At 41.9% G+C, this 144,179-nt stretch overlaps 2 protein-coding genes and 1 long non-coding RNA gene across 4 annotated transcripts in view; 2 read left to right on the forward strand and 1 right to left on the reverse strand.

Moving 5' to 3' along the window:
• Positions 1-1,532: 1,532 nt before the first annotated feature.
• Positions 1,533-15,606, reverse strand: LOC131482410 (uncharacterized). The gene is made up of 4 exons (XR_009246971.1): positions 14,903-15,606; positions 12,060-12,295; positions 10,011-10,117; positions 1,533-1,657 (listed from the first exon to the last, which is right to left on the reverse strand). It is a non-coding gene; the product is annotated as an uncharacterized LOC131482410 (long non-coding RNA).
• A 4,099-nt stretch (positions 15,607-19,705) lies between these two features.
• Positions 19,706-92,574, forward strand: CPD (carboxypeptidase D). The gene is made up of 20 exons (XM_058675568.1): positions 19,706-20,472; positions 24,594-24,841; positions 55,534-55,676; positions 57,581-57,750; positions 58,451-58,800; positions 59,706-59,897; positions 61,042-61,209; positions 67,355-67,464; positions 72,376-72,478; positions 73,626-73,768; positions 75,235-75,404; positions 76,665-76,988; positions 79,331-79,526; positions 81,996-82,131; positions 83,952-84,083; positions 85,039-85,295; positions 88,284-88,415; positions 88,967-89,152; positions 90,034-90,133; positions 91,444-92,574. Exons 1-20 carry the CDS (start codon positions 19,721-19,723, stop codon positions 91,668-91,670), a joined length of 4,239 nt encoding a protein of 1,412 aa, XP_058531551.1. The 5' UTR covers positions 19,706-19,720; the 3' UTR covers positions 91,671-92,574.
• A 10,198-nt stretch (positions 92,575-102,772) lies between these two features.
• Positions 102,773-144,179, forward strand: part of GOSR1 (golgi SNAP receptor complex member 1) — a 42,004-nt gene continuing 597 nt past the window's right edge. Inside the window, exons 1-8 of one of the 2 annotated variants that reach the window (XM_058675569.1) lie at positions 102,773-102,927; positions 105,882-106,002; positions 108,936-109,023; positions 110,720-110,827; positions 116,555-116,646; positions 117,384-117,458; positions 133,441-133,470; positions 140,146-140,228. In XM_058675569.1, the coding sequence (XP_058531552.1) occupies positions 102,897-102,927; positions 105,882-106,002; positions 108,936-109,023; positions 110,720-110,827; positions 116,555-116,646; positions 117,384-117,458; positions 133,441-133,470; positions 140,146-140,228 (628 nt within the window). In that variant the 5' untranslated portion in view covers positions 102,773-102,896. The remainder of the gene's footprint in view (positions 102,928-105,881; positions 106,003-108,935; positions 109,024-110,719; positions 110,828-116,554; positions 116,647-117,383; positions 117,459-133,440; positions 133,471-140,145; positions 140,229-144,179) is intronic. The other variant, XM_058675570.1, reaches the window with a different exon arrangement.

A 144,179-nucleotide genomic window follows, 5' to 3' on the forward strand; every position in this document is an offset into this window, starting at 1 on the left:
GGAACAAGCCCAAATCCTACCCCGCAGGAGCCGATGTCATTGGAACAACAGCCAGGAACCCTGGACGGTCTGCAGAAACAGAACAGTACAATCCCTTCGGGACTCGGGAGAGGAGCTTTCTCTGGTCCTTACTTAGTTCCAACTTTGGATCCTCACCCTCTCTTGCAATGACCATCAGGGTCGCTCCAGAGCCCCACCCCCCAAAATTAGATTAGATAGACAGAGAACAACAAGGAAAGCTTAGTACCAAACAGGAAATGGTTAGCTTGGACTCACATATACCTTACTAGGTAGGGCACAAAGATAAGTTACTCCTCACTAGGGTATTGAAGATTTCTCTGCACACCCCTCCTAAAACTGTTCTGCGCTTCAACTGTTGACATACGCCTTGTTAGAGTTATAAGCCAACATGGACTATCCCAAAATCCACCAAGTTCAGTAAAAATTATGCTACAACACTTAAACTACTGCTGAATACAAAAATGAAAATAGACACAAGACAGCTGAATAGTACCCTCTGGCCATTTTAAGGTGTATAGCAGCCAGTTGTGTATAAAGCAAAATTGAAATGTCAATGAAGTAATCACAGGATATGGTTAAGAACTTGCATTTTCTAACATATTGGTCACTCAATACCATGTCATTTAACTCCATAAGGTTGTAAACAGTTGTTGATGTTATGTTGTGGCTTTTAATTGGTCGGATGACATTCTGCCAGCTCTGCCTTCAGACCAGAGACGGTCTCCCCAAGAAACTGTTGAATTGATCTGGACAATAAGATGCTGGACACTATGCAAAGAACATGCTTGCAATGAAAGAATTATGACTGGATTTGAACTGTAATACTGCAACTAGGTGGAGAAATCCACCATGGGGGGAGGGTACAGGGGAGAGGTTGGGGGAATCCCAGAGCCTATGAAACTGTGTCATAAAATGAAATGCAATAAAAAAAAAGTGACCACTAACGCTCAAGACTATAGTGTGGGAATAGGCATTGTGGCACTGCGAGTTAAGCTATCAATTTGTAGGCCTGTATCCCTCACCAAAGTGCAGACTGAAGTTCTGGCTGCTCTGCTTGTAATGCAGCTTCCTGCTAATGCACTGAAAGCAGCACATTACATAGTCCTCGAGAACTTGAGTCCCTGCCACTCATACAGGAAACCTGGAGTTTCTGGATGTGACCTGGCCTAGTCCCAGCTGTTGTGAGCATTTGGGGAATATGAAAGATCTGCCCCACCCTCTTTGTTCTACCCTCCAAATAAAATATGGTGAACAAGGCTACATTTGTGGGAGTCACACCTTTATAGTTGGAATGACATTCTTTTCAACTTCTATATTTTTATATAAAGCTACATGTATGAATTAATTTATTCTAAGATGAAAACCATTATGTTCCAAGAAAATTTGGAAAGGCTGAAAGAAAGCAGATGGGCTGCAGACCCCAGGATGTGCAGAACAGCATGAAAGTGATTTTCCTGGGCTGTCTCTTTGCTCCCTGTACCCCACAACAGGTGCCACAGAAACTGCAAACTCACTCTGGTATTCTGTGTCTCTGGCACTCAAGGCCTCCTAGGGAGTTTGGGTCTTGTGGGCTGCAGTATTTCAGTAGCTGCTTTCTTCAATGTTATAATTCTTTGGCATCATTTTTCACCCAGACCTAAAAGACAGAGAGAGAGAGAGAGAGAGAGAGAGAGAGAGAGCTGCAGATTCTTGCCATAAATAGCAGCACTCTCACCACCTTCTGGAGCTGCAGCTTGTACTTCTGAGATGGAGTCCAGCTGGTTGGGTGTGAATGTGCTTTGTTTATGCTAGTGCACTACCAGCAAGTGTTTTCATTAAAATCAGAGGCTGAATTGCTAGCTCTCGGACCAGCCCTGGGAACTGTTTTTCCTAGTGAGCTGAACTTGGAAGAGTTCAGAGTACAGAGGAAGCCATTTCTACAGGAGGAAATCTTTGGATGTAAGAATATCCTATGACATCTGGGCAAGAGAGTACTTTGTCCCATTTGAATTTGCTGTTAAAATCCAGAACCAGGGCCTGGCACGGTGGTCTAGTGGCTAAAGTCCTCACCTTGAACATGCTGGGATCCCATATGGGCACCGGTTCTAATCCCGGCGGCCCCACTTCCCATCCAGCTCCCTGCTTGTGGCCTGGGAAAGCAGTCGAGGGCAGCCCAAAGTCTTGGAATCCTGGAGGAGCCTCCAGGCTCCTGGATTAGGATTGGCGCGCACTGGCCATCGTGACCACTTGAGGAGTTAATCATCGGATGGAAGATCTTTCTCTGTTTCTTTTCTGTATATCTGACTTTGCAATAAAATAAATAAATCTTAAAAAAAAAAAACCCAGAGCCAGCTCGGGCAAGTCAGTAATATTGGTATGAGGTATAACCCAAGTGAAACTAAGCTTTATTTAGCCCTGTCTCAGCCCAGAGTCACATGCAAAAGAAACCCAAATCTAACTCTGTACAAGCTTTGAAAAGTCACATGTGGGAACTGATTGCCGAAGTTATCTTGAGGGCATCTTGAAGAAAATTATTGGGCCCATCACAGAGCTGTCCTACCGAAGACTCATCTTTCTCAAGAGCTGCTTCCATTGTTTCAGGAAGACTCCCCCTCCTTCAAGCATGTCTTTCATTATTCTCCTGCTTCTCCAAGAATGCAGGGAGCTGGTATTTTGTTTGCTTGTCTATAGTAAAATTCACATTACATAAAAGATAAATATCACATGGTCTTTGCGTATGTGGGAGCTAAAATAAAAAAAAGTTCATGAGTATCAATTTTATAAGTAAAAACAGTGTTTTGTCACACTTTAAAAAATGTTTTTCAAACAAATGGATGGAAATTATATGCCATAGTTTTTATAATTTTGTGACCGTTTTACAATTTTCTTTTAGATGACTGAAGCTGAACATCTTTGCATTAGGTTATTTTTAGCTCTTGCCTAATTTGCTGCTGGACTATGGTCCTTTTATTTTTTATACATTGAACTCTTTGTATATGGTTGAGACAGTAAGCCTTTGACTATAATGTAAATTAGAAATATGCTATCCTGGGGCCTGGCGCAGTGGCCTAGTGGCTAAAGTTCTCGCCTTGAATGCGCCAGGATCCCATATGGGCGCCAGTTCTAATCCAGAAGCCCCACTTCCCATCCAGCTCCCTGCCTGTGGCCTGAGAAAGCAGGTCAGGATGGCCCAAGGCCTTGGGACCCTATACCTGGCTTTGCATGGGCGCAGCTCCAGTGTTGCAGTCACCTGGGGAGTAAACCATCAGATGGAAAATCTTCCTTTCTGTCTCTCCTCCTCTCTCTATATATCTGCCTCTCCAATAAAAATAAAATAAATCTTTAAAAATTGCTCTCTCAAAGATAAATTAAATATTATGTTAAAAAATCTGTAGTCGGTTGTGTACATACTAAAATTGAGATGCCATGGAAGTAGTTACATGATGTGATTAAGAACTTGTATTTTCTAACATATTGGCCACTCAACGCCATGTTAATATAACTTCATGATGCTGTTAATTTCGATGTTTCTTCTTGTTGTTGAAGTTGTGTAGTGACAACTCATTGGAGGAGAAGATATTCTACCAGTTCTACTTTCAGACCAAGGATGGTCTCCCAATGAAACTGTTGAATTTCTCTGTACAATAAGATGCTGGACTCTCCGCATGGTCCCTACCCGCAATGAAGCAATCAGGACTGGATATGATCTGTACTACTGAAACAACATGGAGGACTTCAATATGGGGGGGAGGGTTTGGGAAGGGTGTGGTGTAATCTCAGAGCCTATGAAACTGTGTCATAAAATGATATAAAATTTCAAAAAAAACAGGGCCTGGCAGCATGGCCTAGCAGCTAAAGTCCTCACGTTGAACGTGCCGGGATCCCATATGGGTGCCGGTTCTAATCCCGGCAGCTCCGCTTCCCATCCAGCTCCCTGCTTGTGGCCTGGGAAGGCAGTCGAGGACGGCCCAATGCTTTGGGACACTGCACCTGTGTGGGAGACCTGGAAGAGGTTCCTGGTTCCCAGCTTTGGATCGGCGCAGCACCGGCCTGTTGTGGCTCACTTGGGGAGTGAAACATCGGATGGAAGATCTTCCTCTCTGTCTCTCCTCCTCTCTGTATATCTAACTTTCCAATCATAATAAATAAATCTTAAAAAAAAAAATTTCAAAAAACAGTTAAAAAATCTGTAGTCAACGGCATTTAGTATATTTACAATCTTGTGCAATTATTAGGTCTGTATGATTATACATCGTTATCACCCAAAAAGGAAAGATGAAACCCATTAAGCAGCTGATTCCTAGTCCCCATGACTCCCATTCCTTTTCAAAGCTCCCTAACAGGGGTCCAGCATGATAGCATAGCAGTTAAAATCCTCGTCTTGAGCGTGCTGGGATACCACATGGGTACCGGTTTAATCCCTACGGCCCCACTTCCCATCCAGCTCCCTGCTTGTGGCCTGGGAAAGCAGTTGAGGACAGCCCAAAGCCTTGGGACCCTGCACCTGTGTGGGAGACCTGGAAGAGCTCCTGGCTCCTGGCTTCAGATTGACTCACCACCAGCCGTTGTGGTCACTTGGGGAGTGAACCATCAGACGGAACATCTTCCTCTCTGTCTCTCCTCCTCTCTGTATATCTGCCTTCCCAATTAAAAAAAATAAAGTTCCCTAACAAAAAAAACAAACAAAACAACAACAAAACTAAAAACAAAAAAGCTCCCTGACTGGTTCTAAAGAGCAGTGAAGGCTGAGATCATCAGTATCAAGCAATCTAGGCTCCCCAGCAATTCCTTTACCTCAAGCTCTACTCTTGTTTGTTTAATGATTTATTTACTTATTTCATTAGAAAGTCAGATTCACAGAGAGAAGGAGATACAGAGAGAAAGATCTTCCAACTATTGATTCACTCCCCAAGTGGCGGCAATAGCTGGAGCTGAGCCATCCTGAAGCCAGGAGCTAGGAGCTTCCTCTGGGTCTCCCATGCAAGCGCAGGGTCCTAAGACTCTGGGCCATCCTTGACTGCTTTCCCAGGCCATAAGCAGGGAGCTGGAAGAGAAATGGAGCAGCCAGGATATGAACTGATGTCCATATGGCATCCTGGTGCTTGTAAAGCTAAGACTTTAGCCATTAGGCTACAGTGCTGGGTCCTCAAGCTCTACTCTCTCTCTCTTTTTTTTTTTAACTTTTGATGATTTTTACATAGTTGATTAGGGTGCAAAGGATTGAGGGCGACAGGAAAATGGGTGAGACTACCATTTTCACATTCTCTCTCTCTTTTTTTTTTTCCTTCCTGCATCTGGGAGAAGGGAGATACAAGGGGAGAAGCCACACCCAGCCTCCCAACAGTCTCCATATTCTGGGATGGAGGACAGCCTCCGACGCCATCCCAGGGTCCCCGATGTGGGACTCTTTATCCAGGTGCTGTAGTAGCCAAGGCAAAGGCTTCTTCGGAAACATTAGGCTTTTTTGTTTTGTTTTGTTTTGTTTTTGCCCCAGTCACCATTGATTTAGCAATCTGATTCTTCCCTCTTTAGCAGTTTTCTCTTTTCTGTGTATACCCCATGTGTATTCCACGCTCATGGGCCCTGTTCCCAGAGCACTGTTAAGGAAGTCCCCTTTGAAGAGTCCTGACTTTCCCACCTCATCCCTCTCTGTCAGCTGACACACACATAAGATTTTAATTAAAAAAAATACAGCTTTTAACTGAAGTATACAGCAACAAGAAGAGTTCCTTTCATTCTTAAATGATCTTAGAATGCAAAGAATTCCTCTCTAGTGGTGGATTTCAGGCAGTAGACAAAGAGAGAGAAAAAAATCATTTCCCAATGGAGTAATCTTTCTCTGTTACTATCTATGAATGAGGCATGGTCCCAGGCACCAGTTAGTTACCTCATCTCTTTGAGCCTGTATTTTCCTGTGAAATGATGAAACTGATAACAAAAGGTTTCCTTTGAAGAAGCTGCAGCCAAGGAAAGCAATTCTAGTTGAATATGTGCATTAAAAGGATGCTGGATAAAAAAAAAAAAAAAAAAAAAAAAAAAGGATGCTGGATAACTCATGGAATTACGAGAAGGGCTGGAAAACCAGGGGTTAAACATGAATGAGAACAATGCTCCAATGTAAGCAGCAGAACTTACAAAACTGCCCTGCTGTCACCAAGTACCAGCTGCTGTAACTTGTCTTCCGGCACCACTGGTGCTGGCAGGAAGCGTCATGTTTGTTTTGTCACCCCATAAACTGCAAAGTATGTTCCTGCCATTTTTTTAAAGATTTATTTATTTTTATTACAAAGTCAGATATACAGAGAGGAGGAGAGACAGAGAGGAAGATCCTCCCTCCGATGATTCACTCCCCAAGTGACCGCAACGGCCAGAGCTGGACTGATCCAAAGCCAGGACCAAGGAACTTCCTCCAGGTCTCCAACAGGGGTGCAGGAACCCAAAGCTTTGGGCTGTCCTCGACTGCTTTCCCAGGCCACAAGCAGGGCACTGGATGGGAAGTGGGGCCGCAGGGATTAGAACCGGTACCCATGTGGTATCCTGGCGCGTTCAAGGCGAGGATTTAGCCACTAGGCCACACTGCCGGACCTGTTCTTGCCATTTTCAGCTGACCCAACACAGAAAGTATTATGCAGAATCTCTGCCTCTTTGTGTCTCTGCCTCTTTCTGACACAGGTTCATCTGGTTGGGCAAACCTGGCCAGGCATCAGCACCATTGCACAGTAAGGACCTGCATTTTCATCCTAGGCAGTGGGAGAAAGCCCCTGCCTTCATGAAGACCCCAAGAGGCATTTAGTACCCAAATGAAGACAAGAGTTCTCAGAGACTGAATAGCCAAAAGTAAGCACAAATGTTCCTTTTTGGACTGGGCATTAATGAAACAAACTATGGAAAGGATATTGTAAATGTTGATGTGCCAAGCAGCTGTTTGTTATTAGCACCTTGTTAATAATACATACCGCCTGTCTTTTCTCTTCTGTCTGTGCACAGTAATGTACCTGTCAGTCCAAGACAGAGTACATTTGATCCCCACATAGTGATCCACATTATTCACGGGTACCAGACTCCATCCCCGGCCCTAGCAAAGCAGTGCCTATCTAAACTAAGCTACTCAACATATTCCACTTTCCCAGTGATTGTGACTGGTTCTGAGACAGACACATGGCTGCTCCAATCTGAATGAAACTTGCACTCTTTGTTGGGACAAGAGCCTCTTCTGTTTTCTTGCTGTCTGTGATGAGAAAGCACGTGGCTTTGGAGCTCCTGGTAACCTGCTCAGGATCACAAGGGGAGTCAGAATAAAGTGAACACTGTGGGAGGCAGGGCCAAGAGCAGAAGGAAATCAGGTGCTTGGTAGCCAGCCGCAGGATAAAGCTATGCCTGGATCCAGACTTTTCTTTTGGACTTCTCGGTTATATGAGCCAATAAATTCCATTTATTATTTAAGCTAGAATGACTCAGGCTTTCTGATGTGAACAATTGAAAGTATCTGTTACCTGCTTCCCTCCTTCCTTGCCTCATGAGAATAGAACCACTGTCCATTTGGTGCTGGCTGATGGTCTTTTGGAAACGCAGAGCAACATCACTGTCATGACCTCATGCTTGGTAACCAGCACATCTCAGGCCCTAAGTAAAGCAGGCCTAACTAAAATTTAAAATAAAATAGATCTACCCAATCAAGGGCAAGTTTTAAAACAAATTTCAATGGACATTGTTCATTTCTGTTTGGCTTAGAAAAATTAAGATTCCAAGGCATAAAAAGGAAATTCTGGTTTCTTTTTAACATACAAAACAAAAACCCCTTCGGATCCAAATAACAGCCAAACAGAGCCAAGAGAGCAAAATGCAGTCCAGCTCACTCACAGAGAGCAATAGCGCAGAGTCACATCCCAGCTGGATGTCTTAAGGCAGGTTCCTTAGAAGCAGAGCCTGAACAGAGTTGCTTTCCTGCCTGACTTACCAAAAGAGAAGTGCCTTGAGGGGAAATTTGCCAAGGGTTAAGGGAAGCAAGAGACGGGGAATCGACAAGCAAAGATGGAAGGTGTTTAGCTTAGCCTCATCTCATGGAAAGCTTTGGGACACAAATTCCTGCCAAGTTTATTTAATCTATAGGCAAAGGGGGCCTATTACACTTGCAGGTACCAGTCAATAGGATGATCCTGGTCATGGGTGGGGTACAAGCAAAATGTGTATTTCTAAGCAAAGCCAACTGCTGCAAGCCAAAGAAGACCCTCCCAAGAAGGGTGCATATGTAGGCAGCACCAAGGGGATGGGTACACTGACCTGGCAGAGAAGATCGGGTTGCAAAACTCATAACCCTATAAAACTTCTGAAGTCTTTCTCAAAAATGCCCTCCATCTGTCCATTTTGAAGCTTCATGCCACTAAAAAGATTTCTCTTCAGAACTGAAAATCGTTCTTGTGCTTTGCTGCTTACTACACACCACCAAATTATGAAAATAAGATTAATTCTTCTTCAGACTAAGTCCTTATCTTCTATGGACATCTTATTTTCAGTTCCTCTAAGTATTCTCTAAGGTAAGTATCACATTACCTTCGGTTCATTCTTCAATTTTGTCCTCCACAGGTATTAATCCTGTGCCTTGTCATCTGTCTATTACATATCAAGTCTTTATGTTAAAGATCAGCTCATCTTGGACCCAGTGCGGTGGCCTAGTGGCTAAAGTCCTTGCCTTGAACATGCTGGGATCCCATATGGGCACCAGTTCTAATCCCGGCAGCCCCGCTTCCCATCCAGCTCCCTGCTTGTGGCCTGGGAAAGCAGTCGAGGACGGCCCAGAGCATTGGGATCCTGCACCTGTGTGGGAGACCTGGAAGAGGTTCCTGGCTCCTGGCTTCGGATTGGCGCAGCACCAGCTGTTGCGGTCGCTTGGGGAGTGAATCATCGGACGGAAGATCTTTCTCTCTGGCTCTCTTCCTCTCTGTATTTCTGACTTTGCGATAAAAATTAAAAAATAAATCTTTTTTAAAAAGATCAGTTTATCTTTATCTTCAGTTTATCATGTGTTCTTTCTACTGTTTTCACCCACATGAGCATCTGTTTTAGGATTGATTGGTAGTTTTTTCCCCTTACACATTCAAATAAATGAGATGTGCATACAACACACATACGCAGCAGGTACATATGTTACAGGTTTAGTTAAATGTGATGGGCTTCAGGATATGAAGGCAGGAACTCTGGAGAGATTTTGCAAACATGAGAGTACTTCATGGACAATGAAATTAAAAAATAAATTTATTTCATTGTGGAAAAATTGAAATCCATAAAATCTCATGATGACATGTATTCTGAAAAAACTATGAGAATTAAAAATTGTTGCATGAAAGCATACTTTTAATTCCACTTTTTCATAAACCTTTTGAAGTACCTGGGTAGGGCTGAAGGTCCCACTTGTGTTGTATATCTCATTATGTGACTTGTTTCAGTTGGTTAGTGGCAGCTCAAAAATCATAACCTTTCAGACTGCCAGGGAAGCTCTCAGAGCTGAGAGAGCTGAGTAAAATAACACACTCAAAAGCACATGTAAAAAGAAGGTGGCGTTGTAGAGATTGTAGTTGATATATATTTCTCTTTCAAATACCAAATTTGCTTTCAGGCAGTTGCCTTTCTTTTTTTTTTTTTTTTAAAGATTTATTTATTTTATTACAAAGTCAGATATACAGAGAGGAGGAGAGACAGAGAGGAAGATCTTCCATCCGATGATTCACTCCCCAAGTGAGCAGCAACAGGCCGGTGCGCGCCGATCCGAAGCCAGGAACTAGGAACCTCTTCCAGGTCTCCCACGCGGGTGCAGGGTCCCAATGCTCTGGGCCATCCTCGACTGCTTTCCCAGGCCACAAGCAGGGAGCTGGATGGGAAGTGGAGCTGCCAGGATTAGAACTGGTGCCCATATGGGATCCCGGGGAGTTCAAGGCGAGGACTTTAGCTGCTAGGCCACGCTGCCGGGCCCCCAGGCAGTTGCCTTTCATGTCTGAGACAGCTTTATCTCTTACCTGTGTTTCTTGGCCTGCAGGTTGCCAGGATCTGACACCCTCCTTCAGAGGTAGTCCTGCGTGAGTGGGCACCCATCAACATGAGTTGACACTAGGAAGGCTCAGGCCTGGAGGATATTGAAATGAAGAATTTTATTGTAATCCAGTCTTTCCTCTGCCTTCTCTCTATTCACTTTCTCAAGGTTCTCCCGTCCTCTTGGGTAGCTGCTGGATTTTCAAAATTCGATTCTTGAACTATGACATTTTTCATGTCTAGAAATGTGAAACAGACTAAACCAAACCCCAAACTTTCTGTTCCATGCTCCATTAGCTTTCAGTTCTAGGTGACATTTAGACAACTGCTGGGCTCCATGGCTAGTGGCTGAAAACTATCATCACTCACTAGTTTTCTCTCCCACCCCGTGAGATGATAATTCCACATCTCTCTTCTTCCACAAACCTGTCACACCTGCTCCTACAGCCTTACTCTCAACTGATGGCATTACCTCCTGTTTCACTGGGCAAATAAAAGCAATCAGCATAGAACATGCACCAGGTCACAACACCTCAGCTATCCATTAATATCTGTATATTCTGCCTTTCCATTTGTGACTATGAATGAAGTGTTTTCACTTGAACCTAAAACTAATCCCTTTCTAGGTAAATTAAATCTCATCCATTCTCAGTTTTTCATAGTCAATGACATGGCTCAAACGATTTTCCCTTTTCTCCAATGTGTCATGAAATGTTCTCTTTTTACTAAATCATCCTCAGTAGTATACAAAAAAACGTATAATTTCTCCCATCTTAAAAAAAAGAAAAAGAAAAACCTCTCTTGGCCTTGCTTAACCTTTGTCCCATTTTATAAACTCTGTTGGCCCCATATTACTCTCACAGTTTTTCCATCTTTCAATTCCTTTTAAATTTTTCTCCCCCAACGAATTATTCTACATCATCACATTCTGTTCTTCCTTGGACATATTCCATTTGGGATTTCCCTGCCCATTTCCACCAAAATTAGTTGTAGAAAAGGATCAATAACCTTTGCATTGTTAAATCAAATGATGGATTTGATTGTGTTCTTACCATAGTTGTCTTCCCATGAGTGCTAACATAATGAATCACTCCCTTTTCCTTGAAACATAGTCTTTACATGGCCTCCAAAAGCTCGTTCTCTTGATTTTCCTCTCCCTGTTCACCGACCCCTCAATCTCAGTCACTTTTGTTCATTCTTCTTCCTACTCCCCACCTCTCCAAGTTGAAGTGTATCAAAAATTTAGCATTCAATTCTACAGATCTTGGTCTCTGCCCTTTTACTTTCTTACTACTTTGGTGATCCAGGCTCATGGCTTAAAGATTATAATATCTTGCATAATTCAGCTGTTACCTTCAGACTACCACTCCTACATCTACATATCTACACAGTATTTCTGTCTGCTATCCCACTTGAATGTCATCCCTGAAACTGAGCTAACAATATTTTCCCCAAAATAAACTCATACTAACTTGCTATAACATGTCTAAACAGGATCTAGATTGAGGTACTAAGCAAGATTAGACATCAGTTTGAATGCAGCCCCTAACACAGAAACATGATTTTGCTAAAACTGAAGCAAGAACAAACATCCGACCTAAGATAAAGGTTGGATGATGGATGGTGAAATCACTGATGCTTTTACACAAGCTGATTTGACCATGCCCAAAGAGACAACAGTTTAAAAATGGATAATTCATTGGGGAGTGAATCATCAGACGGAAGATCTTCCTCTCTGTCTCTCCTCTGTGTATATCTGGCTGTAATAAAAAAATGAATAAATCTTTAAAAAAAATGGATAATTCATTTTAAGAGGGAATGAGATGATATTGGAGATGAGATCTGCAGTAGCACACCAACTTGTGAGGAAAAAAACCAGTCTATTCATACCCTAATTGCAGGGAACTGATGATTAACAACAGAAACAGCAGCCAACACCAAGACACTTCAATTGGCTTAGTTTATGCAATTCGGATTAAAATAATTAAAGTGGAGCAAATTTTATGCTCAATAGATGCCAAAACTGTTGCACCCACCTCCGCTGTAGCCAAGAGCAGATTTCACTGGAAATGTTGAAGAAATGGGTTTTACAGAAGGATTGTAACTGGCTTCTCCAGTGAGATCCTGAAGACAGGGCACAGTCAAGCAGTGGTAGTCAAGCGACGGAAATGGTCCAGTCAAAGGAAAAGCACAGAGGTCACGGCAGGAGTTCTCCGGGATGTTTAGAGCATGTTGCTTGTTGAGTTTGTGGAGATCCAAAGACTGACACCTTCTGCTTAACAAGAGAGTGTTTTGAGAAAGTTAGCCAGAGTCTTAGCAGAAAAACACCCAGGAAAGCTTCACCAGAGCCCTCCAACCACCACAGCAGTGCTTTGCTCATGCCTCTCATCAAAAAAGGGTACTTTTGCAAGGCTCAAGAGGAAATTCTTAGGTATGCATTTTACAATACTGGTTTAGCTTTTTTTCATTTAATAACTTTAAAGTGTTTTATATATATCATATGTATGTTATATATATATATCACATTGACATTGCAAAATTTTTCAGAACCCTCAGTTTTTTAGGAGTGAACTAATATCATTGCTTACACAAGTGTCTTGAACCTGAATATTTTATGTTGAGAAATAAAGGTTTCTGGGGTTTTTTTTGCTTTTCATTCATTTTTCTAGTGACATTTTGAAGTTTTCTCATAAAACTAAACTTCTCATTTTCTTTAGATCATGGATGGCCTCTCCTCAGTGAGTCCTTCACTGACTATTTGATGAAAATTGCAGCCTACTCTCTCTCCACTTTTCCTGCTTAGTTTTTCCCTACAATACTTATTATCACTGAAAACCCAGTTAATTTTGAATATTTGTATCCTATCTTCTCCAAAAAAGTAAGCAACCATGAAGGAAGGAATTTTGCTGTGTTCATTGTTCTGAATAATGTCTGACATATAACACCTACAAAATTACAATTTATTTATTAGAGCCTATGAAATTGTCATAAAATGATATAAAATTTTAAAAAACAGTTTAAAAAATCTGTAGTCAATGGCATTTAGTATATTTACAATCTTGTGCAATTATTAGGTCTGTATGGTTGTTCATTGTTCTGAATAATGTCTGACATATAACACCTACAAAATTACAATTTATTTATTAGATGATTATCATATGCTCATATTTAAATTGAAAACTCTGGGACCAACATTGTGGCACAATGAGTTAAGCTGCCACCTGTAATGTGGGCATCTCACATGAGCCCAGTTTGAGTCCTAGGTGTTCCACTGCTGATCCAGCTCCCTGCTAATGCACCTGGGAAAGAGTGGAGGATGGTCCAAGCACTTGGGACCCTGCACACACATGGGAGATCTGTTTGGAGTTCCAGGCTCCTGGTTTCAGCCTGCCATAGCCCAGGTCACTGTAGCTATTTGGGGACTGAACCAGTGGTTGGACAATCTCTCTGTCTCTCAAGCTCGCCCTGTCGATTCTCTCTTTAAAATAAACAAATCTTTTAAAAATAAACTCTCAGAGATGCAAAGTCTAAATTTGAAGGGTAGGATTCTCCTACAGTCAAATTTCTGACCTGTGAAGAAACTATTGGAGTGAGTTGGGCCTTTCTTCTTCTCTTCACTTTATCTATCCCTTGCCAGTTTCACTTGCACAAAATGGACTCCAGGGATGCTGTATCAGAAATCTCTGGCCTGCTTGCCATAAGTCTGCCTCTGTATTCCATACAGGCATCTCACACATAAAATGTCCCAAACCCAATACCTAACCTTTATGCTTCCCAAACTCTCCCAATTTCCTTTTTTTCCCTTTTTAAAAAAAGGATTTATTTGTTTTTATTTGAAAGGCAGATTTACAGCGAGAAGGAGAAACAAACAGAAAGGTCTTTCTTCTGCTGGTTCACTCCCAATGGCTGCAATAGATGGAGTTGAGCTGATTCAAAGCCAGGAGCCAGCAGCCAGGACCCTGGAGCCTCTTCTGAGTCTCCCAAGCAGGTGCAGAGTCCCAAGACGTTGAGGCATCTTTTGCTGCTTTCCCAAGCCACAAGCAGGGAGCTGGATTGGAAATGGAACAGCCAGGACATGAAGTGGCACTCACATGGGATCGTGGCATATGCAAGGGAAGGATTAGCCAATTGAGTCCCTGCTCCCTTCCATCCCCTACTTCTTTTCTTCTGCCTTCCTTGTCTCAGGCAAAGTCAAGGCCTTCTAGCTGCTCATCCTCATTACCTTGAGACATCTTGTATTTCTTCCCTTTGCCCCAGAGAGTTGCTAAATCTTGTCAATTCTATAACCTACGCATCTCTCAAGTTTATTTTTTGTTTCTTTTTTATTTTTTGAAATATTTACTTTTTACTTTTATTGGAAAGTCAGATATACAGAGAGGAGGATCGATAGAGAGGAAGATCTTCCATCCGTCAATTCACTCCCCAAGTGGCCACAACGGCCAGAGCAGAGTTGATTTGGAGCCAGGAGCTTCTTCTAGGTCTCCCACACAGGTGCAGGGTCCCAAGGCTTTGGGCTATTCTCGACTGCTTTCCCAGGCCACAACAAAGGAGCTGGATAGGCAGTGGGGCTGTCAGGATTAGAACCGCCACTCATACAGGATCCCGACACATGCAAGGCGAGAACTTTAGCCTCCAGGCTTCTGCAGTAGGCCCTCAAGTTTATTTTCTCTATCTTCATTAAATTTCTAAGAGTCATATTTTCTCTGATTGATGGCAATTTCTCTTTAGCCTGCTCCATAGCCTTGAAATTCTGTAAGGAGAATTCCAAACCAGAGTGGAACCATACCCTTGCTCCTCATACATGGCTCTGTAAATTTCCCCATCATAGTAAAAATTCCCTGGATCATCTTAGATCTTCATCACCTGGCATCCACCTTACCTTTGTGATTTTGGTTCCTGCAGCTCCTCCAAACGCATCTTGATTCCAGCCACCATGCACCTCTTTCCATGCTGGTCTTCCTGGTTGGAGTACTCTTCTCTCCACTTTTTCCTGTTTCAGAATTATTATTATTAATTTTAATGATTGTTTTTGAATGCTTTTTAAGTGCGAAGTATTCCACGAATAATTATGCACATATGATTAACTTTCCATCACCTTGTGAAGGAAAAGGGTCATTTTAGCTCACAGTTTGGGAGATTTACAGTCCAAGACCAGGTGGGTCCCACTGGTTTGACTATCCAACCCTTGAAGACTAGTGAAGGAGGGTGTGTGCAGGCTAAGGGTCTGAGGGTGGGCCAGGAAGTAGAGAGACTGGGCGCAACTCAGGCTTCATAGTCAACTGCACTGCTAGCATGACCTTCTGAGTGGCCCCCTCCCAATGACCTAATCAGAAGAAGTTTCAAGTTTTAGTACTGATAACTTACAACTTTGGGGTTTCAACATCTGCATTGATCAGGGAGCCATATCTTATGCAAACTATAGTAATTATCATTTTTAATCCTCAGATAACATTTGTCCAAGTTATTTCATTTTTCTGAGAATTAAGTAAGCTCAATCCGCTCATGACATGAGCGTATTGGTGAAGTTTTCACTGACTCCCCAACACTGTTGCTTTTTCTTTGTGTTCCAAAAGCAGGTTGCTGATCCTGTTTTGAAATGTACTATGCAGAAGCAGTTTAATTTTAACAGGTTAAACACACAGATTGCAAAGCCAGAGTCTGGGTTGGAGCCCGGAATCAGCGGCTTGTCAGCCGCTGATTGTCAGTGCTTCAATTTCTTCACTTCTTAAACAAATGATTGATTGATTGATTTACTTTTATTGGAAAGGCAGATATACAGAGAGAAAGGTCTTCCATCTGCTGGTTTACTTCCCAAGTGGCCACAACGATTAGAGCTGTGCTGGAACCTCCTCCAGGTCTCCCACACAGATGCAGAGTCTCAAGGCTTTAGGCCATCCTCTACTGCTTTCCCAGGCCACAAGCAGGGAGCTGGATGGGAAGCAGAACAACTGGGACACAAACCACAACCCAAATGGGATCACAGCCAATACAAGGCAAGAATCCAGCCATCAGGCTACCGCACTGGGCCCATCCTCACTTCTTAAGTAGGAATGGTAATAATAATTGTGTCAGAGGTTTCTTGAGAACTAAATGAGGCCACCAATATGAAAGTGTTCAGGACAGTGCGTATTTCATAGCTCTGGCCTCACAGACCAATCCTGTCCTTTACTGTCTGTGTGCCATGGATCCTCAACCTCTGGGAGGGGAACACTGTGCCCTTTTCATCATTCAATCCTCCTGTACCTAACACAGCAGAGCTCCCATGACAATTTACAAATCTGTAGGTGTTTGTGCCAGACAATGAGACGTTTACAAGTTCATTAACAAGCTGTGCTTTAATTACCTATACTGTTTTAATTTATTTTTAAAATACTTATTTATTTGACAGAAAAAATAGCAGAAAGGGAGAGATAATCCAGGTCATGCATTAACTGGTAAATTCTCTCAAATGCTTACAACAGCCAGCATTAGGCTAGGCTAGGACCAGGAGTTAGGAACTCCATCTAGGTCTCCCATGCAAGTGAAAGGAAACCAAGTACGCAGGCCATCAGCTGCTACCTCCCAGGAACATGAGCAGGCAACCAAATTAAAAGTGGAGTAAGTACCAGTTACTACAAAGCACTCTGAAATAAGATGTGGACATCCCAAGGGTACGGAAGGAGTTTGACCTGCAGCCACAACATTCCCTAACCCCACAAAGAAGTCTTGGAAAGAAAGTAGAGGGCCCAGCACAGGAGCCCAGTGGTTAAAGTCCTTGCCTTGCATGTGCCAGGATCCCATATGGATGCCAGTTCGTATCCCACCTGTTCCACTTCCCATCCAGTTCCTTGCTTGTGGCCTGGGAAAGCAGTCGAGGACGGCCCAAAGCCTTGGGACCCTGCGCCTTTGTGGGAGACCTGGAAGAAGCTCCTGGCTCCTAGTTTTGGATCGGCGGCTCAGCTCTTGCCATTGCAGCCACTCAGGGAGTGAACAAGGGGATCTTTGTCTCTCCTTCTCTCTGTAAATCTGCCTTTCCAATAAGAATAAACAATTTTTTAAAAGAAATTTTATTTAAAAAAAAACACGATGAAGAAGAAAGTAGATATTGAATCAGGTTGACTAACAAATTTCTTCCTGTTTTAAAAATTAGGTCATTGCCACTCTGCTTCTATAAACAGGAAGTTTTCCTTTACATTGAAGGCTTCTCCAAGTTCCCTCACTGGTTGAGAGGTGGGGAGGGAAGAAAAGAGACACCTGTCTCAAGGCTCAGGCCTTCCCAGACACGGACGGATGTATTCAGGTAAGCTAACATGAAACCCGGATCTCCACCCCTCCTTTTCCCCTTTAACGCACAGGGACCTGAGTCCAGAGCTTTGGGTTTCCCTGTGAACCACCCAGGGAACAATGCACCTGCTAAGAAGCCTCCAAACCTGGGAGGGGACTCCAACACGCTGCACTGTGGGAGGTCTGGGGGGGATTCCTGGGAGGGCTGGGGCTCAAGTTACATCACACTTTCCCACCGCCTTCAGGCTTTGTTTATTTACACATCAGCGCCTCCTCAGCACCAGGGAAGGGCAGGAAGAGGCTTCAGAGGAGAGTGAAAATGGCAGAAAAGGAAACATTTGATTAGCAGTTAACATGTCCCCTGGGGCTTCTTTGATTCCTACAGTTGTGGAAGTGCCAGATGCAATGATTAAACACTCCCAGAGGAGGAGTGGGCTATGCGCAGACCGTGGGACTTTGTTTCTGATGAGTTGCAGCTGCTTCTGCATCATGGCCAGACCAAAAGAGGCACGTGAGAGAAGCCACTGCCTGATGTGCTTGCTCCCAGGGTGTAGCACACAACTCAACAACTTCACCTAAGACTGTGGGAGCTTACTCTCATCCTGTACTTCAAAGAACAAGCACCTGCCAATCTGCTTAGCCTGTCACCAGCTCTTGCCTGCTTTCCTCATCTGCAGGTCTTTTCAGTGTATTTCCTTCCCTCACCCACTACTGGTCCAGGTCCTCATCATGTCTACTGGTGTTTCATCTTTCAGCCTCAAGCGTTGGGCCTTTCAAGCTAAGCTCCATATTATCGTCAGTGGGAGTTTTCTAAATGAGTTTTAAATCCTACCTCCCACCCCGGGTCTCTGTGATCTCCTGGATGAATGGAGTGTGCTTCCTGAGCCCTAGTTTGCAAGGCTTTACTTCTCTGGCTTCACCTCAATAGCAGGTGAGTTCCTTCACTCCAGCCATCTTGACCTTCTGGTGATTCCCAGAGTAAACTGTATGTCCTTTCCCTGCTGATCAGAATCCCTCCTTTCCCCTCTGGCTTCTTTCTTCTTCCTCTCCCTGCCTCAGATTTCCCTCCCCTGTGCCCCCCACACCTCTAATCCTAAACACTCATCATAAACCCTAACCCTCACCAGCCAAAATGAAATTGCTTCCTGACATCTAACTGTGGCATACAGGAACTGCCCCATGAATACTTGATCCATGAATGAATAAACTCTCCTAGTCCTATCTGGGTTCAGAGTTCAAGAAAGGGGGAGCCTTGAAATATCTGATTCTGAAAAAAAGAAAGTTTACAACAGGTATTGCCGTAAGGTGGTTAGATGGGTAGAATTTCAAACTGGATAAAGAGATTGTTCAATCGTGTTTCTTCAAGTCACTAAAGCCCACTACTGCCTTCAAGGCTGGTTCAAAAGACCTCTTTCCTGGCTTGGATTAAGCACTGTGCGTGCCAGCTTCGGCTGGACACTGAGCAGTTCAGGAATCACGTTCACCAAGCAAGTGCTTCTAGAAATGTCAAACCTGAAACACTCAAAATAATAATGATAATGATAATGCCAGGCCGGGGCTGTGGGGATATTTATAACGCGCCCGGAAGAGGTGCCAAGAGGTGAGGAAGGGCAAGATGAAATCTGCTGACCGCGAGCTAGGCGGCCCACGCAGGGAAGGACGGGGGTGGGGGGAAACGGGGACCTCCCCCCACAGGTAAGCGTAGCCCGAAGGAGGCCTGCTGAGGGGCGGATTTCCGCTCCTCCCAAGGCGGACACTTTGGCGGACCTGGCCCTCCCTCAGGGGTCGCACGTCGCGCCTCAGGGGGACGCCTCCCTCAGGGGGACCTCAGGCCGCGGCGGGGCGAACCCCAAAGGGAAAGCGCCCGGGTCCAAGCGTCCGTCCTTGGACTTGTCCATTGCAGATTCCTCCGAACCTACTGATCTTTTCGAGTCCTTTGCTTCTTTCGAACCTTTTGATTCTTTTCCATTCTAAGCGTGAGAGGCTCTTCGGAGAGAAGCTGCCACAAAGATGGGAAGGAGCCAGAAAAAGGACTCAGACGAAAACAAAAAAGGGAGGGTGGGAGAGTGGTCGTTATCAGGGGAGAAAGCATACAGAAGAGACTGAAAGAGCAGAGGGCGAGAGGAGCAAACGCACACAAGGACACGGGGGTGGAAGGGAGGCGGACAGCAACGGGAGAAGAACCTTAGCTCAAGGAGAAGAACCAAATCCGCCGGCGACCTGAGAAGGGAAGACACGCCCAGAGGGGGAAAAGGCGGCCGCCTTAAGATCAGCCCCGCCCCCGGGCGTGACGCGAATAGCAGAGCCGGCTGCGATTGGCTGTGGGCAGGAGGGCGGGATGGGGTTGCTAGGCGCGGAGGGGATCCGGCGGGCCCCGGCTGCCCGGAGCACCGAGCTGCGGGAGTGGAGCCGGGCTGAGCGGCGCTTCTGGAAGATGGCGAGCGGCGGGGACGCGCGGCCGCCCTGGGGGCTCCTCCCGCGGCCGCGGAGCCTTTTGCTGCTGCTGCTGCCGCTGCTGCTGCTGCGGAGCCCGGCGCGGGCGGCGCACATCAAGAAGGCGGAGGCCACCACGACCACAACGAGCGCTGGCGCCCCGGCGGCCGAGGGCCAGTTCGACCGCTACTATCACGAAGAGGAGCTGGGCAAGGCGCTGAGGGAGGCGGCGGCCGCCGCGGGGACCCCCGGCCTGGCCCGCCTCTTCAGCATCGGCCGCTCGGTGGAGGGCCGACCGCTCTGGGTGCTGCGTCTCACGGCCGGCCTGCCCGAAGGCGACGCGGGACCGGACGCCGAGGGGCCGGACGCGGGGGGACCGCTGATCCCCGGCCGGCCGCAGGTGAAGCTGGTGGGCAACATGCACGGCGACGAGACCGTGTCGCGCCAGGTGCTGGTGTACCTGGCCCGCGAGCTGGCGGTCGGTTACCGCCGCGGCGATCCACGCCTCGTCCGCCTGCTCAACACCACCGACGTGTACGTGCTGCCCAGCCTCAACCCCGACGGCTTCGAGCGGGCACGCGAGGGCGACTGCGGCCTCGGCGACGGCGGTCCTCCCGGGGCCAGCGGCCGGGACAACAGCCACGGCCGAGACCTCAACCGCAGCTTCCCGGACCAGTTCAGCACCGGAGAGCCCCCGGCCCTGGACGAGGTGCCCGAGGTGCGCGCCCTCATCGACTGGATCCGCAAGAACAAGTGAGTGGACGTCCACCCCGCCTTCGCCATCTGTGCACGAGAGCCTCAGGGGGTCGGTGGGGAGTACGGAAGCTGGCTCAGTAAATGCCCAGTAGATGTTTGCTGGCCCCAGGGGTGGGGTCGCGCAGGAGGTGGTAACCGGGCCAGGATCCAGGGGGCAGGGCCTCCGGTCCTGCCGATTGTCCTAGAGCCTCCGTGTCGAATGCTCTGGCAGGACCATAGCTTACGCGTGATGGAGGAGAACTTGAAGGTGAGCTAGGCCATCACCCCCGGCCCTCCAGGCCTAGCCGGTTAGCTGTATTAGTACTGTTGGCACTGGGGCACTTGGCTCACTTGCTGTCGTCCACAGGCTGATGGCGCGGTCATCGGTAATGTCCATGGCTTTGGGACTTAGGCCATCTGATTGGTGGCCAGTGCTGAGACTGCAGCCCAGAAATGATACTGGTCACTCCTTCCCTGGTCTTCCTCTTGGTTCGCTGCAGGCTACCTCTGAGGGGCCTCATGGGTTTGGCTGGAGACTTCGCACAGCCCAGGACTGTTTCATTTTGCACTCTGAGGGCTTTCTCTTGCCGTCTGTGCCCGCCTCCCTTATTACTAGGCCCGGTCATAACAGTGGAGTTGTCACACACCCTGAGTGTTATTATGTATTGTGTGGGACTTGGGAAACCAGAAAGCATGAAGACCTTGAGAAATTAGCATGTATCACAAGGAAATTTTATATGTGTGGAGCAAACGAGCACGAGACTATTATAATACACAGGAGCACCTGTGGGGTGCTGATGTGCCCAGGTAAACTTCCCACGAGTTGTTCCCACTGTCAGAAGGTGAGTGGGTACTGCAGGAACTGGGACCACCTTGGTCAGAGAGTCTTGAGAGATGGATCGAATATACAGCAAAAAGGAGATGAGAGAAGATGGAGCTTGCTTTAGGTAGAAGAGTGAAGTGAGAAGGTACCTCATCAGCCTTTCCTAGTGCCTGCTCTGCCGCTCCATCCCCGTTTTCATGTGTCGTCACAGGCTTTAAGGATAGTTGTTCTTTCTGTCTTGATTTGAAGGTGACTTCTGAGTGGTAAGTAAGATAAAGGTAATGAACAAAGAAGTTTTTCAGTGAATTCATTTCTTCTCTAAGATTTCAGCCATACTTGTAGAGAACAGATCTCAAAAATCCAGAGGCGTTATCTTTGTGAAAAACATTAGTGTTTGAGTATTTACAGATTGTTTTAGGAATATTTGTATCTGTTTACAATTTTCTCAATCTTAGAAATTTGAATCTTCAAGAATGCACTCCTTCTAGTTTTTGGAATTTACCTGGAGAGCATTATGGAGTTGGTAACTTTTTAGTATTTATAGGCTTTTTAAAAGATATATTTATTTTTATTGGAAAGTCAGATACACAGCAAGGAAGAGAGACAGAGAGGAAGATCTTCTGTCCGATGATTCACTCCCCAAGTGGCCGCAGTGGCCGGAGCTATACTGATCCAAAGACAGGAGCCTGGAGCCTCTTCCGAATCTCCCACACAGGTGCAGGAACCCAAGGCTTCGGCCCATGCCACAAGCAGGGAGCTAAATGGGAAGTGGAGCTGCCAGGATTAGAACTGGCACCCATATGGGATCCTGGCACATGCAAGGCGAGGATGTTTAGCCACTAGGCTACTGTGCTTGGCCCTAGACTTTTTGATCGTATATTTAGCAGCTACTTTAGATCGTCAGTGATACACGGGGGTCAAGTGTGGGAAACACTTGTGGGAATGGATTTGACATGAAACTATAAACCACCTTTCAGATAAGATTGGAAATGTGATACAAAGTTGATTTGACAGAGAATCAAAGAGTAGCCTTAAAACTGCTGTGATAGGTGTCACTTGCTGTTGAACTCTTCATTGTTAGAGTGTCATTGGAATACTTTAAAAACAATGTAAAGAAAATCTGATTGAACTTTGTCACCCTAGTGGAGTGCAAATATTTCATTTTTCTCAAAGTATTTAATTAAGCCATTTTAACCACATATTTGAGAAATACTGTAAGAAATGGCAAACAAAAAAACAGCCTTTAGGAGAGACTCCAGGACTTAGAAGTTTTATTTAGAAATGCATGATTGAAGATGTAGGTTTGCTTCACTTATTTAGAATGTTTAGCATAAGGTTGACGTTTAAACTGTTGCTGAATGAATAGCCCCGAGCTGTTTATAACTCCCACAGTCAGTGGGGTGGGGTGGGAGAGGGAGCACTTTGATTACTTTATAAATACACATCAGAAAATAGATTATTAATACCTTAGCTCTGGGGGAAGAGATGGTAGGAGGAGCTAGAGTATGTCTTAAGCTCTCAGTACTTTACTGAGATGCTACCTGGTCACTCAGCTGTACACTTTGTATTATTTTGCGTCATTAAACTTTGCTAGCATTGTATCCATTTAACAAAATATGTGTATGTGCTGGAAGTAGGGACTGGAGTTTGAGTCTGTAAGGCAGTGATTCTCCAAACAGGATCGCCAAAGAAATGAATGTTTGTTGCACAGAAGTTACAGAGTAGTTTTGTTCTAAGAGACGTTTCCATGTGTGCTGTTTAATTTTCATAAGGACTCTGAGAATCAGGTGGCATCAATCCCCAGTTTACAGATGAGATGGAAACCAAGGTTCAGTGACTCAACATGATCGTATTACTGGGGAGCAAAAGATCTGAGAAGCCAAATGTTCTTAGTTGGCTGTGCCTGGCTCCAAAGCCGTGTTGTTGCTGCTACACCAAATGGCATTCTCCTCTGCTGTCTGGAAGGATGCTAATTATAATTACATTAGTTTTAAATTGGTCTCTTGTCATAATCTAGTCCAGCATTTAATCACCGTTATAAATTCTATCTTCTGATGAACAGATTCTGTGTTAAAAGTAATTTTCATTGTTTGATCTCCTCTGGGATGGTACAGATTGTGCTGAAAATAATGTTTCATATTTGGCAAATGATACGGTTTAATTCTATTTTAAGACAATAGAAAGAGATGTTATATTTCTTTGACTTTCTATGTGTTAATTACAACTACAAGTGGGGATAAGCAAGAAAATGCACTTGAGACCATAAAAGAAGTATCTCATCTTTACTTATAAGCAGTACTTTGTTACATAAGGAAAAAATGTGTAAGTAGGTCTTAATGCTGGTTTTTTGTTTTTAGTTTTCACCACAAAAGGATTCTGCAGTATTTCTGTGCTTACATTTTTGATTAAATGTTAAATGTGTTCACTCAATAGAAACATTTTGAAAACTCTTTGTTTTTTTTTTTTAGAGGAGGATTTATTAAGAGACAGGATAGTTCACATTCAGATGTATCCACAACCTCAGAAAATTACCAAACAATGTTTCTTTCATGGGAACAGCCTGACTCCATGTCACTTCATTAATGACCCAATCAGAAAGCGTGGTGCAGTGGAGATCTAGGCTTTGCTGTGCTGTGGTTTTCTTTCTGAAATCAGCTTACTATTTTTTGTTTTCTTTTATTTTTATTATTTCCCTCTGAATCTTTTCTACTGTGGTTTCTCTTTTGAAAATGTGAATTTACTATAGGTATAATGTGTAACTAAAGTGAGACAAAATACATCCTGTTTTACGTTAGATTCTGTGTTTTAAAAATTCTCTCCAAATATATAAAGCATAGAGGTTATTAAGCTAACCCATGTATTACAACAAATTCATATGTGTTTGTACCAGCCACATTTTCTATGAAACTGACATATTGGGAGATGAAGTGTTAGCTTGAGTTATATGAAGTTTCCATTTTTGTAGGGCAAAAAAGTTAAATATAGGCAAGTTCCCTAGTTCAACTCAGTGCGTAGACTTGGGACTGATTAGGACATTTCCTGAATTTATGCTGCATTCTTCAGTTACTTTTTCAGTGATGGAAAATTCTAAAGCTACTTGAGGTTAACTTTATTATAAAAACTGAGTAAGGTTTTTAATTAATCATACTTTGTTTCCATTTGCTTTTCTGTTACTGTTAGTGGTGGTCTACTTATAGAGTTAGCTGTTTTCTACGTCTCCAAGGAATATGGGAGTTCATTTTTTTATAAAGATGCTGTGGAATTTTGAAATATATGTGCCTTTCTAACGATAGATGATTTGGTTGTGTTTTCAAAGGTTTGTGCTTTCTGGAAACCTTCATGGTGGCTCGGTGGTAGCAAGCTATCCTTTTGATGATTCTCCAGAACATAAGGCCACTGGTATCTATAGCAAAACCTCAGATGATGAAGTCTTCAAGTACTTGGCAAAAGCTTATGCATCCAACCACCCCATAATGAAAACCGGAGAACCTCATTGCCCAGGAGATGAAGAGGAGACTTTCAAAGATGGAATCACCAACGGTGCACACTGGTATGATGTGGAAGGTATGCAAAGCACCGAGTTGCCTTATATACCCATTATCTACTTAGCTTTCTTAAGAGTATATTTTGAACAGGAAAGAGGAAACTGCAGAATTTTAATTTTGAAAAAAAAAATCTTAAAAATTTTAAGCCTGTAGTGGAATTGAAAAAAAAGATCCCTTCATTTCATTTTTTTTCCCTCAAATTAACTTAATTAATTAGTTTGAGGAATGAGCAAGGAAGCTCCCTTTGTGGGCTGACTCCCTAGACACCTGGAAGACCTGAGACTAGGTCAGGCTCAAGTTGGGAGCTAAGAATTCAGTCCAGCCCTCTCGTGTGGGTGGCAGGAATCCAGTCATGGAACCCTCATCTCTGCCTCCAAGGGTCTACATTAGGCAGGAAACTAGAATCCAGAGCCAGGACTGGATAATGAACCCAGGAGACTGATGTGGAATGCTGGTGCCCTAGCTGGCAGTTTAACTGCTCAGCCACGTGTCTGCCCCTCCATCCATCATTTAAATTCACCTACTATTATCTTCAAATGCTTTTACTCTTCCTCACTTCTTTCCCAACAATCTTTTGCCAAACCATTGAAAAGTACATTTTAGATTTCATAATAGTCCAGCTGTAATTTACTCAACATGTATTTTTCAAATATAAGGAAATTCTCTTGTATAACCTTATATCATTTTCATGAAATATTCAATGTTTAGATTTATCATTTTTTTATGATAGGGGTCAGGTAAAATTTCTCACCATTGTCATTGTTTAAACCACATCATGTCATATCAGGAGGTATACAGCATCTTGTTTTGAAGGCATATTTAACAGTTTAATTGGGGGTCCTTCTTGTATTCAGGAGTAGAGATGCCTACTGCAGTTCTTTGTTTCCTAGTACTCTAGTCTCCATTACACTCTTTGTTTATCAGACTATGAGTGTGTGCTTGCTTAGCTGTATATCTTTGTGTGTGTGTATTTTGCATGAAGGTTGCAAATGTATACCATTGCCTGTATCTACAATGTCATGGCACATGTAAATAACAGAATGTTAGAATCGTGACACAGCTGAAGAACTGTATTATTGTAAAATATAGGAGAAAAAGGATAGGAGGAGAAGAGGAGGAAGGAAAAGGGGGAACCAGGGGAAACTAAATACCTAACAAAACTGTATAATGAAAACTAAAAACAAACGGAAAAGAACTTTGGTACACTGATGGGAGACAAGGTTTTCACCACTGGATGAAATGCCTGTTCTATCACTGGAGATGTGTGAGTTAGGAATCAACTTAGGAGGAACAGACATTTCAAATTTACATTGCTGGTTTCTATGGTTCATAAACTAGCACTCTACCAAACTTTAGAAAATGTAAGATTGACATTGTGGTGTAGTGGGTGAAGCTTCTGCCTGTGACAGATACTGGCTGGCTGGCTGCTCCATTTGCTATGTATGTCTTTTGCTTATGGCTAGAGAGAAGCAGCCAAAGAAGACCCAAGTGTTTGGGCCCCTGACACACACAGGGGAGACCCAGATTCAGTTCCAGGCTCCTAGATTTGGCCGAGCCCCACAATGGCTATTGGGAAGTGATCTAGTGGATGAAAAATAACCCTGTATTTTCCTATCTTACTGTAGCTTTGCCTTTATAAACAAATAAATATTTTTTTAAATTATAAAAAAATCAGGAGGTACATAATGTCATGATGCAAGTGGCCAAGTTTAATAGCTTGATGAATATGCTCACTGCTAACTGGATCTTTCCACTTTTTATACAGGCACATTTTCCTGTTGTGTTTCAATCTGTGAAGTAATCACAGAATGCTATTTTAAAAATTAGGGATATACATATATATATATGTATATTTTATATATATATAAAGTTTCTTATTTTAACCATTCTTTTTTAAATTCACCACTGAAAAAAGATTTGACTTATTTGGAAGGTAGAGTAACAGAGTCAGAGGGAGACACAGATTAACTTGCGTTCTCTGGGTCTCTCCCCAAATGGCAAGGCAACTGAGTAGCCAGGCTGAAGCCAAGAATCAGAAACTCTATCGGAGTTGACCACGTGGATGGCAGACACATTAGCAGGGAGTTGGGTTGGAAGCCAAAAACACAGCAGGTGAGACTGAAAGGGTTGCTTCGATAAGCATGTGGGTGTCATAATTTGCTTCTTAACCCACTGAACCACAATGCCTGTCCCCTCGTAACCACTCTGAAGTGTAGCATTCTGTGGTATTTATAGTACAGTGTTGTGCAGTCATCACCACCATCTGTTTCTAGAATTTTTTCATAACCCTAAACAGAAACTCCGTAACCCTTGAAAGTCATAGTTTTCACTTCATTTTCTCACTCCCCGCTCTCCCCTTCCCAAGCCACAGATAACTTCTACTTTCTATTTCTATGAATTTACCTGTTCTAACTATTTCTTATAACTAGAATCATACAATATTTGCCTATTTATGTCTAGTACATTTCACTTAGCATATTGTGTTCTACAAGTTCATCATCTTAATGGTTGAAAAATAGTCTTTTGGAAAAAAAAATTACTTTTGAGGCAGGGTGGTAGAAAGGGAGAAACGGAGAAAGGGAGATCTTCCATCTACTGGTTCAGTCCCCACATGCCAGAATGGTTGGGGTTGGCCAGGCTCCCACGTGAGTAGCAGGCTCCCAAGCATTTGGGCTGCCTTCTGCTGCCTTCCCAGGTACATTAGCAGAGAGCTGGCAGGTTTCAAACCAGGTCTCAGATACGGGATACTAGCATTTCTGGCAGAAGCTTAACCCACTGCACAAGAATACCAGCTCCTGAAACATATGCTCTGTATATGCAATATTTCCCATTTATATGTTGATGAGCACTAGATTATTTCCACTTTGATATTGTGAATAATGGTGTAAAGAATATTGGCACACACACATATCTGAGTTCTTCTTTGTACTTCTTCTGTATATATACCCACAAATGGAAATGTTGGGCTGTATACTAATTCTCTATTCAGCTTTCAAAGAGCTATCAAATTCTTTCCCTTAGTGATCATACCATTCACATTTCCCTCAGCAATATGCAAGAGTTTCAGCTTTTCATTGTATACTTTTTTTCTTAAAAGATTAATTTTATTTCAAAGGCAGATTTACACAGAGAAGGAAAGGCAGAAAGAGAAGGTCTTCCATCTGTTGGTTTACTCCCCAAATGACTGCAGTGGCCAGAGCTGAGCCGATCTGAAGCCAGGAGCCAGGAACTTCTTCTGCCGCTCCCACATGAGTGCAGGGTCCCAAGGCATGGTGCCGTTTTCTGCCGCTTTCTCAGGCCAAAAGCAGGGAGCACTACATGGGAAGTGGAGCGGCCAGGGCACAAATCAGCATCCATATATGATGCTGGCACCGCAAGGCAGTGGATTAGCCTGTTGCACCATTGCACCAACTCCTGCATACTATTTTTAAGAGAATCGATAAAGTAAACTTGAATTGTTTACTTTTTATTTTTAAATGTTCTTCTTAAACTTTTGAATATAATCTTGTTTTTATGCTATGGCTTTAAACATTTTCATAAAGTGTAAGCATATGGAAATGTGATCATCAACATAAACTTTTTCTCTTATTGAATCTGCCCAAAGTGAAATACCATTGGCCTTCCTTAACTTTTTATAATAGTCACATTATTAAAGTGTTTTATATCCCTTAATTTGCCTTTATTTAAATCTTTGAATTTTCATGACTTTCAAAAGAAGATATTAGAGGGAGCAACAGAGAGAGAGATTTTCCAGTTGTTGGTTTACTCTGCAGAGGCCACAATGGCCAGAGCTGGGCCAACTGTGCCAAGCCATTGCCAGAAGCTAGGAACTAGGAGCTTCTTCTAGGTTGCCTACTTGGGTTACAGGGGCCATACACTTGGCTCATCTTCTGCTGCTTTGCATGGGATGCTGACAGGGAGCTGGGTCAAAAGTGAAGCAGCCAGGACTTGAACTGGCACCATTGTGGTTGCATTGTAAGCAGTGGCTTTTACCTGTTGTGCCATAGCACCTATCCCATGTTCCTTTTAAAGCCATGTATACCCAAATTAGATCCTAAGTTGGAGAATATAATATTTCCTTCGAGGTTTCCAACTTTCCTGTGCTATCTGCCATGTTCTTTGTATATGATAAGCATTCATAAAGAAATTTGAGATATATTGAAGCTAGACTTTTGTCATAATAAGTGGGGATAATCTGAAAAACATTAAAATGTTTTTGTAGATAAGGAACATACTTTGAAATGCAAATCTTACATTTTAATCTTCAGTAAATATATTTAATAAAACCTAACTTTGTAAACTAATAGTTTTATGATTTAGTTGTTGCTTCGTTGAAATGGTATTACTTAAAGCTTTAAACAATAATGTGCTTTTCATTTTTCAGTAAAAATTATGAAAGATTAGAAAGTGATTTCTAATTAACAATTGAGGAATATAAATGTGATATATACTTCCTGAAAAAATAAATATCCTATCTTAAGTAAGTGTACCTTCAACCAATTAAGATTTTTTTTGACTCTTCAAGCATTTGAAGAAGCTAAAATTTGAAGCTGCCTTTGTTACTGTTGTTATGAGCATCAACTTTTCTCCTATTTTAGCTGAATGATCAGACATGCTTTAAGCTACTCTTATAATAGCTACTTTGATTTCTCTTCCTGCCTTAACATATAATTGAGAAGGAGGCTGTGATAGTGCCAACAGTTTTGACAGGGTAAATTCATTTTGTTTAACTTAGGCAGGACTGCAGTGAGTAAGGTGTTGTGAAACTTGTGACTGGGCATAAGTTCAAACCCGGATATCCTGGAATAATTTTACTGATGCTCTATATGATGACGTGTTACGCTCAACAAAGTACAGGTTTTTAGAGCTGGAAGTGAATATGTTGATCTACTCCAGCCTTTTTGCCATGTAGAAAATCAAGGTGTGAAGGAGGAAATAACTTGTGAAATGTAATTAATCAAAGATTTGCTGAGCACCTGTCATGTCCCATATCCTGTAATGGGTAATGGGAATACAGTGGGAGAAAAATAGAAATATGTCTTGATATTAAGAATCAGTCAGTGCATTCCTGTCATGAAATATGGGACGATGTTGTTTTTAAAACTTTTACCTTCTTGCCAGGGCTGACTAGCCACTCAAGAGGGTGGGCCTTGCTTCCCTCAACATGCCTGTGAAGTCTGCAGGATCCACTCAGGGAATGACTGTCCTAATGAGGCCTATGAGCTGGCACACTCACCTGTTAAAGCCTCGTTGTAATGAGAGCCAAACCTGAACTTGTTCACGCAGCAGGGTAGCGTAACTCTCTTCCCCTTTTTTAAGTCACAAATTGCTTATTTGTGTTTCTGTTGGGCACCATTGTTTCTCTACAGCTTTGAAGACATTCTAAAAAATCAACTGATGAAAAAAATTCAACTGATGGTTTAGTATGTTTTTTCAAAACATAATTTAATGAAATGGAACTGTAGTTTTAGGTCAACTTTAAGAATTGCCTTCTTTGAGGAACAGACATTTAACCTAGTGGTTAAGACATGTGCATCCTATGTCAAAGTACCTGGGTTTGATCTCTGGATCCTGCCTCTGACTTCAGTTTCTTGCTAATGCAAACCTTGGAAGGTATCAGTGATGCTCAGGTCATTAATTGGGTTCTTGTCATCTGCACTGGGAACCTGGATTGAGATCCCAGCTCTCAACTTTGGTTTTGCCTAGCCCTAGTCATTGCAAGCACATGAGGAATGAACCAGTGGAACAAAAAAGAATTTTGCTCTTTTTACTTAGAAAATTTAAGAGCAGGTAACCCCAGACTATAAAACATTGCAATTATTTGATCAAAGTTCACAGTTTTGTGTAACTTTTAGAATTTTCTTAGGCTGAACATTGGCTTTGATTTTTTTTTAAGTTATATTTTCTTTTCCTGCAGTTCCAAGAATAATAGTAGAGCTCTGGAATGCCACCATCTTGAGTTTGAGTCTCACTTCTGTTTCGACTAGCTCTGTCAGTATATGTATCTGTGTGTGCATGTATGTATGTGTGTGAGTCAGCTTGGGTAAATTAATGAATTTCTCAAAGCTGCAATTCTTACATGTGTGAAAGATAGAGAAATATGCACTGTCTACCTCAGGATTGTGAGGCTGTAACAAAAATGTATATAATACACTTATCCTGGCATCTAGCACTATGGCTTTTTTGTTTCCATTAGAATTTACACTTCATGCAGATAAGTTCTCTTGGATCTGGCACGGTAGCCTAGTGACTAAAGTTCTTGCCTCACATATGCCGGGATCCCATATGGGTGCTGGTTCGTGTCCCAGCTGCTCCACTTCCCATCCAGCTCCCTGGTTGTGTCCTGGGAAAGCAATTGAGAATAGCCCAAAGGCTTGAAACCTTGTACCCGCATGGAGGACCTGGGGGAAGCTCCTGGCTCCTCACTTTGGATGAGCTCAGCTCTAGCTGTTGTGGTCACTTGGGGAGTGAACCAGTGGACGGAGGAACTTTCTCTGTCTCTCCTCTCCTTGAGTCTGACTTTCAATTAGAAATGAATAAATCTTTTTTTTTTTAAAGATTTATCTTATTTTCATTACAAAGTCGGATATACTGAGAGGAGGAGAGATAGAGAGGAAGTGGAGCTGCCAGGATTAGAACCAGCGGCCATATGGGATCAAGGCGAGGACCTTAGCCACTAGGCCACGCTGCTGAGCCCAGAAATGAATAAATCTTTTTTTTATTTTTTTTTTTAAAGATTTATTCATTTTATTACAGCCAGATATATACAGAGGAGAGACAGAGAGGAAGATCTTCCGTCCGATGATTCACTCCCCAAGTGAGCCGCAACGGGCCGATGCGCGCCGATCCGAAGCCGGGAACCTGGAACCTCTTCCGGGTCTCCCACGCGGGTGCAGTGTCCCAATGCATTGGGCCGTCCTCAACTGCTTTCCCAGGCCACAAGCAGGGAGTTGGATGAGAAGTGGAGCTGCCGGGATTAGAACCGGCGCCCATATGGGATCCCGGGGCTTTCAAGGCGAGGACTTCAGCCGCTAGGCCACGCCGCCGGGCCCGAAATGAATAAATCTTAAAAAAACATGTTAAGTATTCTCACTCCATTTTCTGTTTCCAGCACAAAGAAGCATGAATGGTCTATAGAAAGTAAACAGGTTATTTATTTATTAAGATTATTTTTTTTATTTGAAAAATAAGGTTACACAGAGAGAGAGAAACACATATCTTCTAGCCACTGGCTCTCTCCCCAAATGGCTGTCGCAGCTGAAACTGGGTCAGTCTGAAGCCAGGAGCCAAGAGCTGCTTCTTATTCTTCCACATAGGTACAGAAACCCAAGTTCTTAGGCCATCTTCTGTTGCTTTCCCAGGCACATTAGCAGGGAGCTAGATAGGAATTGAAACAACAGGGTACAAATTGGTGCCCATATTGGATACAGCCTCCTCTGAAGACTTTTTAAATAAATTAATTCTTACCATCTGAAAATGAGTGTATGGTTACTTGGTTTTTTAACTAATATGTTTTACAAATTATGAGAGTGAGAGCATAGCATGCAAGCTGCTGTCCACTGGTTAATAACCCCAAAATCTTTACCACCAGTGCTAGACCAGGCCAAAACTGATGGTTGCTAGTTCAATTCAGGTCTCCCATGTGGTTTATGGGGATCCCAGCTACTTGAGCCATTACCTACTGCACCCTAGAGTGAAAATTATTGGGAAGCTGGAATCTGGAGCAGAGCTGGAACTCAAACGGAGACACTTTGATATGGGGTGCTGGTATCCCAAGTGGCGTCCTAACTGCTACGCCAAGTGCCTACTTGAAATGCACAGCTATTTAAAATCTTGAATAAATCATCTTTAAACGTTTAATCTTAGAAAAATTTATAAAGATGTTCTTCTTAGCTTGCTCCTACTCTAAGAAAATAAGCCTGCCTACTGGTAGGGTTTTTTTTTAATATGATTTATTTTTATTGGAAAGGTAAATTTACAAAGAGAGAAGGAGATACAGAGAGAAAAGTCTTGCATCTGCTATTTTACTCCTCAAGTGACCGCAAGGGCCAGAGCTGAGCCAGTTCAAAGCCAGGAGCCAGGAGCTTCTCCTGGGTCTCCCATATAGGTACAGGTTGCCAAGACTTTGGGCCATCCTCCACTGCTTTCCCAGGCCACTGGCAGGGAGTTGAATGGGAAGTGGAGCAGCCGGGACACGAACTGGCGCCCATATGGGATCCCAGGATGTGCAAGGCGAGGATTTCTACTGGTAGATCTTTAAGCAATAGTTTTCTAACTTTTATTTACAGTTGTGACCTATATGAAACACCTTTTAGCTGATTATTTGCATTCATATCTGTGTGTGTAAATAAAACAGTTTCATGAAACAGCATTTGTAATATAGTCTTGTAATATTGTAATATAGTATGTTCTCTTTCATAAAAAAGTGTGTCAATCTGTTAATGTAGTTTACAATCCATTGTTGGGTTATGGAAATCTGTTTGAAAAAAACATTGTTCTTGATGATCCTGTGGTAGAGTTTAATTATTTTCCAGTTTTAAATAGGAACAAAATGCTTTGTATGTTGTGTGCACTTTTTCTTTTGCACTGGCTTGTTTATGACTCCATTGTTTCAGTAAGGACTGTACCACAAATGTTTATCTTAGATAATTCATTTTAGATTGCCTTCCCTATAACATGAATGAGTATTGAGATCAGTAATTGGTCGGAAGTTTTCGTATCAGTATGTACATTCTGTGATTAATTAGGAACACTGCCACATGCTTTATAATTGGGTCTTCTGTAGCCATTACTAACTTAGGGCTGAGCCTGTCTTGTCTTGTCTTGTGTTGTCTTTTCTTTTCTTCCTTCTTTTTTTGTTTGTTTCTGAGATGCAGATACATCTGGTTCATTCACTTATATGTAATTGCCTGGTCTTGGGCAGTGTCAAAGCCAGCAGCTTGGCATTCAGTTCGGGTCCTCCCATGTGAGTGAAAGGAGCCTAGCTGCTTGACTCATCACTGTTGCTAAAGTCAGAAATTGAATGCAGGTACTCCCATGTGTGACATAATTGCCCCAACTGCTGTCTCAACCAGTTGGCAATACATTTACCAATTAAGCAGAAAATTACAGGTTTTTTTTTCTCCTTTAGAAGAAGAAAGTGTTCTGTGGTTTTGTCAAGCTTTTGTTCCCTCTCATTTAATACTGTGGACAGTGTTATGAAATCTGACTAGATAACATGTAATGTAACAGTTCCACCTTTTTGTTGTTGTTGTTGTTTGGTCTGAGCTCCTTGATTATGTGGGCAGTCATCTTGTCCTAAAGAGGTGAGATTGAGCAGCACTGGTGTGCTCTAAGGAGTACACTGTATGTGCTGATGGAAGGGAAAGAACGTGGGAAAAACGATGACCAAACTGCTCTCAACAACATAAAGGGTAGGTTTGGTGCAAAGATTGTCCAAAAAGCTTACTCTTAGTTTTCTGTGTCATTAAAAGGGCCTTATGAATTAACTGATATAATACCAGAAAACTAGAATCCAAGAAACACTAAGCAGTGTGTTAATGAAAAAGGTGTAATACCCAATGCTAAGAAATAAACCCACAAATATAGCTGGAAATTTAAAACATTTCTTTTATTTATTTATTTATTTATTTATTTATTTTTATTACAAAGTCAGATATACAGAGAGGAAGAGAGACAGAGAGGAAGATCTTCCGTCCAATGATTCACTCCCCAAGTGAGCCGCAATGGGCCGATGCTGCGCCGATCCGATGCCAGGAACCTGGAACCTCCTCTGGGTCTCCCGCATGGGTGCAGGGTCCCAATGCATTGGGCCATCCTCAACTGCTTTCCCAGGCCACAAGCAGGGAGCTGGATGGGAAGTGGAGCTGCCGGGATTAGAACTGGCGCCCGTATGGGCGTTCAAGGCGAGGACTTTAGCCGCTAGGCCACGCCGCTGGGCCCTAAAACATTTCTCATAACTAAAATTGAAATGTCAATGAAGAAGGCACAGGATGTAGTTAAGAACTTGCATTTTTCTTTGTTTTCTTTTCTTTCTTTCTTCTTTTAGCATATTGGTTACTCAATACTATGTCACTCAATTCCATAACGTTATAAATTGTGGCTGATGTTATGTTGGGGCTTTTAATTGATTGCCAGCTCTACCTTCAGACCAGAGATGGTCTCCCCAAGAAGCCGTTGAACTTATCTGGACAATAAGATGCTGGACTCTATGCTTGGTATATGCTTGCAATGAAAAAGTCTCAACTGAACTTGAACTGTGGTAATGCAACAAGGTGGAGGAATCCACCATGGGGGGAGGGTTTGGGGAGAGGTGGGAGGAATCCCAGTACCTATAAAACTGTGTCACATAATGCAATGTAATTAATAAAAATAAATAAAGAAAGAATAAAACATTTCTCTTAGTAACTGTTACATCATGAAGATAAACATGAATAAGGATTCATGGGACTTGAGTAACGTAAATAGGCCGGTGTACTCTAAGGAGTATGTGCAGCAAGGTACAGAATGCTGTCATTATATCTGATTCTCCTGCTGTCTGTTTATTTATCTAAGGTGTTGATGTCTAAGTAATTTACCAGTTGTCACATTTACAGAAAATGTGTCTATGTATTACTGCCTGTGTTACTTTTTTAAATTATGTATTTAAAAACAAAACAACAAGCAGAGAGAAACCAGAGGTTCTTGGGTCTTTGCCAGTTTTACATTTTAATAGGATCAAGTCTAGACTTAGCATGACATAGAAGGTCCCACAGACTCAATCCTATATTTCTAGCTTCATCTCCTACTTTTTTTCCCTGCCACTGAACTACTCCTGTTCCTTCCCCTCCCTCAAATGAGCATCTTCACACAGTAGTAGGCTGCTGTCCGTCTTGAATGCTTTTCCTCAGTCTAACTGTAACCTATTCTGTAGTGAGTCTCCTGTCTGCCTTTCTAGAGCTTCATGTCTATGCCATCAGGATAGTACTTGTCTTTGAGGTTACTGATAGTTTTTTGTGCCTCTTGTTCAAGTGTGAATTCTTTGGTAGTAAGGACAGTATGGTGCTCTTCAGTCTGGAGTTGTCTTTGTGAAAATTGTGTTGGCAGAGACAGTTTCCTGGAAGAGCAGAAATGGAGAATGGTTTTTCTATGGAATAGAAAAATAATACCTTTATTAGTGGGACTAATACCCTTATTAGTGGGACTCATGGGAGAGCCTGGAAAAGTAAGAATGAGAAAAATAATTGAGAGAAATATGCACTCTGTGTGTGTGTGTGTGTGTGTTTGATGGGAAAGGAGTTACAGTTGGAAGTAAATACTTGATTTACTCATCTTAGTTAAGCACTCAGTATGTACTTGGGAAATGGGTTATGGAGCTTGGAACAAACATAGATGTGAGAAAGATTTGAGAGTTACAAGACATTTGGAAAGCATATGGCAATATCCATGATTTTGAAACTTGAATTGATATTGTTTTCTGGCATAATTTAATTGCTTACTGCCAGAAATTAAACTAGAACCTATATATAAATGAACAGATGAATGCCTTTTCACCTACAAAGTGAGTGCACTTCAAGGAATGCCGACAGATCAGATATTAATTCTCAGTCCATTCATCTGTAAAGAGCACAGTTGGTAATCAGCTTCCATTAGTAAATTTCTTTGGGTCTTAATAGAGCTGGTGGACTCTCTTCTCTCTCTTTTGCTCTCTGTCTCTCTTTTTAAATTGAGTGCTAATTTGAAAAGAAAAGGGTTGGAACCACCTTGATGGCTCAACTAACTAATGCTTGGCCTACAAGCATTGGCATCCCATGTAGGTGTTCCACTTTTCATCCAGCTCCCTGCTTACAGCCTGGGAAAGCAGTGGTGGATAGCCCAAAGCCTTGGGACCCAGCAACTGCAAGGGAGATCCAGAAAAAGCTCTTTGCTCCTGGCTTCAGATCAGCTCAGCTCTGTCTGTTGTGGACATTTAAGGAGTTAACCATTGGATAGGTCTGAGAGAGAGAGAGAGAAACAGGGAAAACAGTATCTAAACAGAACATTTGCTTCTACTTGAGTCAAACATTTGCTTTAGTAAACAGAAATAAAATTGATATAGAATATGACCTTTATCAGTAGTACAGTAGTATACTTGGTCGTGTGGTAATGGGTCTACACAAAGGCTGAAAACCAAACCTTGCTTTAGGCTTTGGTTTCCACATCTTCAGATTCAGATTACTTGTGCTCTGTCCGTTTCTGTTTAACTCAGGTGGTAGAAATGCAAGACTGCTTTAAAAATAGGAGAAAAAATGAAGTTCAAAGAGCTGTGTGAGGCAGGGTTGACTAAGAACTAGAAACAGATGCAGCACTATATAATTTAGTTTTACTTTGTAGAATCATATCATTGGCAAATATATATTCAGTGGGAGTGGTGAAGGAAATAGATTTTTACATGATAAGTTGTTCAGAATACAAAGACTGACTTCAGTTAAGTTTCAGTCAACTTGAACCTCAATTTAAAGATTAACTATTTTGGGGTACTTTCAAGGTCAGTCTGTTTTATTCATTCAGGTGGCTCACTTTCCACTTAAAAATTTGTCATGAATATCAACACTCATTAACTTTTTAAAAACATTGATTTTATTTGAAAGGCAGAGAGACTCAGACACAGAGATCCTCATCTTCAGTTTACTCCCCAAGTGCCCACCATATCCAGGGCTGGACCAGGCGAAAGCTGGGAACTGGGAACTCAGTCTAGGTCTCCTAGGTGAAGGGCAGTACCCAATTATTTGAACTATCACCTACTACCTCCCAGCACGCTGATTAATAGAAAGCTGAACCCGAAGTGTTAGCCAGGACTTGAACCACTCCAGTGTGGAATACAGGTATCTCTAGTAGTGTGTTCACCACAATGCTAATCACTTGCTTCTTATTAGCTCTTAAAACTAAGGGGTGGGCCTGGCACGGTGGCCTAGCTATCCAGCTCCCTGCTTATGGCCTGGGAAAGCAGTCGAGGATGGCCCAAAGACTTGGGATCCTGCACCCATGTGGGAGACCTGGAGGAGGTTCCTGGATCCTGGCTCTGGATCGACACAGCACCAGCCGTTGCGGTCACTTGGGGACTGAATCACCGGACAGAAGATCTTCCTCTCTGTCTCTCCTCCTCTCTGTATATCTGACTTTGTAATAAAAATTAAATCTTAAAAAAAAAAAAACCAAGGGGGTACAAAATTACCACTTAATACATGGTCTCTAAAGAACTTATTAACAGGAGTCATATTGTGGAATAGTGGGTTTAGCCAATGCTTGTGACACTGGCATCCCATGGGTATGCCCGTTCATGTTCAGGCTGCTGCACCTCTGATCCAGCTCTCTGATAAGGGCCTGGAAAAAGCAGTGGAAGATGGCTCAAGTACAAGGGCTCTTACCACCTACATGAGAGATCATGAGAGAATGGAAGAAGCTCCTGGCTTTGGCTCGGCCCAGGTTCTGGCTGTTGCAGCCATTTGGGGAGTGAATCAGTGGATGGATGAGCTCTCTGTAAATCTTTCAAACAAAACAAAAATTTAAAGAAAGTATTACCAAAATGCCAAGTTATGAGACTATTTTGCTATCTTTTGAAGCATAGTAGTCTCTCCTTAGCTGCATTTTGTTTTTTGCATTTTAATGACTCATGGTTAGCTATGACCTGAAAGTATTAAATGGAAAATTCCAGAAATGAAAATTTCTGAGTTTTAAACCATGCAGTGGTCTGAGTAGTGTGGTGAAATCTCAAGCTATCATGCTTCAGCTCGCCTGGGACATGAACCATCCTTTTGTGCCTTGTATCTGTACTGTATATGCTATCCACTCATTAGTCACATAGTAGCATCTTGGTTGTTAGATTCACTGCCGTTAGTATTACAGTGTTTGTGTTCAAGTAACCCGTTAGAAGTGACCTAATCCTATTTAGGTCTATTTACAAATCACTGACTTTCCCTATTATGTCCCCCCCCCCCCCAGCTTTGTGTAATTAAGTTTTGTGTTGAGGAAAACAAGACAACAAATCTACTGCTTAGTTAAAATGACTCATACTATCTCTGACATTGAATATTGGGGAAATAAGTGTGAAGTTTAACATAGATGGCAAATAATGCCTGATTATGTCTTCTTAAGAAATTCTTAAGTTATTCGTAACTCACAATTTCCAAGTTTTTAGATAATTTTTAAAAGGTAATTTTTTCAAAAATAATTTTTTCAAAGATTTATTTATTTTTATTGCAAAAGGCAGAGTTACAGAGAGGAGAGAAAGATTTTCCATCCACTGGTTCGCTCTGCAAGTGGCCACAACAGCCAGAGCTGAGCCAATCCGATGCCAGGAACCAGAAGCTTTCTCCTAGTCTCCCATATGGGTGCAGGGTGCCAAGACTTTGGGCCATTCTCTGCTGCTTTCCCAGGCCATTGGCAGAGCGCTGGATGGGAAGTGGAGCAGCTGGAACGGGAAGTTGCACCCATAAGGTATCCTAGAGCCATCAAGCTCTAGGGGAAGAATTAGCTAGTTGATCCATTGACACCTGAAGTTGATAAATAGACTTTTTAATATTCAACCCTAGGATTAGTTTTTCTTTCACTCTTTCTTTTTGTAAGTCTTGTGAAATAGAAGTTAATTTGCTATTTGGCCATTGAGTTCTTGGAAAAAAAATCTAGATAGCTATTACAATTTACTATTTGTTTTTGAATGTAGTTTATTATTATAGACTTATGAGAAATGTACATTAAGAGCATACTTTGTAGAAAGCTTTCTATTACTGATTTCTGTTTGATTCCATCATTATCAAAATATACTTTATATGATTTCAGTTCTTTTAAATTTGCTGTATATTTTGTGACCCAAAATATGGTCTGGCTTAGTGAGTGTTCCATGTGTGGTTGAAAAGCATGTGTATTCAGTTGTTGGGTAAGATGTAGTGTAAATGTTTAGCTCTAGTTAATTGATACTGTTATTGAATTCTTCTTCATACTTTGCTGATTTTCTATTTATTCTGTTGATTTTTGAGAGAAGACTTGAATTTTGCAACTGTAATTCTAGACTTATTCATCATTTTCTTTTTAAAAAATTTTTAAGATTTATTTTATTTTTATTTGTTTTTTTTTTTTCAAGATTTGTTCATTTTATTACAGCCAGATATACAGAGAGGAGGAGAGACAGAGAGGAAGATCTTCCGTCCGATGATTCACTCCGCAAGTGAGCCGCAACGGGCTGATGCGCGCCGATCCGAAGCTGGGAACCAGGAACCTCTTCCGGGTCTCCCATGCGGGTGCAGTGTCCCAATGCATTGGGCCGTCCTCGACTGCTTTCCCAGGCCACAAGCAGGGAGCTGGATGGGAAGTGGAGCTGCCGGGATTAGAACCAGTGCCCATATGGGATCCCGGGGCTTTCAAGGCAAGGACTTTAGCCGCTAGGCCACGCCGCCGGGCCCTTTATTTTTATTTGTATTAGAAAGTCAGATATACAGAGAGAAGGAGAGACAGAGAGGAAGATCTTCTGTCCGATGGTTCACTCCCCAAGTTGCCGCAATGGCTGGAGCTGCGCTGATCCGAAGTCAGGAGCCAGGAGCCAGGAGCTTCTTCCAGGTCTCCCACACTGATGCAGGGTCCCAAGGCTTTGGGCCATCCTCGACTGCTTTCCCAGGCCACAAGCAGGGAGCTGAATGGGAAGCAAGGCCACTGGGTGCCCATATGGGATCCTGGTGTGTGTGAGTCAGGACTTTAGCTGCTAGGTTACCATGCTGGGTCTAATCATTTCCTTTTCTATCAGTTTTTGTTTCTTCTGTTTTTAAATTAGGTGCATATGTGTTTTGGAGTTTTGTCATTTGATGGGTTTCCTTTTGTCTCTCTGGCCTTTTTCCTTTATAATACTATATCCACTCCATCTTTGGTTTGACTATATTGGCACGATATATTTTTCCATTTTTTTCAACTCCCCTGTTATGTTTAAAGTGAATGTCTTGTACATGGCTCAGAATCTTGTCTTACTTCAATTTGACAGTATCCAGCTTTTATTTGTTGTGATTGTACTATTTACACTTAATGTAGTAATATTTTTGGATCTGGAGTTAAACTCATTTCAAGAATTATTTTCTGTTTGCTGCTTTGTTTTTTATTCCTGTACTTTCCCTTTCCTGACCTCCGTTGCACTGTTTGAATATTGTGTACTAGTTCATTTAAATTTATCTCTTGCATTTTTACCTTTACCTCTCTGTTTAGTTAGTTTTGGTAGTTGCTCCAGCCGTTACATACTTAACTTTTCACAAGTTTACCTGAAAGTAATGTTTTATTGATTCAAGAATATGCAGATCTGACCCCCAAACTTGTTTGTGTCATACTTTCCCTGTGTGTTATGGAAAACTCTGTAAGACAATGTTAATTATTTTTGCTCTTAACTGTCATGAGAGATAATATGTTGAACCTACCTAGATGCTTAACCATTTGTGCTGCTTTTCTTTCTCAAGCTTACATGTTTCTGATTTTTTTCTGTGCCTGCAGGATCTTCTTTTACATTTTTGAAAGATTTATTTTTATTTGAAAGGCAGATTTTTACAGAAAGAGAAGGAGAGAGATCTTATATCAGCTGATTCACTCTGCAGATGGATACAGTGGCCAGAGCTGAGCTGATCTGAAGCTGGCAGCCAAGAACATCCTCCTGGCTTCCTATGTGGTGTGCAGGGACCCAAGGTCTTGGGCTATCCTTCTCTGCTTCCCTAGGCCATAAACAGAGAGCTGGACCAGAAGTGGAGCAGCTGGGACACAACCGGGCCTCCCTAAGGGATGCTGGTTTGCAGGTGGAGGATTAACTGGCTCTGCCACCTTGTCAGCTCCTAGCATTTTTTTAAATAAATTTGTTTTATTTTTGATTATGTTTACATAGTTAAGAAGGACGCGTGCCTGAGTGGTCCACTGATTAGGGTAGAGAGGGTTGAGGAATGGGGGAGGGTGGGTGAGACAACTGTCTCCAGTTTTCTTTTTTCTTCTTGTACCTGGGGAAAGTGGGGAGAGAGGGGAGAAGGCTGCTTCTAGGAGCCTAACCCCATCAGTACCTGAGAATAGGGGATGGCCACCTGATGTCATCCCAGGGTCCCTAATGTGGAACATGATCCAAGGGTGCTGCTTAAGTGGTTTGGGTATTCTAAGATGCTGTTGATTTTGTTGCTCTAAGGTTGAGGAAATCCTTCCAAGGTCCATTGCCTGACATAGGCCACCTTAGAGTCTCCACTTGCCCAAATACTCATTGTCAAAGGTCGGCCAGAAGAGTTGTGCAATTTGTTCTATCCTCCATGGTATTAAATGCCCTGTACAGGCTACAATGAATTGGTTGTCATGTCCCCTCTGTGTTTCTGGGCCTGCCATCTGCTGCTCAAGCCTCAACAACCCAGGGGACCCAGTTCTGACACATGCACTCCAAAATCAGACCACAGATCCTATTATCTTGCCTAGGATCCTATGATCCTATGATCAGTCCAGTGATCCATTTGGAGGACCCCAAAAGAAACCTCACTGAAGGTAACTCCAGACCTGACTCCTGTGTCTGCCAGCCAGTGTGGGATCCAGCTCAGTCCATCACCCACCTCAGCCTGCAAACACATCAGTGGCTGCAGTTTCCCAGTCAGTTCTGTCCCAGCCCCATCAAATACACAAACCACGGATGCTGCGGCTCAGCTTAACCCTGCCCACTACACACCCACCCAGCCCTCATACCCACCAGCGAGAACTGCAACTTAGTTGGGGTGACGCCCAATAACCTTCACCAGGCCTGCCCCCAGCCCCGATTCCTGCGCATGCCAGTCTGTGCAGCATACTGGTCCAGTCTGTCCCACATCCCATTCAGCTCTCGTGTACATCAAAGGGTTTTGGAGCCCAGCTCAGCTTGACCATCCCCTCTATCCAGCCCACACTCATGCTGGTGGTGCCACCACCTGTCCAGCTAGACTTGCTGTCGTGCTTACTGGTGGGAACTGCAGCCCATCAGAGGTGTGCCCACAATTTTCCTACTGGCCTTCTCCTAGCCTCAGTTCTTGCTCCTTCCATGTGGTACTACAGTCTAATCTGACAGGACTTCTCTGCTATCCCAACACTTGCCAGCTAATGATGCTTCAAGGCCTCACCAACCTGCACTTACTCTGGCTCATGCATATGCCAGTGGATACAGTCACTTAGCCCAGCCTGGATCTCCACTTAACCCAGCTCACATGTAGGCCAGCAGGTTTTATAGCCCTATCTAGCCTGCTCTTCCCCCAGTTCCAGCTCTCATACTCGCCAGCAGGACCAGTGGCCCAGCGGAGGAGTCCTCACAGCCCCCATACCAGGCTCACCCCCCTGCCAGGTCTTTTTGTGCTAGTGGGTGCTGTGGCCCAGTCTGCAATGTCTCACCTCACTTTAGCATTCACTGATGGGTGCTACAGCCTGGCCCTGCTCAGTCTGCCACCATTCCCAGCTCATGCTGTTAGGTGCTACAGCCTAGGCCATCCTGGATGGTGGCCAACCCCAGCCCTAATGTGAACTGGATGGTGTTGCACCCCAGCCTGGCTTATCCTGCACCCCGTCCTGGTTCTCATATCTGCCAGTGGGTGCTGTGAACTTGCTCAGCCTGACTCGCCCCCAGACCTGACCCACGCATATGCTGGCAGGCACTGTAATCCGGCCTGGTCTGGGCTGCTCCCAGCCTCAGTTCTTGTGCTCACCTGTAGGGACTGCATCCTGACGTAGGAGTTCCCCAAGCTCCTCTGTCAGATCACCTCCCAGTGTCAGGTCTCGAGCACATCGCTTGGTTCTTGGCCCAGCCTGACGTGGCCTACCTCCTGTCCTAGCATGTACAGTGGCCTTGCCCTGCCAGCCCACACCCATTTCAGCTTACCTTTGGGTGCTACAGCCACACCTGGCTTACTCCCAGACACAGCTCTCATGTGGTTCAGCGGGTACAAGATTCAGCCCAGCCCGTCCTACACCCACCCTTGCTCCTGCAAGCACCAGCAGGTGCTACAACCTAGCCCAGTCTGGCACACCTCAGACCCAGTGCTTATCCATGCCAGTGGACCTAGTATTTCTTTTAAAGCAAGGCTGCTGGTACTAGATTCTTTTCATTTTCTTTAACTAAGAACATCTATTTTATTTTCATTCTTTTTTTTATTTCGTTTCATTTTATGACACAATTTCAATCTCTGGGATTTCCCAACCCCTCCCCATGCCTTCCCCCCCATATTGAATTCCTCCACCTTGTTGCAGCATTACAGTTCAAATCCAGTCATGATTCCTTCATTGCAAGCATGTACCATGCATACAGTCCAGCATCTTATTGTCCACATAAATTCAGCAGTTTCTTGGGGAGACCATCCCTGATCTGAAAGCAGAGCTGGCAGAATATCATCCTGTCCAGTGAAAAGCCACAACAAAATGTCCACAACAATTTACAACACTATGGAGTTAATTGTCATGGTATTAAGTGACCAAATATGTTAGAAAATGCATTACTTTCATTCTTACAGGAAATTTTCACTGTACATAAAACTCAGGGTTTAAGATTGACAGTTTTGTTATTTGTTGCAGCACTTTAAAATTTTTGTTTCATTGCCTCTGCTTTGGAATCTGCAGTGATTTGAACTGGGTTTTTTGTTTGTTTGTTTTTATTTTTTTTTTTTTCTGTATAAGTGCATCATTTTTCCTCTGGCTGGCTCTCAAAATTTTCTTTGTTTTATGGTTTGTATCAGTTTGGTATGCAGAACCAATCTGTGAAGTTTTCAGCCATCAACTCTTCAACTTTTTTGTTTTTTAAGCCAGGCACTCTTTCCTCTCTGATATTCCAGTGACGTTATTATTAGGCCTGTTAGAATTGTCCTTAAAACTGTGTTTTTCTTTTCTTTTAATCTCCCCCCCCCCTTTGTTGTTCTTCAGATGAGGTCATTTCTACTTATCTATCCTCAGGGTAACTCTTTTTCCTTGTCATTTCTGTTCCTTTGGTTATTTTTCAGATCTGAAATTTCCATTTGCTCTTTTTTTTATGTGTTCTGTTTCCTTTTGCTTTTTAAGATTTATTTGCAAGGCAAAGTGATGGAGAGAGAGAAAGATTGAGATATTCATCTACTGGTTCATTTCATTTCCCAAATGGCTGTTAACAGTCAGGTCTGGGCCAGGCTGAAGCCAGGAACTGCATGGGTGTCAGGAGCCCAAGAACTTGAGTCATTCGCTGCTGCTTTTCCGGGCACATAAGCAGAGAGCTGTGTCAGAAGCAGAGTAGCTGAGACTCAAACTGGTACTCCTGTACGGGGTGCTGGCTTCATAGATGGCAGTTTGGCCTACTATGCCACAACACTAGCTCCTGTTCTCTTTCTTTTATTTTAATAATGTTTAATCTTACTTCTTTGGACCATGTCTATAAAAATTTTATTTTTTTTAAATCTCTATCACTGATTCGTTCAATTCTATCTTTGCTTGATAATTTTTATGGTAGTTTTTTTAGACAACATACTTAAAAACTTTAGGTAGTAAAGTCTGGTCTCAGACTACTTTGATATCATATTTATATATTTTGTAAGTTTTATGTGTTTGGAAGTCAGAGTGACAGAAAGACAGAGGCAGAGAGCTAGACTGGTTGACTCCTCAGTGAGCTCAGCGGCGTGTACAAAGGTGAGAACTTCATCAGACCTTCCATGAGGGCGGCAGGGGCCCAAGCATTTGGGCCGTCTTCTGCTTCTTTTCTCAGGTTGTTAGCAGGGAGCTGGATCTTGAGCAGCCGTGACATAGGCCAGCACCCATGTGGGATGCATAAGCAACAGCTTTATCTGCTACAACACAGCATCAGCCCCATGATGGCATATTTGGAAAAGATATATTTTTTTCCTCCTAAGAGTACAAACATACATATGTTGAGCTCTAGCTCTGTTTGTGGTTTTATTTTTTACATTAAATTTCATATACATTAAAGAGTTTATTTGATATGAAATAAAGTCTAACTTGTATTTTTTTTAACTGTTTGATTAGCCAGTTTTAGGTATGTTAACAGTTAGCAATTTTTCCTCTTTTGGTTTTAATGGGTCAGTGGTTAGGTCTGATGCATGTAGATGAAGGAACTGCTGAGCTAGAGCCAGCCCCTCTATTGGTTTTAAATGTCTCATATTCCAAGTACGTTTTTCTGTTAGTATGATTTCTGGTTTATTTAGTTGATCTGTTTGTGTTGACATCTAAAATGAAATGCTTAAGTATAATTTTATAATGTACAATTTGGTCTCTTGGCAATGCAATTCTCTTACCTAACATTCTTAGTTTTTCATGTTTTCTTGACTATTGTCACCCATTTTGCAGAAGTTCTGAGCTATTCGTTTTTCTAAATTAAATTTTAGGCCATTTGGTGTAGTTATAATAACAGCCTATTATTTGGGCCCAGCGCGGTAGCCTAGCAGCTAAAGTCCTAGCCGTGAATGGGCCAGGATCCCATATGGGCGTCGGTTCTAATACTGGCTGGCTGCCCCAGTTCTAATCCTGGTGGCCCTGCTTCCCATCAAGCTCCCTGCTTGCGGCCTGGGAATGCCCAAGGCCTTGTACCCTGGAAGAGGCTCTGGGCTCCTGGCTTTGGATCGGCGCAGCTCCCGCCATTGTGGTCACTTGGGGCGTGAATCATTGGATGGAAGATCTTCCTCTCTGTCTCTCCTCCTCTCTGTATATCTAACTTTCCAATAAAAATAAAATAAATTTTTTTTTAAAAAAAACCTATTATTTGCATGGCATTCACAAATTTGAGAGAGTCTGATATATTTATATATTTTTAAGCTTTATTTTTATTGCAAAGTCATATTTATAATATGTATTATAATATTTATAATATATAATTTCCAGAAAAAAATATATGTAATTTTCCTTTTAATGGAAAGGCAGATTTACAGGGAGCAGAAAAGACTAAAGATCTTCTATACACGGTTCACTCCTCAAATGGCTGCAGTGGCCACAGCTGAGCCAATCTGGAGTCAATCTGAAGTCAGGAGCCAGGAACTTCTTGCAGGTCTCCCACGTGGGTGCAGAGTCCCAAAGACCTTGGCCATCCTCCACTTCTTTCCCAGATTATAATCAGGAGCTATGTTGGGAGTAGAATAGAGGACACGAGATAGTGTGCATGGGGGATACCAGCACTTGCAAGCAAATGATTAGCCAGTTGAGCCTTAAAGCTGACCCATATAGTATGTGTACTTTTTTATATTGAATTTATATTGCTTTGTAGGTTTTGTTGCTGGTATCTGTTTTTTCAATTATATTTTCTGATTATTGCCAAAATACAATAAAGAGACTGATTTTTGTATATATTTTAAGTGATTATCTTTTATTTTCCTTTTCATTTCACATGACTTTTTTGTTTACCTTAATTATGACCTTCCCAGAGGAGGCTTTTATTAGCTTCTATACCATAAAACTATACTATTCACTGTAATATTTCCTCATTGTATGGGATAGGTCCTACAAAAAGAAGTTTCTCTCCATAAATGTCATCTTTATTTTTGAATTGTTTAGAGAGTCTTTGTCCAAAAAAAAATAAAGTTTATTGTGTTGAGCAGAAGGAGTAGAGGCTGGGAAAACTATTTTTTTTTTCTTGAAATTGAGTCTAATTTAAAAAGATTTGCATCCTTCCAGCTTGCTAGCCTGGAGGTTATGTTTGTATGTGTCATTGGTTGGAGCTGGCTAGTTTATGATGCTTTTAAGGTCAAGTTCAGAAACCTGATTAGGTAACACTTTAAAATGTTACAAACTTTGTTTTCTTGCTGCCTCTTAGTATTTCTTAAATTGCTGTTGCAATAAAATAATTAAAGAACAAAGAATGCTGGAATTCAAGCCCGATGAGTATAGTGTTGTAAGTAGTACATATACTTCACTGCCTCTCGTGTAATTAGAGTGTGAGATGGCCATGTTTACAATTTAATGTAGGCATTAACTTTTACATGTGCAAAAAAAGTGCTCATTTATGTTGCTCCGAACTACGTGTCTTATGTGTCCTGCTTTGTTTCTGGATGGCAGTATGTCCTTTATAAATCTCAATAATCTTAGTATAATATCTTTTACATAATGACTGTTATATTGTGACAAATATAGTAATAAAATTGGAAAAGGTTTTAAATATTATGTACAGTGAACAGCATGTGTGTTCACATGTATATGTTCAAGTGAAAGTTACCAAGTTAGTCATAGAATTACATATCAGCAGTGGCTAAAGGTAACTAATGTCACCAAAGAACTAAATGTAACTGAATAGGGATATAAAAATCAGTGTTCTGCTGGTTTTCTGTCATACCCAAAGTGAATAGCAAAATAAGATTAGTCAGACAAATTACAACTAATCCTGTGTTGGTTATAAACCTCCAGGCAATTCAGGAAAGTGAAATGTCTCACATCTCCATGTGAATGTTTAGTGGGCTTCTTCATGTATTTAAATGGAATCTTAACTCCCTCCCCACCCCCAAACATCTTCTATTGATTCAACAAATGTTTGTTGACAGGACCTGTATGCCAGGTCCTGTCCTAGTGCTTGGAATATTCATCAGTGAGCAGTAATAGAGACCTCTGCCCTCGTATTGCTTATAATCTATCAGGTTGAAACGGATAGTAAAAAAGAAAAAAATAGGGCCCGGCGGCGTGGCCTAGCGGCTAAAGTCCTCGCCTTGAAAGCCCCAGGATCCCATATGGGTGCCGGTTCTAATGCCGGCAGCTCCACTTCCCATCCAGCTCCCTGCTTGTGGCCTGGGAAAGCAGTTGAGGACAGCCCAAAGCCTTGGGACCCTGCACCCGCGTGGGAGACCCGGAAGAGGTTCCAGGTTCCCGGCTTCAGATCGGCGCGCACCGGCCCGTTGCGGCTCACTTGTGGAGTGAATCATTGGACGGGAGATCTTCCTTTCTGTCTCTCCTCCTCTGTGTATATCTGGCTGTAATAAAATGAATAAATCTTTAAAAAAAATAATAATTGAATTGTTAAGTGTTATAGGGGAATACGGGTAAGAGGAATTAGAAGTTGTAGTAAGATGGACTTGGGCTATAGTAGTGGTGAAAAACAAGAAGAAACTTTAATTAGGGAGGTCAGAATTTCCTGACTTCAAACCACAACAAAGAATTAAGGACTGGTAGTGAAGTAGGGATTATCTAGAAAAAGAACACTGTAAGCACAGGACAAAATTCCAAGGTCCGGAAACGCCTAGTATATCCATCTATTGAACAGCAAAGAAGCCAGTGGAAGGGAAGTTTTAAAAGGAGATTAACCAGGAAAGGGAGGGTGCTGAGAGGGACTAAGGCAAATCATTTAAAAATCACACTATAAAGACTTTAGCTTTTTGTTGAGGGAAATACACAAGGTCATTTTTTGACAAGCAGAACAATATCAGAGTTATATTTTAACAGAACTACTGCGGCATCTGTGTTGAGAAAACAGTATAGATGGGCAAGGGCTGAAACCAGGAAATGTATCAGCAGTGAGCGCAGCAGTCTCTGCAGGGTTAGTGCTGGCTAGTCACCATGGAGGTAAGGAGAAATGTGTGGATTCTGGTTGTATTTTGATATTGGAGAGCATGATTTTCTGTGGCACTTTGGAAATGGAATGTGACTCCAAAACTTTTTGTTCTGAGCTGTTAGAATGGAAGTGACACTAACTGCAATGGGAAATACTGAACAAGTCTGAGGAAGACAAGTTCAGTTTGGGATATGTTAGATTTGTGATATCCACGTAGAGCTATTGAATAGGCAATCAGATATGTAAATCTGGAGTCAGGCAAAGAAAAAAAACCTAGATGGAGATAGAAATTTGAGAGTTATCAGCCTGATGATAATATTTAAAACTACGGGGCTGAGGTCGGCACAGTGGCAAGGCAGGGTAATCCTCCACCCACTGACACTGGTTTGTGTCCCGGTTGCTCCACTTCCAATCCAGCTTTCTGCTTGTGGCTTGGGAAGGCAGTGGAGGACGGCTCAAGTACTTGGGCCCCTGCACCCACGTGGGAGACCCAGAAGAAGCTCTTGTAGCCAGATTTGGATTGGCTCACTTCTGGCTGTTGCAGCCCTTTGGGGAGTGAACCATGTCTTATCTGCCTTTCAGATAAAAAATTTTTAAATAAAGCCATATGGCTGAATGAGACACCAAAGCAAGAGGGTCAGAGACAGAGCTTTAGGTAAGTCACATGTGATTGCTTAGTTCTTCTTCAACTTTACAATGAATTTCTCTGTTTTCTCAATCCAAAAGTCTAGAAGTCATCCTTGATTCCATATAAAGAAGTAATTTCTATGTCCAAATCTGCCTGCCCTCTTGATCTCCATCACCACTAACCTAATCCAAGCCAGCATTATATAATTCATCTCCCCACCTCCCTTTTTGCCCCTCCGTAAAATTGTTTGTATACTCAGTAGTCAGAACGACTACTCATTATTCTGTATCAAAAGAAAAATTCAGATCATTTGAAAAACTTCCATTGATTTGCCCAGCAATATTGTGAATCAGTGTTTTAAATCGAAAATATTGTGAATCAACGTGCAACTTGTCAAAAGTGAAATACTGTGTAAAGGGCAACTATCCCATAGAATGGTGGAAAAATTACAAATCGTATCTGTTAAGGGGTTAATATACTGGTATTTATATGTCAAAAATAAGAATTATCCAATTAAAAATGGGCAGAGGGCATAAAAAGACATAAATAGTGTAAATAGATAAAAATGAAATATTATTTAGCTTTGAACAGAATGAAATTTTTCTCTGAAAACAGATGGTTGTGCTTATGTAATATACCTAAATAGTCAAAACCTAAAAAAGTAAAATGTTGTTAGCTGGGGCCTGGAGAAAGGGAAAATTCAGTTGTTCATTAAGAATAGAGTTTCAGTTTTGCAAGGTAAAAATGTTCTAGAAATCTGTTACACAATAATAGTGTAAATATAGTTAACACTTGTACACTAGAAATGATTAAGATAGTTTTCCTTTTTTTTTTTTTTTGAAGATTTATTTATTTACATAAAAGTCAGAGGAAGGGAGGGATGGAGAGAAGGATCTTTCATCCCCTGGTTCACTCCCCAAATGGCTGCAGTGGCCAGGACTGGGCCAGACTGAAGCTAGGAACCGGGTTTCCCACATGGGTGCTGGGGCTCAAGTACCTGGGCAGCCTTCGTCCGTTTTGCTAGGTACATTAACAGGGAACTAGATTAAATGTAAAGTAGCCAGGATGTGAGCTGGCTACCCCATGTTGGATGACAGCATATAGAATAACCCACGATTCTACAACACTGACTCCAAAATGATAAATTTTATGTGTTCTTAAGCATATTAAAGCAGAACAACTTCCTTGGGGCCAACATTGTGGTAAGGCAGGTTGAACTGCCACCTGCAGAGACAGCATCCATTTGAGTGCCCATTCAAATCCTGGCCTCCCCACTCTCTGTCCAGCTCCCTGCTAATGTGTTTGGGAAAACAGCAGAAGATGGCCAAAGTGAACATACATGTAAGGCCTGAAGCCCCTGGCTCCTAACTTCAGCCTGAAGCAGCTGGCTCTTGTGGCCATTTGAGGAATGAACCAGAGGATAGAAAACTTTTTCTCTGTGTCTCCTTCCTCCATAACTCTGCCTCCTTCCTCCATAACTCTGCCTTTCAAAAAAACAAATCTTTTTAATAAAAGTTCTAGTTGCTAAAGCCCTGTGTAATCTTATTTTGCTTATATTCTTTTGAGTTCATCATGCAATACTTTTTTCTTGTCTGTTGCTGTCCACATAGCCTCCTTTCTGTTCCTCCAATTCACTAAGACTTTCTGCCTCATCTTGGAATACTTTTCTCTTTGACTTTCACCAGGTTGGCTCCATCTTGTTTTCAGATCTTCACTGAATATTAACTTCTTACACCCTGGGTAGCAGGAGAGGGCTGGTGTTTTGTTCAGCATTTAAGGCACCCTTTGGCACACCCACATTCCGTAATGGAGTGACTGAGTTCAAGTCCCAGCACCTTTTCCAGCCTAGGCTTCCCACTGTGCACATGCTAGTAGGCTTTAGCTGATGGCTTAAGTAGTCAATCCCCTGCCATCATGGTGAGAGATCAAGATTGGTGGTCAGGCTGTTGGCTTCAGCCTGTCCCAGATCAAGCTGTTATAGGCATTTAGGGAATGAACCTGTACATGGAAGATTTCTCTCCATTTGTTTGCCTCTCTGCCTTTGGAATAAAATGAAAAAAAGAATTTCAAAAATTGATAAGCTGTCTAAAAACAGATTTTTTCCTGACTAATCTCTACTTGCCACCAGTGATCATGTTACTCTATTAAAATTTTCCATATAGCACTTTTCACTGTCTGGTTTTTTTTCCCCGCTTCATTTACTGCTTGCCTCTCCATGTAAGAATTTAGATTATAAAATATCGGGTACCTTGTCTATTTTGTGAGCCACAACTGACTTTCTAATAAAAATAAAATCAATCTTTAAAAAAAGAGAGAGAGAGAGAGAGCAGCTAGATCTTGAACTGGAGTCCTTATGGGATGCTGGCACTGCAGGTGGCGGCTTACCTCACTGTGCCACACGACCAGCTCTGTCCCCAGCCTAATAGATCCTGGTTAGATTTCCAGCCTAACCCTTCACTACCTCTCAGCAGCACTGCACTTTGACACCCTGGCCTTGTCTGCCTCATGGTCCTCCCCCTGTGCACCTTTACAAGGCATTTCCTCTGGCTAGAGTGCATGTCTACTCTCTCCCTCTCTCTCTCTCTGCCTTTTACATAAATATCTTTTTAAAATTAAAATTTGTACCATTGACTCATTGTATCACTATTAACTGTTCTTTATTATGGTGAAATGTGTATGTGTAGAATATGAACTTTATCATTTTAACCATTTTTAAGTGGCACTAATTAGGTTCATATTGTACAGCTATCACTATCTTCTCTTACTGTGTTACATTTTTAAAAAATTTTTATTTTTGATGATGTTTATATAGCATTAGTTTTTTTTAAAAGATTTATTTGTTTTTGTTTGAAAGGCAGATTTACAGAGAGAAGGAGAGACAGAGAAAGTCTTCCACCCACTGGCTTACTCCCCAAATGACTGTAACTGCTGGAACTGAGTTGATCTGAAGCCAGAAAAGTCTGTCTCCCACTTGGTGCAGGGTCCCAAGGCTTTGGGCCATCTTCTACTGCTTTCCAGGCCACAAACAGGGAGCTGGATGGGAAGTAGAGAGGCAGGACATGAGTTGGTGCCCATATGGGATGCTGGCACCGCAGGCTGGAGGATTAACCTGTTAAGCCAGCCCCTTCATTAATTATTTATAGATCTGGACATCTTCTCTAGATTGTAAACAAAATCTTGTCTTCATTTGTAAGTGCTTGAACTCACATGAGTGAACCTGCACAAAGCCTGATGATCGCCTTTACATGTGCTGGATAACATGCCATGTCAGCCACGTCACCAGCACTTGTGTGTTCCTGCTCAGGTAACTCTGGGAATGGTTTAGTTGCCTTCTTTATACTTTTTTTTTTTTTTTTCAAAATAACAATCCAAAGCCCTTTTTTCTGAAGGCTGTTTTTTTAATGTCTTAGCAATATTTACAAGGTGAATATGCCAATGAAATAAAAGCATATTGTGTTATATGATTTAGGCACATTTCAGGACCTGGATATGCCTCAAAGCACAGGATGAAACCTCAACAGAATAACATTGCTGTTTTCTTCCTGTTACAGTTTGGTTAATTTTGCTATATTTTATACTTCTTTTTTTACTATTTTCTATGATTGTGTTCTCTGATAAACCCTCCACAAACCATGCTATAAATTGCTATTCACTTTTTCCAGAAATCAGTTTAGAACTGTCTTTTTCCAACATGCTCTTTCCCTTCCTTTAAAAATCAAATTTGCATATATATTTTTAAAATCTATTTATTTTTATTAGAAAGGCAGATGTACAGAGAAAGGGAGATACAGAGAGAAAGATCTTCCATCCGCTGGTTCACAACCCAAGTGGCCGCAACAGCCAGAACTGAGCCGATTTTAAGCCAGGAGCCAGGAGCTTCTTCCAGGTCTTCCATGCAGGTGCTGGGTCCCAAGGCTTTGGACCGTACTCCTCTGCTTTCCCAGGCCACAAGCAGGGAACACGATGGGAAGTGGAGCAGCCAGGATTAGAACTGGAAACAGTATAGGAGCCTGGCACGTGCAAGGGGAGGGTTTTAGCCACTAGGTTACTGCTGCAGGCCCATCTGCATACATTTTTAAACATGATGGAATCTGAGAGTTGGGACCCTTTTCTCATCTAGTACTCACTTTGCAGATAGAGACCTGTTAATGCCAGCGAGCTTTCACTCAGCAAATGACAGAAGAGTCTGTGACTCAAGGAAGCATGCTGTGCTTGTTGGTGCTGTCAGTGAAAGGGAAACACTTCTCCTCCTCTCTGATCAGAAGGATCTTGTGTTGTCACCGGGGATGCACTGGGCACTAGAGAATGATGACCCTAAAAATCCACATCTGTTTTTCGCCCCATCAGAGAGGGGGAGAAACTGTTTTGGAGAAAGAAGTCCTTTTGCCTAGACTAGCGATATACTAGCATTTTGACCAGTAGTGGGCACAGACTAAGGCTGAATCTTGTCTGGTGAGTGTTTCGGGGAATAATGGAAGGAAGTGACTAACATTAGAGCTAATTTCACATGCACAAGGATGGGCTTTGGTCCCCATCCAGCATTATAAACATTGGCCTACTCACATGTCAGGAGCAAGATGACATCATGGAGAAGTTATGTCCCCTCCCTGCTCCTCGTTAGTCTTTATCCACTGTAAACAGGATCTGAGAAATCAAGTTACAGGAATGAGCATATAATAGGTTTTCTACAGAATGTTTGTGTTGGCTTATATATGTGTAAAAATGATGAAGGCAATTGACTATGAATGTTTATTAGTTCTATATTGCATTAAACACATTTGGAAAGAGTTTCTCCCTGATTTGTGTAACTTGGTCCCTTTCTTTTCTTTGCCACCTTATAAGGTGCCCTAGCTGTGTAGGTTAAGTCTCCACCTGCAGTGCTAGCATCCCGTGTGGCTACTGGCTCAGGTCCCAGCTGCTGCATTTCTGATTCAGCTCTCTGCCAGTGTGCCTGGAAAGGCAGCTAATGGTAGCCCAGGTCCTTGAGCCCCTGCACCCACTTGGGAGACCCAGAAGACGCTTCAGGCTCCTGGCTTCAGATTGGTCCAGTTCCAGTTGTTGTGGACATTAACCAGCAGATGAAAAACCACTCAATCTCCTTGTCTCTCTATAAATCTACCTTTCAAATAAAAATATATCAGCCTTTACAGAACAAAGTAATAAGTCCTTAATAATGACTAGAATGAATGTATTTCACAACTTGATAAGATGCTGTATACACGTTATTTTCATTGTTACAAATTTAGCTGCTTTGTGTCTCACTTTTCACATAACTAAAATAGGCATAATAATAATACACACCTTATATTTGTTGTAACAATGAAGTGTTAATGCACAAAAACTATTAGAACAATTCTGGCATGTAGCAAATATTCAAATATACAGCTGTTATTATTAACCAATCTATATGTAAATCATCTTACTAAGTATATTTATGTATATTTAATTTATAATCTTTCCAAATTTCCTCTATAAGTCAGGGGACCTCTACAACTTCAAACAACTTAAAGAAGAAAATTTATACTTGCAAGGATGGCTGATGTTGTTTCTCCAGTCTTTCTGAGGGTAGAATTCTTTGCTTTCTTCAAGTAGACTCATTTTTCCATTCATTTTATAGGTGGCATGCAAGATTACAATTATGTCTGGGCCAACTGTTTTGAGATCACATTAGAGCTATCTTGTTGCAAGTACCCACCAGCTTCACAACTTCGACAAGAATGGGAAAATAATCGGGAATCTTTGATCACCTTGATCGAAAAGGTAAAGTAGCTAGCTGGAATAATGGATTAAGCAAGGGGGAAATTCTTATGCGGACACATAACAGTTTCTATTAGTTTTTTTTTTCTTTTTTAAATGAAGATGATAGCTTCATCTGTTAGAACATCTAACTTTGCTCTGCACATGGGCTTTTCTCCATTGGGCTCCCTTTGCCAGTCCTGGAACACTTTCAAACTGAAATGAGTAGCCAAATTTGTACTACCAGATTGTGACAATGTCATGTGGTTGTATTTGGTACAGAGCCTTTTATGTAGACAGTGGACATAACATCAGACAGACTGGTCCAACTATTTAGTATACTAGAAATTACACTTTGTTGAAAAAATTAGAAGTCTGGCTTTGAGGTCTCAAAGTTAACAGAGAAAGAGAGAGAGTAAAAAGAAAAGTAGTCTTCAATTGATTTTCCATCCACTGTTTCACTCCCCAAATGGCCACAACAACCAAGGCCAAGCCAGGCCAAAGCCAAGAGCTGCTTTTAAATCTCCCATGTGGGTGCAGTGGCCCAAAGCAATCTTCCATTGCTTTTCCAAAAGCATTAGCCTAGAACTGGATCAGAAGTAAATCAACAGAGACTTGAATTGTCATTCTTGTGAGATATAAGCATCACAAGTGGTAGTTTAACTCACTGCACCATAATATCATGTTAAGGATAGGGAATCTTTTTTTATAGATGTATTTATTTTCACTGGAAAAGCAGATCCACAGAAATTGAAGGAGAGACAGAGAAAAAGATCTCCCATATGCTGGTTCACTCTCCAAAGGACTTCAACAATTGGAGCTGAGTCAATCCAAAACCAGAAGCCTCCCTAGGGGTTCCCACATGGGTACAGGGTCCCAAGGACTTGGACCATCCTCCTCTGCTTTCTCAGGGCATGGGCAGGGAGCTGAATGGGGGAAGTAGAGCAGCCAGGACATGAACCAGTGCCCAAATGGGATACCAACTCTTGAAGGTGGAGAATTAGCTTGTTGAGCTATTATGTCAGCCCCCAAAACAGGGAGTTTCAGAAGCACCTGGCTAGTGTAGAATTCAGACACAGAGGACTTAAGTTTAAGAATTTAATACTCTCACACAAAAATCTTGTCTGGGATCACTTCAGACGAAGTTTCTTTGGGGATCCCCCCAAACGAACTGCTGATCTCAGAACCCCAACCATGAAGAGAATTTCAGGTCACATGGTCTGACCGTGGAGTGCATGTGTCAAAGCTGAGTCTCCTCAGTGGCTCAGATGGAGAAGTGGACAGCATATCCAGGTGCACATGGAGGATATGGTAGTACATTGGAGCCTGTGTAGGACACCTGGTACCACAACACAGGACAGAACAAATGAATCAGTTGCCCCAACAAAGACTTGGCAGTGCAAATCTGGGCAAGTGGAGACTCTAAGGTGGACTATGTCAGCCAGTGGATTCTGGAGAGATTTCATGGTGCTTGGAATGACAAAATTGGCAGCAGTTCGAACAGTTGAACTGTCAAAACCACTGGAGGAGTGCCCTAGGAGCATGCCCTACATGGGGACCCTGGGATGGAGGGGAGGGCGGGTGTGGCTTTCCCTTTGTCTTTCCCCTTTCCCCAGATACAGAAAGGAAAAAAGAGAATGTGGAAACAATGGTCTTACCCACTTTCCCATAGCCCTTGACCCTTTGAGCCCTAATCAACTATGTAAAGATCAGCAAAATTAAAAAAATAATAATAAAATAAAAAGTAACCAGAAAAAGAATTTAATATTCTTATATATATTTCAATTCAACATCATGGGATTGACAGATGATTTACGAAGATGAGATGGAGGGGTAAGCTTATTCATAAAACTTCTAGCATCAGTGCCCAACAAAGTTACGCTATTCTGCCTTCCAAGTGGGTGTTTTTTGTCTCTCTGTTCATTTAGGTTCACATTGGAATTAAAGGATTTGTTAAAGATTCAGTAACAGGTTCTGGTTTGGAGAATGCAACCATCTCAGTAGCTGGTATTAATCATAATATCACAACAGGAAGATTTGGTGATTTCCACAGATTACTTGTTCCTGGAACTTACAACCTCACAGCAGTTTTAACTGGGTAAGAGTTGAGACTTTTAATTAAATTGTCAAGCCTCTGTTGTATATCTAAGAAATGTAGTCCAGTAAATGTTACTCAATCCATTTAACTTTTATTTTTCTCCTTTAAATCATGAGAATATTATTGTGTAGTTTGTCACATAATCCAATAGTACAATGTATGCAAAGCTTGAAAAGATGTCAAGCTGTAAAATGTTTTCTGATGGTTAGTTGAATACCAGAGTGTAAGAAACCCAAGAATGTGTAAATGATATTTTGAAGTATCATCTTGTCATCAGGTTTCTGTTATATTAAATCAGTGACTTTCCACCTTCCCTGGAAGCCCTTTGGAGATCCCTTTGATAGGGATTCATTGGTAAATTTCCATGTAATTTTGAATATTCCTGAAAGAAGTTGGAATGTCAATTTGATAAGACACTGCAAAAAGTTGAATGGAATAACAACCTAAATCTTTCAGTGTATTCTTAATTTATAAAAGCATTGTAAAGTGTGGTACGAGTAGAGAATTCTTTAGACTTAATTTGTAAATCTCTGTGATGTATCATCCTAAAATTTTTAAATCTGCATTTCTGTGTTTAGTTTGCCTATTGGTAAATCACTATGATAAACAATATGAAAAAGAAAAAAGACTACTTTTATGGTATTAAAAGCAATGTGTTTCTTAACTTCAAGCCATCTGCTTTGTCAAATATTTTTCTCAGATATATGCCGCTGACTGTTAATAACATAGTGGTGAGAGAAGGACCAGCCACTGAAGTGGATTTTTCCCTCCGGCCTACTGTGGCTTCAGGAAACCTTGACACAGCCGAGGCCGTAGCAACTGTTAGTACAGTTGCTGCACCTAATATTCCCCCTGGAACATCATCCTCCCACCAGCCAATTCAGCCAAAGGACTTCCGCCATCACCATTTTCCTGATATGGAAATCTTTTTGAGAAGATTTGCCAATGAGTATCCTAATATCACTCGACTTTATTCACTGGGAAAATCAGTAGAATCAAGAGAACTTTATGTGATGGAGATATCAGACAATCCAGGTGTACATGAACCAGGTAATTGGTATGGTTTCACACATAGTATCAATAGCACCTTTCAGAACTGTATCTGTTTTGCAATGTTACCATCTTGAAAGGTTACTTGTATGTATTATATATAACTAAGATTAAGAAAGTATTATTTTTAAAAAGAAATTAAACTGTAAATGTAACCAGCCTTTTTTTTTTTAAAGATTTATTCATTTTTATTACAGCCAGATATACAGAGAGGAGGAGAGACAGAGAGGAAGATCTTCCATCCGATGATTCACTCCCCAAGTAAGCCGCAGCGGGCCGATGCACGCCGATCTGAGGCCGGGAACCTGGAACCTCCTCCGGGTCTCCCACGCGGGTGCAGGGTCCCAATGCATTGGGCCGTCCTCAACTGCTTTCCCAGGCCACAAGCAGGGAGCTGGATGGGAAGTGGAGCTGCCGGCATTAGAACCAGCGCCCATATGGGATCCTGGGGCGTCCAAGGCGAGGACTTTAGTTGCTAGGCCACGCCGCCGGGCCCAACCAGCCTTTTCAAAAGAAAAAAAATTACTTGGCAGTCTATATTACGCATGGTCTTTATATTTATAAATGCCTTCTACTCATAGTATTTTTATTTTCGTATTATATAACAAATATGTTGAGGGTTTCACAAAGTTCATGGACAAGTGGAATTGAAAGACAATGTACATTTTCTGTGAACTTTTAAAAGTAGGCTCATGTGAGTAGATATGCCTTGAACATATAGATGAGTATTAGAAAGGAAATTAGAAATTAGAAATGTTTGTGAAGGCTTTTCTTTGTTTCTTTTGCCAAATATATATGTTTTCTCAGACATTTGCTTCAGAGATTTTCTATATTTTTCAAGGAAAAAAAACAGTCCATGGTGACAAAAAAGGGGGGGAAATCTCTTCTTTGTATTTTGTTTCCAGGTGAACCAGAATTTAAGTATATTGGAAATATGCATGGAAATGAAGTGGTCGGACGAGAACTGCTATTGAACCTCATCGAATACCTTTGTAAGAACTTTGGGGTGGATTCTGAAGTAACGGATCTGGTTCGCAGTACTAGAATTCACATTATGCCATCCATGAATCCTGATGGCTATGAAAAGTCCCAGGAAGGTAATGAACAGGCTGTTTTTCCATGCTTAAGTCTTTTATGACATAATTGGGGATTGGAGAAGATATGAACAGGTTGTTTTTCTGGAATCGCTTTGTATTTTATTCTGATCATCTATAATTAATTTTAACTCGTGTATTTTTGTAAACTAGGCCAGTTGATTCAATAGTTGTATGATTAAATTTATATTTAATAGCCTTTTCTACCTTGGTTATGGCTCTTATTTAGTAAAAGATGTATTTTACATATGATGGATACATTTTTAAAATGTTTCTTTATTTTCATGTACTTCAAAGAAAAGCAAGAGCCAGAGAGAGATCTTCTACTAGTATTTCACTTCCTGAATATCCACAATAACCAGGACTGGGCCAGGTCAAAGCCAGAAGCCCAGAACTCCATTTGGGTCTCCCACAGTACTGGCAAGGACTCAAGGATTTAGGCTGTCATCTGCTGCCTCCTAGAATGCATTATCAGGAAATTGGATTGGAAATGAAAGAGCTGGAACTCAAACCAGCTCCCCAATATGGGATGCAGATGTCTTAAGCAGCAGCTCCGCATGCTCTCCTTTAATTCCCATCTCTTTAGCAATGTCTTATCTTTTATTTTAGAAAAAAAATGAGTTACTTAGATATTTCAAAGTGAAAAAGAGAAACAGAGAGAATCTTCCATCCACTGGTTCATTCCTCAAGTGGCCACAGGAATTCCATCCTGGACTTGGCCCAGGAATCCATCCTGGTCTCACATGCGTGTAGCAGGGTCCTGTCTTTTCCTGCCTTTCCAGATACATGAGTAAGACACATGGGGGAGAAGCTAAGCAGCTAGAACTGAAATGGCCACTTGATAGGGAATGCTGGCATCACGAACTGTGGCTTAACTCACTGTATTTGTATAATAACTGAGAGTTCTTTTCAAAGTGTGACCAAAGGGCAAAAATGAAAAGATAGTGGCTTTGCCTCTTTGTTTAAAAAAATCTAAAAGAGATTTTTAATGGCCACTGTAAAAAACAAATTTAAAATCCCTCAGTGTTACATGAAAATTAAAGTGCTCATATGCTGTATGAAAGTTGGAGTTCAGATAGCCAAAGTAGTATGTAGTACGTGAAAATATAAGTGAAACATGCCTTTAATTTGAACCTTTTTCTTATAGGAGATTCAGTAAGTGTGATTGGCAGAAATAACAGCAACAACTTTGACCTGAATCGGAATTTCCCAGACCAGTTTGTTCAGATTACAGATCCTACCCAACCAGAAACGATTGCGGTAATGAGCTGGATGAAGTCCTATCCATTTGTGCTATCAGCAAACCTGCATGGAGGTATGGTCACTTTATATTCCATTTACTAGTTCTCACTGAAGGCATCTGAAAATTCTGTTGCAATCTCATTTTTCTTGTAGTCTTTCTAAAAATATTTTACCATTCACTCATTTGAGAGACAAGAGGGGAAAAAAGAGCTTCAAATACTGGCTCGTTTTCCAAATGTCTGCAATGGCAGCAGCAAGGCCTGGGCTGAAGCCAGAAGCCAGGATCTCAGTCTGGGTCTCCTACATGGTAGCAGGAACCCAGTTACTGGAGCCATACTTCTGCCCCCTCCAACATCTACAGTGGCAGAAGCTGGAAGACCTGGGACTCAAAACTAGAAACTGCCTTGTGGGGCACAAATATTTTAAATGCCAAGTGTCTGCCTCTCATCTGAGGCTTTCTTTAAATATCCTGTTATTTTTATAGCAGACGACAACAAGCAACTTTTCTTGTTGCTTTTAGGACAGTTTCCTGAATGTTTTCCCAATCTTTCTCAATTTTTCTTCCCATGTCTATGCTGCCTTCTCTAATCCGTCTCTCCACTCCTTTCTCCACCCCTTTTTCTTCTGTCTTTCCTTTTTGTCTCCTCTTCCACTAACAGTTTGTCAAATGGCTTATGTTTATATAATTTTAGGGTCTATTTTTTGCTTATTTGGATAACAAAATTACAGAAAGAGGAGAAGAGACAGAATCTTCCATCTGCTGACTCACTCCCCAGATGACTGCAACAGCCAGGCTTGGACCAACCAAAGCCAGAAACCTGGAGCTTCTTCTAGGTCTCATGTGTGGGTGCAGGGGCCCAAGGAGTTGGGCCATCTTCTACTTTGAGAGCTTAAAAAAAGATGTGTTTTTTTTTAAAGAGTTATATTGAAAAGGGAAGAGACCAAGAAATCTCCCATCTGCTGCTTCAATCCATAAACAGCCACAATGGGTAGTGCTTGGCCAATTTGAAGCCAGGAGCCAAAAACTTGTTCAGCTCTCCCATGTCACTGCAGGGTCCAAATCACCTGGTCCTTTCTCTCCTGCTTTCCTAGGACCACTGTCGGGGAACTGGTTCATACGTTGAGCAGCCAGTACTCGAACCAACACCTAAAACCCTAACTTTTCATCTCTTATGTAATGATGTTGGCCCATAGAAGAATTTTTTTGTAGTTGATAATCATGGGCTGTTCTCAAAGGGCCATGTAATAATTAAGCCGCTATACACTGGTTGCAAAATGATTTTTTGTTTCCTTTTTAAAAATATTTTATGTTTGATAAAAAAACATTTTCACTTTGGGGCTGTTAAAAATATTCCCAGAATAAGTCAAATGTTATGTTGGCTACATCTGGAAACTTAATAATAGCTACATTCCAATGAAAATAAGTCACTGCTTTGCAGATGTCATGTCAATACATGGCACAGTGGGAGGCAGGCAGCGTCAGTTATGTTGATGTGCTTTTCTCCATGTTTTTGTTTTCTCAGAATCTTTTAATAGGTTCCGAAATCTTAGCAGAGAAAATTAAAACATTTCTTTGCACTGTAAGAGACAAAAAAATCTTTGCATGCTCTTAAGTTCTGAAGCTGGAACTTAAGAATTAGGCTGACAAAAGATTAAGAAGAGGTAGGCGTATAGATTTTATTTTGAGGTTTGTAGTTTTTTTGTATCACAGGAGATTCAAAAGAAAGAAGTGAAAACCCCAAAGAAACTTAAGAGTTGAGGACTTATGTACTCTTGAAAATAAAGATTGGACGCTGCGCAGTAGCCCAGCAGCTAAAGTCCTCACCTCGCACACGCCATGATCCCATATGGGCGCTGGTTCTAATCCCAGTGACCTCACTTCCCATCCAGCCCCCTGCTTGTGGAATGGGAAAACCGTCAAGGATGGCCCAAAGCCTTGGGATCCTGCACCCACATGGGAGACCCAAAACAACCTCCGGACTCTTGGGGTATGAATCAATGGAAGGAAGATCTTCCTCTCTGTCTCTCCTCCTCTCTGTATATGTGACTTTCCAATAAAAATAAATGAAGAAATAAAGATTTGAGGGGCCAGTGACGTGGTATAGCAGAATAAGCCTCCACCTGTGGATCCAGCATCCCTTAAGGGCATTGGTTCAAGTTCCAGTTGTTTCACTTCCCATTCATCTCCCTGCTGGTAGCCTGGGTAGGCAGAAGTGTAGGGCTCAAGTCACTGGATCCCTGTACATATGTGGGAAACACCAGAGGAGGTGCCTGAATCCTGGGTTCAGACTGGCCCTGCTCTGGCCATTGAAGCCATCAGGGAGTGAACCAGCAGATGGGAGATCTCTGTCTCTCCTTCTCTCTCTTTAACTCGGCCTTTTCAATGGAAAAATAAATATCTTATAATAACTATTAGATGTTGTATTTCATTTCCCCATCCCCTCCACCTCTCATAACCATCAGTCTCTGTTCTGTCTCTCTATTTGCTTAATGCTGCAGATACCACCATATCTCTGGATACTGCAGAGAAGTGAAATCTTACAGTCAGTATATATGGCTCCTCTCACTTAGCGTAAAACTTCCAGGGTTGTTAATGCCATAGCATCTATTGGTGTTTCGTTCTTTTTTAAGGCTGGATAATCTGCTGTTATATATACACATATATCTCGTTTTGTTTGTCCGTGTATCCCCTGATGGCTATTTGGGTTGTTTCTACATGTGACTCTTGATGATGCTATGATCATCAATATTCAATTATCTAAGTTCTTGTTTTTCATTTCTTCTGCAATTGCTGAATGATATACTAATTTCATACTTCACTTTTTAAAAAACAGCTGTTTATTTTATTGTCTTTTTTTTTAATTAATTTATTTTGATTGAGAGATACATAGAGAAGAGGAGAGACAGAAAGGAAGATCCTATATCCGATGATTCACTGCCCAAGTGACTGCAATGGCCGGTGCTGCGCCAATCCAAAGCCAGGAGCCTGGAGCTTCTTCTGTGTCTCCCATGTGGGTATAAGGTCCCAAGGCTTTGGGCCGTCCTTGACTGCCCTCCCAGGCCACAAGCAGTGAGCTGGATGGGAAGTGGGACCGCCAGGGCCATAACCGGTGCCCGCATGGACTCCCGGCGTGTTCAAGGCGAGGACTTTAGCCACTAGGCCATCGTGCCGGACCCTATTTCATTGTCTTTAAATGGCAAGGAAACACACAGAGAAAAACAGATACCTAGAGATAGAGAAAAATCTTTGATCTGCTAGTTCACACCCTACGTTCCTGTAATAGCCTGAAGTAGACCAGGCTGAAGCCAGGAACATGGGAGTCTCCCATGTGAACAGCACAGACACAGCACTTGAGCCATCCACTGCTTCGAAGGGTGAACATTAGCATGAAGTTAGTGAAAAAGGAAGAGTGGGACATGAGCCCAAGCACTCCAGTGTGGGGTGTGGGTACCCTAAGCAACTTAACTGCTTCACCTAACATCTGCCCCTGTATTTAGGTTCTTGAGGATCTGGTGAACTATTTTTCCACCAGGGCTGAATGTTTGTTTATTGTCATTGTCAGTGTGTGTGAGAGTTCCAAGTTCTCATCTTTGTCAGTATTTGTTCTTTTCCTTTTTTAAAAAAACGACGTGCATTCTAGAGGGAAAGAAATGGTACTAAACTGCAGTTTGATTTGCATTTCTTTAATCATTAATCATATTGATCATCATTTCGTGTGCCAGTGTGCCATTTGTATGACTTTGGAAAATGTTCAGGTCTTTTGCCTAATTTTAATGGGCATTTTTTTTTTTAAAGATTTATTCATTTAATTACAGCCAGATATATACAGAGGAGAGACAGAGAGGAAGATCTTCCGTCCAATGATTCACTCCCCAAGTGAGCCGCAACGGGCCGATGCGCGCTGATCCGATGCCGGGAACCAGGAACCTCTTCCGGGTCTCCCACGCGGGTGCAGTGTCCCAATGCATTGGGCCGTCCTCAACTGCTTTCCCAGGCCACAAGCAGGGAGCTGGATGGGAAGTGGAGCTGCCGGGATTAGAACCGGCGCCCATATGGGATCCCGGGGCTCTCAAGGCGAGGACTTTAGCCGCTAGGCCACGCCGCCGGGCCCTAATGGGCATTTTTAATAGCATTTTTTTAAATTTGTTACATTGCATTATGTGACACAGTTTTATAGACACTGGGATTCCCCCCCCCACTCCTCCCCAAACCGCCCCCCAATGGTGGATTCCTCCACCTTGTTGCATTACCACAGTTCAAATTCAGTTGAGATTCTTTCATTTGAAGCATCTATCAAGCATAAAGTCCAGCATCTTATTGTCCAGATAAGTTCAACGGTTTCTTGGGAAGACCATCTCTGGTCTGAAGGTAGAGCCGGCAGAGTATCATCCCGATCAATTAAAAGCCCCGACATTACATCAGTAACAATTTATAACATTATGGAATTAGTTGACATGGTATTGAGTAACCAATATGTTAAAAGAGAAAAAAAAAAAAGAATGCAAGTTCTGAACCACATCCTGTGACTTCTACATTGACATTTCAATTATTACTTTGTATACAACCGGGTTCTATACCCCTTAAAATGGCTATAGATTACTATTCAGCTGTCTCATGTCTATTTTAATTTTAGTATTTAGCAGTTTATAGCGTTGAAGCATGATTTTGCTGAACCTGGCTGTTTTTCAGGTAGTCTAACTCTGTAACTCTAACAAGACATATGTCAATAGTGTAGGTGAACAGTTTTAGGAGGGGTGTACAGAGAAATCTTCAATATCCCAGTGAGGAGTAACTAATCTTTGTGTCCCACCAGTGAGTTATAAGTGCATCCCCGCTGACCGTTTCCTGTCTGTTTCTAAGCTTTCCTTGTTGTTCTCTATTCTAGTTTTTTTGTTGTTGTTTGTTTGTTTGTTTTGAGGGGTTTCTGGAGCAATCCTGTTGGTCATTGTGAGAAAGAGTGGGGACCCAAAGTCAGAACCAGGCAAGGACCAGAGAAAGCTCCTCTCCCTAGTCCCGAAGGAAGTTTACTGTTCTTCTGTTTCTGCGGACCACTCAGTGCTCCTGGTTGTTGTTCCGATGACCTTGGATCCTGCAAGGCAGGATTTGGGCTTCTTCCATCCCATGTGGTAGATCCAAATGGGGGTGGGTGACCTCACAGTTCTTGGCCTCCAAAGGCACTCCATTTCCCCGTGGTCTCCTTGGCAGTTGGGATGTAGTCCTCAGTGCTCGTACTGATAGTCCTTAGTGAGGAATTGGGAGTCTTCAGGGTTGGGATACAAGCCTCCTCCTGTCCGCCTGCTCCACTCTGGGGTGCCCCCCCTTGCTCTATGCATATGACCTCCTATTAAGAGGTTGTTAGGATTGCTCCTGATTCCCCCCATATATAATGAGCATTTTTGTTGTTCAGTTTTAAGGGTTCTTTATATCTTTTATATATTCTTCACAAATATTGCCCTCCATGCTACAGTTTGTTTTCTCACTTTCTTAATAGTTGAAGCACAAAAGTTTCTGATTTTGATGAAGTCCATTTATCTTTATTGCTTGTTCTTTTGGTATTGATATTATTTATTTGAAGAGATAGACTCTTTAGTAAAAGTACTAGTAAGGTAATCCTGTATGGCTTCTTTTTTGGTCTTAAAAAAAATTGACGATTTGGGGGTTGAAAGGTAGTTCAAGTGGCTAGTTGGCTGCTTTGCAGGCACCAGCTTCCCATATGAGTACTCAATCATTTCCTGGCTGCTCCACTTCTGATCTAGCTTCCTGCTTATTTAATTCCTCTGTTTTGGATTATGTATCCAAGATGAACAGCATGGATTACTTGAACCTCAAGGATCTCATTTTAAAATTACATGACCTTACAAATATCAAGTTTACTGAAAAAATCACATTGCACTTGATTTTTCTGATCCTAAATTTTCATAAAATTATTTGTATTATACATATATGCTTCTATTTCCAGTTCCAGCATGTATGTTACACCTGTGCATTCACAAGAGCTTTCTAGTTAAGGCAACCTTTAGGTGTCATGGATAACTAGTCTTCACTTACCCATTTTGATGTTCCGTTGAAGAAATAAATACATTTTTCATTTCTGTTGTAGAAATGAGCCTTGGCAAATTTTATTGATTTCTCTGGCAGAATTGTGAAAAGTTTACTTTATGTTAACAATCCATTTTGAAACAGATACCATGATACGTTTTCCTTTCTCCCCTTGTAGGTTCTTTGGTAGTTAACTATCCTTTTGATGATGATGAGCAGGGACTTGCCACATACAGCAAATCACCAGATGATGCTGTGTTTCAACAAATAGCACTTTCTTATTCCAAGGTAAGCTTAATAAAAGAAGCTATCAAGTGATTTCTTGCAGTGAAAAAAAGGCCTTGAAATTAAGTCACACAGTGCTCAGGTTACCTGCTTTCTTGGTTAGGTCTTCCATGGCTTCGTTCAGGCAGCCGTGGGGCTTCTTTGTGGCACATCCAACTCTGAACAGAATGGGAGAGGACCCAAGTCTTTCTAAACTCAGGTCTTCCTAAAGACTTTCTAAACACTAAACCAAGTCTTTCTAAACTTTCACTCCCCAAACGGCTGCTAAGGCCAGAGCTGCGCTAATCCGAAGCCAGGAGCCCAGACCCTCTTCTGGGTCTCCGATGTGAGTGCAGGGTCCCAAGGCCCTAGGCTGTCCTCCACTGCTTTTCCAGGCCACAAGCAGAGAGATGGATGGGAAATGGATGGCCAGGACTGGAACCGGGACAATATGGAATCCCAGCACATGCAGGGCGAGGACTTCAGCTGCTTGGCCACCACACTGGGCCCTAAATAAATAAACCTTTAAAAAAAACTACAAGAAATATTGTAATCAATTCTGAAAATATTTGGAACATGAAAAAAGGGTAACAAGATGAAGACTGTAGAAATATGAGAGACATGATACAAATTCCTGAACTCACCTTTGACCCGAACCCACCTTTGACCCGAACTCACCTTTGACCCATTTTCCCTCAGGCAGCAATGCAAGAAAAAAGTAGACAAACCGGGGAGGGTCTACCTGCAGTATAAAGTTTCTTTGAGAACGCTAAGAAAGCCAGGTAGGTAGAGGGGCTGGACTTTCAAATGAAAAGAGAACCATGAATTGACGCCAGGGAAATCTAGATTTTCCTTGAACTCTGGGATAAAAGAGCCAGGCTTCATTGATTCTTTTGGAATCCAGACAGTGGGAGACTATAGGCCTGTACGCACCTGGACTGCAGTGACAGACAGACCCAACTGTTACCAGTTCCTGCAGCTGGAGAAGGACTACTGTGCAGAGAGTGATGAGCAGCGAGCTCACAGCCCAGCAGCATACAGTGTGATGCTTTGCTCTTATGGGGAAAAGTGCTGGTGCTGCTGTAGGGAGCTGGATGGGAAGCGGGGCTGCTGGGATTAGAACCGGCAGCTATATGTGATCCCAGCACATGCAACACGAGGATCCTGTAAGAATCTGGAAGAGGGTCCTGGCTCCTGGGTTCGAATCAGGCACAACTCTGGCAACTCTGGCTGTTGTGGCCGCTTGGGGAGTGAATCAGCAGATGGAAGATCTTCCGCTCTGCCATTCCTCCTCTCTGTATATCTGACTTTCCGATAAAAAATAAATCAAATCTTAAAAAAAAAAAAGAACATTGGTGTCCTGCATGATAGGCTGTTGGCTAAAGTCCTCACCTTGAACGCACCAGGATCCCATATGGGTGCCGGTTCTAATCCTGGCAGCCCAGCTTCCCATCAGCCTCCCTGCTAATGTACCTGGAAGGGCAGTGGAGGACAGCCCAAAGGCTTGGGACCCTGTATCCATGTGGGAGATCCGGAAGAGGCTCTTGGCTCCTGTCTTAGGATCAGCTCAGCTACAGCCATTGTGGCCATTTGGGGAGTGAATAATCGGACGGAAGATCTTCCTCTCTGTCTCTCCTCTTCTCTGTATATCTGACTTTGCAATAAAAATAAATAAATCTTGAGGCTTTTCAATAAAAAAAGAATATCAACTATCCAGATGAATATTAAGTGATGAGATTTTTCACATATTCCCATGATACATCCCTTGCTTTTTAATGTGGTTCTACTTTTCACCCTCATTGTGGCTTCTAGTTCCTTAGCTTTATTTTCTTTGGCCATAATCTTCTTGATTGAACTTTCTACTCAGCCTGGATCCATAACTTTTCAGTGATACCCATAAGGATCTTGTACATCCTCTTGACATAATGCATCTTGTCAGTCAGTATCCAGACCTCAGTAATTACTCCTGTATCTCTTGTCCATCCCTCTGCTACACGAGGAGCCCAGAATATTCACACAGTAGTGGCCTTTTGTTGTACTTTCCATGTTTGCCCTCCTGCCTCGGTGAGCCCTGAGTCCTGATTGGCAGTATTTCATGTTCTTTTACTTTACTCCTTACTCATTTCCAGGCCTGGTGATCTTAGGACATTATCCTCTACCTGAGACCATGGTCTCTTATTTTCATTGGATCACTTTGCATTGACCTAAACTACTACTTTGAGTAATCTGATGTAATCTCATTCAGATTCTGTCTTCTCAATTACTTGCTATTTGTGTCTAATGCATATTCTCCTCAGTTTATTTTTCTCACTACATTCTGCCTCTGAAATCTATGTATCTTTTATTGTAAGTGGGAAAGGTTATCATTAGCAGCTTCATTCTTCTTTTCTTTTTTTAAAATATTTTGTTTATTTTTATTGGAAAGGTAGATTTACAGAGAGAAGGAAAAACAGAGAGAAGCATCTTCTGTCCACTGGTTCACTGCCCACATAGCAGCAATGGATAAAGCTGAGCCAATCCAAAGCCAGGTGCTAGGAACTTCCTCCAGGTCTCCCACATGGGTGCAGGGTCCCAAGGCTTTGCGCCACCCTCAACTGCTTTCCCAAGCTACAAACAGGGCGCCGTATCAGAAGTAGAACAGTCAGGATGAACTAATACCCATATGGGATAGTTAGGTTGGCTTTACCCTACTTACTATGTCAACAGAATTAACCCAATAAAGCCTTTTTTTTTTTCAATTTTTATGCTTCAAAATTTCTCAACTGTAAATAGTTGTGAGAGACTTCAGAGTAGCCAAAGATACTGATAGTTACAAGGCAATCAACCTTCCAAAAATTTTCTCCAAACAACACAAAGCGATTTTACAACCTTCAAAATTGCAAACAAAACACATCTTTGACATTGCAGAAAATCTTGAAACTACAAAATAAGTGCAAGTAAAAAGAAAAAGAAACCCTGGCATTATCTGTAATGTTGCCAGCCCCTTTGGCTCATGACAAGGCCATGGAATGAAGAAAGGCTAGAATGCTGATTAACAACGCCCACAGAGGAGCCTGCAGAGGAGGCCAGTGAAGGCCGGGCCTCAAGGTATTTTGGAAGGTCCAGACATTCTACATACCCCAAGTCCAAAAATACTACAAAGATCACTACATGTAAAGCTCTGCAGAATTGAGATTTCAAACTGCCCAAAGCTTAAAGGAACTGGCGTGATTTAAGGAGATAAATACAGCTTTAAAGGACAGAAGGGTTTAAAAGGAAAACTTCCTAACTCATACCATCTAGGAGAGGGAAAAACAAGATAAAAGGCGATGAAAGGATGAAGGGAGCAAGTGGGGGGGGGGAAGGGGGAAGGTAAAGCATGCTTGCAGGAGCCAGAAAAGAACTGTAAAAATCAGAAAACTCAACACTCCACCCAACTGCCAAGACTAACCAACAAAACAACACTATGCAGCCCCTACATCTCTGCCTTTCAAATAAATAGAATCTTTAACAAAATCAATTAAAAAATATTATGTGTAAGTCTTTTATTTATATTTTTTTAAAGATTTATTTATTTTATTACAAAGTCAGATATACAGAGAGGAGGTGAGACAGAGAGGAAGATCTTCTGTCCGATGATTCACTCCCCAAGTGAGCCGCAACGGCCGGTGCTGCACACCGATCCGAAGCCGGGAACCTGGAACCTCTTCCAGGTCTCCCACGTGGGTGCAGGGTCCCAAAGCATTGGGCCATCCTCAACTGCTTTCCCAGGCTACAAGCAGGGAGCTGGATGGGAAGTGGAGCTGCCGGGATTAGAACCAGCGCCCATATGGGATCCCGGGGCGTTCAAGGCGAGGACTTTAGCTGCTAGGCCACGCCGCCCGGCCCTATGTGTAAGTCTTTAGTGGAAAACCTTCAAACAAAAAAAGCCTGCATGTAGTTATTACCATGATTTAGAATTATGATTTTTATTTGATAGTAGAATGATGGAATCATGAAACTTTGAGCTTAAGTTTCTGAGAGGATTGCTTGTACATTGTGTTTTAAATTTGTTTATTTTCAGTTTTACTTAAAACACAGAGAAACAGAGAGGCTCCCATCCACTGATTCATTCCTTAAATGCCTAAAACAACCAGGGATGGGCCAGGCTGAAGCCAGGAATCTAAAATTCAGTGTAGCTGGCCAGAACCCAAGTACTTGAGCCATCATCTGCTGCACTGCTGGTCTGTGCATGGCTTGGAAGTGTAGGATCCATGACCCAAAGCAGGCACTGCAAGGGGATGTAGTCGTCCCAAGTGGTATACTAACTGCTGTGACAAAAACACCCGCTCAAGTTTATACATTTTAAAGTGAAGTGGTTAATTCTGAGGGATAGGGAAACTATTATTTTTGTCTTCAGTACTTTTCTAGACTTCCCTTTTCACTTCCTGAAGAGAAAAGTGAAGTTTTGGTTATCTCTCAAAGTGCAATTCCTCCTGGAAATTTCTCCTGTCATGTTAATCAGAAATAATCTTTCTCACCTCTGGATTCCAGTTAACATTTGTTTATGCCTCCATCATGGCAGTGTTTCTTAACCTTCCTTGAGTAAGCAGTTCCACTTGTGCTGAGTAATGGACACTGGGCTGGATGCTGTGGACAAACTATTTCAAAGGAATATCACGTTAAAGGGAGAGAAAAGATGGAGCCAGCTGGCATAGGATAAGTTCATTGGTGTAGATGGTGCAAAGCACAGAGGGCCTGGAGAAGACAGGGAAAGCCGCTAGGCTTACTGGCACATTGTGTGCTATCTTTTGTGAACTTCAAGCTCCTTGAAAGCATATGATAAAAGTGTGAGTATGATCAGAATATTCTATTTCTAGAGAAGTTTTGGGCCAGATTTTGAGTCCTTTAAATAATCACTTTTTAAATCTTTCTATATCTTTGCAGTGTTTTTGATGCAGATATTTTGTTTTTTAGGAAAATTACCAGATGTTTCAAGGCAGACCATGCAAAAATATGTACCCTAATGAATATTTTCCTCATGGAATAACAAATGGTGCTAGCTGGTATAATGTCCCAGGTAAGGTTATTTTATATCTAGGCCTTATACCTTTGTGGATTTTCCACTCTCCTGGATAGTGCTGATCTTTTGATTTGGGGAAAGAGTCCTTGTTTTAAAATATTGTTTACATAGTTTAAAGCATTCACAGGTTTTCAACTGCTTTTACATCAGGTGAAGGTTGAGTTTTGTTTAAGATGTATCTATTGGGCCCGGCGGCGTGGCCTAGTGGCTAAGTCCTCGCCTTGAATGCCCCGAGATCCCATATGGGCGCCGGTTCTAATCCCGGCAGCTCCACTTCCCATCCAGCTCCCTGCTTGTGGCCTGGGAAAGCAGTTGAGGATGACCCAAAGCTTTCGGAACCTGCACCAATGTGGGAGACCTGGAAGAGGTTCCAGGTTCCCGGCTTCGGATAGGCACAGCACCAGCCATTGCGGTCACTTGGGGAGTGAATCATCGGATGGAAGATCTTCCTCTCTGTCTCTCCTCTCTGTATATCTGACTTTGTAATAAAAATAAATAACTGCTTAAAAAAAAAGATGTATCTATTTATTTGAAAGTCAGAGTTACAGAGAGAGGGAGAGTTAGATCTTCCATCTGCTGATTTACTCTATAGACAGCCTCATGTCCAGAGCAGGGCCAGGCCAAAGCTAGGATCCAGAAGCTTTATCCATCTCTGCCATGTGGATGGCAAGGGCCCAAACACTTAGACCATCTTCTGCTGCTTTTCCGAGACCTTAGAAGGAAGCTGAATCAGAACTAGAACAGCCAGGACACAACACAGCACCCGTATGGGATACCAACATCACAAGCAATGGTGGATCAGTTCTGTGTGATCAGCCAGAAATAAGCCCCCTCTGGGCTCGTTTTGAATTTTGCTTGAAAATATTGTAATAAAACTTGATGCAAGTGTTCAATTTTGTTTCTTGCTATTAGAAAGAACTTTCTATGTGCCGATAGGAAAAATGCAAACTACACTTGAACTCACCTTCTTGAGCTTGAAAGTGTTCACAGGTGTTTTGCCAATACTGTAAACATCAAAGAGCTCCCAAGTCAAAATATTGTTTCTGGACCAATGATAATGCAAGATCAGTTTGGCTTTTTCTTTGGTGTCTGAACTATTTAGAGCTTTTTTCAGGGTGACACATTTTAAGTTTTTATCCTTTAGGTGGAATGCAGGACTGGAACTACTTACAAACAAATTGCTTTGAAGTGACTATTGAACTGGGTTGTGTCAAATACCCATTTGAGAAAGATTTACCAAAGTTTTGGGAGCAGAATCGAAGATCTCTGATCCAGTTTATGAAACAGGTGACTATTCAGGGGTGAAGTATGAGATTTCTCCTAAGAACAAAGTATTTGTGTGCACATGTGGTTTTCATGTAGTGACAAGAATATACTCACGTTCCAGTTTTATTTGATTTGTGTATTCCAATTTGTTGAGGATATTTAACTAGAAGATTCCTGCATACAAATTAATTTATTTCTATATGTAAAAAGGAATTGAAGAAAATGAAAAAGCAGATTAATGATGTTTTGCTATTAATGGTTAGTGGCCACATTTTACCCTGTCTTTACAAAAAGCTGACATAAATTGTATACACACCTAAGCATTTGTCAAGTGACAGAAAGATGGGCTGTGGAGTAAGTGCTTTTAATTCTTAATGTTAGTGACTTACTGGGAAACAGTAATTTCCTTTTGTTTGGATATGTATGGTGGCCAGTGGTAAAGAGCCTGTGAAATGTGCCAGCAGGTAGTTAGCATAATCTAATATTCTGTACCAATGCTTTTGACTTTGTTTTCTTTTCTGAGTGATGCAACATAAAGGCCATGAGTTTAATAACATTTAAAAATGTTTTCTTCTGAAAAATGTTAAACATATAGAAAAAAATTGTAAGGGCCAGAGCAGTGCACAGTGAGCTAAGCTGCTGTCTGCAGTGCTGACATGCTATATGGGTACCAATCTGTGTCACATCTGCTCCACTGCCAGTCCAGCTTCCTGCTAATCTGCCTGGGAAAGCAGTAGAGGATGGCTTAAGTACTTGGGCTCCTTCACTCACGTGGGAGACCCCAATGAAACTTTCTTTTCTCTCCCTGCTTCTTTTTTAAATTTTTTTAATTTGAAAGCCAGAGTTTTCATTGTATTTGAAAAGACGATTGAGAATGAAACAGGCCGAGAGAGATCCATCTACTGGTGCTTTCCCTAAGGACCTTCAACAGCCAGGGCTGGGCAAGGCTGAAGCTAGGGGCTGGGAGCCTAGAACTCCTCCGTGTTTCCCATTGGTGTGGCACATGGCACAGACCCAAGAACTTGATCCATGACCTGTTGACTCCCAGGATAAACTGTAGCAGGAAGCTGGATCTGAAACAGAGGGACTTGAACCAGGCACAACCTGCAGTGGTTTAATCATTGTGTATTGTGTTTCATTATCATATCTCTTTATTCTTTAATCGAAAACTGTCCTTGCATTGTTTAGAAAATATCATTTTTGTTTTTGAAGAGACCAGGCCTCTTTTCTTGCAGAATGCTCTACATTCTGCAATAGCCATACTGGGCTAAAGTTTACATTTTATAAAAGGTATTCACAATAATAAAGACAGCTTAACCTATGAAAAATTAGTCTTTAGAAAGTAAAATATTTCGTTTCATGAGCATTCCTATTTTGTTTTGCTATGAGCTGTTGGATTTCTACTTGTGTTTGTTTACATTGTTCACAATCTGTTACTTTGAATATGATGATCTAATGGAAATCTGGTGTCCTTGTACTTTATTCAGGTTCATCAGGGTGTCAAAGGATTTGTGCTAGATGCCACAGATGGCAGGGGTATTTTAAACGCCACCATCAGTGTTGCTGAAATTAATCACCCAGTGACTACTTACAAAACTGGAGACTATTGGCGTCTCTTGGTTCCAGGAACTTATAAAATCACAGCATCTGCTCGAGGGTGAGTGATACCAACGGCTTGGGGATAAGTCAGATAAGATGCCATTCTGGAAGGTCGTCACCAGAAAATCCTAGAGAGCCTGCCGCACAACCTGGAGTTCAGTGTTGGAGGTTCTGACTCTCCTCCAGCAGCAGAGTATGAGAATTGCCAGATACCAGACATCTGTGAACAGCGGCTTCTTCTACCCTCTTCCTCTCTGATCAGCTGTCCGCTATGCAGATAAAAGAGCTTTCCTGAGTGATTTCTGTCAATGTTGTTAGCAGTTTCTGGAAGCACCCATTATTTGGGGCGACCGGGGAAGGTTCTGTTTCACTATGTGCTTCTGGTCCTGTTGTCCAACAATTGCTGCTTAGTTACTCTTCTAAAGCTCTTTCAGATACTCATTTTAAGAAAAAGTATTCTACATGTGCCTTAGGGCTTCTGTGAGGTTGTCTTATTAACAATTCCTTTTGTAAGGCCATTTTCATCTCTTGCAGGTTTTATTTCTACAAAGTTTTATTTAAACAGAAAATAAGTTTGTGACCTGCTTTAAAAAATTCATTATTTTATTTTCTTCTTTTACAAACAACTTGGAATTGGAACCACTTGACTATTTAATCTAGAGTATCATTATACTTTTTGGGTTTTTTTTTTCTTATGTTTTGATAAGTACAGGTGTTATAACAAAATATTTGCCCCTTCCCCAACTAGCTTAATCCTGAAGAATTAGTGAAAGAATAAGTCAATGAAAAAATTTATACTTTTATCTTTAAATTTTTTTTTCAAATATCTCATGGTCCATAAGTGAAAGAATCAGTGTAATAAAGAACAATTCTCTATTTTTCTCCCATTTTAGCAGAGTAGTAGATAAACTAGAGCACGCTTTATCTGAGAAACAGGGTCTCGGAATAGTGTGTTTGCCAGAAAATGTCCTGTTAATGTGTTTCTGACTTTTCTCCCCACATAGCCTGATGGCAGACAAATAAACTCAGATTCCAGGATACATGGAAGTATCCACTGCCAGCAGAAACTTTCTTTTTAAAATCATTAATTTATGTAATCTTTAAACTTCACTCATAACTCACACTATTCATATGTCTAGTTTTTGTTAATGAACGTTTTTAAAAATTACAAATTGCCTGGAAGTTAGAAACTTCACTCTTTAGGGAAGGGGCACCACATTCATCCCAGGGACTGACTTGCCTCCTGCACAGCTCCTCTCTCCCGGGGTTTGGTCCTCCAGCTGGACGAGTGTGGCTCTGATCTGTCCCTTTGTTGCAGGTACAATCCCGTTACCAAGAATGTGACAGTCAAGAGTGATGGTGCGATTCAAGTCAACTTCACACTTGTTCGATCTTCAATAGATTCAAACAATGAGTCAAAGAAAGGAAAGGGGGATAACACAAACACTGATTATACTACTGATCCAACTACTAAAGAATTTGAAGCTTTAATTAAAGACCTTTCAGCTGAGAATGGTTTGGAAAACCTCATGTTAAGCTCTTCCTCAAATCTGGCTCTTTATCGTTATCATTCATACAAAGACCTATCAGAGTTTTTGAGAGGACTTGTAATGAACTATCCACATATTACAAATCTTACCAAGTAAGTGTCACCTTCTTATTGACTTTGTTTTTCTGTTCTTTTCTTTAAAGAAGGTTCATTCAGCATTAGGCATATTAAATGAGTCTTGTAATTTATTTAGAAATATTTGGGATGTGAATGCATGGATTGAAGTTTTGCCACAGATATTCTCTTAGAGATCTTTCTAATAATGAATCTTGGGGCTGGCATCTGAGCACAGTGGATTAAGCTGCTGCCTGCCATAGTAACATCCCACATGAGCAATGGTTTAAGTGTCCTGGCTGTTCCACTTCTGATCCAGCTCCCTGTTAATGTGCCTAGGAAAGTAGCCAATGATGGCCTATGTACCTAGCCTCTTCCACCCATCTGGGAAACCTGGTTGGAGTTGGCCTGGCCCAATTCTAGCTGTTTTGGCCATTTGAGGAGTGAATCAGTACGTAGAAGCTCTCTGTCTTTTGCTCTTTGTAACTTTACCTCTCAAAAAGTTTGAATAAATATATTTTTTTAAAGATTTATTTTTTATTACAAAGTCTGATATACAGAGAGAGGAGGAGAGACAGAGAGCAAGATCTTCCGTCCAATGATTCACTCCCCAAGTGAGCCGCAACGGGCTGATGCGCGCCGATCCGATGCCAGGAACCAGGAACCTCTTCCAGGTCTCCCACGCGGGTGCAGGGTCCCAATGCATTGGGCCGTCCTCGACTGCCTTCCCAGGCCACAAGCAGGGAGCTGGATGGGAAGTTGGGTGGCCAGGATTAGAACCGGCGCCCATATGGGATCCCGGGGCTTTCAAGGCGAGGACTTTAGCTGCTAGGCCACGCCGCCGGGCCCTGAATAAATATTTTTTAAGGATTTATTTATTTTTATCGCAAAGTCAGGTATATATAGAGAGGAGGAGAGACAGAGAGACAGAGAGAACTATCTTCTGTCAGATGATTCAGTCCCCAAGTGACCATGCTGATCCAAAGCCAGGAGCCAGGAGTTCTTCCGTGTCTCCCACATGGATGCAGGGTTCTAAGACTTTGGGCCATCCTCAACTGCTTTTATTGTCATAGTTAGTGATTTCTGTGTTTTTCATATTTGCAGATAGGTTTATGCTTTGTATTTCTTTGACTTCTTGGTACTTTTTTTTTTAAAGATTTATTTATTTTTATTACAAAGTCAGATATACAGAGAGGAGGAGAGACAGAGAGGAAGATCTTCCGTCCGATGATTCACTCCCCAAGTGAGCTGCAACGACCGGTACTGTGCCGATCCGATGCCGGGAACCTGGAACCTCTTCCAGGTCTCCCACGCGGGTGCAGGGTCCCAAAGCATTGGGGCGTCCTCGACTGCTTTCCCAGGCCACAAGCAGGGAGCTGGATGGGAAGTGGAGCTGCCGGGATTAGAACCGGTGCCCATATGGGATCTCGGGGCGTTCAAGGCGAGGACTTTAGCTGCTAGGCCACGCCGCCAGGCCTATGACTTCTTGGTTCTTTACTGTATACCTGATGAGCATTACCTAGCCTGTTCCGATTTTTTCCAATGTTTTTAGAATTTGAAAGTTGAAGAGACAGAGACAGATCTTCCATTCACTGGTTCACTCCCCAGATTCCCACATCAGCAGTCACTGGGTCCTGCCGAAGCCAGGAGCTCAGGACTCAGCTTGGTTCTCTGACTCAGCTTGATAGGGACCTAAGTGCTCGAGCCATCACCTGTTGCTTTCAAGGTGTGTAATAGTAGGAAGTTGGAATAGAAGCAGAGCAAGGACCTGAATCAAAGTACTCTTGTCTGGGCCCGGCACAATAGCGTAGTGGTTAAGGTCCTTGCCTTGCACGCCCAGGATCCTCTTTGGGCACTGGTTCTAATCCCGGCAGCCCCAACTCCCATCCAGCTCCCTGCTTGTTGCCTGGGAAAGCAGTTGAGGACAACCCAAAGCCTTGGGACCCTGCACCTTCGTAAGAGACCTGGAAGAGCTCCTGGCTCCTGGCTTTGGATCAGCTCAGCTCCAGCTGTTGTAGCCGCTTGGGGAGTCAGTCATCGGACAGAAAATCTTCCTCTCTGTCCCTCCCCCTTTCTGTATATCTGACTTTCCAATAAAAATAAATAAACCTTTTAAAAAAATAGTACTCCTGTCTGTCCTAACTGGCATTTAACTGCTGCCAAAAGGCTACCCTACTTACTTTTGCTTTTAATGACTTATTGATTTGTTTATTTATTTGGAAAAATTTAGAGTGAGAAGGACAGAGTTCACAGCTTTTTGCATGTGCTCTGTGTGTGTGTGTGTGTGTGTGTGTGTGTGTGTGTGTGTGTGTGTTTCCAAGTTTGTAAGTCACCATTAAAGCTTAATTCCTTGGTAACTTTCTGTTTGTGGCTCTTGAAAGTTTGGGACAGAGTGCTGAATATCGACACATTTGGTCCCTTGAAATCTCCAACAAGCCCAACATGTCGGAGCCTGAAGAGCCCAAGATTCGCTTTGTTGCTGGTATCCACGGAAACGCTCCTGTTGGAACTGAACTGCTTTTGGCTCTAGCGGAATTTCTCTGCCTGCACTACAAAAAGAACACAGCTGTTACCCAAGTAAGAGAATGGCTGCTGTGCCCTGCTTGTAAGGAGAAGGAGCAGCAATGCCTCAGTATCAAGGCACCATTTAAAAAACCTGTGCTTTTATGTTAGGTTTGACATTTTCAGAACGTTAAGAACAATTTTTTTGTGTATGCTCATTGCTAATACTATCTTCCTTTTGTTTCATTTTATTTGTTTAAAGTCCATACAGGAAAATATTACTGAAGACTTGCTTCAGTTTATTTATTTAATACCCAGACTCCCCTTCCATTGTTCGATTTCTACATTCTAACTTGAAGGATTTCCATTTTCTATTTATTGGGACACTATATTTTAAAATGTAGTGAAAGCTATATAGTTTTTCTTCATGTGATAAAATATCAGTTAGCTTGAGTACTAAGAAAATTTATTGTTTTTGAAGTGTGTGTGTGTGGTTTTTTTTGTTTTTTGTTTTTTTTAAGGAGTTAGATCCAGAAAGAGAGATAACCTCTGGGTCACTCCTCAGATAACCTCAAGGAGTCAGGATCTTCTTTCAGGTCTCCCACGCAGGTACTGTGCCCGGAGTCCTCAAGCCATTTCCCAGTCACATTAGCAGGGGACTGCATCAGAACTGGAGCAGCCAGGACGTGACCTGGCATCCGTATGGGCTGCTGGCAGCTTTACCTATTATGCTACAGTGCTGTGTGCAGTGCTGAGAGGCTTTAGAAAGCAGTGGAACGTTGTCTACTTCCACGACTACAAAAGAGAAACTAAATCTGGAGGCGTGGTCATGCATGTTGAAGCAACCGGTTCAATATTATCTCAAAATAAAGGAGAGAGTGCTTCTTTCTCCAGCACTCACTAATTGGCAGTGTTGATGTTAAACTTAGGAAAGGAGAAAAAATTCCTATTTGTTGAATACCTACAGTGTGCCAGGTATTATGCCACGTGATGCATTTCCATCATTAGCAATCATCAAACGATATCTGAAGCTGTGGCAATGAATCAGAGACAGAAGGCCTACTTAATCTTTAAGCTGTAAAAATTGAAACAAAGAGATATTTGTTAACTTACAGGAAATCCCATAGCTAATAACTCATGAAATTAGAATTTAAACCCAGGGCCTGGCACGATAGCGTGGTGGTTAAAGTCCTCACTTTGAACACGCCAGGATCCCATATGGGCGCCGGTTCTAATCCCGGCAGCCTTGCTTCCCATCCAGTTCCCTGCTTGTGGCCTGGGAAAGCAGTCGAGGATGGCCCAGAGCCTTGGGACCCTGTAACTGTGTGGGAGACCCAGGAGAGCTCCTGGCTCCTGGCTTCGGATTGGATCAGCTCCAGCCATTGCAGTCATTTGCGGAGTGAATCATTGGATGGAAGATCTTCCTGTCTGTCTCTCCTCTCTCTGTATGTCTTACTTTCCAATAAAAACAAACAAACAAATAAATAAATAATTTTTTTTTAAAGAGTTAACAGAGAAAAGTGGGGCAAGACAGAAAAGGTCTTCCATCCATTGGTTCACCTCCCAGTTGGCTGCCACGACCAGGGTTGGGGTAGTCTAAAGCCAGAATCCGGGAGCTTTCTGGGCCTTGCACGTAGGAAGAGGACTTTGCCCTCTTCCACTGCTTTCCCAGGTACATTAGCAGGGAACTGCATGGGAAGTGAGGTACCCAGGACTAATGTCAGCATTCATATAGGATACCAACACTCTAGTTGGCACCTTAATGTTACACCTCAGTTCTAGCCCCACATTTTAATTTTGTAAAGATTTATTTGTTTTCACTGGAAAGGCAGATCAGATTTATGAGAGATGGAGAGACAGAAATATCTTCCATCTGCTGGTTCACTCCCTAAATGGCCACAACAGCTAGAGCTGAGCTGGTCTAAAACCAGGAGCATCTTCCAGATCTCCTATGAAGGTGCGGGGTCCCAAGGTTTTGGGCCATACTCCACTGCTTTCCCAAACCACAAGCATGGAGCTGGAAGGGAAATGGAACATCCAGGACATAACTGGGGCTCAAATGGGATCCCGACACTTGCAAAGTGAGGATTTAGCCATTGTACCAGGCCCCCACATTGTATTTGTAATCCAAAAAAATAGTCTCACAATGATTATTGATGTAAGTCAATAGTCGGCAGATTTATTCTATTAAAGGCTACGTATTAGGCTTTGTTGGAGCAGATGTAACTGCTCAGCTCTGCCATTAAAGCACAAGACCAGTCATATGTGAGCAAATAAATATGGCTGAGTTCCAATAAAACTTACTATGTGATAGCAGGTGCTAGTTTCTTACCCTTAAGTCACCGAGAAATGTACAGTAGGGTTTTTTGTCATTGTTGTTGTTTATTAAATTTGCGTGGGGCAAGAGAAAATTTTATTTGTTAATTTTTTTCTGCCTTTTAAGTTAACTGTGTTAGAAATGAAACGTAAAGTCTTTGAGGCGTGGGAGTGTATGTTGACTCCACTTGGAACTGATAAACCCATGGATGTCTGTTTCTGTTTTAGTTGGTTGACAGGACTAGGATTGTGATTGTCCCTTCCCTGAATCCAGATGGACGAGAAAGAGCACAAGAGAAAGACTGTACTTCAAAGGCAGGACAAACAAATGCTCATGGCAAAGACCTGGATACAGACTTCACCAGTAAGACTAAACCATATCCTCTTTTGTGTGTGTATGTAAGATTTATTTGAAAGGCAAAGTTATAAACAAGAGATAGACAAATCTTCTGTCTACTGGGTTCATTCCCCAAATAGCCGCAATGGCTAGGGCTGCGCCAGGCTGATACCAGGGGACAGGAGCTTCACTCACCTCCCATCTGATTGGTAGAGGCCTGAGCAATTGGATCATACCTTGAGCTGCTTTCTTAGGTGCATTAGCAGGCATCTAGATCAGGAATGGAGCAGCTTAGGACTTGAACCAGCGCCCATATGGGATGCCAGAGTTGGAGGTGGTGCTTAATCTATTACTCCACAGTACCAGCCCAGCGAGACTAATTTTTAAGTCATTGTTGGCTAGAGGATCGGTTGATTCTGTTTTCAAAATGGAAATGAGTCAATTATAATAAATGAGGGATAAATAAATACAGACATCCAGAAAACTTTTGAATTTTTTTCTTTTTCATTTACAAAAACAGTTCTAGGTTTTCTTACAAAAATTCAATCAATAACATGGATATGTTTAACACTAGCTGTATAGATATATGTATTCCTTTGTCTAAGTGAACTCACACATATGATGTGTGCGTGTGTGTGTGTGTTGCTTTGGAGATGTTTGTTTCTTATTTATTTGAATGAGATAATCAACTATACATATTGTTTTGTAACTTTTTCATTGAATATGTCATTAGTGTCTTTATTTCTAGATCTAAGGACTTCTGAATATATATAATTCTCCAGTTTATTCAGCCCTTTTCTACTGATGGACTTGCAGTTTCTGGTTTTTTTTTTTTCTAATTTAGTTATTTTTTTTGGAAAGTCAGATTTACAGAGATAGGAGAGACAGAGAACGATCTTTTTTCTGCTGATTTACTCCCCAAGTGGCCGCAAGGGCCAGAGCTGAGCCAATCTGAAGCCAGGAGCCAGGAACTTCTTCTGGTCTTCCTGCACAGATACGGATCCCAAGGCTTTGGGCCATCCTCAGCTACTTTCCGAGGCCACGAGCAGGGAGCTGGATGGGAAGTGGAACATCCCAGCACAAACCGCTGTTCATATGAGATCCTGGCAGATGCAAGTCAAGGATTTAGCCCGTGGGTTATCGCACTGTGCTCAGGGTTTTTCATTATTTGTAAACATTGCTGTAGAAAATACCCTGCTTTTCTTTTATCTTCTTTCAAAGATAAGACTGTACCATGGAATTGAGGCACCTATTTGACACCTGTGCTAGTTGCGCTAGTTCTATCCCATATCCACATGCCTGGGTTTGAATCCTTGCTAGTATTCTGATGCTAGCTTCCTGCCTATGAGCCTCAAGGAGTCAGCAGATGGTGGCTCAAGCACCTGGCTCCCTGCCTCCCATGTGGGAGACTTGGATTGATTAAATTCCTGGCTCCTGGCTTTGGCCTAGCCTAAACCCAGCTGCTGCAAACATTCAGGGAGGAATTGGAATATCTGTTCCTTTTCTTCTCCCTCTCTCCCTCACCCATCTCACTTTTGAAACAGATAAAAAACAATATTTTAAAAATGTTTTAAAAATAATTATAGATTCCATTAGATGATTTTTAAAGTAGGGTATGCCCATCCTTATGATTTCCTTTAAGAATTTAGTGCCATAATGTATGCACATTGTCCTGTAGTATATAAAATTCAAAATAATATACTTTCTAGAAGATATCTTTGTTGCTCGAGCTAGTGGCTTATGGAAAAATAAAATGCTTATGATTTTGTAAGGTAATATTTTGGTGAGGTTCAGGTAAGGAATGTTTTTATTTTCACAATAATTGAATATTTTATTCTTTTGTTTAGATAATGCCTCCCAACCTGAGACTAAAGCCATCATTGAAAATTTGATTCAAAAACAGGACTTCAGTCTTTCTGTTGCTTTGGATGGTGGTTCTGTGCTGGTCACGTACCCGTATGACAAGCCAGTACAGACAGGTGGGTAAATAAATACGTTGTAAAAACACAGACACAAGCACAATTTGAAATTAGGTAAGAAATTCCAGTTTAGTAATGTCTCCTCTCAATTTTTTTTAAATGTTGAGCATTTAAACATACTTTATAAGCAAATAACAACCTAAGATTATACACACATCAACAGTCTAAATAATTGCTTGTATAAGAGTTGTCAAATCTAATGAAGTCTTAGCTCTAGTGAGGCTAGCCATGTTGGCACATCTGTTCAGTTTAGTCCACAAGCCTTTGCTGAGCAATCGTTATGTTTGTAGAGACTGGGAATACAAAAGTAAGTGTGACACACCCAGTTATAGGTGGCCAAATATTAACAGTGCAGAGTTACCCTCTCCTGCTTGAATCCTTGACTGACTGGTTATGCCTTGTGGTGAGTTAAACAGTTGGCTTGTTAAATCTTTATGGGGTTATAGTATGGGGAGATAGTTTGTGTTGTGTTCAGTTCAGCCTGTAAGGACTTCTATAAGGCCAGCACTGCCTCCCCCCCCCCCGAATATAGTAAAACATACCAAAAGAAGTTTCTATTTCATATGGTATCCTGTACTATGATATCACCATTGGTGCCTACGTGATTGTTTTAATGTGATGATTTGTGGTGAACTCAGGTATACAGTTAATACATAGTAACTTCTCAGTAAACTTTAGTTGGTTGTAAGATGTACTAGAGAGGCAGAAGTACTGCATCCATGATGATGAACTTATAGAAAAATGCTTTGAATTTCTTTTTTTTTTTTTAAGATTTATTTTATTTTTATTACAAAGTCAGATATACTGAGAGGAGGAGAGATAGAGAGGAAGTGGAGCTGCCGGGATTAGAACCAGCAGCCATATGGGATCAAGGAAAGGACCTTAGCCACTAGGCCACGCTGCTGAGCCCAATGCTTTGAATTTCTTCACTAACTCTGAATCTTTCTTTTTGTAGTGGAAAACAAGGAGACTCTAAAGCATTTGGCATCTCTCTATGCAAATAATCATCCATCAATGCACATGGGTCAGCCCAGCTGCCCAAATAAATCAGGCAAGTGTTTTCCATACTCTGTTATTATTGCTTTTGCAGAGGAGGGATTTCCCTCTGTTGATCTCACTAATTCTGTCTCTCTCACTGCTTTTGTAGATGAGAACATTCCAGGAGGAGTAATGCGTGGAGCAGAATGGCACAGTCACTTGGGCAGCATGAAGGTATGCCTCAGAACACAACTACAGTTCAGTCATGAGTATCAGTCATTGAGCAAAAGATCGGTAACTTTCCTGTTCTGGGAAGGTGAAAGCACCTGCTTCATGCCCCTCTGAGTGCATGAGTGCATGAGTGGCTCCTAAGTTAACCTGACAATCATTTTATTTTCTGCTTTAACTAATTTCAGTTGTACAATTCACTGACACTGGTTGCATTTATAGTGTCATATAACTTTCATCATCTCTATTTCGAAAGCTTTTTCTCAAGCATTTCATTGCTCCAAACAGGAATGCTATACCCAGTGAGCACAGACTCCCTGTACCCCTCTTCCCAAAGCCTCTGGGAATGTCTACCTTATTTTTGGCCTCTGTGAATTAGCCTATTCTAGATACTTTCTGAAAGTGAACTTGGGATGCAGAGAGAAAACTTTATGGGCAGAGATCTGTCAACAAGCAGTCTAGTTTAGTTAGAATATGGATATAGGGGCCAGCACCATGTGTGGTAGGCTAAGCCTCAGCATGCAACATAGGCATCCAGTGAAGATGCCAGTTCATTTCCCACTGCACCATTTATGATCCATCTCCATGCTTATGGCCTGGGAAAACAGCTGAGGATAGGTGAATCCTTGTGCCCCAGAACCCACATGGAAAACCCAGAAGAAGCTTCTGGCTTTCGATCAGTTCAATTCAGCCATTTGGAGGGTGAAGCAGCAAGTGGAAGATCTCTCTTCGCTCTCTCTTTCTCTCTGTAACTCTGCCTTTCAAACAACTTTTTAAAATCTTAAAAAAAGAGAGAAAAGGGGCCTGGCATAGTGGCCTAGTGGCTGAATATCCTCGCCTTGAGTCTGCCAGGATCCTTTATGGGCACTGGTTCTAATCCCAGCAGCCTTGCTTCCCATCCAGCTCCCTGCTTGTGGCCAGGGAAAGCAGTCGAGGACAGCCCAGAGCCTTGGGACCCTGCACCCGAGTGGGAGACCTGGAGGAGGTTCCTGGCTGCCAGCTTTGAATTGGCGCAGCACCGGTCATTGCGGTCACTTGGGGAGTGAATCATCGGACGGAAGATCTTCCTCTCTGTATATCTGACCATGCAACTAGAAAGAGAGTGAGAGAGTGAGAGAGAGGGAGGGAGGGAAGAAGGGAAGAGAGGAAGGGATGAAAAAGCAAAATCTTACATAGGGTCAGCTCTGTGACATATCCTATGCCATATGGCACCAGATTAGCTGCTCTGCTCATTTGATTCCTGCTAATGGCCTAAGCAGAATGGATGGATGGATAGATAGGTGGGTGGGTGGGTAGGAAGATAGATAGATAGATAGATAGATAGATAGATAGATAGATAGATAGATAGCTTGATTTAATGGAGAACAGCAGAAGACACAAATGAAAAGAGCGTTTATAGGAAATCCTTGCCTTTGCATATGGGGGCCGGTTCTAATCCCAGCTGCTCCACTTCATCCAGCTCCCTGTTGGTGGCCTAGCAAAGCACACAAGTACAGCCCAAGGCCTTAGCATCCTGCACCAACCTGGGAGACCCGGAAGGAGTTCCTGGCTTCAGATCAGCTCAGCTCTGGCCCTCGCAGCCCTTTGGGGAGTGAACCCATGAACAGAAGATCTTTCTGTCTGTCATTCTATCTGTAAACCTGACTTTCAATAAATAAATAAATCTTTTTTAAAAAGAAGAAGAGAGTTTGGCCATATGATGCTGTGTTTTAATGAAGAAAAGAAACCCGCTGAAGGTTTTGAGCAAAGGTATAGTGAGTGACATGGTTCTGGCTGTGCTACTAGATAATAAAACCTGGGGCCAGAGTTGTGTGCAGCTGGCCTAGCCACTGCTTGAAACATTAACATCCCACATTTGAGTTCCAGTTCGAGTCCCAGCTGTACAACTTCTGACCCATGCATAAAAATAATGTCTTAATGATGCATTAAGATAGTTTTCAGGGAGGAGACTGATTTAGAATGGTCTGATTGAGGTATTGACAATGAGATGGGAGTCGAGGGACCAAGTTTCAGAGATGTTGAGATGGAACTGGCAGGATTTGTTAAATTATAGAGGTTAGTAAATTAAAGATATAAAAGATTTAAAAGATTTTATGGAAAAATGGAATATCAATTGAATTAGGAAAACAACAGGTTTGGGGTAGCAGAATGTGTTAAATTTTTGAACCTACATACAGGTAGTTTTTGTGTCTGGATAAGTGCTATTACAGGTGGTAGTTTATTGTCACCTTTAGGTTCCAGGTTGAGGGCATCAAAAGGCAAGCTCTTGTTATTCTACCTCTAAGGCTCAGTGGAATTCCAGGTTTTAAAGGAAATGCAGATACTCACTCTTTCATTTAATAAACCCTAAGCACCCCTTTACCTGCCAGGCACAGTGGGGTGCACAGAGACATAAAGGTGAATTAGACTTAACTGCTGTCCTCAGAGGCTCTTTTAGGAACCATGATTTTTTTTTTTTTTTTTTTTTTTTTTTTGCTTTTTTAAAGATTTATTTTATTACAAAGTCAGATATACAGAGAGGAGGAGAGACAGAGAGGAAGATCTTCCGTCCAATGATTCACTCCCCAAGTGAGCCGCAACGGGCCGATGTGCGCCGATCCGAAGCCGCCTCCTCCAGGTCTCCCACGCGCGTGCAGGGTCCCAAAGCTTTGGACCGTCCTCAACTGCTTTCCCAGGCCACAAGCAGGGAGCTGGATGGGAAGTGGAGCTGCTGGGATTAAAACCAGTGCCCATATGGGATCCCGGGGCGTTCAAGGCGAGGACTTTAGCCGCTAGGCCACGCCGCCGGGCCTGGAACTATGATGTTTTGTGACTGATTAATTACAGAGGGATTTATTTATATTTACTGTAAAGTGTTCACAGTCTTTGGTTATGCCACCTTACTTATATTACCTCATTTTCTTTTTATTCTGTTTATTACATGTGTTGTATTGCAAGTTATAAGTCCTATATCCTTATGTTTTATTATGTTCGAGTTTTAATTTTATGTTTCAGGATTATAGCGTCACCTATGGCCATTGTCCAGAGATCACAGTGTATACAAGCTGCTGCTACTTTCCCAGTGCTGCACAGCTCCCTTCCTTGTGGGCAGAAAATAAAAGATCTCTTCTTAGCATGTTAGTAGAGGTAAGTCCTTCTCTTTTGACCGGAATTGAACTTCTAGGAATACCTTTAGTGCAAACCTTTATTGTAGCATTGTCTTAATCTTTCATCAAAAATATATATTGAAAGGAAAGCTTTCTTCATTTTATGTTGCCTAAATAGAAGCCACGCATCCATATATGTGCAATCTGCTGTAATTTTGTTTGACTTTTGAGATACTGCATGTTCTTTCTCTGATTTTCCCACAGTTACTCAAGTCAGTGTGTTGGGGTGGCAAGGAAATCCATTGGGAGATTGGGTTCTGATGCTTTCAGCTTTGACCTATCAGAGTCCTGCTTCTCTTATCTTCATCTGTGTGACTCTGAAGGATTGACTGAGAAGCAAAGTAGATGAGAGTCAATGGGTAGGAGTAGGTCAGGCTTGCATTGTGTGTGTGTGTGTGTGTGTGTGTGTGAGAGAGAGAGAGAGAGAGAGAGAGAGAGAGAGAAAATCTGTTTTGGTTTTGGTCATATCTCAAGTTGTTGCCTCCAGTATAACTGACATTATGAAAAATTTATGCCTTCACCATTTTTCAGGTTCACAAGGGAGTACATGGATTTGTTAAAGATAAAACTGGAAAACCAATCTCCAAAGCAGTCATTGTGCTCAATGAAGGAATAAAAGTACACACCAAAGAGGGAGGGTATTTCCATGTACTGTTAGCTCCAGGTGTCCATAACATCAACGCCATCGCAGATGGCTACCAGCAGCAACATTCCCAGGTGAGAAACACAGATTGAACAATGTTATATAAATCCTTAACTCTTCATTAGACTTCACAACTTTGAAACTACTGTTAGAAAATTTTTTTAAGATTTATTTATCTTTGAGCCCAGCACGGTAGCCTAGCTGCTGGGGTCCTTGCCTTGAACGTACCAGGATCCCATATGGGCGCCGGTTCCAATCCCGGCAGCCCCGCTTCCCATCCAGCTTCCTACTTGTGGCCTGGGAAAGCAGTCAAGGACGGCCCAGGGCTTTGGGACCCTGCACCTGTGTGGGAGACCCAGAAGAGCTCCTGGTTCCTGACTTCAGATTAGCTCAGCTCCAGCCATTGTGGCCACTTGGGGAGTGAATCATCGGACAGAAGATCTTCCTCTCTTGTCTCTCCTCCTCTCTCTGTATATCTGACTTTGCAATAAAAATAAATCTTAAAAACAAAGATTTCTTTATCTTTATTGGAAAAACAAATTTACGGAGATGAGAGAAAAAGAGAAAGAATTTCCATCTGTTGGTTTATTCCACAAATGGCTGCAATAGCCAGAGCTCATCCAATCCAACCCAGGAACTTCTGGATCTGCCACCTGGGTGCAGGGTCCCAGAGACTTGGGCCATTCTTAACTGCCTTTGAGGCCATATGCAGGGAGCTGAGTCAGAAGTGGAGCAGCTGGGACACAAACTGGTACCGAAACCGGCACTCACAGGAGAGGATTAGCCAGTTGAGCCATCCCACTAGCCCTTGCTGTTAGGAATTCTTATAGTATGTTGTATATGGTCAATACTCGTGAGTCATCTCCCTGGTTTGTATAAAGTCTCTGAGAATCTCATAGGATTGCTAGACGCCTTGAGGAAACCTTTTCATTATTCATGTATTTTCTCTTTCTAGGTCTTTGTGCATCATGATGCAGCTAGCTCTGTGGTGATTGTCTTTGACGCAGATAACCGGATATTTGGCTTGCCAAGAGAGCTTGTGGTAACTGTATCAGGTAAAAAGATTTCAGCTTTTAATAGTTTAAAGTTAAAATCAGTCCTGATGTTTCAGTTTCATATGGGTCATCTCCACAAGCCTTTTGTGGTCTCCTTTCTTCAGTGTCACTTTCCTGAGTCTCCTCTCCCCTCGGAGGGCTTGTCGCTTCACTTTTTCAGTTCTGTGCTCCATAGTCACCTCCATGCAGAGGCCTTCCCTGATCATCTTAGTCCCCCATCACTGTCTCTACCTGCTTTCCCTATTACGTATCTGAATTCAGTCTCTCTTAGGGACCCATAATCTCAGAGAGAGTAGGCAGTTTATCTACATTGCCAGAGCCCAGGACCATGTTTGGTATGTGGCAGATCTTAGAGAATTGCTGAATGAATGAATGATTTACTTTAAATGTTGATGAGGTCCTAGTGCCTTGACTTACTTTAGTTCTGATTTCCAAGATCCAGGAAAGAGTAAATTTTTTTTCTCCAGGATTAATTTGTATCATTTCTTGAATTAATGAAATTCTAAGAAGAAAAATATGGGATAAAATACTCTGACACAAAGAGCCTTGGTTCATTTCTCAGTGCAGTTTGGACTTGAGGCAAAATAAACAAGTCTTTTTTTTTATCTGTTTTTAAAAATTTATTTATTAATTACATTGTATTATGTGACACAGTTTTATAGGTACTGGGATTCTCCCCACCCTCCAAGTCTTAGTATAGGGTTGTGTGAAGGGGAGACCTTAGTTGAGGAAATTAGCATATTAAAAACATGATCCAATCAAGTTTTAGCAGATAAAGCCCAAATAACCTAGTGATTAAAAATGCAGGAGATAGGATTCAGACATGGTTTAATTTTAACTCTGCTACCCATTAGTTGTGAATATTATTATTGTTTTGCCAAGATTGTTATTTTAATACTATATATTCAAATCCAAAATTAGGAGTTTAGGATGAATGAAAATTTACACTGAGAGGAAAAATAGAAGTTGTTGATTAATAAAAAGCAGGTTACAGGACAATAACCATTGCTGTTTTACTGTGCTAAAAGAAAATAGCACATGTGCATACACATGCATAAAGAAGGATCTGGAAGAACAGGCACGAAGACAATTAAATCATCTCAAGGTAGTAGAAACTAAGTATGTGGGGTTTTTTTGGCTTATCTGTATTTTCTAATTTTGCATCTGTACATGCACTGTTTCTGTAATAATACAAGGCTGTCCTTCATGGTATAAAATAAGAAGAAAAAAGGCACGGTATATAACTAGAAGTGCCCCTGTAAGTATCTGCTCCGAGTATAATATCCCAACATGATGGTTTTGTTTGGCAGGAGCCACCATGTCAGCCCTGATCCTGACAGCTTGCATCATCTGGTGTATCTGCTCAATCAAGTCTAACAGACACAAGGACGGCTTCCACCGACTCCGGCAGCACCATGATGAATACGAGGACGAAATTCGCATGATGTCAACAGGCTCCAAGAAGTCTCTCCTAAGCCATGAGTTCCAAGACGAGACTGACACAGAAGAGGAAACATTATATTCTAGCAAACATTGAAAAACACCCTTTGCATTTCTCCCAGCATAAGTACCAAGTAACATTACAGTTCCTCTTGGGAGATTCTGCATTAAGAAGAGACTATCCTGCTTCTTCAAAGAGCTTTGGGAAGTTAACTTGCTAACTTTTTATTCTCTGTGAATTTCAAAGGCAATTTTGAACTTCCCTTCCTTAAAGTACTCTTAGCCTTCAAAAAAAGAAATCTGACTTCTATTTATGCAGCAGAGATGGGACAGCCACTTTGTTTTTCTTTTTAATTTAAAATGAGCTATTTGGAGTTTTATGTAATAACAGTATAAAGCCAACTAGTAGATGTTGTATTTTGCACATGAGGTGTTTACTAGTGGCGTTAGCCTTTTTTTTTTTCCTTTATTTTTAAATGGCCAAAAGAATCCAGAAACATTAAGGCAGGGACAGCAGTCAGATTCTGACATAAAGCTTTAAAAACTCAGTGTTTTCTCAACCTACTGAGGAGTACTTCTCTCTAGTTATTAAATAGCTGGAGCTTCTCTTATTCAGGTTTAATGGAGGTTGAATTGATTTTTAAGCATATATAATGTTAGGAAGTGAATAAATGGGCTTCCGCATTTGTCTTTCTACCTGTTTCTAGGCTAGATCAGAACTGGTGGGCTGTGCTGGATTTCACTACCTCTCTTGTAAGGTTTAACAAATTTCTAAATAATCCCCCATTTTATGGGAGAACATACTGACTTGTGAAAGACCTAAGTGTCCACTTGAAGGAAACTGAGAGGACGATCTAGCAGAAGCTGAAACTCATGTTGCCTATCTTTTAACTTGGTAAAAACCCACAGGTGCTGCTGCTTTTATCTGTGAAGAACTAGTTTATTCTAGGAATGCCTGATTCTGTAACATTGCCTAAATCTGAACTTTTTTCTATGTTGTACACTTATGGTTTTCAGATAATGCACCCATCTACAAGATCTGAATTCTATTAAAAATATCTGGAAGTGTGGAAGAGACCTACCTGCACATTCTTAACCTATATTTGAACACAGAATATCTGCACTTGTTACTCCAGCCTGAACCTGCGCCATGAAATAGAAGACTGTGATTAAAATAACTCAGCCAGTCTTAATCACATAGGCTTCTGCAAGGGGTTGGATTCTTTGTCCTAATGTTTCATTTGACAGGGTTTTTTTGTTTGATTATTATTTTCTTTATCAACCGATTCTGTTAAAATTTTAATGGAAAGCTTTTACATATGGGTCCCTCCATTAAAAAAAAAAAAGAGGAAGAAATGAAAACTGTGACTGCTGTGTGATATAACACTGTAGTGTGACGGTGTCATCCACTGCCAGACAAAGACAAAACTGCTTTGCATTTTTTCTGTCTGATGCTATTTAGTGGAAGTGATGCTTTTTGTAAGTGTGTGTCTTACCAATGATCTGATGGCTTATTACCTTTGAATGTTTTAATGGCCAAGTTGCTGCTGAACTTGTACTAAATCAGGGGATCAAAAGCTTACTGTCCTCTTTTGGATCATGTTCTATATTCATAAATGCATCCATCATCCCAGAGCCTTCCTGTGAAGTGGCTTACCACCCTCTTGGGTTGTTCAACCAGGTTTTTAAAGGTATGCATCCAAAATAGTTTTACAAAATCATATTTTGTTTATTATGAGTGATGAGCTCCTAACATTTGTTAGTACCTGTGATCAGCTTGGGTGGTTGAAAGTTAAGCCCTTGTGCTATTGACCCTGGTGTTAGCCACTCTAAATTTTACCACCTCCCTCTCATCCCACCACATTCACAGACCAGAGCTTGTGGGATGCTAGTAATTAATGAATTATTTTTTGTCTAATCATTTATGCTTTCTTTGTGAATATGGCATATTGCTCTTTTTCAGCTTTATTGTTTGAGAGTGAAAACCAACAAAGGGCCCACGGGTGTCTGGGCTTGCTTGTGCCATTGCAACTAGAAATGGAGGTTGGTGTGACAGCCTTCACTTTAACAGCATTGATCTCTAGAGGAGACTTTTTTATATCTTCTCTCTTGTATCAAACATGCCTTTCTAACTGTACACCTTCATGGCTGGAGGTCATGCCTTTTAAGCACATATAAAATAAGTTAAGACATGAACATGCAAATAGTTCTTATAGCAATTTCTCCCAAAAGGAAAGTTAAATTCTGCTATCAACCTTGAGTCTTTAATGATTTTTTAAATAAGGCATTTAGCTGGGAGACAAGGCCATCTCTACCTGTTACCTGTGAATCCAAATGTACCAAGATCTGTGACTACTCAGAATGTGTTCTCAGCCTTGTTCCAGTTTTTCATATGTGGCTCTCATCCCACGTAGCCCACATAAATCGATTAAGGCATTGAAGCCAGCTGGGATGGGGACTGCATTTCTGCAGTGTTCTAGAAACTTTCCATTTCCTTGGAGACATGAAGGCAAGTATCACAGCATTAAGAAATTTGCCCACATCTCAGTTGTGCCTTTCTTCACTCACAAGGCATTGTTTTGTCTTAGTGATCAGTTTGTAAAGCCTTCTTTCTTCCTTCCCAGCTCCTTAATAAAAGCAAAGTGACTGAGTAGGTATCGTTTAAAGTGTCTGCCTATGTAAATGTCTGTATCGATTGTGTAATCCAGGGAGCTGAGCCCTCATAATTTCATAAGAAAGCCCCCACTGAGGGTTTTTGCAACACTTGGGGAGTGAGTTAAGGAATGCTTGCCATTCTCACGGAAGAGAATTTTGGGGGGAACTCTATCATCTTCCAGAAAGGAAACAAAACACGTCGTATTTTTTGACTCAGAGTGATTGATTAATCTTCATTACTTTTCATCTGAATGGGATTTGCTGAATTAATGAATATTGAACTTAAAACTAATTAGTTTGTTTAAATAAAGGGTAGTGTTCATGTGTGAACTTACTCTGTTTCTAACGCAGAGTTACTCAGTGACCATAAGCTGCTCCTCTATTTCCATTTATTCTCAGCATTAAACAGTTTTATCTTCCTGTTGCCAGAAATGCATTTGTGCCAGGTTTCATCCCCTGCTGTATTAAAAAACTTGCTTACAAATGCTGTAAATGTGCCCTGTGTTCATGGTTCTCTGCTGGAATTGTTTAAATAGTAGCAATGCAACATCTCCCCTATGTTTTTGCTTTATTGTTATTACTAAAAATTCCATGTGGTTGATGTTCCATGATTTTCTGTCTGGCAACTTTTTGATAACTCCTTGAATTTCTAATTTGTTTTAATTAAAGCACATTTGAGGGGGAATGATTAGTATCCAGGTCAATGTCCACTGAACTTAGAGTTCTAGTTCATGAAAAAATTTCTCCCAACACCCCCAATTTCTCTTATTTTTAGCAATAACTCATTAATGATTCCACTTGACTTTCAGAATATTGTCCTGCTTGATTTTGACAATATTAAATTTGCAGGTTACCATTTGGAGGCAATTTGATATAAATTATGTAAATATGTGTGATTATGACTTTTATACATGGCATTACATGAGTGTACTAACTACATCCTGTGCTAGCCATGCAGCAGATTTCCTGGAGGTTTGACATAGTGGTATTTTCTTATGCTGAGATTCAAAATCACCTTTCCATGATTCCATTTTTTCAGAATGATACTCCCCAAGTTCAGAACAACCTATAATGATATGACGTGCCCAAAACCCATTCATCTCAAGTGCTTCAGTCTTTGGTTTATTTCATGCACTGTGCCTTCAAAATTAAATTTTTAAAAGGGACTTTAAATAAAGTTGAATAGTAGACTTAAAGTCAATCTGTGTAATTTATGTGAAATCTAACTGTAATGAGGTCCTTTCTGTTTTTTATATGTAAACAGATCTAACCCTGTATAAAAGTTATTTTGTGATGTTTGTCTTTGTGTTTTGTCTCAAAATCTTTTTTCAAAAGCAATAGGCCAGAAGTTATAGTTCCAATTCACAAGTTGCATAGGCTTTCTACCTATACTGGGGAAGCATAGTACCGGGTTGAAATGCAGGGTGAATCATAAGAAGTGTTTCTGTCTTTATGATTAAACTCAAAAGGATTAATTTCCAAAATAGTCACATCATGTCGTGGTCACAGTCTGCTCTTTTCTGTTTGACTCAGCTAGGTTGGTGTATCTTTCATCATTCCACCATGACCATCTCCATACTGAAAGGCTCACATCCCCATTTTGAATAGTTAAAATTGTTTCTTTTCCAGGTGAGGCCTTGTTGGAATAATAAGCCTGTCACTTTTACGTAAGGTGGTGATGAATTCCATAAACTCATTTCATTAGAAACAACTTATTGACGCTGCTGCCTGTAATAGGAACTGGCAAAGTTAAAGTTATATATGGAACATCACTGCTGAAAATGAGATCAGCCCAGGGAACTAATGCAATCATGACTTGTTCCTGTGAGCCTCCTGGGGAGGCAATGAAGCGAGAGAGGTTATCACGCAAGAGAGGTTATCACGTGAACTTTGGGGACGGGTGTTTTACGACTGAGTCTGGATGGGGCCACTTGTTTCCTGAGTGAACTTGTCTTTCTCAAGTTGTGAGAGTCTGGGTCTCAGTTTCTCTGTTGGCTAAGGCATAATCCTTTGTAGGATTTTAGTGAGTGATTATGTTCATGATGGGCCCAACCTCACGTTAAACTTAACTGAATTACCATGATAATCAGCATCCTGCTCCTTTCTTTGCTGTTTTCTGATCCCTTTGGGGAAGGGAAGTTATTTCATAAGGTATATGAACAGAGATCTGTGTACTGGTAATCTTTTTTAACTGAGAAGAAATCCCTGAATTTTAGTATCCACAAATGCTCAAAGAAAAAGAGAAAGCTGTTCCCCTTCCATAAGTTGTCAGAAGCCTGGCAATGAAGTTTTAATAGTGCCACATGTTTTATATTTGTTTTTAAATAAAACAAGATTATGCTTCTTCAGTGAAGTTAGCCTTAACTGCTTCAAGAAGTCTGAGCAATGATAATAGTTATTTTTAATGAATTTGTTTTTTGTAAAATTTTCTCAGGATTTCTCTGATACCTGAATCAAGATCCCATGTGGGGGTCTTGAAACAATCTGCCAGTTCAGTCCTTCAGGTTTGTTCTCAGGGTAGAACAAACGGTTTTGTGTGATAGGGTCACACTAATACACTACTCGGGTGTAAACAGGTGTCTTACTCTCACAGGCACATAGAATGCCAACTGATTGTGCTTATTGCAAATCTCATACCATTGAATATTACCATTTTTAAACAGATGAATCCACATTTTAACCTTTCAAACGTGCACTTCTTTTGATTTATTTGAAAGTGACAGATCGATCTTATATCCACTGGTTTACTATTCAAAAGTCTGCAAGAGCCAGAGCTGTGCCAGGCTGAAGATGAAGCAAGGACCTCCAACCAGGTCTCCCACACGAGAGGCAGGGACTGAAGTTCTCTTGGCATCAACTGCTTGCTCCCAGCATGCAGACAGGCAACAAGACAAAAAGTGACTCAATTCCAGATTCTCCAATAAAGGATTACATGTGTTCTAAGAGGTAGTTTAAACCACCACACTACAATACCTGCCTGTAAACATTAACCTTAGGAATACAGTTTCTACCTACCTACTTTAGCCAACGGAATGTTAAAAACAAACATGCCAGGCCTGCTGCAAGGGCTCAATTGGCTAATCCTCCACTTTGCAAGTGCCAGAATCACATTTAGGCACTGGTTCTTATCCCAGCTGTTTCACTTTCCATCCAGCTTCCTGCTTGTGGCTTGGGTGAGCAGCGAGAGGACGCCCCAAAGCCTTAGGACCCTGCACCCACATGGGAGCCCCAGTAGAGGCTACAGGCTCCTGGTGTCCAGCTGTTGCTGCCATTTGGCAAATGAACCAGCAGATGTAAGATCTTTGTCTCTCTTCTCAGTAAATTTTTTTTTCCAAGATTTATTTATTTTATTACAAAGTCAGATATACAGAGAGGAGGAGAGACAGACAGGAAGATCTGTCCGATGATTCACTCCTCAAGTGAGCGCAACAGCCGGTGCTGTGCCAATCTGAAGCCAGGAACCAGGAACCTCTTCCAGGTCTCCCACACGGGTGCAGGGTCCCAAAGCCTTGAGCTGTCCTCGACTGCTTTCCCAGGCCACAAGCAAGGAGCTGGATGGGAAGTGGAGCTGCCGGGATTAGAACCGGCGCCCATATGGGATTCTGGCACGTTCAAGGCGAGGACTTTAGCTGCTGGGCCATGCTGCCGGGCCCTCTCTGTAAATTTGATCTGCCTTCCCAATAAAAACAAATATTTTTTTAAATGCCATTTCTTTCGCACTTTTGGGTGTGGGCAAATAAAATTCTATTCCTTGTTACTGTGTAAACTAATGTTGACAAGGTGAGCAAGGATGAAATCGGTTGGCCTAGCTCATAGGTCAAGTAAAATTGTTCAAGTTGAAAGGCCAGCTGGGAAAAAATGAAAACAAAAGCATGAAAATCTTTACTTTGGTTAGACTGCAGTGTCGATGATTTGCTCAGCAAGTGACTGGGTTAGGGGCAATATAGAGGTGGTGAGAAAGCTGCAGGGAGGGCTAAAAGGAGTAGGAGACATCGAAGATGGAACATGTAGAAAATGTGGGTTATATTCTGGGTCATTTAGGTTGAGCCAAAGTGAAGAGAAATCTAGATTGTAAAACCTGAATTATAACTCATTTCTAATAGTTGACCTTATCCCAATATTTACAATGATTGTTTCTTATGTATCATGTCATTCCTAGGAGAGGTTTTAGGACCAAAAAGGTTTGCTATTTAGTGTCTGAGAACATGAAGTACCTAGAAGCACCAATCCTGAAGATTGGAAATAGAATAGAAAGGAAGTGGGCAGGTTATGACATTGACTGCAATGGAGGACTACTGGACTTTTTAGGAATAATTTAAGGATAGACTTACAGAAAAACTCAAAGCTGTAGGGTTCGTGTTTGGAGGATGTTGAGCATTAGAAAAGTCAAAAGGGAGGGATTGTATGAACAGGTTTCTACTTAGTGGGACTTCAGTGAGATACATTTGAAAGTGGGATTGGGCATAGAACCTAGCCTGCTATGCCAAACTCGGATATTTCAGATATTAAGCCATGTGGTACAGCTTCCAAGTGACTGAGTTACATCTTTCCAGAACTCCATACTAGAGTTGAAGGAGAGCACCATTTTTGAACACCAATATAAAATAAAAAGTTTAAATATGTTTCATAAAACATTGAAACAAACAAATATACTTGTATCTTTCAAAGAAATAAAATATAACCCTGTGACTATCACAGGAGATGATAAAACCATATCAATACTTCCGAAAATGAAAATACAGAAACTAAAATTATGTAGCTAGTTATAGTGGTGGGTAGGCACAGAGAAATAATGAACCAGAAGATCTGTGAAATACAAATAGCACAGGAGAAATATAAATGAAGGAGAGGGTTAAAAATGTGGATTTAGCATGAGGATCATGGAGATTTGGGGCTCTAGAACAAAGCAAAGTATGGAGACTAGGAAAACTTAAGAGATAACAACTGGGAGTTTTCCTGTATCAATAAATTATCAGTTCACAAAGAAACTTAGCCTGAGCATGGAAAAGTAAATATCACACTTAAACATATCGATGAAACAAAAATAAAGGGGGAAAATGGAAAGCAGAAAAGAAATTCAGAGAAAGCAGACTGATAGTAGACTCACTCCCCCCAGTGGAAAGCAAAGGGCACTGAGAATGGAAATTGATGGATTAAATGTGAAGTAACTTCAGGAAAGAAGATGAGCTTCAGGTGACTGAAAATGTGGGTGACAAGCCAGGGGTACCCAGTGGTTCAGTCAGGAATGAGTATGCAGGGGACAAAAGGAAAAGCAGGAGTTGCAGGTTGCTCTCTTTTTTTCAGATAATATTTATTTTTATTGGTAAGGCAGATTTGCAGAGAGAAGGAGAAACAGAGACAAAAATATTCCATCTGCTGGTTCACTCCCCAGTGGCTCCAACAGCCATGTGAAGCCAGAAGCCAGGAGTGTCTTCTAAACCTCCTATGCAGGTACAGGGTCCTTGGGACTTGGGCCTTATCCTTTGCTGTTTTCCCAGGCCACAAGCAGGGAGCCAAATCAGAAATAGGGTAGTGTGGACTCGAACTGGCATATATTTGTCATCATGAAGTGTTTGGCAAGCATATGGTGCCACAGTCCAGCCGGCTGTCACAATAGCTAGAATGCAGGTCATGACAGGACATGGCTGGTCCTTCAGGGCTCCTCAGTCAAACGTAGAGGCTCCACTTTTTCAAAGACAGGGGTGAGCGGCACCAGGAGAACAGGACTATGGTCCTGGAAGGTACTTCAAAGATTATACAGCTGGATGGTGGATGTGGATACAGAGAAAACTGGAGCTGAAACTGGGCTGGTCCAGGAACAGTCCCAGAAAAGGCGGAAGGGCAGGGAGGAGGCGGTGGTAGGGCAAGCTGAGCACACTCAGAACAGGGTCATGACTGGGAAAGAACAGGTGGCAAACGAAGTGGAGGAAGAGAAAGGCACCGAAAGCATTTCCAGAGAGACACAACTGCAAGAAACTGGGAACCACCAGGGCAGTGAAGCAGGCACGGCTGAGGGGAGGAGAGTGAGTTGAGCGGTCAGCCCTGAGCTGTGGACAGCGACCTGGCTCAGAAAATCACTGTGCAGTGAGCACAGGGGCCACTCCCAGATCCCGTGCCCCAAGATGAGAACAAAGAATGCAGGTGGCTCTATCTTATGTATTCCATCTACTTTCTTTTTAACTGAAAAATACTTTTGTTCTTGTACAAATAAGACTTAAAGTGCAAAATGGAAGAAAGGAGAAATATATTGAGAAATCACGCTAGGGATGCTGAAGTCAGAGAACGCTGAAACTTCAAACTGGATAAAGTGAAAGAAATGGCCTAATCTCAACACCCTGGCACTACCCAACCTCCCCTCAGGGCAGGGGAAGTTGTTTTTTTTTTTCCCCCAGAATTAAATGTGTTTATTTCTACAATTTCATTTTGTTAAAAGTTTTGTGCCCAAAAAGGTGGGGGTGGGGAGGAAAGAGGATCTTATCAATAGGAGGGAAGCAGTGCCCCAGGGCCTAAAATAAGTGGCAAGACCCAAAAGGGGTCTCAGGAAAAGGTGAACCACCGTAATATTCATCTAACGCTAGTGCCAGCCAGACCCAGCCCACCTGCATACAAGCACATCATAACAAGCGAGCTTGATGTAAAGGGGCAAGCTGTGCTGAAAGGGGCAATCTTGGAAACTCACGGCCTCTGCTAGTGAAGAAATAAAACAGGAGCAGACATCGTGGCCCAGTACTTTAAGACTCTACCTGCTGAGCCAGCATCCCACATTACCACCAGTTATCTCCTTGGAGTAGGAAAGCAGAGAGAGATACCCCTTTTCCCGACACTCCCACCCCCGCCAGTCCCCCACTAACCTGAGAGATCTGCTTCAGTCCTGGATGTTGGTAGGCATTTGGAGCGTGAACCAGCACACGGAAGACCTTTCTCTCTCTCAAATAAACGCATCTATTTTTTTATGCTTGCGAATAAGTTAAAGACATGATGAAGAAAGAAGTTACCTAAGAATTAAAACCTATTTTAAAAATGTAAATGGAAATTTTTCAGTTCTGAACTGCTCCAGCCAGCAGAGCCAGTAACGTGGACAGGGAGAGGGTCTCAGGATCAAGCAACAACAGGAGAGCAGTGATGGTAGAAGTCTCGGCGAAGTCTCGCTTTGTTGCTCCTTCTCCTCTCCTTTTAAACTCTTCTCCCCACATCCTCATTTAGCAGGATATTGGATACAGATGAGTCCAATTAGCCTAGGTGTTTTTAGCCACAGGCCCAGTTCCTGTTCCTGTCCAGTTCCTATTCCTGCTCAGCCTGAGCACTAATTAATTCCTTAGCCCACAACACTGAACAGGATGGGGGGGAGGGGAATGTGTTTGTATTTTTCCCAAACCATCACACAGTGTAAGTTAAACACTGGATAAGAAGATTTGGAAAGGTGGAAGCAACACAGACTGGCTAGGACCCTCAGGATGAGCCGAATAACACTGAAATGGTTTTCCTGGACCCTCTCTTTACTTCCTACCACCCATAACAGGTGCTGCAGAGGCTGGAAAGCCAGCAGCGCCAAAGCATACAGGTAAGAAGAACCCAAAGAAAGTTCTCCAGTTCCCAAAGGACCAGCAAGATGGAATCGTTTTACACAACAACTGCATTAATCCAGGAGTTGCTGCCAACAAGGTGAGAGGGGAGACCAGACTAGCCTGCATGGTGGCAAAGCCAACCAGGGGGCCAGAGGACCAGGGCGTCACTGCTGCTCAGCAGCAACAAAGCCTCAGCTTTTCAAGACCAAATCACTGAAACAAAATGACTGAAGAAAATTCCCGAAAGCAGCAAGGAAATGAAAGAAGAGGAATCTTGGCCCATCAGGAAGAAAAATAAAATAGTGAAAAGCATGACCTATGGGTAAACGGAGTGGGCTTTCCGCTCCTCTTGAATTCTGTAAACTGTGTCTGGCAGTTTAAAATGGGAACACTTGTTTGAGGTGATTCTTGGTGGCTGATGAAGAAATATTAGAGGAAAGATAAAGGGGATGGGGGAACTGCAGAGGTAGTTTCCACGCTTGACTGGTCGGTGTGGGTACACTGTAGTACCTGAGTGGGTCAGGAAGAGTTTTTTGTTTTGTTTTAAACATCGCCAGGACGAGAGTCCGTGTGAGCAGTCAGCACACACTTCGTAAACCTGGTAGCCGCCAAGGCAAGAGTCTTTAACTAAGGTAGACTCGGGAGAGCTGCCAGAAGAGAGACATGCACCTGCCAGAGAAACTGCATGGTGGGGCCCAGGCAGAGGGAAGGCAAGGGTGCTGGGAACAGAAGTGTCTCCAGCCCTGAGAAAGGGAGGTGACCGCCTCAAAATGGAAGGGAAACTGAAGGAGTCGTGTTTGAGAGAGACCTGCTGAAGGAAGGGAGAAGTCCAGCAGAGGGAGATGAGGCGGGCTTCAGGCGCGGAAAGCAGGTCCGAGCACCCCAAGAATGACCTGAGACTGGACCCCAAGAATGACCTGAGACTATCAAGCGCTGACGACTCAAAACCTGTAAACTCAGGAGCAGGCCACCAGGTGGCGGGCTCTGAAGGAGGCCCGTGTATCCCATCGGCCCCGGCGTCCAGGGCGGAAGAAGGCGTGGAGGGGACCCTCTGGTTCGCGTCATTTTTACTTTCCTATCCGGACTGACGTTGGACAACAAAGATGGCGGCAGGAACCAGCAACTACTGGGAAGGTGAGGGCGAGGCCTCCGGGTGGGTCCTCCGAGGAGCAGGGGACTCAGGGAGGACGCGGCTTGGAGGAGGTAGCGGAGGAAAGAGCGAAGGCTGCCGGGCGGCCGAGCTGGGGCGGGGCACGTCTGGCGGGAGCCCTGAGGCCTGTGGACTGAGGAGACCGACCGGTCAGGGCTGACTGTGCTGGGCGAGGGGCATCCGGGCTTGGAGAGGGACCGGGGGGACCGAGCAGGCGCCAGGCTGGATCCGGCCGCAGGGTGGTGCGAAGCGCCGAGTGAGGAAACCCGGAGTCCGGGAGCCTGGAGGAGGCGACGGCCCGGAGCGGGGGTCCCTGTGGGGCACACTGAGTGGGAAGCGAGGAAGGAGGCGCCTGTCAGTCCACGGAGGCAAGAGGAGCAGAGTGGCTCCTGCACGGTGGGTTCCCACGTGGGTCCTCACAGCAACGTCGGGCTGGGGACTGGGAGAACCAACCGGGTGTTGTGGGAAGGCGGAGAGCATAACTTTGCCTTCTGTTTTCCTAGAAAAGTTGAGAGAGCCTTTATGATTTGTAATGAAAACATTTGCCGTGCCTCTTACACACACACACACACACACACACACACACACATTCTGTCTGGTTTTTACAGGTGCATTTATTGAATTCCTGGAAATATGGTCCGACGAAGCCATTCTAAATTCACTTCTGAGCCCCGATGGTCCAGAAAGAGCAACACTCACCTTTTTCTCTCACTTGTCTTTATACAAACATAGGAACTGCTTTCTGAGTTACAGTCCCATTTTGAGCTGTTGCTAACCACTGACACCTCTAGAAATTTGACTTATTGCCCTTGTCAGCCATTTAGGCTAAATAACTCAGTTATAAGTTGTTAGTTCGTTCATTTGTTCTTTTTCTCTCTTTTTAAAGGTTTTATCTATTTCTATCAGAAAGGCAAATTTACAGAGAGAATGAGAGACAGAAAGATCTTCTGTCCGCTGATTCACTCCACAAGTGACATCAATGGCTATTGCTGAGCCAATCAGAAGCCAGGAGCCAGGGGCATCTTCCGGGTCTCCCACATGGGTGCAGGGTTCCAAGGACTTGAGCCATCTTCCACTGCTTTCCCTGGCCATAGCAGGGAATTGAATCAGAAGTGAAGCAGCCAGACACAACCCAGCGCCTGTTTGGGATGCCAGCATTAGGTGGAGGATTGGTTTGCTACACCACAGCGCCGGCCCCTTATATCTACCCTTTTAACTTCCACTTTACTAGAAATACGAGTACTCATCTCCGTGTGTTTCTAGAATGTGGTTTCTTTCATTCAGCTGCTTAGATGCCTAGTTCCCTGCCAGTTTATCTGATTATAATTACTTTAAAAAAAGAAAGTGTGTGCCTTTTCATCTGTGTGAAATTGGCGCGCACCGGCCCGTTGTGGCTCACTTGGGGAGTGTAACATCGGATGGAAGATCTTCCTCTCTGTCTCTCCTCCTTTCTGTATATCCGGCTTTCCAATAATAATAAAATCTTAAAAAAAAAAAAAGATTTATTTTCATTACAAAGTCAAATATACAGAGAAGAGGAGAGATACAGAGGAAGATCCTCCTCCCGATGATTCATTCCCCAAGTGAGCACAACGGCCGGTGCTGCGCCGATCCGAAGCCAGGAGCCAGGAACCTTTCAGGTCTCCCACAATGATGCAGGGTCCCAAGGCTTTGAGCCATCCTCAACTGCTTTCCCAGGCCACAAGCAAGGAGCTGGATGGAAAACGGAGCTGCCGGGATTAGAACCGGCGCCCATATGGGATCCTGGCGGGTTCAAGGCAAGGAGACTTTAGCTGCTAGGCCACGCCGCCGGGCCCATGAAAATAAATCTTAAAAAAAAATAATAAATTTGCATGACTTACTGCTACATCTTTATTTATTTGTTTAATTTTATTGGAAAGTCAGATTTACAGAGAGAAGGAAGAATAGAAAAAAATATCTTCCATCTACTGGATCCTCCCCAAAATGTCCACAAAGACCGGAGCAGAGCCAACCCGAACCTGGGAGCCCGGAGCTTCTCCTGGATTTCCCACGTGGGTGCAGAGTCCCAAGGCTTTGGGCTGTCCTCTACTGCTTTCCCAGGCCATAAGCAGGGAGCTGGATGGGAAGTGGAGCAGCTCAGTATCCCAGCGCTTAGAGGTGGCGGATTAGTCATTTGATCCTGCTGTTTCTGTTTTTTTGCTCCCTCTGAAGTTTAAATAAGTATGTGACTATTTTACTTTGCTGAGTAAATCTTCAGGTTCCTCTTTTAAGGGGGAACTAGATTAGTATCTGCTCATTTTCGTAGTGTGCTGTTTTTTTCATTTTATTTTAAAATAATGATTATGGTTGATCAGGGTGGGAAGGATCAAGGTTTAGAGAAGATTGGGTGAACTCATTCCTTCCAAATTTGCTATGTTTTCTTGTTCCTAGGGGAAGGAGAGAAACAAAGGGGGAAACCGCTCCTAACTCTCCACACGTCCCAGTACCCAGGGATGAGGAACCGCCACCTCATATCAACCCAGAGTCTCAGTGTGTACATGTTCCAAGGGTTCTGTGCAAGTGGCTTGGATAGTTCTGAAATACTGGTGTTTTCACCAGTCCGAGAATGATGTCTTGACAAGTTACCCAGGGGCTAGCATTTGGTTCAGGAGTGAAGATACTACTTGGGAAGCCCGTATTGTGTGAAAGTGCAGGTCCCTCACTCTATTCCATTTTGAATTCACCTTCTTGCTGATGACTGTCCTGGGCCGCAGCTAGTGATGGTTCAAGTGATTGGATCTCTGTCACTCACACACATGGGCAACTGGCTTCCATCCAGCCCAGCCTCAGTTGTTGTGGACATCTGGGCTGGAGGAGCCATCTTTGTACCTTTAAAAAAACAAATAGTCTTGTAATTTTGTCTGTTGATGGTTTTTTGGGGGGATCTGATTATTTGCTTTGAAAATTTTGTTTTAAGATCTCAGGAAACAGGCCAGACAGCTGGAAAACGAACTTGACCTGAAGCTGGTTTCCTTCAGTAAACTGTGTACGAGTTACAGCCACAGCAGTGCCCGAGATGGAAGACGCGACAGGTATAGGTACTACCAGATTCTCTTACGCTTTAAACTTCATAATGTTTTTAAGCATTACATGTTAAATTAAAATACATAACCTCTGTAACTTAATCTGTTGGTGAATTTTTGGTGTTTAATTTCCTTGTCATTGCTTGCTTTATCTTTATGACCTACTAAAATCCTTTCTAATTCCTGAGATTGCATTTACTTGGCATCCTTATGCAAAGATTGTGACAGTCAGGAGCGAACTGCTAGGACTTAAGAATGAATTCATAACAAAAACAAGTTTCTAGCCTAGCATTAGATTAAGAAAGTTTGGCTCATTTGGCCTCCTTATATTTATTGTTTTCTAATTATTATATAAATCTCAGGAAATGCTCCAATGTAAATTATTCCTACCATTATTCTAGTATTTATTCTGTTAGAGTGAGTCTAATTCAATCTGCAGCCTCACGAGTCATTATTGAAGATATTTTTAATTTTGATACTTTGTGGAGAAATCAGCTAATTGATTTCCATATGTTCCATATGCTCACTTTTAATCATACACCTTTTTTTTTTCTTTAAGGAACACATTTTGAAAATTAAAAAGATTAATGCGCCCCAGGTGCCTATCTTCTGTTTTAAGATGTGGTCATTATCAGTTCGTTTAGAACCCATGGTGTAATCCCACATTCTTTCTCCTTAAAAACATACTTTTTACTACACGTGTTTCTGTCCCTGAGCAACTCGTGCTATGCTGTTATAAAATTTACATTCTATCATTTGTTTCATGAATGTAATGCTTTTATAACTCCTTCAAAGGAAAAACTATCTTAACATTGTTGAAGGGGGCTGGCTCCCTGGTGTAGTAAGCTAAGCTTTCTCCTGCAGTACCGGCATCCCCTATGTATGCCAGTTGGAGTGAAGAGTACCCTACTTCTAATCCAGCTTCCTGCCTGTGGCCTGGGAAGGCAATAGAAGACAGCCCAAAGCCTTGGACCCCGCACCCATGTGGGAGACCCAGAAGAAGTTTCTGGCTCCTGGCTGCAGACCGGCTCAGCTCTGGCCACTGAGGCCATTTAGAGTGAACTAGTGGATGGAAGATCTGTCTCTCACTCCTTTGTGTAACTGTGCCTTTTAAATAAAAATAAGTCTTTAAAAAATTGCCAAAGAAATTCTACCACAAATTAAAACCAACATTGTAGAATTACTTCAGTACAACTATCCCTTTGAATAAAAAAAACAAAAAAACTAGGGGTTGGCATCGTGTCCTGATAGCCTCAGCAGCCACTTGGGGAGACCAGCAGATAGAGGATCAATCATGTCTCTCCGTCCCCTATAATTCTTCAAGTAAATAAATAAACCTTTTAAAAATGGGGATAGATTTGTTAAGCTTTGCTTGTAAGATTTTATCTTTAAAAGTTAAATGTCTGTACAGATTTTAAAAGATAGTGTAGCAGTGTTGTAAAACAAAATGAGATTGTTACATTGTATAAGCGTAAGTTCAGGTGATTACTTTTTTTTTTAAAGATTTTTTAAATTTATTTTATATTATAAAGTCAGATACACAGAGAGAAGGAGAGACAGAGAGGAAGATCTTCCATCCATTGAATCACTTCCCAAGTGACTACAACGGCCGGTCGGGAACCTGGAACCTCTTCCAGGTCTCCCACGCAGGTGCAGGGTCCCAAGGCTTTGGGCCATCCTCGACTGCTTTCCCAGGCCACAAGCAGGGAGCTGGATGGGACATGGGGCCACTGGGACACGAACCGACGCCCATAGGAGATCCAGGTGCATGCAAGGCAAGGACTTTAGCCACTAGGCTACCGTGCCGGGCCCAAATAATAATTTATATAGTATTTCTCCTATAATAATCATTGAGTATTTTTTCAGTGATATAAGCTCTTTCCAAACCTTAATAACTCCAATCCCTTACAACGCAAAGAAATTCCAAATGCTTATGGTTTTCCAAAGAGTTGAAAACAAATTAAGCTAAGTGAAATAAAACTGCAAAACTAAGAAATATAATGTGTAACAGGAGCTATACAATGCGTTATGGATTATGTTACGGGGTCTATGAGAAATAATCTGAAAAATCCTACAAAGACATTATGGCCATTAGGCCTTAATTTAAAGAATCAGATTACACAACCAGTTATTCAATAACTAGGAATTGGCTATCATGCAGACAGCCATGCATGTCTTTACAGTAATCACCTGAGAGCCCGGCGGCGTAGCCTGGCAGCTAAAGTCCTCGCCTTGAACGCACCGGGATCCCATACGGGCGCCGGTTCTAATCCCGGCAGCTCAACTTCCCATCCAGCTCCCTGCTTGTGGCCTGGGAAAGCAGTCGAGGATGGCCCAAAGCCTTGGGATTCTGCACCTGCGTGGAAGACCCAGAAGAAGCTCCTGGCTTCGGTTTGGCTCGACTCTGGCCGTCACAGCCACTTGGGGAATAAATCATTGGATGGAAGATCTTCCTCTCTGTCTCTCCTCCTCTCTGTGTATCTTACTTTATATCTTTAATATATGTATATTTCATTTGTTTTTTAAAATAGATTTGTTGGCAAGGCAGATTTACTGAGAAAGGCAGAGAGAAAGGATCTTCCATCCCCTGGTTCACTCCCCAAATGTTCACAGTAGGTAGAGCTGGAGTGATCCAAAGCTGGGAGCCAGGAGCTTCTTCCAGATCTCCCTCGTGGATGCTGAAACGCAGGGCCTTGAGCTGTGCTCTGCTATTTTCCCAGGCCATAATCAGACAGCTGGGTAGGAAACGGAGCAGCCAAGACACCAACTGGTGCCTTTATGGGGTGCCTGCACTGCATGCTATGCTGCTGCAGTGACCCCTAAAAATAATTTCTGAAGAACAGAAATGTCTGAGGTATTCTAAATGAGATCTTTATACCTTGTTGTTTTAAGCATGTTTTAAAGGACTGTGTTGGAGTAATGGATTCTGTTTTATTGAACTTCTCTAGCTCTGACACAACACCCCTTTTAAATGGATCAAGTCAAGACAGAATGTTTGAGACAATGGCAATTGAGATTGAACAGCTTCTAGCAAGGGTAGGTACTTTCAGTTATTATTTTGCTAATAACTGTATTCTTGTTAGGATCCTGACTTACATTAATATAGCATGTTTATTAAAAACATACATTCATTCAAGACATGTGGCTCACCAGGCCACTTCAAATTTTTAAAAAATGTACTTATTTTATTTTTTGATGATGTTTACATGTTTGAGAAGAATGTATACCCATATGAATCACTGATTAGGGTGAGGAGGGTCAAGAAATGGGGGAAGTGGGTAAGACAATTGCTTCTAATTCTTTTTCTTCCTGTGTCTTGAGAAGAGAGGAGAGGAGGGAAGAGGGCTGCTTCGAGCAGCCTAGCAGCATCAGTACTTGAGCATGTACGATGGCCGCCTGATGTCAGCCTAGGATCTCTAATGTGCAGCACATTCCAAGGGCACTGCTTAAGTGATTTTGATAATTCTGAGATGCCGTTGATCTCGTTGCTCCAAGGTTATGGAAATCTTTCCAAAGTCCATCGGTTTACATAGTGCACCCTAGATCTCCACTGGCCCAGATACTTGCTGTCCAAGCATGGCTGGGAAAGTTGGTCGGTTTATTCTGCCATCTATGATACTAGATGTCCTCTGCAGGCCTCGATGAGCTGTCATGTCCCCCATGTGCATCTGGGAAAGCTATCCACTGCACAGGTTTCAGCAGCTGAGGGGGTCCAGTTCTGGCAGACCACAGGTCCTATGATTTTCCCTGTGGTTGAAGTCCTGAGTCTAGTGGTCTAGTTGGGGGGAAGTCCTCAGAGAAACCTCACCAGAGGTGACCCTAGACCTGACTCTGCCAGCTCGTGCAGGGTCCAGTTCAGTCCATCACCCACATCAGCCTACACGCACACTGGTGGATGCAGTTGCCCTGTTACTTCTGTCCCTAACCCCATCAAATACGCAAACCAACGGATGCTGCAGCCCAGCCTAACCCTGCCCATCACACACCCAGCCCTCACACACTACAGGAACTGCAACCCAGCTGGACTGACCCTTAACAACCTGCACCAGGCCTGTCCCCAGAACCGGTTTGTGCGCATGCCAGTCTGTCCCACATCCCATTCAGCTCTTCTGTTCACATCAGTGGGTTTTGGAGCCCAACTCAACCTGACCAACCCCACTATCCAGCCCACACTCAAGCCAGTGGGTACTAACACTTTTCTAGCTAGCCTGCCCCAAGCCCTGGTTCTCATTCTTACCAGTGGTAACTACAACCTATCAGAGAGGTGCCCACAGTTTCCCTACCAGACCTACTTCCAGCCCCTGACCTTGCTCCTTCCAAGTGGTACTACAGTCTAGCCTGATAGGACTTGTGCCTCCCACCCTGTCCTAGCACTTGCCAGGTGATGCTTCAGTAAAACCTGACCAACCTGCACTTTCTGACATATGCATGCACCAGTGGATACAGTTGCTTGGCCCAGCTTGGCCCTACCCCAACCCAGTTCACATGCAGGCCAGTGGATTTTGTAGCCATGCCCGGTCTGGTCCGCCGCACAAGCCACTCAAATTTTAATGAGAATGGTTCCCATGTTGTATGGGTGTTAGGTTAGCTGTTTGGGGTTATGTGGAAGAAATGCTGAATCCCTACATATTGTTCTGTCTGTATTTTTTGTCCGCTAAAACAGCATATAGACATTTTTATTTTTGTCGTTATTAGTGCTTTCTAAAAGTATTTTTATTTTCATTCTCTCTAGCTTACAGGAATAAATGATAAAATGGCAGAATATACCAATAGCGCAGGCGTCCCCTCCTTGAATGCAGCTCTGATGCATACCTTACAGCGACACAGAGACATTTTGCAGGTAATACCTTGGGCTTGAGGTTTGCGTTATCATAGGATGGTCTTTTTTTGTTTTTTTTTTTTTCAATCCCTGAATGGGATGTATGCTCATGTATTTAAAAGAGTGAAAGAGGAAAATCTCCTGAGAAGATAAATGCCCTGCTACAGTAATGTGTTATTTTACTCTTTCTTTTGTCAGTATTATAAAATTCTAGAATTGTCTACTTGGTCTTGCATTTTACTGGTAAGTTGAAGTACTCTATCCATCACTACTTTAAGCACAGTGCTCTGAAAATCCTCATTAACTGACAGTGAGGTAGCCAGTGGTCATGTAGAGGCAGTAGCTATTGGTTTAGAGTATAATTTCCTCAAGCCCTGATGACAGTAAGAAATACCTGAAGAAATACTACAAGTATACCAATAGAGCTAAGCTTTGAAAAAAAAGATTTATATATGTATTTGAAAGTCAGAGTTAGAGTGAGAAAAGAGGAGAGAAAAAGAGAGATTTTATATGCACTGGTTTGATGCTCACATGACTGCGATGGCCAGGGTTGAGCCAGGGACTTCATCCATGACTCCCACATGGGTAGCAGGTGCCCAAGCACTTGAGTCATCTTCCACTTCTCTCCCAGGAAAGTAGCATAAAACTGGGTCAGAAGTGGAGCAGTGAGAACACAAAGCAACATCCAGATGGGATGCTAGTGTCACAGGAAACAGCTTCACCCATTGTACCAGCCCGAAGTCTTAAGCAGTTATGTGAGAAATATAAAAATACTGTAGTACGAACCCGGCGGCATGGCCTAGCAGCTAAAATCCTCACCTTGAACGCGCCAGAATCCCATACAGGTGCCGGTTCTAATCCTGGCAGCTCCACTTCCCATCCAGCTCCCTGCTTGTGGCCTGGGAAAGCAGTCGAGGATGGCCCAAGGCTTTGGGACCCTGCACCTGCATGGGAGACCCGGAAGAGGTTCCAGGTTCCTGGCTTTGGATCAGCACAGAACCGGCCGTTGTGGTCACTTGCGGAGTGAATCATCGGATGGAAGATCTTCCTCTCTGTCTCTCCTTCTCTCTGTATATCTGACTTTGTAATAAAAATAAAAAAATAAAAATTAAAAAAAGACTGTAGTACAAGGGCCAGAGTTGAGGCATAGCAGGTAAAAGCCACCACTTGGAACACCGGAAAACCATCTGGGGGCCAGTTTGTGTCCCTCCTGCTCCAATTCTTATCCAGCACCTTACTCATGGTCTGGGAAAGGCAGCAGAACATGGCCCAAGTGATTGGGCCTCTGCCACCCATGGAGACCTAGATGGGGTTCCTGACTCAGCCCTGGGCATTGCAGCTATTTGAGGAGTGAACAATTAAATAGGAAAATATTTTTTGTCTCTTTCTCATACACATTGGAGGGCAAATTTTTTAAAAAGACTTATTTATTTTTAATGGGAAGGTGGATAAGATTTAAGGGAGAAGGAGAGACAGAGACAGATCTTCCATCCGCTGGGTCACTCCCGAAGTGGCCACAATGACCAGAACCAAGCCAATCCGAAGCCAGGAGCTAGGAGCTTGTTTCAGGTCTCTCATTTGGGCGCAGGATCCCAAGGCTTCGGGCCATTCTCTGCTACTTTCCCAGGCCACAAGCAGGGAGCTGGATGGGAAGTGGAAAGCTAGGACATGAACCTGCACCCTTATGGGATCCCGGCACATGTAAGGCAAGGACTTTAGCTGCTACACTACCGCACTTCATCCTCCATTCAGATTTTAAAGTGAGTTTGAAAAATTAGAAATGGTTGATGGATTTTCTTAATATTAAAAATATTTGCAGGCCTGACGCAGTAGCCTTGTGGCTAAAGTCCTTGGGAATATAGATGCCAGCTCATATCCCAGCTGCTCCATTTCCCATCCAGCTTCCTGCTTATGCCCTGGGAAAACAGTTGAGAATTGCCCAAAGCCTTGGGACCTGCACCCATGTGGGAGACTTGGAAGAAGCTCCTGGCTCCTGGCGTTGGATTGGCTCTGCTCTGGCTATTGTAGCCACTTTGGGAGTGAGTCAGCAGAGGAAGATCTTTCTCTCTGTCCTCTCTGTAAATCTGATTTTCCATGAAAAATAAATATATCTTTTAGAAGTCTGAATGGAAAGATATGTCATTTATCTAATGCACAAATGTGTTACATTGTAGTAAAAGTTAACATAGTGTGTAGTAGTTAAGCCCTGAAGCATTACCATTGAAGAAAAAAGGCAAGGAGTCTTAGAATCGCCAGAAATTGTAAATTTGGGGTGTTAAAATTAGACAAGTAGTAATAACACATGAAACGTAAATATTGGAATGAGAGAGGTAAAATTCCTGTTTCATATCAATATAAGATTATAGTTCTAATACAGTCAAAAAAATTAGCAAAAAAAGATGGGAGCAGGCGTTTCACCTAGTGGTGAAAGGTGTGCTTTACTATTGCAGTGTCTGGGTCAGTCCCAGCTTTAGCTCTGGAGTCCAACTCCCCATCATGCAGACACTGATAGGCAGTGATGATGGCGAAAGTCACTGGGTCCCTCCTGCCCACGTAGGAGACAGGATTGCTGTGGCCTGGCTTCAGTCACAGCTGTTGCAGACATTTGAGTAAAGCAATGAGTAGGAGTTGACTCTTTGTCTTACTTGAAACAGTTTCAATATAGATTATAAAGTTAGTATATAAAGGCCAGCGCAGTGCAAAGGCTCAACTGGCTGATCTTCCACCTCCAAGCAAAGCAACCCATATGAGTGCAGGTTCATGTCCCAGCTGCTCTACTTCCGATTCAACTCCCTGCTTTGTGGCCTGGGAAAGCAGTAGAGGATGGTTCAAAGCTTTGGGACCCTGCACCTGCATGAGAGACCTGGAAGAGGCTCCTGGCTTCGGATCGGCTCAGCTCTGACTGTTGGTGGCCACTTGGAATGAACAAGTGGACACAGGATCTTTCTATAAATCAGCCTTTCCAATAAAATAAATAAATATTTTTAAAAATTAATATATAATAGCCAAGTCATTTTCTGTAAACAGTAGCCTGTTGGAACAAATAATGGAAGAAACTATAAAATCCATATGTACAGATTTAGATTTAGTAAGAAATTATAGGGCTTGTAAGTATAAAGTCTACTGAAGGACATAGAAGTTGTAAGGAAGAGAATGACTTTGTTTTTGGATGGAGAGATTTCCTAACCTGTAATCTGAATATCATCGCATCGGTACTAGTAGGGGTCTTGTTTGTTTGTTTAATATGACAAAATGGCATTGGAATTTATTTGAATTTATTTGACGTGCAAGAATAACCAGGAAAAATGATCTGAAAATGTGGGTAGTTAGGGAGGATGGCTGGTTGTATCAGGCATTAATACTTGTTCAGAGGGGCACATTTTTTCCCAGCTGTTCCGCATTTCCGGTCAGAGTGCCTGGGCTCAGTCCCAGCTCTGCTTCTGAACCAGCCTTCTTTTTTTTTTTTTTTTTTTTTTTAAAGATTTATTTTATTTTCATTACAAAGTCAGATACACTGAGAGAAGGAGAGATAGAGAGGAAGTGGAACTGCCGGGATTAGAACCAGCGGCCACATGGGATCAAGGTGAGGACCTCAGCCACTAGGCCACGCTGCCGAGCCCTGAACCAGCCTTCTTCTAATGTGCACAGTTGGGGCGGCTGGTGATGACTCACATACATGGGCTCTTGTCACCCATGTGGAAAACTGGATTGAATTCTGGGCTGTGGCTTTGACCTGGCCCTGTCTTGTCTATTTGCAGGCACTTGGAGAGCAAACCAAAGAATGGAAGATCAATTTACTGTCTTTCTCTGCCTTTCAAATAAATAAATAAAAGCTGGATAAAAGTAATTTGTTTCTGGAGAAAAAGTTTTACAATATAACATATAATAAAAGTTTATAGATAAATCCAAATATGCAGGAAATTTAGTTTCTGATAAAGGTAGTATTTTAAATCAGTAGGACAGAGGGAAATTATCAGCTGAACTGTAGTAAGTGGCTACTGAATTGTATGCATGGACTACAGCAACCTCAATCTCTGAGTTCTCATTCAGAATAAATTCCAAAAGGATTAAAAGGATTAAAAGGATTAAAAATTTTAACGTAGAAGAAACTATGGAGAGTTCAGTATAAGGCACGAGTGAAATTTGTAAATTTTTCAGTGGTACAGGGTAAGACCTAATACTAGAAATTATAGTAAATGAATACCTTGCTAAATATACAGGGAAATTAAAAAAAAAAACAAACAAAAGAATAGCAACAGGCCCAGTGGCACGCATGCTAATCCTCTGCATGCGGCCCTGGCATCCCAAAGGGCCGCCAGCTTGAGGGCACAGCTGCCCAACTTCTGATCCAGCCTCCTAATGTGCCTACGAAAGCAGCAAAGGGTGGCTTAAATGCTTGGGTCCCTGCACCCACATGGGAGACCCAGAAGAAGCTTCTGGTTCCCAGCTTTGGACCAGTCTAGCTCTAGCCTTTGTGCTCATTTGATGAGCGAAGCAGCGGATAGATCTCTGTAACTCTGACTTTCAAGTAAAATAAACAAATCTAAAAGGAAAAAAAAAAGACCAAAATTATAAGAAGATATTTAGCCATATTTTCAAAGAAAAATATAGGAGTCAACATAAGATACAATTTTTTTAACTTACCAGTTTAGCAAATATTGAAACATTTGTAACCCATTACTGGAAAAAATATAGAAAAATAGGCCATTACACATTATTGATAGGAACATAAATTAATGCAAGGTTGAAAATTAAGCAAATATTTATGAATGTTTATTGCAGCTTAAGAAAATGTTTCAATGCTATTTTTTATCAAAAGACAGATTTATAGAGATAAGGAGAAACAGAGGGAAAGATTTTCCATCTACTGATTGACTCCCCAAATAGGCACAATGGCCAGAGCTGAGCTGATCCAAAGCCAGAGCCTAGAGCTTCTTTCTGGATCTCGCACAAGGACCCAAGACCTTGAGCATCCTCCTCTGCTTTGCTGGGTCATAATAAACGGGGAGCTGGATGGGAAATGGAGCAGCTGGGACATAAACTGGTATCCCTATAGGATGCCAGAAAGCAGGCTGAGGATTAGCCTGTTAAGCATTGCTGTAGCCTCCCGTTTTTTTTTTTTTTTTTTTAACATTTATTTGAGAGGCAAATGTCTGCCACCACCAGGACAGAGCTGAACTTGGCCAAAGCTAACAGCTGGAAACTCAATCCAAGTCAGCCTTGTGGGTGGCAGGAACCCAGTTAGCTTCCAGGGTCAGCATTAGTGGAGATGAGCCAGGAGCCCGAGTAGAGCCCAGATGTGAAAGCTTGCCCTCTATTTTGTTACTGGTCTTGCTCTCATTCATTTATTTAAAAGGCAGGGCCAGCATTGTGGTGTTGCATGTAAGGCCACCACTTGCAGTGCTGGCATCCCATTATGGGTGCACGTTTGTGTCCAGGCTGCTCTACTTCCCATCTAGCTCTTTGCTAATGGCCTGGAAGAACAACAGGAGATGGTCCCGGTACCTAGGCCCCTGCCACCCACATGGGAGACCTGGATGAAGCTCCTGACTCTTGGTTTCTGCCTGGCCCAGCGCTGGCTCTTTTGGTCGTCTGGGGGTAACCCAGTTGATACGGAATCTGTCTCTCTTTCTCCCTCTCTCTGCAACTCTGACTTTCAAACAAATAAATACTTTAAAAAAAAAAAAAAAGATGGATATAGCAATACAAAATCAGCTTATGCTGAGTCTGGATGTGGGTTTATTGCAGGATTATACACATGAATTCCATAAAACCAAAGCAAACTTTGTGGCAATACGGGAAAGAGAGAATCTCATGGGATCAGTGCGAAAGGACATTGAGTAAGTTATCTTTTATATTATTTTGTAGAATTTCCAGATTTAGCTTTATAAGATGTCTATGATCATTGATATCATTCCTGATGTGGTCATTTGCGGAGCTAAGTGAACCAAGAGATGGAGGATTTAAGATTTATTCTTTCCCTTTCCCTCTCTCCTGTACCATTTGTTCTTTCTGCTTTCAAATAAATCAATAAATCAGAAAAATATGCATATTTATCTGTATCATTTTTAGGGGGAAATGCAAAGGACTGTGCATTTTAATTTTTCATTTGAAACTGAAAAGGGGCCAGTGCCATGGTATACTAAGCCAATAAGCCTCTACCCATAGTACTGGCATCCCATATGGATGCTGGTTCATGTGCCAGCTGCTCCAATTCTATTTAGTTCCCTGTTAATGTACCTGGGAAAGAAATGAAAGATGGCCCAATCCTTGGGCCCCTTCCATATGGGAGACCCGGAAGAGACTCCAGGCTCCTGTCTTCAGACTGCCCACTTCCAGCTCTTGTAGCCATTTAGGAGTAAACCAGGATGTGAAACATCTCTCTATCTTGCCTCTCTCTCTTTCTAACTCTGAATCTTGAAAAAGAAAAGAAGGAAGGGAGGAAGGAAGGAAAGGAAGTAAAAGAAGGAAGGAAGAAAAGAAGGAGAAACTAAGTTTGTGCACTTTAAATATTGGAGTTAGTCTCTCGGTCGGATTTTGGAGCATCTCTTCTTACCTTTTCCCTGTGTTGTCCCAGGTCATATAAAAGTGGGTCTGGGGTAAACAACAGAAGAACTGAACTGTTTTTGAAAGAACATGACCACCTTCGAAAGTAAGTAATCAATGTACTATACGCTATTTATGTGCTATTTATTTCCCAGGTTTCCTAACTCACTTACTTATCTGACAAATGCCTTGTGATTTTAAGTGCTTTATTAGTTCTAGTTCATTTAGTCTTCTAAACCCTGATTTGAAAGAAATAAAATTGCATCTGTTCAACTGGATTAGAAAAAAGACTGTGCTGTGAGCACTTCACCTTTTAATTATTACCTAAAGTGTTTTTTATTGCTTTAATATGTTTTTCTTTTATCAGGTCTATTGCAATATGCTTTTGTCCACTGCTATAGGTTGTTAGTGATAATAAAGATAATGGCTTCTTTTTAATGACCTGTCAACACTTACATGGGAAGAAACTTTATAAAGGATACTTAGGCCATGCATCAAAAAAATTTTTTAAATACTTATGTATTTTTATTACAAAGTCAGATATATAGAGAGAGGAGGAGAGATAGAGAGGAAGATCTTCTGTCCGATGATTCACTTCCCAAGTGACCACAACGGCCGGTGCGCACCGATCCGAAGCCAGGAACCAGGAACCTCTTCCAGGTCTCCCACGCGGGTGCAGTGTCCCAAGGCTTTGGGCCGTCCTCAACTGCTTTCCCAGGCCACAAGCAGGGAGCTGGATGGGACATGGAGCTGCCGGGACTAGAACCGGCACCCATATGGGATCTCGGGGCGTTCAAGGCGAGGACTTTAGCTGCTAGGCCATGCCGCCAGGCCCCCATCAGAATTTTTTAGATGTTTTTCAGACATTTCAGAATAAAACAACTGAGAACTTGGATGAACTATTTATTTTAAAACAATAAATATTCCTTCTTCATCTGTTTTTCACTTAAATGGATTCATTTCTTTGTTGTTTATTCTTTTTTTGTTGTAGAATGTAAAGAGCAGAAAATTATCCTTGAACTCCTAAGCAGCTGAGTAGCATTTGTAGCCATGATTGTTAAATATTAGGGATTGCGTTGATAATTGCAACTGATTGTTAGTCATGTCCTAAGAGCTTGCTGTTCTGCTTGATTTCTTTTTCTTTAAAGATCAGAACTTGAAATGTAAGCTATTGAAATGAAAACACTGAAACATCAAGGCCTTTTTAGAAGCCCCTGTGCTTTTCCTGTTGTAGCAGCTACTGTGTTCTTTCTTAATCTGTTACATGTGACAGAGGGCACAAGGGGGCAGTCTCTCTTAGTCTGTGTGTAAGGGATAGTCATTCCTGGCTTTGCTGGTGGTTTTTGTAGTTTCATCAAAACTATTCTAAAGAGAATTTTGCATATATCCAAAACTATGAATCTATGTTCTAGGTCTTCAGAGTAATTTAGTGGATAATAGAAGATTGCATCAGATTGTTTCATATTTATTGCCTCAGATTCAGCAGACATGTAGTGATTTGCTTTTTTTTTCTTTAAGATTTATTTATTTTTGTTAGAAAGTCAGATATACAAAGAGAAGGAGAGACAGAAATATCTTCCATCTGATGATTCACTCTCCAAGTGGCCGCAACGGCCAGAGCTGAGCCAGACCAAAGCCAGCAGGGTCAAACAAAACATAAAAAGAAAAAGAATAAAAAAAAAAAAAAAAAAAAAAAAAAAAAAGCCAGCAGGGTCCCAAGACTTTGGGCCATCCTCTACTGCTTTCCCAGGCCACAACCAGAGAGCTGGATGGAAAGTAGGGTAGCTGAGTCATGAATCAGCTCCCATATGGGATCCCAGCACGTGCAAGGCGAGAACTTTAGCCACTATGCTGCGGCTTCAGGCCCCACAATTTGCATTTTTTTTTCAGATTTACTTATTTTTATTGGAAAGTCAGATATACAGAGAGGAGGAAAGACAGAAAGAAAGATTTTCGTCTGATAATTCACACCCCAAGTGACTGCAATGGCCGGTGCTGTGCTGATCCAAAGCTAGGGGCCAAGAACTTTTTCTAGGTCTCCCACACGGGTGCAGGATCCCAAGGCTTTGGGCCGTCCTCAACTGCTTTCCCAGGTCACAGGCAGGGAGCTGGATGGGAAGTGGATCTGTGGAATTAGAACCAGCGCCCATATAGGATTGCAGCATGTTCAAGACGAGAACTTCAGCCACTAGGCCACATCACCAGGCCTCCACAATTTGCTTTTAAAATTTATTTGATGCTGAAAAAAGTATACCAGAATTATTATATACATAATTCTTTATTACTTCAGAACATATTGTGTGTCCTTTCATATATGAGTTTATCAAAATTTTGCATCTATTTTAATTAATGAAAATAAACTTGAGGAATTCATTATTTTACAGGGAAAAAAACGAAACAATGTAAATACATCTTAGATTTGTGTAGGGTTTAAAAAGTAAGATGGAAATCAAAGTATATATTTTTTGTTTTGTTTGGTATACAAGTTCTCAGACATTTTTATATATACGTTATCTGTTTTCCTTTCAACCTCCTAAATAATTTCACATGTTTATGTGTTCATTGAAATATATATATATATTTTTTAAAGATGTATTTATTTTTATTGCAAAGTCAGATATACAGAGAGGAGGAGAGACAGAGAGGAGGATCTTCCATCCATTGAATCACTCCCCAAGCGGCCACAAAGGCTGGAGCTGAGCCAATCTGAAGCCAGGAGCCAAGAGCTTCTTCCAGGTCTCCCACGTGGGTGCAGGGTCCCAAAGTTTTGGGCCGTCCTCAACTGCTTTCCCAGGCCACAAGCAGGGAGCTGGATGGGAAGTGGGTCTGCCCGGATTAGAACCGGCACCCATATGGGATCCTGGGCATGCAAGGTAAGGACCTTAACCACTACGCTATCTCACCAAACCTGAAAATATTTTTATTTTTAATGCAAAGTTAGATTTACAGAGAAAAGGACAGAAACAAAGATATTCCATCCACTGGTTCACTCCCCCAAGTGGCTACAACAATCAGAGCCGAGCTGATTCTAAGCCAGGAGCTTCCTCCGAACCCCCTGTGGGTGCAGAATTCCAAGGCTTTTGGCCATCCTCTACTGACAACACAGGCCACAAGCAGGGAGCTGAATGGAAAGTGGAGAAACCTAAACTGGCACCCATATAGGATCCCAGTGCTTGCAAGGCGAGGATTTAGCCTCTAGGCTATTGTGCTGGGCTCTGTGTTCTTTTTTTTTTTTAAGATGTTTATTTGAAAACTTGAGAGAGAGAGAGAGAGAGAGGTCTTCCTTCCATTAGTCCACTCTCCAAGTGGCTGTAGCAGCCAGAGCTGGGTCAGGCTGAAGCCAGGAACCTGTAGTTTCATTCAGGTATCTTATGTAGGTGGCAGGAACCCAAGCACTTGGGCCATCTTCTGTGGCTTTCTCAGGCACATCAGAAGTAAAACAGCTAGGACTTTAACCAGTGCCCGTATGGGATGCCAGCATTGCAAGTGGCAGCTCAGTCCTCTGCTCCACAGTGCTGGCCCCATGTGTTCATTTATCCAGACAGAAACTGAAGCAGAATAAAATTGAATGGAATGAGTTCTGATGAGTTCTAGGAATTGTGATACTGAAAGCAAGACCTTAGCCATTGATCTCAATATTGGAACAGAGCCTTCAAATATCTTAATAAGCAATCAGTCTTGGGGCAAGAAGACATTTAGCAAAGCTTGCAGATGGTTAAGCTGCTGGCACCGCACCTCAGGGTGCCTGGCTCTGGCTGCTGACTCCAGCTTCCTGCTAATGCCTCCCCGGCAGGTGGCCTCTAAGGCTGGAGGGATTGATTCTTGCAACTTTGGCCTTGGAAACCTGTGTTGAATTCCACCCCAGCTGTTGCGGGCGTTTGGGGAGTGAAACATCGGTGAAAGCTCTTCCTGCATCTCTCTGTCTCTTTTTTGTTTCCCCCCTCATTTTAAACAGTATTACTCCCCAAATGACTACAAAACCAGAAGCTGAACTAATCTGAAGCAAGGAGCCAGGCACTTCCTCCACGTCCCCCATGCAGACGCAGGGTCCCAAGGCTTAGCGCCATCATCCTGGACTGTTTCCCCAGACCACATGCAGAGAGCTAGATGGGAAGTGGAGCAGTCAGGACACAAGCAGTACCCATGTGAGATCCTGGTACTTGAAGGGGGAGGATTAACCAATTGAGCCATCACATCATGCCCTGCCACTTAGATTATTTCCTCTTTCTCTATATAAGTACTGTAATATTTTTCTTTGTGAAAGAGATGTCTGAATTAATATTACGAAGTTCTTTTAACCCTCTAACATTAAGTTTTATATTTATCATGTTGAATCTTAATATTTATTTTGTCAAGGATACAAGTTTGACTGTATTACTGACTTAACAGTTAGGAAGGTGATAGACTGGGTTGCCTCAGCTCTTGAAGCATTGTGATTTGTCCAAAGTCTTGCTTTCGTGCCTGAGCAGGCCTGAGTCCTCTTTCTCTAGAAGCATTCTGTCATTTTGAGTACAACATGTCTTCCACATAAACCATCACAAGCTGACAGCTTCTGGAGAATTTCAGTGGTGATGAGAAGCTTGGATTAGGAACTAAATGTACAGAAATAGGAGCAGGCTCCGCTTTTCCTGGACTTCTTTATTGCCTGGTTGCAGGTCAGCACCCCATGCTTTAACTGCAGTCCCCATCTCCAACCCCAACATGTCACTGTAGTAATACCGTTTATTTCTCTCTATAGTCTCTAGCCTGTGTGTGTTTTTTCTACTTGTAACCCATCTTCCCACTCTTGCCAACCTGGATCTCATAGTGGATTGGTTAAAATAGTCCCAATAGTCAGTCTTGCTTGTACCCCTATCAAATGCCAACCTGATCATCAGTCTGCTCTTCTACTCCTGTATTGGAGGGATAGAGAAAAAAATACCTGGTCTTACACATTAACCAGGTTTAAGTATTTCCCGTCTTGTCTGTTTAGGTCTCAAACCCATTCTCCTCAACAGCTTTGCCAAATCTCATTTCCACTTGTGAACTTCCTGTCTTTTTGCCTCAGATCAAAGGTACTTACCTCATCCTTCTTTCATTGAATATTTGTTTACAATTCTTTCTTTTTAAGATTTATTTATTTTTATTAGAAAATCAGATTTACAAAGAGAAAGAGATAGAAAGATCTTCTGTCTGCTGGTTTACTCCCCAAGTGGCTGCAACAGCCAGAGGTGAGCTGATCAAGCCAGAAGCCAGGAGCCAGGAGCTTCCTCTGGGTTTCCCATGCAGTTTAAGGCTCCCAAGACTTTGGAGCATCCTCTGCTGCTTTCTCAGGCCTCGAAGCGGGGAACTGGATGGGAAGTGGAGCAGCTAGGAAACGAATCGGTGCCCATATGGCATGCCGGCACATGCAAGGTGAGCCACGAGCCTATTTGCACTAGGCCTTCACTGAAATTTTTAACATTTTGGTCTTTAGTAAAAATTTGCCTATGGTGCTTCCCTCTCTGCTCTTTCCTGTACTCTTTAGAAAATGAGGTGCTCCCCTGGGAAGACCGGTGCAAGCCTCTGGTGCTTTGCTCTGTTCTCATGTGGCTGTAAGTATGGTGCTCTTGAGTCTTCCTGTGTACTGTGTCTGTAGTACTCTCTCCTTAGTACTCCATAGTACATAGGCAGGTCAGCGATCTCTGGAATGCCAAACCGCATCCACATCTTCCTCCTGTTGTGCTGTGTTTTGTTTGTGCTGCAGTGACCGTGAAGTTTACTAGTGTGTCACTTCCCTTTGTTTCTTTCCTGAGTTTCTCCAGGTGCTGTGTAGACATCCATACTGCAGGCGGAAGTTAAATGGAGTTAGTCCACAGTGTGCAGCTCTGCTTCCTATCCTTACTTAGCTCACACATGGTTAACAACACTTCCTGCTTCTCTACCAAAGAGAAATAAAACTTTCCTTTTACAATTGTGTAAGAGCAATTGATAAAGTTAAGTTCTTGAGACAAATTAATGAAAGAATTGCAGGAAGAAGCATGTGTTTTGAAATTATGTAGAACCAGCTAAGGAATTAAATTGAGGAGTTTCATCCAAACTTGGACAATGTAAAGAGATGTATGCTGATTCATGGTGTCGTGATCACCACTCAACTGGCAAGTGGGCACATTCAGCACATTGACTTAGAAATTCTTCACATATGAAAAAGACATTTGGCAGTGCTTCAAAAGAGTCAAGAGATTTTAAATATTACCATAATTTGTTCCCTAAAATACATTTTTATTTAATCATATGTGATCATAGAAACAAAAGTGGTTTTTAAAGATTTATTTATTGTTATTGGAAAGCCAGGACTGAGCCAATCCAGAGCCAGGAGCTTCCTCTAGGTCTCCCACATGGGTGCAGGGTCCCGGGCTTTGGGCCTTCCTCAACTGCTTTGCTAGGCCACAAGCAGGGAGCTGGATGGGAAATGGAGGCGCAGGGATTAGAACCAGCGCCCGTATGGGATCTCAGCACGTTCAAGGTGAGGACTTTAGCTGCTATGCTATCGTTCCAAGCCCAAAAGATTTTTTGATACATAGTTTTTAATTATTTTTCATGTTTTCTTATTGATTTACCATGTTTAACTTAACTGTCTTAAGTGACTTCAGTGTTTGAATTGGTAGAATATTGAATAGGGTATGGATTTTGAAACCAGATGGACCAGACTGAAATCTGGTGTGCACTGTATATTTTGGGCAAGGACTGTAGTGTCTTTTAGATGGGAAAAAATAGCTCTTTATAGTGTGTTACTGTATTAGAAATTACATAGGACAGTGTCTACCGTGTCATAGACCAGGTTACATTGAGCCATTCTCGTCCATGATGGCTTTAGAATAGAGAAGAAACCACTTTGTTTTTGTGTACAGTGATCTTCCGTTATGCATGGTTTTGTTTTCTGAAGTTTCAGCTAACTACCAAGGGATGAAACCATTCAGTGGAAAGTTTTGTAAAGGAATAAAAAATTCATCAGTTTTAAATTGCATTCTGAGAAGCATGATGAAATCTGCTGTCCTGCTGGTCCCACCCAGGACAGCGCTCATTCTGCGGTCTAGTGTATCTGCTCTGTGTGTGCCACTGCCCCACTGGGCGTTTGTAGCCTGCTCAGCTGACTTGATACCACAGTGCTCAAGTATTTTGCTTACTAATAGCCCCAACACAAAAAATAATAATGCTGGCAATAGATATATGCCAAAGAGAAGCCATAAAGAACTTCTTACAAGTGAAAAGATGAAAGTACAAAAATATTTTGAGAGAGAAAAGCTGTATTCATATAACTTTTATTGTAGCATATTGTTAATAATTGTTCTGCTTTATAACTGGTTATGCTGTTCATCTCTTACTGTGCCCAGTTTATAAATTAAAGTTTATTATTGGTGTGTATATATGGGAATAAACATGATAATTGTGTTTGGTAATTGTGGTTTGAGGTATCTGCTGGTTGTCTGGAACATATCCCCAGCTGATGTGAGGGACTGCTCTATCAAGAACCAAGTGACAGATGCCAAGAGTGGCTTGCAGAAATGACTAAACATCACCTAACTGATTATCCGTTTAAACTGAGTGCTTTTTAAAAATCACCTTCTTGATATTCATCAAGTTTACTACATACCAGTATAATTCATGATCCTCATTTTAAAAAAAGGATTCTTAAATTTCAATTGTAATTTCTTTCCATACCTAAATGTATGTCTGATTTTTAAAAATCAGTTTTCATTGTCTTAAGAGTTTGTTGAAATCTGTGAAAGCAACTTAGTGTGTTGAGAGTAGAGGAGGTGAAGCCTCTCCTGGGTGTGTGAGCTCAGCTGGGTGGGAGTGAGTAGCAAAAGGAAATGTCACCATGCAAAGTAAACACACACTTTACAACTGGGTGGGGGTCCTGCATAGCACAAAGGGACAGGTTAGCTCTGCTTCTGAGCGGGCTGTAGAGAAGGATGTTCATCAATAAATAGGAAAAGGCTTACAGTGAAGGTGAAGCTTGAACTTTATAACCTTGGCTTTCTTTCCTGCCTTCTTTTTTTAAAAAATCTGTGTCATCCTTGATAATCTGTCAGTTTGGGTAAACTGTCACTGTTGTTCATTTAATACATACCTGCAAACCTCCCAAATTGTGGACCCCTCAGTCATGCTCCTGAAAAGGTCAGTCCCAGAAAGAACACTAGAAACAAGGTAGCAGCAAAAGGGTGAACTGAGGCCTTGTGGACTGTTTGTGGCTGCCATTTGCCCCCACCCCAAAGTCATGTACATTGAGATTGTCATTTGATTAAAAAGTGCCCATTTGAATGTATCAATTAGTAAGTTTTAATAAATGTATGTATTTTTTAATTGCTGCCAAAATCAGGGCACAAGACATTTATTCCTTCCCCCTAAAATTTCTTTGCTCGTTTTGTGATCAAGTCCTATAATACCAGGAGGCTACTTCCTGCCTTCTACCATTATAATTAGTTTTACCTTTTCAGAATTTCATATATACAGATCCAGACAGCAGAATTCATTTATTCTTTGTAAGAAACCCTGGCCTGTCTTACAGTGGCAAATATTTTGTGCTTTCTTTCAGGTGATTTGTAATTTGTACAGACCAAGTTAGTCTGGTTTTGGTGGTGTTGGATCTCTAGTTCTTGTTACACCATACATAGCATACTTGGTCTTTATTGTGTGAATAAGTAGATTGGATGGATGGCATTAATTTTTATTTTATACACAGAAATGCAGATGTGTCCTGATTTTGAAATCTGTGCATAGTTTTTTCCATAGAAGGCATTCCCTTTCAGTTCTTTGAAAATCCTTTGTGTGCATGGATTTCAAATGTTTTTCCACCAAAATAAACATCTCTTGATTCCATGAAGCACAAACCTTTGATGTACCTTCATATTATATGTAAAAATCTTCAGCAAGCATCTTTTATATATAACAAATTAAGAAGTAAGATTCAAAGATAATATAGGTCAAAGTCTCATAACTATTTAATAATAGTACAACTCTTACTAAATGCACATTTCCTAACCTCTTTCCATTTTTGATTTTTGTTCCACGTCGTCCTGTCTTCCCTGTGGTTTGCTTCTTTAAAAATTCATTTTTATTGTATTTAGGAATCAACATAGCATAATGTTATTGAGACTTCAGAAACCAGTTACTTTTTACCTCTCAGAAAGCAAATGATTTGATCCCCTTTTTTGTTTTTAAAGGAGAATTAATAGCTGTCACCTATTTCATCATTTTAAGGGTAAATAATTGTAGAATCTTATAATATTAAAGCTCTGTAAAAAATAAACTTGTTTCAAATAATTTCAAATATAAAACTGTTAGAGCAAGTTACAATTAAACAACATTTTTTTTAAGATTTTATTTATTTTTATTGGAAAGGCAAATATACTGAGAGAAGGAAAGACAGGGAGATCTTCCCTCCTCTGATTCACTCCCGAAGTGGCCGCAATGGCGCGAGCTGAGCCAATCCGAAGCCAGGAGCCAAGAGCTTCCTCCAGGTCTTCCATGCGGGTGCAGGGTCCCAAGGCTTTGGGCCGTCCTCCACTGCTTTCCCAGGCCACAAGCAGGGAGCTGGATGGGAAGTGGGGCTGCCAAGATCAGAACCGGTGACCATATGGGATCCTGGTGCATTCAAGGCGAGGATTTAACAACTACACTATGGCGCTGGGCCCACAAGATTGGTTTTAGCATTTAGTTATTCTGTTTTCATTTGATTGCTTTCCTATTTGGATGGTCACCCATGGCCATGTCTGCTGCCTTCTCAGGAGCGTTAACAGGAAGCTAAACTGAGGTGGAGCAATCAGAACTCTGGTGCTCTGATGTGGGATGCTGGCATCACAAGACAAAGCTTTAACCCACTGTACCCAACACAGACCCCATGAATTCATTTTCTTTCATCTTCAATTGGTACATGGCTTTAAAAAGAAAGATTTATTTATTTTCATTGGAAAGGCAGATTTACAGAGAAGAAGAGAGACAAGAGAGAAAGGTGCTCCATCTGCTGGTTCACTCCCCACATGGCCACAATGGCTAGAGCTGAGCTGATCTGAAGCGGGAAGCCAGGAGCTTCTTCCAGGTCTCCCATGCGGGTGCAGGGTCCCAAGTCTTTGGGCCATCCTCTACTGCTTTCCCAGGCCACAAAGCATGGAGCTGGATGGGAATTAGAGCAGCCAAAACACGAACTGTCACCCAGGTGGAATCCTGGTGCGTACAAGGCAAAGATTTTAGTCACCAGGCCATCTCACCCAGCCCATGTGATTTTGTTGACTTGAGCTGGAGATACCCTGTGGTAGTAAATAATCCCCCGCCCCCGATGACTGCTTATATAATACTTGTGTATAATAATATGTATTGTTCTGTATATTAATATATAAACCCCTTTGTCCTATGGAAGCTTACAGGAGTATTTCGGTTTCAACCGAGTGTCTGTTCCTCATTTGTTCTGTCATTCATCAAGCATTTACCGAGTGTCTTCCATGTGCTAGACTTCAGGGAATTAAAGATGGATCAGACTCATTCTCTTGTTTCTCCCCAAGGAACTTATTCCAGTCAGAGAAACTGTAAACAAAAATTCTGTGAGATAAATTTTTAAAATATTACATGAAGTACCATATAGGTAAAAAAAACCTCTTTTTAAATTTAGTTTTCTTCCAGTGCATAGCCTGATATATCTTAAATTCTGAATGACTTGACAAAGTGCAAAGAACTATGAGAGCATAATATTAAAAGGGGAATTAGGTTTGCTTCGTTGTACTAGAGGGATGTTGGAGTCTTCTCAAGGACGTGACTTTTGCTCTTAGTTTTGAAATATTTATGTTCAGAATCAGGAAGGGACATTCCAAAGAGAGATCAAAACGTTACAACGCTTTGATATGTGTTACCCAAGCTTGTTCCTTAGCTCTTTTGCACATTATGACAGTTTGTTGAGATGAATTCTCATAGCCCAGGCTCTAGGTTATAAGAAAAATAAACCACCTGGGCCCATTGTAATGTTCAGTGATTAAATCCTCCCCTTACAAGCTCTGGAATCCCAAATGGGCGCTGGTTTGTGTCATGGCAGCTCCACTTGGCATCCAGCTCCCTGCTTATGCACTGGGAAAGCAATGGGATCCTGCACCAAGTAGGAGACCCAGAAGCAGCCCCTGGCTCCTGGCTTTGGATCAGCTCTGCTCCACTGTTGCAGCCAACTTAGGAAGTTAACCAGTGGATGGAAGATCTTTCTGTCTGTCCTTTTTATAAATCTGACCTGCAGTAAAAATAAATCTTTTTTAAAAAGAAAACACATGAATCTAAAAGCATTTTCCCCAAAAAGTAACTAAAAATAATAGACCTAAATGTAAAATACAAAACTGTAAGACTTCTAGAAGTTTTACAACATAGTAAAAATGCAGGTGATGTTGGGCTGGCAATTAGTTTTTAGATCTAACATCAAAAATGTAACATACAGGGCCTGGTGTGATAGCCTGGCAGCTAAAGTCCTCTGCCCTGCACAGGCCAGGATTCCATACAGGCACCTGTTCGTGTCTTGGCCACCTGGCTTCCCCATCCAGCTTCCTGCCTGTGGCCTGGGAAGGCAGTGGAGTATGGTCCAAGGCTTTGGGACCTTCCACCCGTGTGGGATATCCAGAGGAAGCTCCTGGCTCCTGACTTTGGATTAGCTCAGCTCCAACAGTTGTGGCCACTTGGAGAGTGCAACAGCAGACGGATCTTTCTCCAGTCTCTTCCTCTCTGTATATCTCACTTTCCAATAAAAATAAATAAATCTTAAAAAAAAAAAAGGTACTATACATGAAGGAGAAAAAATGGGCACATAAGCTTTGTGAAAAGTAAAGCTTTAAAGTTAAAAATGTATGTATACTGCAGCATAGACATTGTTACAATAGTAAAGACAAGCTGCAGACAGGGAGAAAATTCTGTAAACATGTATGAAGGATACATTTAAACTCTCTAAAAGCAACAGTTGTGAATTGGACAGGGGCAGGCCTTGGCTTTGCAGTAAGATGTGGTGTGGATGTCTGTATCTTATATTACAGGGCTTGCTTTGATGCTGGCTCCACTGGTTCCAGCATGCTGCATGCCCTGGGAAGGCAGCAGGTTATGGCTCTACCACCTGGATCCCTTCCTCCCACAGGGGAGACATTTTTAAATACATTGGAAGAGAGCCAGTGGATAGAGAGATACTCTCTCCCTGCCCTCCACCTCCTTTTAATGTAATATGTAATTGTTTTGAAAAGATACTTTGGGGCCTGGTGCCATGGCCTAGTGGCTAAAGTCCTTGCCTTGAATGCACTGGGATCCCATATGGGTGCCGGTTCTAATCCCAGCAGCTCCCTGCTTGTGGCCTGGGAAAGCAGTCGAAGACGGCCCAAAGCCTTGGGACCCTGCACCAGTGTGGGAGACCCAGAGGAGGCTCCTGGCTCCTGGCTCTTGGCTTCGGATCAGTGCAGCTCCAGCTGTTGCAGTCTCTTGGGGAGTGAATCAATGGACAGAAGGTCTTCTCTGTTTTTCTTCCTGTCTGTATATCCGCCGTTCCAATAAAAATAAGTACATCTTTAAAAATAAATAAATAAATAGACACTTTTGCATTTTTCTTGGGTCCCAGACCCCATGTGGGAGACATAGAAGAAGCTCCTGGCTCCTGACATCTGATAGTGCAGTCCCGGCCATGGCAGCTATTTGGGGAATGATGAAGCAACTGGAAGATCTTCTCTCCCTCTCTAATTTTTAAAGTAAAAATAGATTTTAGAAAACTTTTGAAAAGTAAACTATTCTTTAAAAATCAGATTTTTTTAAAAGATTTATTTATTTTTATTGGAAAGGCGGATATACAGAGAGGAGGAGAGACAGAGAGGAAGATCTTCCATCTGATGGTTCACTCCCCAAGTGGCTGCAACAGCTGGAGCTGAGCCAGCCAGGAGCCAGGAGCTCTTCCGGGTCTTCCACGCGGGCACAGAGTCCCAATACTTTGGGCCGTCCTCGAGTACTTTCCCAGGCCACAAGCAGGGAACTAGATGGGAAGTGGAGCCGCCGGGATTAGAACCAGCGGCCATATGATCCCAGCACGTGCAAGGTGAGGACTTTAACCACTATGCTATTGCCCCGGGCCCAAAAAATAAACTTTTTTTTTTTTTAAGATTTATTTATTTATTTGAAAGGCAAAGTTAGAGTGAAAGACGAATTTAAAAAGAAAAAACATGCAGGAAAGGTACTTTACAGGATCTCACAGGTAGTAGTGGTTCAGGTTTACTTTTCCTTCTTCCTCTCCTTGAGATAGGTAGAATTCTGAGTCTGTCAAGTGCTTGATTTTTCTTCTCTGGCTAGCTTGTAAATAATTTTTTCGTGTGTCATGAATAAAATCGCCAGCAAAGGTGTACCTTCGTTCATCCTGTCAAGGCATACACCACAATATTAATGTTGCAGATAGGTTCCTATTTTGTGTTTGTTTTCCTGTATTTTTCCAAATGTTATCTGTGAAGTAAAAATCAGTTAACCCTGAAAACATTATATATCAGTATGTCTTCCACTGCAGCTTAATTCTTTCAAGATATTTTAAGAGATATTTATACAGATATAAATAAGACATAAACCTTCAGGGAATTTGTGGTGAATTGAATGAAGGATTACATTACCACGTTGCTTGAGGTGAATTGTCTCCTAAGTTGATGACAGCTTGTGAATTATTGCAGCTTCCCAAAGGCTTACTTTTTAAATCTGTGTTCTTGTTTCTTATATACTAGCTTGGTTTTATGCATTTATTCACCTATGCTCATAAGGAGGAGTCTAGTTAGATATTAGCTAGGTGATTTTTCCCAAGTTTTTATATTTTATTAGTTACAATTGTTTTAAAATGTATACATGAAATTGAACTTTTTCCCTTGAGACTTGTGCTACTTGCAGCATGTATGTGTTAGCATAAATGAATTATCCTTTTAAAAGAGTTATTCTAGTGTATCTTTCATAATTCCTTGATACATTAATTGGGGATAAAACTCAGTGCATTGTTTTCTGCTGGCTTAAATAGATCTTGAAATGAAACAAAAATGCATTGCTTAATTACAGCCTCTAGATGACTGCGGAATGTCCCTGGGCTGTTAGGGAGCACGTATTTAGGAAGGATCATTTCCCTTCATATAGTTTATGCCCCCAAGGAAAGCAGTTTTGAATTCGTTTTTAGTAGATTATGCCATTTTTGTGGAGCCACTCTGTTGTTCAGTCGTATCCACTATGTCTAGGCTCCTGCTAATGAGTGGCGTTTATGTGGTCTGGGCCCAGTGAGCAGGGCCTGGGAGACCTGAAATGACTGGCCCTCCTCTATTTGTGTCACCACATAAACTAAGGATGATGGGGCTGGAAAAGAGGTTTCTACAGTACCAGTGTGTGACTTACTCTAACTCTCTAATGTGCCACTTACAGTGAAGCTTTCTGCTTAGATATAGAATCAGTTTGTAGTTATTGGTCAATGTCATAATAACAGCAAAAAGGAGTGCTCAGTGTATGCTGGACACTGATCTAATCATTCCAGATGTAAAGCTCCTTTGTGTCTGAAACTAAGAAAATAAGTTCAGAGACTTCCTTGACATCAAATAACTAGTGAATGGTAGAGCCAGCATTTAAGCATGGCATGTCAGCATCCCATATTGGAATGCATTTTTGAGAACCAGCTGCTCCGCTTTCAATCCAGCTCCCTGCTGTTATACCTGGGAAGACAGTGGATGTTGGTCCTAGAGCTTGGGCCCCTACCCCTCTGTGGCAGACCTGGTATAGTTCCTGGCTCGTCTTCTGCCTAGCCCAGCCTGACTTTTGTAGGCCTTTGGGAGGTGAACCAGAGGATGGAAGATTTCCACCCTGATACTCTGCTTTTCAAATAAATAAATCTTAAACAGGCATATGATTTCACTTTTACCCACCATCTATGTAATTTTTGAAATTCCTATAAAGATTTATATGAGATATTTTCAGTGAATCTTTCTTCCTTAATTGATGCAGTAACTTAGATTTCCTAGTCTACTACTTTAATAAGAAGCCTGGGGCCCAGCATGATAGCCTAGTGGCTAAATCCTCGCCTTGCAACCACCGTGATCCCATATGGGCACTGGTTCATGTCCTGGCTGCTCCACTTCCCTACTTGTGACCTGGGAAAGCAGTAGAGGATAGTCCTAAGCCTTAGGATCCTGCACTCACTTGGGAGACTCGAAAGAAGCTCCTGGCTCCTGGCTTTGAATCAACTCAGCTCTGTGGCCTTTGCAGCCACTTGGGGAGTGAATCAGCAGACAGAGGTCTTTCTCTGTCTCCCTCTCTCTGTACTTATGCCTTTCCAAGAAAAATAAATAAACATATCTTTTTTTTATTTAAATGAAGCCTGGTCTTACTATTTTATAGAAGGAACTTAGAAATTCTTTTGGGAAGAAGTAATTGAGAAAATACAAGTATTTGCCTGCTGTGTATCTTACATTGTACTAAATGGGTATAGATGTGTTGAGTTTATTTTCCTTATTTCTGCTGTAAACTTGCTCTTTTACCAAAATTACCTACCAAACTTTGCCCTCAAGTAGCTGGCTGTTTCTTTCTCTTTCATTCCTTCTCTCTTTCTTTCACATGTAATACATAAAAGCAAATATTTACAGATCAGTAGCAAATATTTGGTGTCTTTATTCAAATTATGGAATTCTAAAGTAATTCTAGTAAGTTGGGACTAGATCTAGCTAAAAACGGACCTTCAAGGTATATATAATTACTACTTATAAACATCAAAACTGTATTTGCCTATCCTGTCTTAACAAGTTGGTTGTAATTCTTAAGTTTTGAGCAGATGGTGGGAACTTTATCTAGATTAAAGAAGTTTTTATTTCCTTACGGTGTAATTAAAGGGCTTTGACTTAAATATTGGGTATCTCTGGAAAAAATAAATTTAAGATAATAAAATAAAATTTGTGTCCATGAATTAACTAAGATTCCAAAATCTTTTTGCATATGCTTTCAGAAATTACGTTTTGTATACATGTCTAATTTTTAAATAAAAATGAAAAATGATTTATTCATAAATGTAAAATATTTAAGTGTGTAATTTAAATGTGTAGTAATTCCATATTTTGAAATTTTTGCAGCTCAGATCGTCTCATAGAAGAAACAATAAGGTAAAAATAATTTTTGTTTTATAGAGTTAAAGTCAACTCATCCTGCGGTTAAAAATGTATTTACTAGGTCTGTTTGCATGCCGTGTTTCTAAGAGACATTTAAAGCCCAAACATTCACTTCTGGAGTTGTTGGTATTAGACTATTATTTGCATGAACTTTCTAATTCATCTTTGAAAGTTCAGCTTTAGTCTTTTATTTTTTTATTTTTAATGGAAAACAGTTGAAATGTGATTTGATAAAGGACTTACTCATACCATGTGTGTCAGCTTGGTTTATGCTACAGTAGCTATAGAAAATGTACTACAGGATTATTAGATATCTATATTGCTATAACAAAAAAGTATCCTACCTAAGTAAGGTCTCTGTATTTCAGAATTTAGCAGTGTGTCCAACATTTCTTTTCAGGAAGGTGTAGTGAAATCTGTGGAAACAAGAAACGCTTGTGTACTTATCCTGGGTCTTGGTTCTGTTCCAAAGTGCTTACGCTAAATTATTTTCTCTCACCTCACTAGCTTATGAGATAGACACTAACCATTAGGTGCTGTCTCCAGAGCAAAACAGAAATCAAGGTAGGTAAGTTGCCAGTGATTGTGACTAACATACAGTTTTCAGGATTCAGCTCTTCATATGGCAACCTGTCCTGACTCTAGAATCAGAACTCTGTCTAAACCATTTCTGAGGTTACCACTTTGTTAAAAAGAGTACAAGCTGTGAAGAAAGAATTTAGCTTGAAACCTGGTTTTAACTAGGTCTCCATCGTATTAGATTCTTCAGCTTCTAGAAGCTTTTGTTTTCTTCAAACTGATGCCAGTACTGACCCTGGAAAAATTGCTGTGAAGATTAGATTTCAGAAAAATTTCAGTAGTGCGAAGAAGTCATATATGCCTTCTAACTAAATTATGTTAACATTTTACTACATATGCCTTTCAGTAGGTCAATTTTTTTTAAAGATTTTATTATTATTGGAAAGCTGGATATACAGAGAAGAGGAGAGACAGAAAAGAAGATCTTCCATCCGATGATTCACTCCCCAAGTGAGCCGCAACGGGCCGGTGCGCGCCGATCCGATGCCAGGAACCTGGAACCTCTTCCGGGTCTCCAACGCGGGTGCAGTGTCCCACTGCATTGGGCCGTCCTCGACTGCTTTCCCAGGCCACAAGCAGGGAGCTGGATGGGAAGTGGAGCTGCCGGGATTAGAACCGGCGCCCATATGGGATCCCGGGGCTTTCAAGGCGAGGACTTTAGCTGCTAGGCCACGCCGCTGGGCCCCCAGTAGGTCATTTTTTAATTGCTTGAAAATAAGTGATATATCTTCACTGCTAAATATTTCACTGTTCATTTGAAATATTTATATTGATATAGTCATGTATTCCTGTTTTATTCAATAGATTATAATATGTTCCCTTCATTAGTTAATGCTAATGTGTATTATAACCTTTTGTAATATAATTCATCCATTGTTGAATTTTTTTTTTATTGCATGCACTGCATCTTGTATGTGAACAAAGTTTTTGCACAATTGCCAGATTTTCAGCTGAGGCTATAACTCTTTCCTTTTCATCTGCACATGAGAATGATCGTATTTTACAGGGATTCTCTTATGTAAAGTTTCCCAGTAGTCCTTTTCCTTTATTCTTTTATTTAGTTTTCTTTTCTGCCCGGTCTCCTAAGTTAGACTGCCTTTATCGAGCTTTTCATTTCAGCACTGGCCTACCTCAGGGGTGGTAATATGAAGATGAAAGTTCAGGGTAACTCTTAGAATACCAACATTTGATAATCGTTCAATAGCTGCCACTATTATATTGCCTTAAAAATCATGTTATTTGAAAATCTTTTATTTCTACATTCCTTTTATAAAATATGATAGACTATTACTGGTGAAATTTCACTGTATACAAAGCTAATTATGTTTGCTTATAGATAACAAATTGTCTCAAATACATACGAAATATATAAAAATTTACCTTTTCCTTTTGAAGACTTTTTTTTAAGATTTACTTATCTATTTGAAAAGCAGAGTTACAATGAGAGAGAGATCTTCCAGCCCTTGATTTATTTCCCACATGGCTGCAACATCCAGAGCTAGGCTGGTACAAAGCTAGGAGGTACAGGAGTTTCTTCCAAGACTCCCACGTGTGTGCAGGGGCCCAAGCACTTGGGCTGACTTCCGCTGTTTTCCCAGATACATCAGAAGGGAGCTGGATTACAGGTGGAAGAGCCAGGACTCTATGGGATGCTAGTATCAGAAGCAGAGACCTTACCTGTTATGCCACAGCACCATATTTTACAAATATATGCACAACTGATTAGAGACTTGGAGATTTAAAAATGCTCCCAAAAAGCAAAAAAAAAAAAAAAAAAAAAAAAAAAAAAAAAAGCTTGAAAAGGACTAATAGTTTTACTTTTTATAAACCTGTCTTTAAATGTATACATACCCTTTTCTGTTGTTAAAAAAATAAGTCAGTTTAATTCACAGAACAGATAAGATAGTTTAAGTTTCCGTAAGCCTATCAATGATTTATCATTTTAAAAGCCTTATGTATTGCTTGAAGTTAGTATTTTACTTCTGAGTGTTTGGCATGTGAAATAACAGCAGCCTCAATTTCTCTCAGCATGACTCCAGACGACGGAATGAGATGGGGAAGTGTGTCTAGATCTACTTTATGTGATGCTGGAAATCATGCATATTCAACAAGATGATAACATAATGTATGGTGATAATATTCCATTCTCTAAGAAATGCAAAATGCTTTGCAGAAATATTTTTTATTCTCTATCCACTTGTGAGTCAGAGTTTAAAGAGGAAGTGATAGTCGTACATGATCCAAAGAGGCACTTCAGATTGCCCAGCCTAGGTTTAAATTCTGTTACATTATACGAGGCCGCAATATGTGTGTTTTTATTTTTGCTTTTAAAAGATCTACTTAGTTTTTTTAAAAAGATTTTATTTTTATTGGAAAGTCAGATATACATAGAGGAGGAGAGACGGAAAGATCTGCTGATTTACTCCCCAAGTGGCTGCAACAGCTGGAGTTTAACCGATCCAGAGGCAGGAGCTAGGATCTTCTGGGTCTCCCACACGCGGGTGCAGGGTCCCAAGGCTTTGGGCCTTCCTCAACTGCTTTCTCAGGCCACAAACAGGGAGCTGGATGGGAAGTGGAGCTGCTGAGATTAGAACCGGCGCCCATATGGGATCCCGGGGCGTTCAAGGCGAGGACTTTAGCCGCTAGGCCACGCTGCTGGGCCCCCTCTTTCTTTTTCTAATTCTGTAAAGTAAGTAGATCTTGGGCCTGGTGCGGTAGCCTAGTGACTAAAGTCCTCGCCTTGCCATGTGTCAGGATCCCATATGGGTGCCGGTTCATATCTCAGCAGCTCCACTTCCCATCCAGCTCCCTGTTTGTGGCCTGGGAAAGCAGTTGAGGACGGTCCAAAATATTGGGACCCTGCACCCATGTGGGAGACCCGGAAGAGGTTCCTGGTTCCCAGCTTCGGATCTGCGGATCAGCGTAGCACCGGCCAATGCGCTCACTTGGGGAGTCATTCATCGGACGGAAGATCTTCCTCTCTGTCTCTCCTCTCTGTATATCTGGCTTTGAAATAAAAAGAAATAAATCTTTAAAAAAAAAAAAAGGAAGAGAGAGATCTATCCACTGGCTCACTTACCAGATAGCCTTAATGGTCAGGGTGGAGTCAGGAGCCAGGAACTCCCTCCAGATGTTTCACGTGATGGCAGGAGCCCAGGCCACTTGGGCCATCTTATTGCTTTCCTAAGCCATTAGCAAGGAGCTGGATTGGAAGTGGAGCAGCCAGGACGGGAATTAGTGTGTTTAGGGGATGCTGGCTTCATGCCCACTACACCACCATGCCAGCCTCCAACAATGTGTATTTTTAAATGCTTTCTAAAGTAAATCTGTTTTAAAACAACCACATTTTAAATGTGTCATATGTTGCTATAGACACTTAAACCAAAAAAAATATAGATAAGAAGTAATTTTCAAGTTGTTAGTTTAATTTACTTCTGTATTCTTCCTGTTTTTTGCATCCATAATTGAAAGTACTAATCCACACTCATTTTTTTGTAGGCTGTCACATTTTTCTGGCCCTGGGATATCCATTCTCAGTTACCCTAAAATAATCCAATTTCTTGGATTTAAGTCTTCCCTTTCCTAGTTTATTCCCTCATTAGACTGCACCATGTCCTGTAGTTGATTCCTGGGAAACAGCAGGAGGTAAATTTGGGAGACTGTCCTCATCTAGATCAGGCGCGTTCAGGGTGGTATGGCCATAGACAGTAACCAACTGTCCTCATCTAAAAAGGCTTATCTGCCCTGTCTTGATTGAGTGTTTAACACAAGAATTATTTGCTTAGAAACAATTTTGGAATTTTTGTGTTCTTGTTTTGGTTTTTGGTTTTTATTGGAAAGCCCAATATACAGAGAGAAGGAGAGACAGAGAAAGATCTTCCATCCTCTTGTTCGTTCCCCAAATGACCACAGTGGTCAGAGTTGAACCAGTCCAAAGCTAGAAGCAAACATGCTCCTCTTGGTCTCCCATGCTGGTGCATGGAACCAAGCACTTGGACCTTCCCGATTGATGTATTCAACCTGGCCCAGCCCTAACTGTTACAAGCACTGGGGAGTAACCAACAGAGGATTAGTGTCTGTCCTGGATCGGCCTGGCTATTAGAGACTCATAAGCTGTGGCATATTTTGTGGTGTTGAATGCCCCAGCACTGTTCCCCATAAGAGCAAAGCATCACACTGTATGCTGCTGGGCTGTGAGCTCACTGCTCATCACTCTCTGCACAGTAGTCCTTCTCCAGCTGCAGGAACTGTTAACAGTTGGGTCTGTCTGTCACTGCAGTCCAGGTGCGTACAGGCCTATAGTCTCCCACTGTCTGGATTCCAAAAGAAACAATGAAGCCTGGCTCTTTTATCCCAGAGTTCAAGGAAAATCTAAATTTCCCTGGCGTCAATTCATGGTTCTCTTGTCATTTGAGAGTCCAGCCACTCTACCTACCTGGCTTTCTTAGAGTTCTCAAAGAAACTTTATACTGCAGGTAGACCCTCCCCAGTTTGTCTACTTTTTGCTTGTATTGCTGCATGAGGGAAAATGGGTCAAAGGTAAGTTCAGGAATTTGTATCATGTCTCTCATATTTCTACAGTCTTCATCTTGTTACCCTTTTGTTATGTTCCAAATATTTTCAGAATTGATTACAATATTTCTTGTAGTTTTTTTTTTTAAGGTTTATTTATTTATTTAGGCCCTGACATGGTGGCCTAGCGACTGAAGTCCTCGCCTTGCATGTGCTGGGATTCCATATTGTCCCGGTTCCAGTCCTGGCCATCCATTTCCCATCCATCTCTCTGCTTGTGGCCTGGAAAAGCAGTGGAGAATGGCCCAGGGCCTTGGGACCCTGCACTCACATCAGAGACCCAGAAGAGGGTCTGGGCTCTTGGCTTCAGATTGGCTCAACTCCAGCTGTGGCAGCCGCTTAGGGAGTGAATCAATGGATGGAAGATCTTCCTCTCTGTCTCTCTTTTCATATATCCGATTTTCCCATGAAATTAAAATAAATCTTTAAAAAGAAAGAGGGGGTTATTTATTTATATTGGAAAGAGGTTTACTTCCCAAATGGCTAGAACAGCTGGAGCTGAGCTGATCCAAAATCAGGAGCCAGGATACTCCTCCAGATTTCCCATGAGGGTGCAGGGTTCCAAGGCTTTGGGCTATCCTTGACTGCTTTTCCAGGACACAAACAGGGAGTTGATGGGTAGTGGAGCAGCCAAGATACAGAGGCTCCCAGATGGGATCCTGGTGCTTGAAGGTGCAGATTTAGCCCCTTGAGCCACTGTGCTGAGTCCTCTTATATCTTTTTATAATGTCTGAAGCACCCCTTAGTATGTAGATATCAGAATGGGCACCGACCTTGCCCTCTAGAATTCTAATATCCAAGGATATAAGACTGTGGACTTATATTCTGGAAGTAAATAAGACATGTTAACTTGGATTCTTGCTGAAGGAGACATCAGTCACATGGAACAGAATATATTCTACAGATAGTGAGGTTGTCTGCTTTCTCGGTTATGTTCAATGAATTTGATTTGTTTACTGGCTTGCACACTCAGCCCAATGCTGCATGGGTCTCAGATATTGCCTAGTAGAAATTCGTAGCATAATCTCTTCATAAATTGAGAATTGGTTGCATTTGAATAGATACTTTAGGATTCTATTTTTATAGCTATAATTCTCTACTTCCTTCTCTACAGTTTTTCCTAATGAAGGTTTAGGTTCTATTTTTATAGCTATAATTCTCTACTTCCTTCTCTACAGTTTTTCCTAATGAAGAATATTTTGTAGTTGGCCTCTTCTAAAATCATCTTAAGAAGCATTTTAATGTCATTTGTCTGTTAATGTTTTATTTGTTATTTTGAAGAAAACAGGAAATGGTTCACTGCCTTGAATTTAAAAAAAAAATTTCCTTTGGGTGGCAGTGGAGTTGTTCAGGAAAAGGACAATGGAAAATGATCCTAACCACATTCCTAGCCCCCAGTTTTCTGCTCAAGATGCTATTGCTCATTGTAATTTTATTTTCATTTTGAAGGTGTGTTGGATCTAAACAGGATGATCTTAAATGCCCATTTAATTGTTATCTGCTTTTCCCCCCTCAAAGCATTGCTATGGCAACAAAAGAAAATATGACTTCACAGAGAGGAATGTTGAAATCAATTCACAGCAGAATGAACACTTTGGCCAGTATCCTTTCTTAAAAGTCTTAAAATCTGGGTTTGTTTGGGGAGGGCGGGGTGGAGGGAAACAAGGAAATGTACATGTGTTTGTTGGCATCATCAGTTTCAGAAGTGCCCATCAGTGAACTGCACACTATGAATATACCATGCATTCCTACTTTCTAAAAGTTTATGGTGTTTAATGCAGTTTCCAAAAGAATACACACCAGAATGAGCATTGTGGACCAATGGGTTAAGCTCTGGCTTGGGGTGTTGATTCCCATATCAGAGTGCCAGTTCAAGTCCTAACTACTTCACTTCCTATCCAGCTTCCTGCATCCTGAGAGGTAGCAGAGAATGACTTATGGAAGTGGTCTCCTGCTACCCACATGGAAAGAAAGCTTGGAAGGAAGGAGTGGAATTCTAGGCTGGTAACTTCAGCCTGAACCAGTCGCAACTGTTGCAGGCCTTTGGGGAGTGAGCCAGTGCTTGGGGAATCTCTGTATCTCTCCATCCTTCTCTGCTGCTCTTTCAAATGGGTGAAAGCAAATAAAGATTGCATACCAGAAACTTAATACTAAATTTTTTTTAAAAGGTGAACTTACTCACAAAATTATTTTACATTGTATTTTTTTATTATTATTTTTTAATTGATTTGAGAGGCAAAGCTCCAATCCACTGATTTCACTACCTAAATGTCTTCAGTGACTAGGACCAGGCATGGTCAAACACAAGAGCCACAAACTCAGTTCAGGCCGCGCATGAGGATGACAGGGACCCTGCTGGGTCATCACCACTTTCTCACAGAATCTGCTTTCAGTCAGGAAATATGCAAAATGCCCCCCATGTTTTATGTTTGAAAAGCTGTTTTGATTAGGTATATGGCATACATACTGACATGGATCTTACTTGAACATCGTATATCATGCTTTTTCCAGTTTGAAGACTAGGTCAGTAGTAGATAACTTAGAAGAGGGAAGAAGGAAGACAGCGTTCTGTATGCCTAGATAAGATAGCACTGCTGGGTACACCATGAGTGCTGTGACTATGTAAGCAGAATTCTAAGATACATCTCATTTGTTGTTGACCTCCATATTTTCATTTTTCCATTTCATAATTGAAATAGGATTACTAATACTTCCAGGAAACCTAGAATAAATGCCTGAATTTTATTTACTCTGTGAGAAGAGCAGCCTTTGAGGAAGCTTTCTGCCTCACTGTAATGGGGGAAAACCTCTGTAATTCTAAAAACAGTGAATTTTTTTTTGGTGCTAGCTTATTCAAGGTCACTTAAGTGTGACTTCTGCTTGCCTAAGGAAGCGATTTATCTAGAAGTTTATTGGCATTTTCCAGGCTTTTATAAATTTTGGTTTAAGCTTATCAGCCTGAGCAACCACAGATCCAGACCAGAATCACTTCTGTGCTAAACAGTTTACAGAGTTGTCTTATATACAGGATCTTCAAAAGTAGGTTGTAAAATTTGGTTTTTTGGTAGATGAAGAATTAGAGAAATGGCTTTGCCCAGGTTCACAGTCAGAAAAAGCAGATTAAAAGGTTCAGATTTCAAGTTTCATTGTTTCTCCATGAAATTGTGCTTTCTTCTGCTATGAACTTGGTTGCCAAAAAGAGCAGCATCTACTTAGTGAACATAAAAATGTTTTTTGTCTAGTGAAACCCTTGAGACTTTGACGTAGAAATAGGAATCAGATGACAGGGCTAAGATTGAAACTTTCCCTAGTGTTAGAATTTCTTGTCACTTCTGTATGCTCTCTTCTCTAGTCTGGATGTATTTCCCCCAGTAAAGTTGTCTTAAAATAAAGCAGTATTCCAGAACCGAAAATAAGATTAGCTACTTGATAATTTTACAATTCCAAAAGATTGTGAGATGGAGGGAAGGAGGGCAGGATGGATGGATGGATGGATGGATAGATAGATAGATAGATAGAACCCATAGAGACTAGTAGTAGAAAGTTACCTCAGATAGATTAAGGGTGGGAAGAAGAAATTAGTTTGTATTAAAGTCTGGGGTGGTATTTGGTTTAAGGCATGACTAGATTCAGGGACTTGGAGTTTGCCATTCAGGAGCTGCTTGATATCTCCTCTTTCCTGCTCTCTTCCCCATCTTAGTTCTCCTCATTATTAGCTGAGGTTCAGGCAGGCTTTCTCCTTTTCATAGAGATGGCTTTAATACCAGTTCAAAGGCCCCCATGGTGTCCTTTTTTTTTTTTAAAGATTTATTTATTTTTTATTACAAAGTCAGATATACAGAGAGAGGAGGAGAGACAGAGAGGAAGATCTTCTGTCCGATGATTCACCCCCCAAGTGAGCCGCAACGGGCCGGTGTGCGCCAATCCGATGCCGGGAACCAGGAACCTCTTCCGGGTCTCCCACGCGGGTACAGGGTCCCAATGCATTGGGCCGTCCTCGACTGCTTTCCCAGGCCACAAGCAGGGAGCTGGATGGGAAGTGGAGCTGCCGGGATTAGAACCGGCGCTCATTTGGGATCCCGGCGCATTCAAGGCGAGGACTTTAGCCACTAGGCCATGCCTCCGGGCCCCATGGTGTCCTTTTTAACAGCTGTTGCTGTTAGAATTCCCAAGAGAACCAGGATTGTTCCAGCTTGAGTCACCACCCATTTCTAGCCCAGGGGAAAGGACTGTTCTCATTGGCCTGTCCTGAGTTAGTGTGTACACTTGATGGCAGAGGGCAGGGTGATCCCCCGTGACACGGGCTGAGCTAGATTACTGTAGGAGGCCCGAAAGGAGAGCCATGGTTTCTCAAAGATAAGCTGGACAAAACTATCCATTGCAGACAGTTTCCTGGATGTAAAAAACACATACGCTCAGTGTCAGTCCTAACATGCTCTTAGTGGGCTTATCCTTTTACTAAGCAAGAAAATATTAAGCATTTTCTCTATATGAGATTTTTTTACCTTGTAAAAATTTTTGTCCATTAATTCAATACATGCTGTGTTTCTGCAAATTACTTTTTTTTTCTTTCACTGGTTCAAAAACACATTAATACCTCTAGCATGTAAAGCTGTGTTCCACACATCAAAGGAATTCATGATTACAAGAAGGCATGGTTTTAATCATACAAAGTTCAGGATATGTAAGCACACAGATAAATGTAGTCTCAGGTGAGAGTTTCCTTGTTCTAAGAAAATGCAGTGAGGATTCACAGTGTGTGGGGTTATTCCAATTGTGTAGCATGCTAGGTGGTTTTTGTCAAAGATTTTCCTGGTCTTGATAACATCTCTGTTAATAAAAAAATGGTGCACCTGCAGGTGCATTGTCAGAAACCCTAACCAGAAATACACAGCAGTGTAGGTGTTTGGGTCTACAACTATAAATAAATAAGAGTGTAAAAATATTTTTAAGTACTAAGTAAGATAGAGCTTTTTTATGTTCCCCAAATAAAACAGCTAAAACAGTTTAACCCACTTTCCTAACTGTATCCTGCCCATGGCTGTAAAGTGAATTTTAAAATTTAAATAATTCAGCCATGTCTGATTGTGTGCATCCTAGAGTTGGTTCTTGCCAATTGCCTGATTCCATGGGAGATGATCATCCCATGAGGAGAGGATTAGGGATTTCTCCAAAACGTTTAGGCAGAACCCTTCAAGTCTCCTGAGAGAAGGGGACTGGGAAAAAGCTGAGAGGAGGAGGAAAGGGAAAAAGAGGAAGAGAATGGAAGGGGATGAAGGTGACGGTGGTCAGCTGTGCCTCCTTGTCCCTGTACTGGCTCCCGCCCTCACCTGAGGGTTGGCAGTAACCTCAGTAAACAGGAACTGTCAGGATTTTGTTCCCCCTCACTCCCTTTGAGGTCTTCTTCTTCTTCTTCTTCCTCTTCCTCTTCCTCCTCTTCTTCTTCCTCTATTCTTCTCTGTTCACTACATGTAGGACTAGAAGAATAGAATTTGTTCGGGATATAGCACAGTAGCATGGAAATGTGTTTGCCCAAGACTCCCTGGCTATAG

The sequence above is a fragment of the Ochotona princeps genome, chromosome 17 (genome assembly GCF_030435755.1).
Source record: "Ochotona princeps isolate mOchPri1 chromosome 17, mOchPri1.hap1, whole genome shotgun sequence".
Lineage (NCBI taxonomy): Eukaryota > Metazoa > Chordata > Mammalia > Lagomorpha > Ochotonidae > Ochotona > Ochotona princeps.

Coding starts and splice junctions, on each gene's coding strand:
- CPD (XM_058675568.1), top strand. CDS start 19,721: ATGGCGAGCGGCGGGGACGCGCGGCCGCCCTGGGGGCTCCTCCCGCGG. Junction 67,465..72,375: donor TAGCACTTTCTTATTCCAAG/GTAAGCTTAATA, acceptor TTTGTTTTTTAG/GAAAATTACCAGATGTTTCA. Junction 72,479..73,625: donor TAGCTGGTATAATGTCCCAG/GTAAGGTTATTT, acceptor TTTATCCTTTAG/GTGGAATGCAGGACTGGAAC.